The sequence below is a fragment of the Plectropomus leopardus genome, chromosome 1, assembly GCF_008729295.1.
Source record: "Plectropomus leopardus isolate mb chromosome 1, YSFRI_Pleo_2.0, whole genome shotgun sequence".
In the NCBI taxonomy this organism is placed as follows: domain Eukaryota; kingdom Metazoa; phylum Chordata; class Actinopteri; order Perciformes; family Serranidae; genus Plectropomus; species Plectropomus leopardus.
This window is the reverse complement of record NC_056463.1, coordinates 11481636-11611546: the sequence shown is the minus strand read 5'-3', so window position 1 is coordinate 11611546 and position 129911 is coordinate 11481636. Positions and strand designations below refer to the sequence as shown.

Here is a 129911-nt window from a genome sequence, read left to right as displayed (position 1 = left end):
GGCAGGAATAGCAGACTGTGGGAGATTTAAGAGGTAGCTGATAGCAGTTAGCAGCTAACACAAAGGATACAAAGAGTAACCAAAAAAAGTTTTCAAATTGAGGAGACAATGAGGTTCGGGAGCTCCTGACCCTCCAAGCACAGGACGAGATCAACCCCAATCGCTATATAACAGGCACAGTAAGTGATGGTTATAACCATGTTATGCCACTGTTTTTGTTTAAGTCGCACTATCGATGCCTTTGTTATATGTCACATTACTGTTACTGTTGAGGTACTGTCATGCCGCATTTGCTTCTGCGATGCCAGCATGTTATCTAAAATCACACACTGGGTCGTCATTATGCTACCATTGTTTGGTTCTGTGTAAAAACACAAAGGGGGCGTACAGAAGGGACTTAGTAATAGCATGATCTCTTTGTAAAAAGGGTTAATGTAGATATGAAGGGCTCATTCAAAGCAAAGGAAAAATAATTCTTAGTTTACTGTAACTGTTTTTCTATTTTTTGCGGGGGAGGGGCGGGGGTCACTAGGAGGCATCAGAAAGTTGTGAACACAACAACATATTGTCTTCTTTTAAGTTGATACACAATCAGCTGCATAGTTCAGCAATAGCTATAAAGCAATATTAGCAGTCATTTAAGGTCGTCGTTGTCCTCCTGATGAATGTAAGTCCAATATTCATTCTCATTTTAGCTCTGTTTTCGATGTCTACTAACTCCTGAGCATGGATTACTGAATGTGCCTTTCAAGCACAGGCCCAAGGGCCCAAAGTCTCAGGGCCCCCCCGGCTTACATTTGAGAAATGTCCCTCAAATTACCAACTACAGAGAGTCTCAAAATTACCACAAAAGCACACAAAAAGACCAGAAAGCAATGCAAATAAAGTATAGAGACACAACACGATCAAAAAATCCCCCACAGAATTACCTTAGCGACACAAAGCCACAAAAAGATGCATTACAACATCAACAAAGAGATGCAAAACTGCCACAAAGTGTTACTTGGTCCTGTGTAGGTGATGTGGTGGGGCCTTTTGCATATCTGTGCCCAGGGGCACATTGTCTCACAATCCACCCCTGCTCCTGAGGGAAATATCTGGTTCGTTAGTTGCTAAATCCTCCACTATGTTCACCACCTGGTTTCAAACTGGGTCCTTCTGCTGTTTGGTGGTCTCCACATGTGCACATACTTTTTTTGTTTTTTCTTTGAATACTGCCTCCTGTGGCTGGAAATGATGCACTAAAAATGATGAGAGAGAACTGAAACAGTAAAGTTAGCTGAAACTTGTTATGAAACTCTGTAAAGTCAGATAGAGCTTCAAATTCAGGCAATAATTCTCTGGAGGTTCATCACTGTGATAAATTTGACACAAAAATAAGGATTGTTGCCACTTTAAGTACTAAAAAAAGAGAAATACCAATAAAAGACAACGACACACATGATAAAAGTTTTAGAGAAGAGGATACATTAGTGATGAAGAGATGGAGACACAAGGGGGAATTTTATAGCTTCAGTAAAGATACCTATCAGGTTATGTAACTAAAGTCGCTGACCGCTGCAGCGTCTTTGTCCGCCTGCTCAGTGGTCCAGTGACCAATCACGACCACAGCTGGACACACTGGTAATAAAGAACTTGTTGGGTGAAATACGGCCCTTTAAAGGTTCACCGTTACGCTCTCCAAGCTGCAAGGTGACGGAGAGGACGACGATGTGTGCCGGTAATCACAGAGCAAAGAACATGAGCTACATGAAGCGTTTGGTCATAAAGAAATCTCACAGTGTATCGGGGCAGTGAAGCCTGCTTCAGGAGCAGCAGGGTGAGGGCAGATAGGAGGGGAGTTTACAGACAGATTTCATGCTCCATGATCCTTTTAAACATTTTGGAGGATGAGATAGGGCTAAATGTGGCAATATACGAGTCATTAGGATTTTAAAAAGCTTTATCTAAGAAATGTCAGTGGAGCACAAATGTTTCACCTCTCCCTGATTTATAAAGACGGCTGGTCTCACAGGAGCATTTGTGATTGGAGCACATTGTCCTGTAAGCAGGGTTCCTACACCTTAAGGCAAATTAAATTTAAGACTTCTTTAAGGCCACTTGGGATGAAATTTATGACCAATTTTATAGTAACAAAAACTGAAATAAATAAATATATAAACATGAACCAACATTTTTTACACAGAGTTCTGAATAATATTGCCCAAACATTTATTGCAATATAAAACATTACATTTTTGCTACAGTGAAAAACTTAGATCTGGTTAGAATTGGGAAATATCAAGCATTTATTGGTGATCTTTATTACAAATTTTGTGTGTCTCACTTATTTTTATTATTTTTAGATTAATGAATTGAATGCATTCCAAGACTTTTCAAGGATCTGTGGAAACCCTGCATAAAATGTACTTTCTGCAATCAAACTTGGGGCATGTGTCTTTTTGGCAGTGGTCTTAAATTGGTCACTTCTCTGAGTGTTCAAACAACATTATCCTTCATCTGCTGCTTTATGACGTCAGACAACCAAGTTGCCAATGAGATCCAGGAAGTATACGAGAAGCTTCAGAGCTCTCAGATGTCTGTGGTATTGTCCAAACATTGGTCAGTTGTTCTTTAATGAGCGACCTCGCACAACCAGCCAGCTCTCGTGTTACAGTGCTGAGCCTCGGACACAGGACTGGAAGAAGACACCTGTGTGAGAGACACACTGTGCCATGTGTGCCCCATAAGGGACACCGTAAACCGGCGTGAGTGTGGCAGCAAACTCACCATTAAAGTTTAAAGCACAGAAGGGAGCGATGCCAGCGGAGGCAGACAGATACAGCCGGCAGTAAATGTCTTTGCTGGAGAAAAAGAAAGCTTTCCTCTTCCATTTACAGCCACAAACACAACACGAGAAATGACAACAGCAACTCAAAAGGAGTGAAAGCCTACATTATTAAACATATATTTGTCTCTGTTAAATGATGCTTTACTTTACTTTAAGTCAGCTGTATACACAGACACACACACACAAAGATGTGTCACCACATGTGTGAACAGCTTTAAGACGTGTGTGCAGATATTGTTTTATTGTACGGTCTATAGTACAAACCAGATTAGATACGGTAGCCTACACTGTAGTGTAACGTAAGACACCAACACACTGCACGCCACATGAAAAATTCACAACACACACTGTACCACAGTCACTGTGACAGGTTTACATCTCCATCCCACCAAGACAATATTTCTCTGTGCTGTAATGAGCCTTTAAAGTGCCTCCAAATGTGTGTTAAGCCATTTTTTTTTAATTCTGATGCTTTTAATATTTTTTAAACAGATCATATTAAGGTAATTCCCTAAGTAGCTGTGAATTGTGAGGTTTTAGCATGTTACAGTTACAGTATAAACTGGCACACAGTGGATATTTTTATTCAGTCTTGTTGTATAATATATCTTAGGGATACATGATTGTAGCGACTTCAGAGAACAAAAGAGTCGCTGAAGGCTGACTGTGGGCCTGGTACTTTGGATGACGCGCTTGACACACTTCACTGAGATCCAAAAATCGTTTCACTGTTTATTAACAAAAGAAGTTCAACTCATAAAAATGTGTTAACTCATAATCAAAACAATAAAAGATAACAGAAATCAGCGAGTATAGCGTAAACGTAAGTGTAAGCATATGCAAAAGCAGTCAACAAAAAGATACGGCGACCCAGCTCACCCTCTCTCTCTCATACACTGCAAAGGTGAGCCGGCTATATTATCTTATCTCCACCCATAATCAGGTGACCCACTTATCCCCTCACTCAATAAAGTCAAAAATAAACAAATAAATAACTCATATCATAAGCAAAACTAAACACATAAAAATATAATAAATTACATTTATCAAAATCTATCGCCTACAAAATATACCTGCACAAATTCATTCATGACTCCTACAACAATAATATCGCCAAGTCATCAGTAAGGGTAGATATTGGCTTGAAAATGAAATATCTGTATTGTTCTTTGTTTGCACAATGAATGATTATTACATACACAAAAAGCATTGTATTTTATGACTCCATCTGCTGGTGGACCATCACGATAAGAATATGCATAATATGATGTTAATTCCACTACAGAAGAGACTTGACAATTACTAAAATTAGGTGGGAAAAAAAGTGGATATATCAATATCTGTATTGGTTATCGACCGAATGAGTCATTATGCATTGTCATATCGGATATTGACACAAAATCCAATATGGTAGATTCTGTGTATTTCTTGGCTTCATATATTTAAATTGACCATTAGCTAAGTCCCCCATACCATATCTTTCAACGTTCTGACATATTGCTTATGTTACAATGATAATTGTAATGACAATGATTGGCTTATTTGCCACTCAAAATATTTGGTCATTTTTTTTTACACAAAGGCCCTGCAAACTCTTTGTTTAAAAAAAGCCTTCTCATTTCTAGCCTGCAAATTTTGATTGTGATTTCTAAAATGACACCTGTTGCTGTTAGAATTTTTCAAGTGTTGCTAACTTCATTTTTCTAAAAACATTGTCTCTGGGTGACCTTATAACGTTTCCACCTTACTCATTTTAAAACAAGAAGTTTATGGTGAGAAAAATTGTAAGATCTTCCAATGTAATGCTGTTCATCTGATTGGTTTACATAACCCAGACAAGGAAAAATTTATGCTTTAATAATAAAACAGTTTATTTTACCTTTTAGGGTTACCAAAAAAGGTTGCTTCAATGGGGGTTAACCAGTGTTTTAGTGAACATAACACTATCTTGGATGACAAGTTTGGCTGTGTGGTTGCTGGAATGTAATTGTTACCAACTGTAACCGAGCTGCTGTTAGCCTAAAGCCAATGTAGCCGACTTTGACTACTTAAGGTTGAAACAGTGAAGCATTTGTTATTTCCCATCCAACATGTTATTCCTAGTCATGTGGAAACAACATTTAGTTAAATAATCAAAAAATACTTGAAACAGTAACTGAAAAAATTAAATAATAATGATAACAACTTTTTAGGGAGTTTTTTAGGGGGTATCTAAACTTGTCACAGGTTTTAGTTGGGAGAGGTGGTGTGTTTTTTAATTTTTTAAATATTTTTAAATTCCTGGTTATGGCCCTATTAGGTTCTGAAAGTTTAACTAAATCTTTGGTTTGTTCTTTCTTTGTCCCTCTCTCTTTCATTTTCACCAATACTCAAGGCAACGTATACTTTATGATGAATGCTAATGGACACTAGACTTTGGTGTTTGTTTTGAAATGACAAATTAGATATGCCTATAGGCTTTTTCTTATAAAAAACAGAGAAATTAAGGAGACCTGAAACACCAAGAAACGTCCACGAAAACACTGCACTCTCATTGAGATGGAAACTTAAACTTTTATGAAAAATTAGACGTGTATAACATGATAATTGGGACAAATTCAAAGGTGAAAAACAAGGACTCTAATCTACTAAAGTTTCTATGTCACTGGTGTCACCTTCAGTCCTTGCAATGACTCAGTTAGTCTCAGGTGGATTTCATGTCCTGAAAATGTGATACACAGAGGAAGAGTTTCAGCATCTGGTTGCCACTGGCATTTTTATCTTTCTGCCTCGACCGTTGCCACAATTGATGCAGACTAGGCATTTTTTTTAGTTTTCAAACTGTGGCACGAAATATTTATAAAATTGTATATTTGATATATTTATCTATTTTCAACTATTCACCATTAGTTAGGAAATTGAGAATTTATAAAGTGTCAATAATCTTTTCCGACAGGTCTTCGGTCTACCTGTAAGCGTCTCAACTCCGAGCCACTTTGATGACATTTTACCTGCAGTGTGCCTGTCTGAAATAAAGGAGCCCTGTCAGTAGCTGACCAATACTAATGCAATTCCCCCTCCTGTCATAGAAATCCAGAGCCAATCACATTCACTTCCCCCGACCACAAATCCAGTCACGCACGCTGACCCGGGCACAAGGACCGAGAGCACATTAAGCCGCCATACAGTAATTGGATTTGCTTCGTGCTCATAATAGTGCAATTTCCCCTAAAACAGTTTAGTGAATTTGCAAAGTCTGTAACATAATCTGATAATTTATGGTATATATATGTCCTGTATTCCAGGAACAAGGCCTCATTTTTAGAGGATGAATATCAAGTTTGAACAGAAGTCACCCTGACAGAGAACAAACAGGAAGCTGAAATAGGACAATTTGAGCTTTCGTCGTAAACAAAAGAGGGCCGACAGTCACATTGAATGCAATTCCAAACTAATTTTGCGCACTTGCGTGAAGCAGAATGAGCTATAAACACAACACAGGCCTACATTTTGACACCTTTAAAAAGTTGATCAGTCATATTTGTCAGCAAAGTTACACAACCAGCAGATACAGAACAACATTAGCATTCATCTAAAGGTTGGAAGTCCAATATTTACTCTCCTTTAAGCTCAGTTTTTTGTGTCTGCCACTCCCTTTGTAGCTGCTAAATGCTGCACTTTTTTCACCAGTTAGTTTCTAACTGAGAAATTAGATTTATTTAGTGAGTACTGTCCAGTACTTTTCAGCATGATAAAAACACAAAGAATCACCTTATATATGAAAATGTACCAATGTAGGAGCCTCGGGGTCACCAGAGCAGGCAATCCTTACAGAGAGTGCAGCTCACAGTGGTGGGTCAGAGCTTTACAGTTCGTAATGAACCTCAAGGACGCATGCTGAATCAACCATATCGAAACTCTGCGCAGAGGCATGCATTTACAAAACATCATCGAAGTCCAGCACAGGTAAGAAATCTGCAGCAATAACACACTTTCATCTTTTTCACCAGGTACATCACATGAGATTTAAAACTGAGGAAGTCATCAATCAAAACACCCACAGATGAAATCAGATGGCATCTGAGCACACTGAAGCTCAGGGCCAGGGTTAGGCTGCACATTACCTGATATGAGTAACAATAGATCAATCAACCATCTGAGTTTAACAACATTGCATGATGAGAGCTTAGACATCTCATACTTCATGTCCGACTGAAATCTCTCTTCAAAAGCAAAGTAATCATTTAAAGCCAAAAGGCTTTTGGAGGGCAAGTCTCTGGGCAATTTCCATAAGAAGTTTGTGTCCTGTGCCAACCGCCTTGGGGGTTGCACGGAATGGAAAACAGTCACTGAGCATGTGCTTTTACACGCAAAGTCCTGCGGGTTAAAACACATGTACTCACCCAGGAGCGATCACTTGCTCGTATAGTCCCAGACAGACAACGCGAAGAGTAGAGTCACGACAAACGCCATTGAGAGAGCGTGTAGCCTACGTGTGTGTATGTGTGAGAAACACAGAGCGAGCGCAGGCCACCGGCCGCGCAGCGCAGACAGCGGAGAGGGGAGGAGGACATGTGGTGGGAGGCCAGGTGGGGAGCTCTACGGGCGGACAGGTGAGAGCCGGAGAAGCCGGGAAGTCTTTGCGACCCCGGAGAGCTGGAGAGCAGGCCGCTGGGAGAGGAGGTGGAGACGGGGAAGAGGAAGGGAGGAGATGTGGTGGCAAGGCCAGGTGGAGAGGCCAGGCAGGTGGAGCCTGAGCTGCGCAGGAAGACGCGGTGGAGTTGCAGGATTAGATTCGGAGGATCGCAGCAGTTTACATCCCAAATTAAATGGATCAGAAGGGAGATATCCCCAATTTATTTGCAAAATAATGTGTGCGAATGCATTATAAAATACTTTTCTCAATTTAGATAAGAATGTTGAAAGAATAACAACGTTATTAGTAAAAACAGACGACACCTAACACTGACGTGGACTGACGTGCTGCCTTATTTTCTAACCATCAGCTGCTAATAAATAAAACACCTACCATGTCTGCAACATTTTTGTAAGCCTGAGGTACACTTTGTGTATTTAAAGAAGTATTTCAATGTTGGAACAATGGCCATTTCACAAAACTGGGCTTTCTGGGCAGCAGAACTATGCTAATACTTTTAACCATGGTGCTACCAAACCTACAACTACCAGAATGCACTGCGCTGCACTCCACCACAAATGCTGCACTTTTTAAATAACTTCCTTTTAATCTTTGGGTTTGGGGGAAAGTATCAAGTATATAGTATAGTATGAGGTCACGAGTTATTGGTATTAAAGTCCAAGTCAATTCGCAAGTATTTATTCGATTAGGTCAAAAATTCATCAAATTTGTGACTCATTTGAGTCCAAGTTATGTAACTTAAGTCCATATCACTGCACATGTCACCCTCATTATTTTGAAACAATGAGGCAACGTATCCCCTTAAGAGTCTAAATAATTACAATAAAGGTGTCAAATGGTCTGGAGTATATAAAATCATCATTATATGATTTTAAATGTCTTGCAACAATTAAGGTTCAGGTGCTCAAGCAATAACAAGGGGAACACCTCTTATAATTTATTATTTAAATTTTAAAAAAGTGAAAAACAGTAACACATTAACTTACTTATATTATTATTTTTTTCAATACCACTTACTGGTTTAATTTTGCATCATAAATTGTTCTTGCAGAATTAGAACTAACAAAAGCTTTTAACTGAGGATTAATGGCATGGGCCAAAAAAAAGGCCCTTATCTAGTCAGAGGCCAAAGGGGCAAATGCTTGAGCAGCACCTGGGGTCTTTCTGTGTGTGCGCCTGTGAGCATCAGAGGAACAGACTCACCATGGGTCTGCGGTTTTCCACCAGGTGGATGCCAACGATCCCCAGAAACGCTCCAAAACTCAGCTGGAGGTACAAATAAATCAAAGAGGAAGACATTATTCAGAATAACAACAACCAGTGCAACAGTTACACAGTGTTAATGAAATTAATTCTCAGGGACAGGATGAAAAATTTCAGAAATTTAAGGATTGGGAAGGTGAGAGGAGAGGTGACGGTCACTTACAGTGATGCCAGCATAATATCCAGCAACAGGCACGTTGTCGGTGCGAGTGGCAGAGACTAGACCCACAGCCAGAACCAGCAGAGCCAGAGCCAGCAGAGACACCGTCACCCACAGAGCCGTCCTCCTGCGACGCAGGTAGTGAGCTGAAGATGAAATACAGGAAGACCTTTTTTTAACATTCATAACATCCTGAACCCTTTGACTTTCTCAACCTAATTTTGACTATAAAATAAAAAAAAAACATATCCTCATAAATTTCTCTTAAAATGTTTTTTTTGTTTTGTTTTTGGTGAATTAAATATACAGATATTTAGTTAAAAAGAACCAGTGCAATTTAAAAATCCTCCCTTACAAGTCAAAGTCCTGCATTCAGAGTCTCACTCAAGTTAATTATCAACAAAATACTCAAATGTAAAAGTTCTCATAGCTGGCTTTCAAAGGAGATCAAACAACCTGTTTTATTTTCTGTTAAGTTGTTTGATTTACTTTGTTACAGGACATCATTTTGTAGGTTTTTTCACAGACAGTTTTCACAACTCCCATCCTGTCCTTTTCACATAGTTTTTAGTGGACCCATCAAAAATGTTTTCTACTGTGCAAGAGCGATGTGGTACTTACAGATTTCTAAAATCCCAATCAGCTAAGTAACCAGTGGTGAAAGAAGTACTGGCTTTTGTGCCACCCTAAGATGTTTTGTGCCTGTTGCTTTGTTTCATTTGGGGTCCTCAGCTGCCTTTATTTAGTCTATGTTTTTAGGGTCTTTCCTTTACTTTAATTTTGTAGCTTTTGATTTTATTGATTGTATGTTTTTAAGTACTTCTTTTGTGAAACATTTTGTAAATTTTATTTCTGTGAAAAGGTGCTTGATCAAATTTAGTATTGTTATTATTATTATTCAAATACTTTACTTACCAAATAGAATGGCCATGCCATAATCAAAAAACATAATCAAAAATATTGAAGAAAAATACTATAAATATTATGTTAAAAAAGTTCTGAATTTAAAATGTTACTTAAGTAAAAGTACAGAACAGTAACAGTAACAGTAACATCAACAAAATAACTTAAAGTATCAAAAGTAAAAGCACACACTATGCAAAATGGCTCCTTATTCAGTATTTTAATACTGCATCTATTATATGTTTATGTAAAAAGCAGCCTAATTTGTAATGAAAAGGCAATGGAATATAAAGTGGCATGCAATGGAAATACTCAAGTAGAGTACAAGTACAAGTACAAGTATATCAAAATTTTACGTAACTGCAGTACTTGAGTAAATGTAGTGTACTTTTACATTCCAGCACTGACTAAGGCTCAGATGAATATAAAAGCACTTTAAAAAAAATAAAACAGTAAGCCACAATATGCAGATACTCAGTACATGTTGAAGTACAGTACTTGAGTCTATGTACTTATGTAGATGGGCTGTGGGAAAAGCAGTTTAAGTGTGTGTTCCCATCTAAAAGAAGAAACCTGAGAATTAAATTAACCCTGTGTTGTGGAGACCTTTTTGCCCACGCATGTACACACGTTTACTGTGCATTTAAATAAGGCACACTATGTTGTTGTATGATGTTAAAAATGTTACTTGCATCTTCATGCAGATTAGAAGGACTTTAGGATGAAACTTGTCTGTACCTTCTGGATCCAGGATCTCTGTCGCTGCTGTCTGAGCTGTCTGCTGGGTTTCAGGCTGCTGCATTTTGACTCAGTCCGGATGAATTATCACTAAAAATGATTTTTTAAAGAGAAGATCAATCAGTTGAAGGGACGCTTTTAGTGTTTTGGTATTAATCCCTGTTGATTAAAAGGCTCCTCGGTCTTCCACAGGCAACAAGCTGCGAGTCAGATGCTTCTTTGTGTTAAAATCCAAACATGTTTATGATAAATAAGAGCGCAATTTTATGTAAATTTAGCAGGTGATTCTGAGCTCCGACGAGTTCAACTTTTCTTGAAACCTGAGAAAGAAAGAGAGAGAGAGAAACAGAGAGAGAGAGAAAGAGACCAATCAGCTCTCTGTGTTCACCTCAGTGATAAATTATTCAATTATCTCTCTTACACAGGTTAAGTTTTATGTAGCTAAGCTCTAATACAGGATTCTTGTTGAAAAAATTACAATACAGACCCGTGGTTTTACTCTGCTCTATAACAGAGAGGTGAGTAAAGTGAGATTTTGTGTGTTTTGAATGTTGTACAATCTGACTGATCATGCTGCAGCGTTGATTTGGAGGAAAAACTGTAATGTGATTTAACAGCGCCCTCTATCAGCCAACACTTGAAAAACAAACCACATACCAGTTTATACTATTATTTAGTGTCTTATATATAAATCTATCTATCTATCGAAAGTAAAAAGACCAATACTACATTGTAAATATACTCTGTGACTAGCAAAAGTCCTACATTGGGAATGCTACAGTTATGTACAAGTAGAATCAGGAAAAAATGTATTCAAGTACTAAAAGTACTAAATGCATAAATAAACAAATTTAATACATCATTAAAATTGATTATTATGTATTTTTGCAATGATTAAAGGAGAAAGCAGCAAATACTTACATTTCTGAAGCTGGAACCATGAAAAGTTTTTGCATGAAAAATGACTTAAACAGTTATCAAAATATTTGCCAATTAATTTTTGAATTAACCAACTAATCATTTCAGCTGCACCTGTATATTTCCATATGGATTGGGTGCAAAGATCCTGATTTGTAAAATCACCAGCAACACAAGGGGCCTCATGCAGCAACATCCTCTTAGATATCTCTAATATTTGCTATTAATTGTCTGGTGAGTGAAGGAAAATAATTCACCAAAGATGCAAAGATACACCAAATGTTCTTAAGCACCAAAATCTGCTCTGACCAGGTGTGCTTAATGATGAATCCCGCTTGATTATAAATCACCTGTTAGCACAGGTAAATCCCAATAAACACCATATAGGGACAGGTTTTGAGCCATGTGCAAAGACTCTGACAAGACTGGAGACAAGAAGAAGAATAAAAACTTAGTAGTATTAAACTCGACGTACTGTTGAATAAGGTTGAACAAAGCAAATGTGATTACAGGGAAATATATTGAAAGTAAAAAGTATTAAATGCAAAAAACAAAACAAAAACAAAAACAAATGTAACAAATAAGAATTAAAAGAAACAGCAGAAAGTCCTAACACACACAGAATATATGAAGCTGCAAAATGATTATGATAAAGTGGAGAAGCAAAGAGAGAAACAAACAAAAATGGTAGGAAACAGAAATGTTCTTTTTCTCTTAAAGTTGTCACATGGAGCATGCACATGATAATTGTTCATTCCTCCTCAAAAAAAATCCAACTGTGGAACATAAGAAACAGACAAGTGTAGAACAAAAACCAAAAACCAGTGGTAGTCCACATTGAAACAACATGATTTTATAGAAAATGGCTAAAAGTAAAAAAAAAAAAAAAAAAAAGAAGAAGAAAAAGTGCAGGTAATAACTCTTTATCTATTGTAGAGATTGCAATTAAAGTCATGCAATCGCCTCCAAACTCAGCCTAATCACTACAGTGCTCTGAAGTTTTGTACAAAAAGTGCTTCAGAAAGAAACAGTTCATGTGAAATCATCCAGTGACCCTTAAAAACCTGAGCATATTGGCTAGATTTCTTTCATAAATAGTAATTTAGTAAAAAAAAATTATCCAAAAATAAATCACACAAAAGGAAAGTCAAAAACAAACAAGGAAATTACCTGAAAAATGTGCTTAAGAATAAGTATAATATAATAATGTGTACCAAAATTTCAACATATAAAATTATGATCATTATAAATGAAGTTTTCTGGACATTTTTGCCTAGAGTTTTTTTAAATTCTTAATTAAATTTTTTACTAATTTTTTGAAATTTGTGGGGCATTTCTTGCCAAGTTGCTCATTGCCTTTTCCCCATGTTTTGTAAAGAATCAAACCAACATGCTCAGAGTCCAAAGCTTTAAATGTATTGTGAAAGGAGTTAGCAGGTGTTTTGCTGTGGTCATCGTGGCCTCTTACGACACGATGCAGGTGGAGGACTTGGGCTGCTCCAGGATGGATTCACGTCGCAGATCGTTGGGCAAACCACCGTCAACTCCCCAGATTGTGAGCTCGCTATAGATCCCCATCTCAATCATCTCCTCCTGCCAGGGGATGGAGATGTTCCCTGAGGCAAACTCATTGAAAAAATCATTGTCTTTGTCCTCCAGCTGGACGCCTTTCACAGTGGAGAAGGCCCCAACGTCGTCAACGTTCTTGGCATAAACTGTCTTTGAGTCTGGCACAAAAGGGGGTGGGAGGATCCCTGAGGAGACACAAGTGTTGAATGGACATTCGACCTCTTGAGCTTTAACTCACTATCAACTGTGAAGTAGAAATCAACTCAACACTAACTGACTCGCTCTTAGAAACGACTTTTTATTACGCCAAAGGTTTCAGGCCAATGCCTCCATCAGGGTGCTTTACGAGGAAAAACTAACTAAGAAGAATTTCTGTGAATTATCCAACGAGAATTAGACTCATAAATGGACCGGCTCTGAAAGAATGCCTTGGCTGCACCTAGAAATTCTGTCCATAAAAGTTTTGAACAGACAAAGGGCAGTGACGGCGGTGACAAAGGGCAGCACTGGCGGAGTCCAACCCTCACTGGAAACGAGTCTGACTTACTTGCAATCGAGCCCCACCCCCATGCCTGGCTCCGGGGGGGGGGGGCTGGTGACCCGCATCCGGGCGAGGGAAACTTTGGACCATTCATAAGGGGTCTGGTGAGCTACACTTTGTCTGGTCCCTCCCCTAGGACCTTTTTGCCATGGGAGAACCTACCAGGGGCATAAAGCCCCCAATAACTGAGCTCCACGGATCACTGGGACACGCAAACCCCTCCACCACGATAAGGTGGTAGCTCAGGGAGGTCATCAATAAACTTGAAATCCTGCTAAATTGCTAAAGTCGAGTGCGGCCTGATTCAAGTCATGGATGGATTACTGAACAGAGCTACTGGGCCAAGGGGCAAAGTGTCAAGGGCCTCTCCTGGCCTGCATTTGCAAAATGTCACTTAAATAAAGAGGTACTGACCAAAAAGGGACTAAAAATGACCACAAAGAGACACAAAAAGACAAAAAGAAATAAAAAAGAAACTGCAAAGCAACACAAAATGACCACAAAAACAAGCAAAACCACAGACACAAGATAACAAAAAAGAGGACACAAAACAACCACATGGAGACACAAAAACACAAAAAAACTCCATAACAACTACAAAGAGATGCAATACAACAAAAAGGAGGCAAAACCACCAAAAGTCTATGTGTCTTGCTCCTGTGTAGAAGAGGTGGTGGGGCCCTTTTACATTGTCTAGTAATCTGCCAACACTTCAAACCAGTTAGTAGAGCAAGTAACTATTTAAACATTATTGCTAAAATCCTCCTCCATCCCTTCTAGGTGAACATTGGCGAGCAAACTGTTTCTTTAACTGATTTTTATCAACTCAAATCCCTTCAAGCAATACTTCACCCACAAAACAACCATTTTTATAACAATTAGTCATGCCATGTTACCTTCAATTTGTGAGGAAACTTTGTTTTTCTTGCATGCCTCCATGGAAAATGGCAACCATATAGATTTATTGATTGATTGGGGACCATGTTCAACAACAGCAAAACTATATTAAAACATCTGTTTACAAACTCACACAACTCATGCTGTATAATCCAAGTCCCATTTATCCAGTTGTATGCTCAGTACTTCCCAAACACATGCATGTTCACTTAAAAAACATTACAATTTAAAACTTGACTGAAAGTATCTATGCTCTCTTCAAAGCCAGATTTCAAAACTGCTACTGTATCAGTACAAAATATTGCAATATTTAAAAACCTTGTAAATAAATAAAACTGAGAGAAGTGCAGAGTCAACTGCATCCGTGCAATTTGAAGCAAACAGACAAACAGTGACTGATGATGAAACTTTAATGATACGAAACAGACCTGCGTTGAGTTTCCTCCAGTTGATCTCGCTGAAGAAGGCGTGCGCCCTGATGTCGTCACATGATCCATTCTTGAAGCCGAGCCTCTTGTCGACCTCTTTGAACAGCAGACCCTCGCAGATGGAGCGTGCGTTCTCACTGAACTTCTCTGGATACATCACCAGATCATTCAGAATCCGTTTCTTCACCACCTTATTCTCCACCTGAAAACAGCACAAATAACAGAACAGACTCACTTAAATACAAGTCCAGCTTGTGAACATAAGTCCAACTTAAACACATGTTCACTCCTTTCCTCTTCAAAGTCTATTAACCCTTTGAACCTGAACAAATTGTCTTCTGGATTTCTTTCAAAAACACAGGGAGAACAAGAAAATTATCTTAAATTACCTAAAACAAATTTTTAAAAAAATGAAAAAATAAACTCAATAATAATAATTGCAAAAATAATAATTGTAAATATAATTCCCTGGACATTTCCCCTATTTTTTATATTATATTAACTTTTAATATTCTCTCATATTAACTCTTGCTGTTCCTCTTGCTCTCCCTCTATATTTATTTAATTTTTTAAATTAAGGTTTTTTATTTGCTTGAATTTTAATAAGCAGACAATGTCATTGTTTTTAAATGTACAAATGCACATTTTTAAAACAGCCAAAATAAACGTTTAGCAATTATAGCCATACAGTTGGGTCATCGGTGTCCCAGCAACGCTGTGAGCAAAAAGTCCCGTTGACCTCTTAAAGGTCTTGCCTTCATCTTTGATTTAGCTAACATCTGTCCATATGAAGTTTCCTTTTTTGTAATACATTCCAGAGAGGTAAAGATAAAATGATTTTAAAAAATTAAATAACAATAATAAAGAAATACTTGTAGCAATCAAGAATCACTAAACAAAAAGTTAAGAATGTTCCTTTATGTTTTTAATAAGAGCTTAATGTGTAAACATGCAATAAAATCCATCCAGTAACTAAGTGCATTTACTCAAGTAGCCTTCTGTACTTAGCTACAATTTTAAGGGAACATTTTATGCTTCTTCATACTACTACTCAGGTCTACAGATACTCCATGACATTTATTTGTCACATGTAAGTATTTTGCAGATCATGATTTTACAATATGAAATAGATGATTAATTTCTAAAATATGATATAAAGTTTTAGTACTGCCCAGCAAGTGCTTTTCCTTTTCACACAGAGTGGTGTCTCTACGTTTGCTTGCCTTTGGATTCAGAGCAGTATCTGCTTTAGGCCACAGGTGGGCAAAGTTGAGCTATCAAATCTTAAAAACCTGTTGCTGTGTTATTACACAGGTTTAGTAAAAGCTGGTTAAAATATCACATGACAGAAATATGTAGCTTAGACAACTCTGAGGGAAGAAGCAGAGAAAACGAAGCAACAAAAACAAGTTGAAAGCATAAAACCCATGTAAAAGCAGCTCTAAATGTTCATAATTCAGCTAAAATGTACCTTCTCTCCTCGGGTCCTGAAGGGTCCCTTGGCAGCCATGAACTCGTACAGAGTGACGCCAAGAGTGAAGTAATCAACAGAGTAATCGTACTCTTCTCCTCTCAGCAGCTCTGGAGCCATAAAACCTGCAGGTGACAGAAAAGACTTGAGTGAAGTTTGTTTATTGTCATTTACAAAGACAGATTATACAGAAACCAAACATCCTTTCCACAGCCCAAGATCTTACTACAAATACACAATGTACATACTGAGAACAAAGAGCAGAATTAAACCGTAAGAGTATCTCTCAATGTAGGTTTTTTTGGCGGTCAACACAATGAGAAGTCAAACAGTTATTGTGGATATATAAAAATATAATAAAATTCAGTATATGTGCATTTATACTATGTTTATACTTGTGCTGATATAAACAGTGATTATATTTTAGGGCTCATATTTGCTCTATTTAACCCTTTAACACCTGGATCAATATCAGTCTTCTTGTGCTGCATTCTGATGTCGCTCAACAGCATTTGAACCCCTATAACCCAGAGGAAATTGTTTATATTTCTCTCAGAAACATGGGAAATAACATAATGAGCAACTATGCAAGAAATGTCCTGCAAATTGCAATAAAAATACTAAAGGGTGACAAGGACATGATCTGGAAATAAACAGGGGGATTGGTAGATAGATTTAAAAAAAACAGAATAAAAATAGGATAAAATGCCGTTTGTTGTCGTTTATATATGTCGTGTTTATTAATTATAGAGTGAGAAAGATAAACAAAGCTGTGGGTAGTAGCTGTGGGTTTTTCAGGTGTGTGTGTTGTTTACAGATCCTGCTGTGAGGGTGGATGCAACCAGTTAAATGTCAGTGTGGTTGTTTGGTTTTTTTTTTACTGTACCTGGAGTTCCAGCGTAACCCTTGATTTTGAGCTGATCATCAGCCAGCTCCACAGCTAAACCAAGGTCAGAGATACGGACGTTACCTGTGAGAACAAACACACACCTGAGTTATGTCAAGAACCGAGCACGTCACAGATACGAATGTTGACCTGCAACAGTACGCTTCAGTGCCGTTAACCTGTGGTGGCATGATAACTGAAAGACGTCCTTGTGTTAGAAGTGTGTACTGTAGGTGTGACCTCAGGAGGCCAAGAATAGGACAAGTTTTTTAAGTCAATGTGAGGAGATTCAATGTCATTACAGTAAAAGGATAACTATTATATCCTTTGACGTGTTTACAAGTGGTTGGGAATTAATTTGTATTGTTTTATACGAATAGTTCGATATTTCAGAAATGTGCTTATTCTCTTTCTTGTGAGCGTTAAGATATGAGGAAGGACCACACACTTTCATGTCTTTAGAGTTAATAAGAAGCTGGAGCCAGCTAATTGTATATAATCATAAATACAGCTAGCCTGGCTGTAAAACTCCAGAAAGTCACACTGTAAAACCACGAGTTGTCTTGATTTTTATACAGATTTTAAAAAATGAGAAATAATGTGTTAATCAGGCCTGCACCCACCATAAATGTATAAAGAGGCCTGGATACAGTGTTGGAGGCAGGACCTGTTCATTCCTATAAAAGTTGGTCAATTGAGCATAAAGCCAAAAACATTCAACTGCTGCATATAAAATGATCTGGATGATCAGTGCAGCATCCGCACTGTGCAGCCCATAGAGCAGGCGCACTAGAGACTTCCACTGGCTGAGGCGACTACTTCGTTTCACACCCTGCTAACTTGAATAGGGATAAAATGGTTCAATTATGCAGCTTTAGTAGATTTTCCAAATTGTATCGGGCCAAGAGGATGAAATTCTGATAATGGAACAATTCATTTTTCAGGGGTTCTAACAAACAAAAAAGATGTAGCCACCTCAAAGCCCTGCACACTTCCTGGGGAGGTGGTTTCCAGTCTTGTCCAACCTTATGCTTCTGGCTCCAACTTTATATTCAACAAACAAACGTGAGAGTGGTATCAGTCTCCTCATATCACTCTCAAGAAAGCAAATAAGCAAATTTCCCAAAATGTCAAACTGCTGTTAAAATTAAATATTCTAATGGTCCAAAAAGCAGACTATTATTCACTGTAAAATCAATATGGTGTCTTGAATGTATAATGACCTCTAAAACATGAGTCTTCTGACTTTTGGTGGATTTTACACGACGTCTCTGTACAAAATCACATACAAACAAAGTTTTATTCATACTAAGTATGATGGAAAATTGAGTATGTGGTGCATTGCACCTGCATATCTTTCTTTATGTTTGTGCATGAGTGTCTGACCTTGATTATCCAGCAGCACGTTCTCTGGTTTGAGGTCTCTGTAGATGATCCTCTTCTGGTGCAGGTGCTCCAGGCCCTGGATGATCTGAGCAGCGTAGTAGCAGGCCCGCGGCTCGTCCAACCCCGGGTTGTTCTCATCCACGTTATAAATGTGATACCTAGAGGCACCAGAAAAATGTAAATTCTGAAACGATTACATATACATATGTTATATTTTTTTCTTTATACAAGCAATAAACACTGTATGTGGAAATTTAGGACACTGCCACGATGCAGAGTTTATAACAATCTGTAATAAAGAGATTGTGGAGAAACATAAGGTAGCTGGCAACGTGAATCAATGATCTGATTTTTTTAAGTTACATAACATCACACTACAATAAATATCAGATCTAAATTTCAATGCGCAATTTCTGTGTTAAAATATTAATTCTTAATATTGAGTTGAGAAGTAGATTCTTTTGGCAGAGCCTGAGAGGATCAAAAGGAGGGACTGAAATATCGAGAAGTTGTGACTAGTGAGTGAGAGTGAATGAGATGTAACCTCAAGTCGCCTCCATTCATAATGGTCATGACCAGACACAACTCTGTTTTTGACTGGAAGGCGTACGCCAAAGACACAATGAATCTGCTGTGAACTCGAGCCAGAATCTTCTTCTCCACCATCGCCCCCTGCAGGACAGGAAGGAACAGCAGATATGAGTACATACTGTACATACAGTGTTTACAGCCGACCTATTCGTCGGAATACATGTTGGCATTGTGCTTTTCTGCAAACCACAGTTACGTTACATTTGTATGTTATTATGTAGCACAGGGACACTTAAATTGCCTTGCCCGAGGGCCACTTTTGCAAAATGATTTGAGGCGAGGGGCCACTTAATAAACAACAACAATAATATTTATCAAAATATATAATAAGTGAAGTTTCTGTTTTCAACCTTTTGACATTTGCTGTTTTCATGCATCTTTAAGGAAATCCAGTCAAAGCAGCCCCGTGCAGGTCAGGTGTACGCAGAGGCGTTTCTTGGATTTGAGGACATTCGAGGCTTAGCCCGACCCCCTTTCTGGGGTCCAGAGGAACCACCCCCATAACTTTTCATTTTATTTTCTATTTTAATAAGCACTATTTTGATGCTTTTTAATGCACTCTGACACCTTATTTACATTCAAAGTACAAAAAAGCTCCTATTATGAATCAGTATATTTTCCTTTTGAATAAGAAAATGGTCAGCAGGACACCTGGTATCCTTTCACGGGCCAGAGCTGTAAGTATCAGTGATTTAGTGATTTAGTGGATATGTTGAAATATGATGAATTTCATCCCAGCTGTAGATGCAGTTATGGTAATGGTAGGTGTCTCGACTACGTGTTTTAAGCACTCTGTTGTGAGCACGTGTCATACATGAGTTGGCTGCAACAGCATTGCAACATCCAGTCATATAAGTAATTTTCCAAAATACATGATTGCATGTGAATACACAATTTTAGTTAAGTTTCATCAGTATATAAACAACAAAATCATTACAAAGATGAGGTATAAAATCATGTGACCACTGCATCTTACTAAAACTTCTTTTTCCCATATAAATCACCTTGTACAGAGCCAACATGCATTACTTACTTTTTTTTACTTTGATCAGTTTGTGTTGCAATATCAACATCAAAAAATACTGCACAGAGGGTTATACTTCAAACATTTTGTTTAATCTGCCAAAGCACCAAACTGGATAATTTTGGCAACATTTAGATCTAAAGTTATGGTAATTTTATTTCTGTTTCAGATTAAGATCCCCTCTAGACTTGCTCCATTTATAAACATAGCAGGATTGGCACTTTATAAGGAGATCAAAATGCTCTAATGCTAAGAACACTAATCATATAAGCCAAAGGTGCCTTACGTTGTTTGCAATACTCCATCTAGTTACTGAGTGTTTAGAGGGGGGATTACAATGTTATGTCATGTACAGTATCCAGATACTGGACACAATAAGACCATAACTCGTGTTTCCAGATTTCAACCACAAACAGCTATGTTTAAAACACTAATACTTGCTGTTGTTTTCTTACCTCGTAGCCTTTTCTCTTCTTCAGCCTCTTCTTGTTGAGCTTTTTGCAGGCGTACAGTTTCCCTGTGGCTCTCATCTGACAGGCAGATACTTCCCCAAAACCCCCTTTCCCCAGCACACGAAAATCCAAAAACCAATCCTCTTCCATTGGTTGCATCTCCAACCACTTCCACTGCAAAAACCTTTTCAAATACATACTCTCCAGGAAGAAAGTGTAAGGCACTTCCTTGAGAAAGTCCATCACGTTGTCCATGGTCTCACTGAAAAGATCGCCCCCAGCTTCTTGGTATTTCTCTTTGACCTTTGTGATGCTGTTTTCTGACAGAAAGGGGCAGAAATATTTAGAGTCTGGCTCCATGTACCGGGATAAAATCTTGACTGCTTTCTTGACTCGATCTTCATCCTCTGACATGTTGTATTCCTCAATATCTTTCCAAAGGCGGCAGGGGCCTTTATATTCTTTGTTGGAGTCTAGGAACTCCTGGAAGAGACGTTTGCCGATGGGCTGCTCCACACAGACCATCTGGAAGCCCAGATCTAAGGTCTCCCGCAAGCCTTCACACACCGTGATGTGAGGGAGCTTCAGGCGTGAGTGGTACTTCTTGTCTCGGTTAGATGCAGGGTTGGCAGTTCCATCAAAGCTCCCGCGGGCCGAAATGTAGGCAGAGTTGGCCACCACTGTCGTCAGGCCACCAATATCCATGGTGACACAGTTGAAAAGTGAGGAGGCGGAATAGAGAAATGTGTAAGATGCAGCAAAAAGGTAGAGGCGACCAATGACCTGACAGCAAAAAGAAGAGGACAGTTGCAGAGATGCAAATGATGTATGACTAAATTCAAAATAACAACAAAATGTGATGTGGATTTCCTCTTCAGCAGCAGGAAATATCAGACATCTGACTGCCTGCTTGCTGCAGACAGCCACAGAGAGCTCAGTGTTTACCTCAATCGTCAAACCAGAGAGTCCCTGTCACACACATGCAGATCTACCTGACTCATCACCTTTTCCCAAAGGGATTTATCCAGTCTGTAACACTGTAATGCTTTATCCTGCCCTAACACATGTGCATGCTGTAGAGGAAGAGAAGGGAACACAGCAGATGCAGGAAACATGATGGAGAGACACGAGAGAGAGCAAGGAGAGGAGGAGGGATGAATGAATGTGTGGGCTAGTAATGACAGGAATGCAGTGAAGCTGAGAGAGAGAGCGGCGCAGAGAGAAAAGTGTGCACAGTAGTTAACATCATGCTTCTGCACAGCGTTGGTCTTGTACTTTTTTGGTCTTACTTTGCCAGTTTTAAATCTTTCTCTTTATAGTCCAGAAACACCTATTCTGTCTCAAAACCTGCAACAATATCTCTTATTATTCTCTTTGAAACTGTGAGGTAACTGGAGTCTTCCCCCAAGCTGTACTTTGTTTTTAGTCCTCATTAGCAAATGTAAGCATCCTAACACACTAAAGTGAAATGGTGAACCTGGTAAACATTCTACCTGCCAAATATCAGCATGTTAAAATTAAAGTTCAGGTCAAACCACTGCTGCGTGTACATACAGCTTCACAGGGCTGCCAGCATGGCTGCAGACTCTAAGGGCCTCAATTTAAACGATCTATAGTGCAAGGGCACTTAGGGCATGTCCAACTCCGTTTTTGCTTGTTCAGTCAGGTCCCATTTAAAGAGAGTGTTTATTCAATGGCTCTGGTTCAGTTTAATAAAACTGCTTTCCCATAGTGTATAAATATAATAGACGTAGCTACCATCAACTGTTATGAAGCTTCGAGTTCGGCATGTCAGCTGTTGCCATCTTGGTGTTTTGAAGCCAGAAGTGACCATATTTGGGCAAGTGGCTGGAGCTGTGGAGGAGTGAGGGGAGATCTGATTGAGAACTGGCAGACTCAAAGCGGCCTGCTGATAAATATGCATACATTTGTGCCGTTTAAATATAAACGTGAAATATAAAAAAATTCACCCTCCGAACAGCTGAAATAATCATGAATGTTGAAATTAGCCATCGAGACCAAAACCCATTTTTTTCTTTTTGTACCAGGCTATAAACACATTCATTTCAGCTGTAAAGTTTGACATTTTAACATTGTGGTCTGTGGGGATTTAATCTGTTTTTGAACCAGTCTCAAGTGGCCATTAGAGGAATTTACCACTTGTGCTTGCCTGGCACATATGCCAAAAAAAGTTTGAAACAAAAATTTAGGCTTATAAACAAGCAAGTTTAGGCTTGTTAAATTTTAGGATTTTCAGCCTTTTTTTGGGATTTTAATCACAGTTTGATTATATTTTGGTCATCCTTCTGGGAACTTCTGAATTCTTCAACACTTCATGGGTTAAATTATTAATGTTGATCTAATATGTCACAACATTTTAACAGTTAAATAATTCTTCTGTTTTTTCCGTTAGGGAAAGTACAATACCTCAAGCCCAAATTAGCTCCCTGGTAGGTACAGAATCAAACAAACCAGCTTTGTTTTATATTTCAGTGTACTGATTGTTTAAATTTAGGCAAATTATATGCAGTTGTTCACCTTGACTGTTGTCATTAGTAACCAAGCTGCCTGGCTGTTCAAGGTGATCCTCACGTTTCTCTCGAGAGTAAAGGACATCGTTGTTCACCTGTTGGCCCACCTCAGCCACTCTACCGCCATCATGCCTGCCTTATCTCTGCCCTATAAATAATGAGAAAGAGATAACACATGCATCACACTCTGGAGTGACGTCCAGGGAGTGAGTTTTAGCTTTCACTGTAAAGAAGTATGAGACAGGAGACAAACAAGACATCAGCACAATCCTGAAATTGCCTCAAACTCTTTGGGGAGGGAAGGAAGGAGAGAGGAGAATTACTATTTGAAACTTACTGTGAGAGAGGGAAAGAAGAAGAGAAGGTAAAGTTGTCTGCTGCAGATCCTGGTCAGCACAGAGCTTCATCATGGCCGCCTTGAAGGAGAAGAGGACTTGTGGGCAACGATGTGAAGACTTTGGGCGTTTTGTCTGGAACTCAGACAATGGGACGTTAATGGGGAGAACACCAGAGAAATGGGGTAAATATCACATCATTAACCTCATGTGCAACATTAAATAAACCTTGAATATAAACAGAGGGCGGCAGAAACACCTCTTATAATACAGCACAATGTCTCCATATTAAAGACATGACAGGAAGTGTAATTTATGATGCTGCAGTTTGTAGCACTGCAAAGAAAATATCCTGATAGGTGTCATATATTCACGGGCTGGTGAGCATCTACTTGCTTGTAACCAATGCAACCAAACATTTAGGCAATACCTATCTCACCAGCAATGATTGAAAATAATACTGAACAAGTGTTTGTCTTCCCTTACAAAACTTTAGAAGAGGGACTCAAGTGTGCACACACACAGAGTGAAATGCTCAGGGGCAAGACAAAAAAAATATCACTAGAGCATAAAGGAGGTCTGCACACAGTTAGGCTCAACATGACATTTTAAGGCATTTTTCTCTTTTTTAAGGCAACGCTTTAATCCACAAGAAGCCTGAGGAAGATCTTGTAAATCGAAATGTTACCTTAAAAAAGAGAAAAATGGCTTAAAGAAAACAAATATTAAATTTTATTATGAACCTAACCGTGTGCACACCGCTTTAGTAATTAGCAACACTTTAAACACAACAAGAACCTTCTAGTTGAATAAATAAGTTCTTTAATTGCCACTAATAATACAGTTTCTAGATCTCAGGTTCTCTCCAACAATGCTCATTCAAATATGTGTAAAAAACTTTTTTTAGCATCAAACACTGGTTAAATTTTTACGCAGCAGTTTGTGCTTTTTCTGCATCAGTTTATGGTATAATTTTCTTTAAATGTGTTAAGTTAAAGCCTCTGTTACTTTCAGTTTTTCATTGAGGGGGACAAATTCACTCGTTCTAAATACTGAGGGTGAAGTGTCCTCCTGCACCCTTAACATACTTATCCACCACTATGTATGGGCTTGTGTGTTTTTGAATCATTTTTGAAATGATTGAAACAAAATCATAAATTATTTCACTACTGTGTGTGTGTGTGTGCGTGCTACAGTAACACCCACACACACACACACACACACACACACACACACACACACAGCATGCACAGTTTTGTGTGACATTTTCTCTCCTTTTAATGTCACCACAGTGAGTGTGTATGTGTGGAGCACGTGGACAGAGAGATAAGCCTGCTGTTGTGATAAGCTTTTTGTGTCAGAGTCTTTTCCCTCTGTTTGATCTTACAATCAGATTAAATTGAGCTCATATCGACAGAGGACACCTTGACCTCTGCAAATGTAGACACACACCTTTGTTACCACACTCAAAGCCCTCCCCTGTGTCATGAGTGTTTGGCATTAAGCCAGTGTTTACCTTAAATAGCTTTAGATATAGCTATACTATAAATACAACCAGCAGAAAAAATACATTTTAAAAAAGTAATTTTACATCAGAGGCCATAAACATGTAACCTGACTGTAACCTCTCTTCTTTACAGTGTACATCAGTCTGTATTATGTGGCCTTCTACGTGGTGATGACGGCCCTCTTCTCTCTGGCCATCTGGACGCTCATGTACACCTTGTGTCCGTACGCTCCAGACTACCAAGACCGGTTAAAATCTCCGGGTAAAACAAAGACAACAACAACAACAACAAAACAAGGAGTTATGACAATGATGACTTAAAAACACAGTTTACCCCCAAAATCAAAAAGACATAATATTTATCTTACCTGCACTACTATTTATCAATCTAGATTGTTCAGGTATGAGTTGCAGAGTGTTGGAGATACCGTACGTAAAGATTTCTGCCTCCTCTCACAAGTAATGTAACAAGATGGCACTTGGCTTGTGGTGTGACGAAATGAACAAACAAATATGTTTAATAAACTCTCAAGTGTCCCATAAGTACTGGGTCAGCATGTCAAACTTCAGAGTGGTAATGGATCCCAGACTTTCCCCACTCGCTGTTACTGCAGCAAACTGCTCACGCTGCCTGCTACAGTAAGTGAATAAGAAGCCATTGAAACAGACTTCTATCAGACAGCCTGGCAGCTACACTCGTTAAACAAGACTGAATCCACCACTTTCTCAAAGTGGGGCGTCTGTTGCTTGCCCAGGGATAACAGCAACTTAATGCAGTCATATTACATTTCTGTAACATCTGTTGGGCTTACATGGCCTATCTACATTAAAGGATGGGCTTGTTACCTAGAAAATGTAGGACACTGATGAGAACAAACACAATATTTTTCAGAAAGTAAAAAAAACTCAAAAGGTTTAACAAGTTTAATATTAAAAACTGCTCACAACAAGGTCTGTGTGTTGTGTTTAGTAACCGGGTCATGATTTCTGTAGAGAGACACTGATGCTGAGTTTTTCATATATATTTTTTTGGTGCTTTGAGCACCACAAGCTGAATGACATCTATTTTCATTATATCGGAGAGAAGGCAGACATCTCTGTGGCTGATATCGCTAACACTCACACTCTAACACCAAAACAATCTAGAATGGTAACCAGCACTACAGGTGAAAAGAAAAATATGATTTTTGGATCTTGGGATGAACTGTTCCTTTAAATTAAACCTCAGTTAACCAGCTTTTTGTCTGTTCAGGGGTAATGGTATGGCCGGATACTTACGGGGAGGAAATTGTCGAAATCATCTACAACACATCAGACAAGGCCAGCTGGATGAAGATGACCAACATCCTTAATGACTTCTTGAAGCGTTAGTATTCACTTGCTCAATCCTGCTGGACAGTTCTGTTCATGTTTATCACAAAACACTAAATCTTTCTGTCTCCCATTCAGCCTACAATGACACCAAGCAACTTGAATGTAACAACTACAACTGCACTAAAGGAAAGTACTTCATCCAGGACACCTTCTCCGCCCCTCACCACACCAAGTGGTCATGTCCCTTCACGCAAAGCATGCTGGGAGCCTGCTCAGGATTTGAAGACCCAACCTTTGGCTACAACTGCACCATGCCATGTGTCATCATTAAGATGAACCGGGTACGTTTAATTCATAAAAATCCCTCAGATAGCTTTCAGAAAATGTGGATCTTGCAGTACATAGAAACAGATGAATAAATCACATTATATAAATAAATGTTCTGTTTTGTCTCTGCAGATCATCAGCTTCTTGCCCACTAATCACACTAATGTCGCCCCGTATGTCAACTGCACTGTGCTGGTGAGCAACAATTGCATATAGGCTACTGTTTTTAACAGCATGCGTTAACAAAAAGGAGTCTGAAGTTTTATCTTTAGGGCTGATCTGGTGATGTTGCACTTCCCTAAAGTTTGAAGCTTTCCATGAGACACATTTAAGATCATAATGGATCATCAGAGGCAAAGATATGCTGATTTTTAGTCAAAGTGTAAGCAGAACTCAGAACTCTGGATTGATTACTTAGAAAATGTCACTTGAAGAAACATGCCCTGACCTAGTAGACTCAAAATGACCAAAAGGAGACAAAAAGCAACTGCAAAGAGACACAAAATGACTACAGAGAGAAACAAAATGGCTACAAATAGGTGCAAAGAGATTCAAAATGACTAAAAAGAGATATACTGTATATCCACAGAGAGATATGCAAACAACTGCAATTGCTACTCAAAATGACAACAAAGAAGGGTTTACAACCACATAAAGACTTAAAATAAATGTGAAGAGAGACAAAAAAACACTACAAACAGATACAAAACAACTGTATAGAAACTTAAAACAACTAAAAAGGGATACATAACTACAGAGATGAGTAATGCTACAAAAAGATGCAAAACAACAACAAAATTATGTTAAACTATAAACTCTTCGTGGCTTGGTGCTTTGTGGGATAGGTGATGAGGGCCTCTTCAGGTCTGTGTCCAGGGGCCCATTGTCTCATAATCCGCCCATGACCAAGCTCCAAAAAACTGGTTCTTACATTTTCAAAAACACTCATATCTGTCAAACTTAACAATGTCAGTTTGTAGCGCAGACTTTCTGTGATACATTTGTTTTGTCTGTGCCAAGGGTTATTTTCTCTGACCTGATAAAGCTCCTCCAGAGTCACATTTGAAAATGATTTAGCCGTTTTCTCAAGCTGAGTAACACTTGTGATGAGTATACTGACCTGTCATTAAATATAGTCGGAGGAGTTTCCCATTATGATGAAATCCTGTGTCTCTGTGTATTTGTTTAGGACGGACAAGACAGTGTGGCCAAAATCGAGTATTTCCCTACGGGGGGTACTATGGATCAGTCTTACTTCCCTTACTATGGAAGACTGGCACAGGTAAGCAAGAGTCATCATGTTTTTATTTATGTTTATGTCATTATCACTAACCATGCATGATTTGACACTAATTTTGTGGCACATATATTGTGCTTATCTCTAATAAAATTATCCAAAATACAGAAGCTGAGAATGGCTGTATTACGTTTTTTTAAAAATTCCTGATGAGTTAATTACTTTATCTAGAAAAAAAACAAGCTTTGTTAACTTTTGGAAACAAGACAATTAACTAGCTGTCATGAGAAAACAAAGGTTGTATTATTTCATTATCTCAAAAAATAACTACAATTGTCAAAATGCCATTTATGCATGTTGGCATGGCAGTCTTGATGTCTACTGAACACTATGAGTCGCCTAATAAGAGGAAACAACTTTTTTGTCCATTAATTTTGTCCATTAATATTTTATATCACTCTTCTCATCTTACTCTTGGCAAGAAAAGTGATTTTTTTTCCCCAAAATTTCAAACTATTCCTTTAAGCTGTATCAAATAGTCCTAAAAACAAAAATTACAAAACAAAAACATCCTTTTCTTCAGCCTACTTACGTCAACCCACTGGTGGCTGTTCGGTTCAGTCTGGTTGGGAAGAAGCAAGCCAAGATCCAGTGCAGAGTCGTCTCTGAGAAGATCAGCTACGAAAACTTCCACGACCCCTATGAAGGAAAAGTCATCTTCCTCCTCAAAGCAGTGAAATGAGAAGCAGAAGAGAAGATAACCTGTAATTATACAACAACTAACCTGTCAGTTTCAAAGAGCAGGTGACTACAGATGAAAATTATTTAACAACATTCAAACCACTTATATTAAAAAGTTTGGGCCCACTTGTGAATGTCTGTGCAGGGCTCCATAAACATAATTTTTTGATGAAATTCTTTGACATGAAAAAAAAAAAAATCTTGTAACGTATGTAATATGTAACCTGATGCACCCTTACCATCTGTCTGCAAGTCTCCACCTTTTCTCATACTCAAGAAAGTAAACACAAAAATGTGAGGATGCCAGAGGGAAACCAAGATTCTTGAGGTAGACTTGGAATAAAAAAAAAAAAACAACAACAACAACTGCAGAACATGTTGACAAATGTAGCCATGCATCTCAGAAATGTCTTTCTCAATAAAAACTAATTCCAAGTTTTGTTTGGTCTAAAGTGTGTTTGACAAAGTTACCAGCTCAAGGGTTTCAGATGATTAGTTTCAGTGGTAAAAAATTACTAAGATTAAAGTAATAATATCCCACAGTGAAAGTACTCAATTACATGTAAAAGTACTGCATTCAAAACTTAACTTAAATAAATGTTTTACCCACAAAGTTTGCACATCAAATAGTCACCGTGTTTGTTTATCTCGCTGCCTCCACATTGAGTGAAGAATAAAAAAAGGGAAACATTCTTCATAAATTGAGATAAGTAAGATCCACATTTAACAACAGCATAACTATATCAAAAGTCCCCTTGCAAACTCTCGCAGCTCAATACATCTCACACACATGCATTTTCGCTCAAATGTTACAACATATTGCAATTACTGTACTGCATTTTGTACATTTTTAATCATTTAAGTTTACATCAACGAAACTAAAGCTATCAGTTCTAAAATTCAAAAACAGTCTGCAGCTTATTAGATTCGATATATATAGAGAGAGAGAGAGAATATATTGAATATATATATGTGTATATATATATATATATATATATATATATATATATATATATATATATATATATATATATATATATATATATTCAATTACAGTCTCTAGAATATTTGTAACTGGTTATACAGTAGCCCCACTAATAGGATGATGATGAGGTTTCGGACAAATCTGCTGACTGCAGAGTTTGAGTTATCTGCTTACAGTTGATAGACTCTCTCTCTCTATCTTTCTCTCTCTTACTCTCTCACACACACACACACACATTCAGTGCAGAAAGTATGTAGAAGGAAAATAAATGAAAATTCTTGCCTTCTTTACCCTCAACAGAAGGTGGTGGGTTCAGTAGCAGTATAGTGTGTAGAGAAGAGGTAAGCATGACATAAATAGATAATTATATGAACATGTTAACCTTGTTAACTAACTACTAAAAACCCTTTTAATCAAAAAATCTGAGAAAGAAACAATTTATGTCCAAACTGAAACTATAATTTTTACTGATGTGTCATAAAGAAAATTTGGGAGAAGGTTTATGTTGTAAATTGTCTCTACAAAGGAGCAATTTTATCTAAATCCTTGCAACATGAATGATTAAAACCAGATACCACAGTATCTCTAAAATGGAGGGATGGGGAGAAAGTAAAGTATCAGCCGGCCCCCTGATTAACTGGACAATTAAAAGTTTCAAAGTCATAAAATCTGAGGTGAAAAGAGACAAGAATTTCAACATTATCATACCTGGGTACAATAAGGGATAAAAGTTCAGAAAAGCTGAATAATAAAAGGATTCACCTTAAGGAGGTCTGTAAATCAAAAACCATCAAATAGGGTTCTTGCTGTGAATTAAAAATAGCAGAATTTTTAAAGTGATGATGAAAATGTTGAGAAATTAGTTATACTGTATAAACACAATATGAGGTTGCTGGACTATTTATGTTTCTGTTTTACTGAAATTAGACAATTTATTTTCATTTTTCCCAGAGAAAGCATTGTGTTCTAAGAACATAGTACATACAGACTGAAACCAGGAAAATACTTCTTTGTAATCTTGTTTTTAATAAATAAATGAATTTACGCAACAATTTAAAAATACATGAACATTTTGATGAAAAATGGTGGTCAAATGGCCACCAAGTATATAAACTAGACATAGTAAAAAAAAAACCAAAACCTTCTGTGTTGACGTACTGCAGGAAAATGTTAAACAATATATGATATATGTAGCACATATACCTAGACATTGCACATTATGAAAGATAAGACAAGGACGTTTACAGCACGAGATGCCACAGAGGTGCTCGCCTTTATTGCAGAGCAGTGTTGAGCAGGCACATAAGTTTGACATTCATGGTAACTAGTGCAGGATTTTCCTTAAAATGTAATTTCAGCATTCTTGTGAGCTGTTATCTACTTTAGCGCCATCTCTACTTTTAACAAACGTGTGTGTGTTATATCAGAGTTATTAAACAGGAATGAAGAGCCTAAAAATGATTAAATTAAGACGTTATAATCTTTGTAAAAGGAATTGCTGCATTTTTTAGCTAACGCTTCAAGTGTCCTCACAGCTAAATTCACAGTAGTACAATAATAACAATAAACTACATGTACCATCTATTAAATACAGCAGACTTGCACTTCAATAAGGATTTGAATCTGACATTTGAAATAACAAAGTCGGTAATATGTAGGAAAAACTCAGGCGATTTTAACGATAGAAAAAATATAATATATGGAAAAAAAGACAAAATATGAAATTGAATCCTCAGATTTGGTCACTGTGATTCTAACAACGAATTAGAAAAACTCAGGGTTGAAAGTGCACAAACAGCTTATAATGATAAAAGCATAACTGGTAGTATATCAAGTGCATGTGCTTCTGCACTTAACTGCAAAGCAGATGTGCTCCCAATCATTAATTCTTTAAATATAAAATTCGCTATACTATATTGCTATATTGACAGAGAAAGCTGAGTTCTCCTGTCTAGGTTGCTGTGCCTGCAGCGCCTACATGTACCAGGATGCATTGAACACCAGCCTCTGGCACCCATAACATCACAAACATAGGGGAAAAACTCTCACTCAGAAATACTCATTCAATGGTCATCTGCCCTCTCTGCCCTGCTGGTCTTATTTGTCTTTTATAGATTCACTGTGGGACCCTGAAGAAGGTCTCCAGCCTCTGCCAAAGTGAAGAGTGAAACCTTCATGCTTTTACTTGCATTAGTAAACGGGCTGTCCCTTGAAAGTCTAAGATTCAAAACATCGGTCAAAGACCCCTCAGTCGACTGAGATTGCTTCAAGTCGAGCAGTCATTCTTTTTTTCCCTAGTCAGTGTGCTGTGCGGTGTTCTTTTGCTGAGAGTTATTGCTCTTGACTTTTATGCTGCTCTTTGGTACAAGCAGCTGCGTGCATGATGCAGCAGTACAGAGGAGGAAGAGACCTTGTGCTCCAAGATTACATTATCTTCTCTCTTCTGCTTAGGAGTGGTGAATTTGAAACTCATGTCAACTTAATACGACACAGTCTCTGGCTTTTGTTTGATGAAATACTGAAAAAATGTTGCGCATTTTCAATCCATCATTTGAGCCATTAGCTTGTTTACTATATTACATGAATACCGCTGTAACACTGAACGTCCCGCTGGATCCGTTACTTCCAAACTTTAAAATTTTATATGGAGAAAAAAAAAAGTCAAATATTCACATTGAATGGAAAAATCTGATTCGACTGACATAATTCTGAGTCAGTACAGCCCTAAATAGTAATTTAACAAAAACTGCTAATGCTCACCTCTAACTCCATAGAGCTACCAACAATAGCTGTTAGTAGAATTAGTGGACTGAAGAAACTTATCCAAAAATTTGCTACACAGTCTCCCAAACCAAAGCACATGGCTAATTATTATGCTGAATTATGAATTACTCTGACAGCTTGCACCTCTATGCCATTCATTTTCCCCCAAATGCTTGTTTTGCAAATGTGAAGTTTTTGGGTGTTGTTCCAACATCTATGTATGTGATGTAGCTGGACGCGTGTGAGGTGTTTCAGGGCAGAGATCCGTTCAAACTGATGTCAAATATGGGTCACCTCGAACACGAATGTTAACAATCTCGGCAGAAAGATCAGATATTGAGAAATAATTAGAACTGAGAATTAAGCCCTGTATTGTGGACATAGAGGCTGGCTCTACTGGAGGCTAAAAGAGCGAGCTGGAATAGCCTGTAGTTCTTCATTGCCTCAACGCAGTCACATCAAATGATGGTACAATAGATTTTGGAGTGGCAAACTCAGCATTCTTGGTCAATATAGCATGTACTAAGGAAATTATTGCTTCAGTTGTCTACATTAACCACTAACACTGATTGGACATGTACTTTAAAGGTGGTAAATGTTCCCTTTTAAGTTGCAGATAGCCGTTACGACTGTTGTTTTTTGCCAAAAGAGCAGAAGGGTTCAGCTATGTTGCAATATATGGATATTATCTATTTTTTGTGTGTGTGTGTGTGTGTGTGTGTGTGAAATGTCTTATGAAGCAAGACCTTAAAGACTGAAGGTTAACAGTTCTTGGATGGTCAAGTTTCAATGCTCTTGGCGTGGAGACATGGAGTGGACTGAATCTGCTGAATCGAGAAGACAATTAGGAAGTATTGGTCGAACAGGCAGAGTCGTATTATTGTGTGCGTTAACGTGAGAGCGTCTGTAAGTGACCAAACTCGTCTTTGTAACAGTTACAGTACATGGGAACCCTTTGGCCTTGATGCCACTCTGGTCATGTGACAGTTTTGCGTTCGGCCCGGGGAACCCATTTGTGTGTGGTAACTTTCCACAGAACTGGTGCCAGCAGCAAACTCAGGGTGGTGACGCTGAGAACCAGCAGGTACACCTGAGCAAAAAAAGATGCGGAAGACATAGACTGAAAAAATCAAATTATTATTTTTTACTTTTTCATTCCAGTCGTGTAACTATATATAGATGAGGCAACCCCGCACTCCTGAGCCCTTTTGTCTTTAAAGGGTAAAAAATAAAGTATCACTGACCTCTCTGGAGATAATGCCAGCACGACGCGCACGGCTGCCCAAGACGAAGGAGAATTCGCTGACCTGAGCCAGACCTGCCGAGACAATCCACCGTATGTGTCGAGAGCCTGGAGGCAAGATAACCGACAACACCAGTACGGCCATCATGAACTAGGAAGAAATGAGGAATAAAGTGTAGAGATGAGAGATGAGAGAGTGAGAGTGCAGCAAACATAAGCTGGAGAAGAGCAGAAACAAAAGTTCTGTACCTTCATTATGACGAGTGTGAGTGTTAACACCAGCAGAATGGTGAGTTCATACAGCACAAAAGTCGGGAACACGTGGAGGCCTTCAGCATGACACAAACACACATTCAGTAAAGTCTCTGTGGTACAAAAGTGTAACATGATCATTAAGTTTGGATCCATTTTAAAATGTCATGTTAGATCTGACCGATAGAGGCAAAAAAGATGATGGCGAGGAAATCTCGGATTGGCTCAATGCATCCCATGACCTCTGCGGTCACCATGTGACCCTGTGTGGACAGCAGAGCTCCAGCCAGGAAACAACCCAACTCCATAGACACATCCAGAAACTCTGTTGCCTACATCAATCAGCGAGAGGAAAATCAACATAAACAACTTCTTCACAGGAGGTTAAAATACAATTTATCACTGGGAGAGAAATATCAGGTGTTTGAATGGGAATGCAGGAAAATTAAGAGCAAGGTTCCCACACATTTTTAACAACGAAGTTTCAACATTTTTCCACAATATTTCATTCCATGTCCATTTGTTTGTTTAAGTAGTTTAAAATGGTTAGGCCTTTAAAGCGATGCAGCCATACATGGATCAGTGACCCACAGCAGTGGGTGGATATTACACGCATAGACGTCCACATCTCAATATCACGTTGTAAATCTGTTAATTCCAAACCATTTCCAGGCTGTAAAAAAGTTGTAATTTTATAACTAAAAAAAAAATCATGACAGCGGTAACCTTGTAAGATCAACAGCAAAGTGCATACCGTCAGCATGAAAAAGACAAAAGCTGCCATCCCAAGTACCAGGATCTCCTTGTTGCCTTTGCTCTCAGCATGCAGTTTCTTGTAATACGGGCCAATCAGGAACGATTTGAGTAACAAACACAGCAGCAGCACAGCAACCAGAGAGACCAGGACCTGGGCCAGGAGGTAAAAAACACGCAGACTTCCAAAGAGGAAGCTGTGTTTCACAAAGGGGAACAACAGAGTTAAATAAAATAAAACTGTTTTTAGTTGAGGAGAGGACACAAAAAAAACGTATCTTAATGACCTGTCCAAGTCTCCACTCTGAGCCTGGATCAGAGTCGGCATGACAGCAATGAAGAGGCCAAGCTGAACATCTTGCATCACTAACATCCCGAGGAGAACGCTGCTGTAGTCTAGATCACCTGTCAACACACACACACACACACACACACACACACACACACACAAACTCATATTATTGATCACTGTGTCATCTAAAATGGCTCTAAATAAAGTATCTCTAGTGTATAGAGTTAAACAGCATCAGAGCATGTGGTTTTACTATATTTACATGTTCAACATAGAGAGTATCTGATATTAAAATGTCTGAATACAAATACTCAAGGCAGTTTTTTGTTTAGACTTGCTCAGAGAATATGCAGTAGGAAAGGCAATAGGAAATACATACATGTTGCTGTGTTACTACTTGTAAAGCTATACTCACTTATGTGCTCTGACATGCCTACATACCTTCTTTGTCTCCTCTGCTCCCCCCTGCCAGGAAGCGGGACACGAGTGGAGTGCTGGACAGGGAGAGACATGTGGAAATGAAGACAGTCTGGGTGGGTCGAATACGCAGGACTTGGCCCCACAACAAACCGGCCCCCACCATCAGAAGACTCAGGTAGCACGACCCCTGGACTGATGTCTTCCATACCTACACACACACACACACACACACACACGTCTACTTATGTACTTTGTTGGGACATTACATAAACTTACATACATTTTCTGGCAACTTACCCCAGCCCCACAGGAGGATTTGGATTTGTCTTCCAGGACAGACAGACTTTATGTCATTGCTGTAATTTAATTGTTATTTACGACATATATTGGACGTTTGTCTGTCCTGGAAGAGGGATCCCTCCTCTGCTGCTCTTTCTGAGGTTTCTACCATTTTTTCCCCCGTTATAGGGTTTTTTGGGGGGAGTTTTTCCTTAGTCGATGTGATGGTCTGAGGTCAGAGGGATCTCGTAAGCTGTAAAGCCCTCTGAGGCAAACTGTGATTTGTGATAATGGGCTTTATAAATAAATTGACTTGACTTGACCTTTGTGCACAGTCAATGAGTTCAATAATAAAACAACAGAATACATGTCAGCGTTTCTTAGCACTGATTCTCTACCACAGAAATGTTTGTTTTCAGGATGAGGTGAGGAGGGGTAAAGTTTTGTAGTCAGCTCACATTTTCACACAATTTTATAATACAGAACGGTCAGTGGTCAAGGTCAGGGTTAGGAAAGTAGTGGTTCTTGTCTACCTTTCGAAGGCGCTCAGGTGAGAACTCTAATCCCACCACAAAGAGTGTGAAGAACACACCCAGCTCCCCCAGAGTCTCCACCTGGACCATAGACTGCAAGACATGGAGAAGGACATGAGAACATGAAAAACTAGCGCAGAATGGTGTTGATCTTTAAATCTGATCTGATATGCTGATCAGCAATCAGCAATCGCATACACACAAACACACCTTGATGCTGTTGAGGCCAGAGGGACCGAGCAGGACCCCACAGATGATGTATCCAAACATGGGAGGAAGACCAACCAGACTGCAAATCCAACCACAGGGCAGCGACAGCATCACCACTGACACCAAGTCCTGCACACACACATTACAAAAAACTGTCTTGTATCAAATATTAGAAATTGCCCTATTCTAACTAGCTTATCAAAGATTAAAAAATAACAACACAGATTTTCTACTTCTTATGTATAAAACAGGATCAGACCTGAGCAGGAGGAATAAACTGACCTTGATGAAGTGATGGTCTGCTCTTGGCATCGTGGAGTCTCGTGGTTTTGTGAGGACATACTGATTGTTCTGCGAGTCGATGAGCATGCTCAGTCCCAGGTCATCTTCCACTTCCTTTTGCTTGGACTTGTTCTTTCTCTTTCCGCCATTTTCCTCGTCATCCTCCACTCTCAATACTGCCTCTACATTCACTCCTTTCATCTACAAAAATAATGAGTGTGGAAGGAGACACATTTTGATGCTTTCTCAAACTAGCAAGTGTGTTTGCAATCATCATATCTTGTAGTCATTATGATGCTGTTGTTTGCTGACCTGTTTGTTGTTGTCAAAGGCATGTTCCTCGATCTCCTCTTCCAGCCGGTCTGCTGCCTTCCTGACGTCCTCCAGGATCTCGTCCAGCATGGACAGAGTCTTATTCTGGGTTAAAGCGCTCTTTACAGCTTCCTGCTGGTGCTTCTCAGCAGCTACCAGCTCCACATACTCCTGCTCCTCCTGAAAGGTGACAGCTGCATATTAGCTAGTATTTTTACAGAAATGTTAAAGGGACATTTCACTATTGATGCAATTCAAAAATGAACAGCAAGAATAAAACAACACTGATAAATGAATGAACTAACGAGCACGCTGGCAAGCAAGGCCTGTTAAAATAGGTTTCCTGTCGTGCCAACACCAATGGGCAATCCTAGACTGATGAATAGCATTATAGGTAAGACAAAAAACATAGATTTTTGATTTTGGGGTGATCTGTCCCTTTAACAGGGGACAGTGGGCATGTTGCTGCATATCCAGGAATCTCACCCTAAATACACTCATAGGATATATAGCACACAAAAAACCATGATATTTCTCTGCCTTTGACATACTATAGAGGTGGGTGATGTGGTTGACATCAATATCATAATATGTTTTACATTATCATACAACATAAAATCAGTCTTCAGTTAATTATTGATAGCTTTTCATTAGTCTCCCTGAAATCAGTAATTCAGACAGCAACCATATAATCTAAAGAAACGAACAATTTGTTGCATGACAGATCACAAATTAAGTTTTTTGATCATCGATCATAATGTTTATTCAAGCAAAAATGGTAAATATTTTATTGTGCAAGCTCCTCAAATGTGAAGATTTGCTGCTTTCATGTGTCTCATTTTGTTTTATATGAAACATATTTGAGTTTTAGGCTGTTGCTCAGACATATTTGAAGGCTTTGAGATTGGCATTTTTCACTATTTTGTTTTTTACATTTCACAGACTAAACAATTAATCAAGTAACTGAAATGTTTAAAAAGCATTAAATTAATCATTTAGCACTAAAAATAAAAGTCTTTGTAACGCTTATCAGTTAATGTTTTCATATCAAAAATGAAAGAGAAAATTGTAAAACTGAACTCAATTAGGACCACTTAAATCATCACATTTTTTTTTTTTTTAATGTCAGTTAAAAATAACATTGAATTATCACCTCTTGACAACACCATGCATTTTTTGCTTATGTGGAGATGTGACTTTGTGTACTACATAAAAACATTTATGGACATAGTACTCTGCTTTGTATCAGAAACACAAATCTTGGACCAGTATCAGTCTCTCTCCTGCTCTCTGAGTTAGTCAACATTAAATACTCCTGAGCATAACGCTCTCACCTTTATGGCTGCCTCCCTGAGGGCCTCCAGCCTCTGCCTGCTGCTCTCCTTCATGTTGACCACATCCTTGTAGTCTCCCTGCAGCGCCCTCTGCAGGCTGTGCACTGCCTGGAACACCAGGTGCTCGCTCTCATTCAGCTCTTTCTGGAAAACCTCCAGTGTGTGAACCTGAGTGCAGACAGGGAGACACCAGCGAGTCATTAAATATCTAACATCCTCTTTTACTTTGGCCCCTGTATAAGATCTTCATTTCTGAAACACTACATGAGAGCATTTTAGGTGTCTTCATCAGAGATTGGACACTTTACTTTTTATCATAGTTTTGCATAATCAGTAATTTAATACCCCTGTTTATATATTTTATTATCTCTTATCTGTTGGTCATAAACAAAAGCAATTTAAAGATGTCTAATAAAGAGCTCTGGGAAATTGTAACATGCTTAACTGTTTACCAATAACTGACTATAACACTGACAGTAACATAATTAAAATAATTGTTAGCAGTAGTTCTAATCTAACTAGGGCATCTCCTCTGTGTATGTGAAACCTGAACAATGAAATATGAACAGGTATTATTGCTGAGCTATTGTGTCAACAGACAAAGACACCACCCTGAAGAGCTGCTAACATTATGTCTTACACACTGAACACTGTATCAAGCTGTTAAAAATTAAGCTTAACAGTCACCAACAAATAACCGCATTATGATCCAAACACAAGGCCTTTCTTTGCTCCATCTAATATGTGTCCTCATTCTGGTACCTGGAAGAGCCTCTCTGGTTCTGAGAGGGCCCGGTCTCGTCTAACACCATTAGCAGCTGCTGACAGCTTCCTGACGACCACATTCTTCTGACGCAGGAGACCCACAAGCCGCTTGCAGTTGCTGGCCACCCAGCTGTGGCCGTGTGGGGCCCCCTTGCTCTGATAAAGCTTGATGGCGTTCTTGGCCACTTGGTCCTTCTGCAGCACAGCAAGTGCCCCCGCTGTGCCAAGGCACAGCAGCCAACACACAACCTGCATCCAAACCTTTACTTCTGTCTTCACCTGAGTGTGAAGAGTGTTGAAGAAAAAGAGATCTAACAATGGAAAAAGAAAGAACACGGTTGTAAAATCAACAGAATAAAAAAAAAAAAAACAATAAGCAGGAGAATACTACAAAATATGTGGATTTAAAAACTGTGGTGTAGACATCAGGAGAGTTTAAAGGTTTAGTCTGAAGATACTTGATGTCTTTTTTGTCAATAACTAACAATGAACAGATTCCACTATCAAGTACCGTCAAGGCTCAATATAACTCATTTCTTTATGACGTAGACCTCCTTTCGTGTCCAATTGGAAATAACACCTCATGATTGTACACCTCCACTCACCTGCCAAGTTGAAGTTTACATCCGTGTCCATCCAGACTTAAATAATATATAAGTAGTGAAGCCTGAAGGAATTTAATGAAAGGTGCTAAATTTATTTTTTGAAAATGGAAGTCCTCACTACATTAACTATATGTATGATTCCACTGAATAATTTCCAGTAAGAAACATGCTGTCCTAACTTGGAAACTATTTTTCTATATGTTGCTGCAAAAAAGCTGCATATTCTAAATTGTGGATGCTTCACAGACACTTTTAACCGGGCAGCAGAGAAGATCTATGCAATCAGCAGTTTCATGATCTTCAGCAGACAAAATACAATGCAGAGACACACTTTCAAATACCTTCTAGGCCAGATCACCTAACAGGTATAAATTTATCATATATGTTTTCAATAAAGGGTGTCCACCCGTCAGCTGCTCTGTCAAGCAGGTATTTGAAGGTGTGTCTCTACATTGTATTTTGTCTGATGAAGAACCTCAGTGATTATCCAATCAAATATTTATGGGAGCATAGTCTAGTAAGCAGACTCTGTTTTTCCATCAGTTGTTGAATCTACAGAGCCCAGCTATTTTAGGAATTTATTTAGCCTCACTTTTTTTTAATTCAAGTACATATTTGTGACTTTTTTGTCTTGCTAAGAGCCACAGACAAGCTGGGGTTGTAGGAAAGTACTTAGAGATGGACTAACATCTTGCTTGTTTTGGTCTTTTTAATGGGATTTGTTGATAACAACAAAATAATAGAAAAACAAGAATTGCCAGTCATACCCTTTTAAGCACTTAACGTGAAAGTATTTGTCCTAAAATTTGATATAGATAATCTCTTTATGTGGGCCACTCTGTGCTTTTGTGCCCTCTTTGCTTCTTAACAGCATCATCTCAAGAGACTGTTTAATCTTTTGATCAGAGCTGAACAGCTTTAACAACTGTGTATAGTCACTTGTGGCATGTCCTACTGGCTGCTTTGAAAAGCTAATTGCACCTTGTCGTGCTTTGTTAAGTGCACTTAACTTGACTGAGCACGTCACATGTATAAATTCCAGTAGTGCTTGCTATTCAGCCCACACCTAAAGTGACACTGCACTTCTATCTGTGCTTCGGATACAAAACTGCTTCACTGTGAACATGCCCTGTGGTACCCTGACATCATGTGCTTGCTCACACATTAATGACTGAATGTATTCAAGTCACATTCAAGCTGGACCGCACCTTTGTGAGCATGAGTCAAGCTGAATGATGTTTACTTTCCAAAGTCCTCCTCTGTCCTTCTTCCTACAACCGGACTGCAGCCGCTCTGTCACTGTTGCTAGAAATACACAACACAATTCACACACTGTTGGTCAGATCTGTAATAATGCATCATATTTCATGACATGGTCGCAGAGCTGGGCCATAGGGAGATATATATCACATATCACAGTAATGCTGATCAACAACCTTGATATTGAGACAATATTGTAGGATTAACAATTGATCCTTTCTCAAAATATTTACACAGTATAATCATCAGTAACGTGATATAATAACATAACGACTGAGTGGGAAAAGCCAACAGCTCCAACAGTCTCGTATAAGTTCAGAAAATTATATCACTTTGCGGTAATGTAGCCTTTAAAACTTGGAAAACACAACACTAACAATATTACAATATCAAAAATCTAAGAGGGTATCTGGACTTATATCATGGTACTGATATATTATTGAAACATTACATGGCTTAATTGATCATAAAAATAGTTTGCGTGTAAAAACTCTAAAAAATAATGATTATACAATAGCTGTTAAAGAAATTTAGTGGAACAGAGGTATGAAGTGGCAAGAAATGTCAAAAAAAATCAATATGACAGAGTATTGCAATATTTTGAGTGGCAATATCGCATTGATAAACGGATGCCAATACAGATTTTTTTAATAATAGAAATTACTAATATTGCAAATGCATTTTCAGTCCACTAGATACATTTTGATGACATAAAAATGACTGAAGTGAAATGAGCAGACTAATTGTTTTTTCTTTATTAGATAAAAAAATACTGACAATGATTTTCCTTAATTTGCAGTTAGGAAAAAATGTAATAAAAAGGGTATATAGTGTAGTACTTGTTATCACAATGCTTAGGGTTTTGTAAAACATTTAAAATTGTCATAAGATTTTAATGTGACCTAAGAATCATTATAATATTATATCTGAGTGTCTCTTGTGATTCCCACCCCTGCAGTAAAGTACTTAAAACTGTGAGAACACAGAACTTTTTAGGTGCAATTTCTATCCACAACTGATCCTCACTTAAGTTTTGACAAGCACTAAATTTTGGCTACTTAAAACATGGAGGTTGTTTTGATGTCTGCATGTACATATTTGAAATTATAAATGCAAACAGCTGAATATCAACCATGCAAATGCAATGTAAATGGGAAATATATGGAGATAGATTTGTCTCAGTATTATTTACAGGAGATTGATCATTTGTGTGTAAATGTGTAATCTGTAAGTATGAAACAACCTTCACAAATCTAAAAAAAAATCTGTAAACTCCCAAAAATATTTTGCAAATATAAAACAGACCTACAAATACACTAACAGATTCCACAACCTAAAAAAAGTAAAATGCAAATCTGAAAGCAAAGAATTGAGATTCACAAATAAAAAGCAGATTTTGTAAATGTTAGAAAAATACTCAAATGTTTGGTTTGGTTTTTTTTAAATTAATTAAAGGTATTTACCTTTTTTGTGGAATTTATCTGTGTATTTGCAGATTTGTTTTATATTTGCAAAATAGTTTCCTAAGTTTAAAAATCGCTTTTTTGTATGTTTGGAAGGTGTTTTATAATGACTAATTCATAATATAACACATAGATTGTCGATCTGTTCACACAAATTGAGACAAATGTATCTCCACGTAAAGAAACCACTGTCAAAATCGAAGTAATACTGGCAGCCAAGACAAACAACATACAAAGCTGAACTCACACACGCCTCAGACATGAAAGATGATTCAGGAAGCATCACGGGGTGGTGAAAGCATGAAGTAGCTCAACGTCCCAAACACAAATCACTCAATATCAATGGAAACAGACAAATTCAGAAAACATGCAACTACCTGCGAAATATGTGCACTGTCCTGGCTCTCTACTCCACTCCACGACTGAAGGAGAAGCTGATGAGGAAGGGAACAATCATGCTGTTGTACCACCGCACCACCACCACCGACACCCCTCCTCCCCTGCCACATAGCTGAAGCCAGCGTCGGTGCAGGCGTTCACCGGTTTACTTGGCGACCAACTTCATGTTTACTTCGACCTCCAGCCGTTGCTGACATTATTCGTGCTAACAAATGGGATGCTAACGTTACTTCGTCCAGGTAGGCTCGACTGGTGTTAGTGAAATCCCTGTTGAAGTTGTACCAGTTTTTAGTCCGTATAAAGTTCAACTATGTGCTGTAAAGCTAAGTAAAGCTAAGTTAGCCCGCAAATTCCTCAGAGCTGTCAGACCAGCTCCAGCCAGCTGGGTCCACACTCACTCCCATGAAACCGAGCTAACACAACTTAGCTTACATTAGCCGGATAGCTCCGTTAATATCATCAACTTGTGCGGAATCAGCTCATCTAGACGTGTGTCAAAATAACGTCAAACCGCAGCTGAAAACTGAACAGCTGCTGCATTGTTTTGGCTGAACATAATCGCATCGATATAACTTTGATCCATTTTAAGATTACTTCCGAAACATCTTGATCAACTTTGACATGGGAGTTGTAGTTTTTTTAGATGTTATATTTTCTTGCTCGTGTCAAGAGCACTCAGGCATCTGTTCATCGATTAAATCTTCTCTAACTTCTCCAAACGGTCGTTTAATACTATTGTTTTTTCTTTTACAAACAAAAACAATACAGTTAATAAGTTTAAGGCTGAGATTCATCAGCTGTTTAGGGACTGTTCGTTATTTATGAGAGGGGAGATGTGGTGCAAATAAGGAAAAGAGGCTTGTTATTTATTAAGCACAGTTGAGGAACGTGTGTGTTTTGTTTAGGCTTAGGGAACAGGCATACAACTTTAGATTGCCTTATTTTTTATTTAGGCCTATCATTTTTTTAAAAACATGATTTATTTACAAACAACAACAATGCAGTTTTATTTAAGTTAAGAGAGGTATGTCAAATATTTTTTAATGCATTGGGAAGAGACTTATGTCTTTTTTTTACTTAGGGCAGGGACATAAAACTTAAGATGGCTGTATTTTCTATTTAGTTTACCATCAACTTTTAAAGAGAACATGTAATACATTTACAAACAACAACAGTACAGTTTAAATGAGTTCAAAGCTGAGTTTCATGTATTGTTTTTGGGACTGTTCATTATTTATGAGAGGAGTAGGGGTGGTGCAAAAAGGTTGGAGGTATGTCAAATAATTTTTAAGCATAATTGAGGGAACCCCCCACCCCCACCACCCTACTAGTAATAATGTGATCTTTTTTATGGCTTTATTTAAGTAGAAGCAGTTTGTGGGAAACTGCTTTCAGCTCTATTGATAAAGAAAGGGATTCGGCTGAGGTGTCAAAACACAGGGGCTGAATGAATGCAGCGCTACAGAACTACATTTCCCATGAACCCAGTGCCCCAACGGTAGCGCAGTTCTTGTCACGCATGCGCACCAAAGGTAATTGGATATCAAGTGGGCCAAAACAGCGTGAGATAAAATGGTAGGTAAGATTAAAAATGAGAAACCGGGGCAATTCTTTAGCTCCGTTAAACAAGTCCAACAGCCGCTAAAGGCTGTCTTTTCCGTTAAGGGGACACACCGATACGGGGGATCGGGGTGTCCTCAGCCAAGTGTCGCATTGCCAGGGTGATGTGTGTCGGGAATATGAGGGAAATGGAAGGTCAGTTGTTGGTATTTTGAGATCGGACTCCCGCACTTGCAGCACGTACCTTTCCCTTTTTGGTAACTGGCCTGTGGTGCTGCTGCCTCGGGTCAGGAGAGAGCCTGCAGGATCCAACGTCCCTCTTCCCAGGGAAACTGGGTCACCAAACACTGGCCTGTCACGGTGAATTTGCTGTTTGATCATCGGGTGGGTCAGGTCTGCAGTTCTGCAAAGACGTGCAATCCTCCCGATGACCGTCAAGATTAAATGAACACGAGGAGGTATTTTTGTACCTTTTGGGACCTTGTGGTGGTGCATTTGAAAGTAACAGTGTTTTTGTTTCCCTTAATGCACTAATATATAGGCTGTTGCACGCATGATGACTGTCACTTTTCTACTTTACTTTTTTATGGTGTGCACTTATACCCGATTTTATCGTATGGCACGTGTCATTTAAATATCATCCACATCCAATTGTGATTTTATAAAGATTTAGTAGTTTCCAACTAGGAGGTTTAGTGGAAATCAAATTCTTGCACGCTTCTTCAGGTGAGAAAGTTTAGGGTGTGTGTGCACTGTTGATGTGCAGCCTCAATTTTACATTCATGTCACTGCACCCCATTTTACCCAAAAATGGATCACCAAGTGGGCACCTGTCCCAGGTGTCCAGATCCTCAGGGGTCCTAAAGGCCAAGATTGTTAATTGATAATTTGTTTGGTAATATACAGTAAAAACTGAAATAATGAGGGCCTTTGCAGTTTTACAAAATCTTGAAGCCCTGTACTAAAATTTAGCTTTAATTTGGAACAACCTGTCCAAGGAGATAAGGCTTGCAAAATCAGTGACTTCTTTGTAAATCCCCTCTTAAAACCCATCTTTTTTTTTAGATTTGCTTTTATGTAATGTTGTCATTTAATTTGTCTCTTAACTTGACTTTTAATTTATCTTTTTATTTTGTCTTTATCCAGCATATTATTATTATTAACAGCAACAGCAACAATGATAATAATTTTCTGTGTTCAGTGCTTTTATTTTCTTATTGTATTTTTATAACATGATTTCGTCCCTAATCTCTTGTTTAATTCGACCTTAATTCTTGTCTGGACATTTTTCAGCATTATTGTCTGTTCTTCTAAAATTCTGTTATATTGCCTCTGGCGTTTCTTGCCTCTGCTTTGCTTTGTTCGTCTAAGTATTTTGTAAAGTCTGTTTTTAGAGGTGTTATATAGAAATAAAATAATTTTAATGTCTCGCTACATTGTGTTTATATATTGCATATTCTCCAGGTCTCAGAGTCTGATACCAGGTAGTTTCAGGGGAAGACAGGTTGGGGGTTGTGTATGTGTGTGTATGTGTGTGTGTGTGTGTGTGTGTGGCTCAACAGGTTACTCCTGCCCTGCCTTTATATTGTGTCCCTGCCTCTTACAGCACAAGTTGAAGTCATCGCAGAAGGACAAGGTTCGGCAGTTCATGTCCTTTACGCAGGCCGGTGAGAGGACAGCCGTGTACTGCCTAACACAGAATGACTGGAAACTAGAAGTCGCCACAGACAACTACTTCCAGAATCCAGATCTCTACTACAAAGAATCCATGAAAACCTCAGTGGACCGCAAGAAGCTGGAGCAGCTCTACAACAGATACAAAGGTAAGTGTACGAGCACAGTTTGCTTGTCTCGCATGTTACATTTTGGGACTGTTTAGCTCACTCTCCTTGGCTGTCTTTGCAGACCCCCAGGATGAGAACAAGATTGGCATTGACGGGATCCAGCAGTTCTGTGATGACCTGACGCTGGACCCAGCTAGCATGAGCATACTGGTGGTGGCATGGAAGTTCAGAGCGGCCACGCAGTGCGAGTTCAGCAGGAAAGAGTTCCTGGATGGCATGGCTGAGCTAGGGTGAGCAACACTGATACTGACATCTAAAGTTTCAGTTGTTTAAGTGCAAATATTGAATCTCAAACTGTATATTCTGTTAAATGTGAGCTCAGACTTCTCAGAGTTTGTGTGTGCAGTTCATTAACAAGATTTTTTTTTCCTCAATGTCTCCCCCAGCTGTGACAGTCCTGAGAAACTCAAGACAATCCTTCCCAGACTAGAGCAGGAGCTGAAAGATACGGGGAAGTTCAAAGACTTCTATCAGTTTACCTTCAATTTTGCTAAGAACCCTGGCCAGAAAGGTTTAGGTAAGCTCAAGTAAAAAAAAACAATGCAAATATCAAGTGAAGCTTGTCAAAAACTTTTTTAAAATGAATTTCATCTGAATAAAAAAATATTTATATTGAATAAAAACTTACTCTTCTTTGTGTCCTAGACCTTGACATGGCTGTTGCTTACTGGAATCTAGTTCTCACTGGTCGCTTCAAGTTTTTGGATCTCTGGAATCGCTTCCTGCTGGTGAGAGAAGAAGTTTTTGTTAGACCTTTTTTTGACCTGCTATTTCTTTTGTGTGTGTCAGCAGGATATTACAAAAAGATATAAATACACTTTCAGAAATATTGTACATTTTGAATATTCTGCATATTTTGTCTATCCACTGAGGTGCCATCTAATGTGTGGTGGTGGCATTTTATACAACTGAATACTTTCATTCACATGATGGGTATCGAACGAAGTACAAAACAAAGATATCAAATGAAGTTTTATATTTGTATCAGTATCACTTAAAGGGTACTGGTATCATATTTGTTCAAATTATTTCCAGCCCTAACTCCCACTTTTCCTATGACTGTGATACATTTAGGAGCATCACAAGCGCTCAATTCCCAAGGACACATGGAATCTCCTCCTGGACTTTGGAAATATGATCGCAGACGACATGTCAAACTATGATGAGGAAGGTGAGATGGACAACTTGCTGATCACATACAGTTCAGGCAGTCATCCTTAGTAACTCAGACCACAAAAAACATGTCAGAATAATGTCTCACAACTTCTATTAAAGGGTAACTGTTCAACCTGGACTCTATTTTCCCATGTTTTTGTGTCTAAGTGACTAATGGAAACAACAGTTTTCCTTTCAACAATCACAGACTCTTGTTCTTTTGAAACAAACCCTTAATTTGCCCTGTTAGATGTCAAAATATGCTGGCTCAATTCACGCTAAAATGACTATTTATTTAAATGCAGTCCGGCGGGTTTGACGATAGTGATTTTGGTTTCTGGTTAAACAAAAAGGATCTGAGCCTGTCAGTAGCAAAACAAGCACTTTAGTGGATGTAAATCAACGGTGCACAAATGTCTTTAGTGGTAACATTTCAGCCTGTTTTGCAGCTGCTGGCTCTCACTCAATACTTGACCATTAAAAAAAAATGTTTCTATCAGACAGTTGGACACAAAAACATTGGAAAATATGGTCCAAGCCGGAAAATACTGAAGTTACCCTTTAAGGAATATGTTTAATTTCAAGACCAACATGATCTGTGTGTGTGTGTCTGTGTGTGTGTGTGTGTGTGTTAATGCCACCTGATGAATTGATACACTAAGATGTTGCGATAGATTACATTGAGATGTAACTAATACTCAGCATTTGTCTCTCTCCTCAGGAGCGTGGCCTGTCCTCATAGATGACTTTGTAGAGTTTGCTCGGCCGATTGTGACGAGTAAGCGCAACATGACATAGTGTTCGTCCTGGCCTCTTGCAGCAGACGGAGTTTGTGTTTCTCCCAATTTTCTTTTTTTAAATGAGGATTTTTTATATAAATGAGCCAAAAAGAGAGTACTTCTCAATAAGCCTGTCTGCAGCTTGTCGTTAAGATTGTTCTTCCAACTGCATAAGATGCCTTGACTGGGGAGTGACCTGGAACACCAGTTCAGAGGGGAAAGCAGGAGGGGAATCAGCAGGAGAGATAATGTGTTTTTTTTGGTGTTTGCTGGCGAGGACAGACATTGTATTTGCAATATGGAAACGATGGGTTGCCTTGAACTTGTCACTCATGGGGCAAATCACCAATGAGTGTGGCGTCCAACTGTTGCTGCGGACTTGGCTCACTAACTTGCACCCTCGGCACAGTGAGGGGGGGTAGTGACGGTGAACTTTCAGCACACGCAAAGGATTAAGTTATGGATGCAGTAGGATGTGGCCTCCTTACATTGTCAATCGTGAATGGAACAGTATGTTAAAATGTGCATGTTTTTGTCAGCTCGTGTGAAGCAGTGCCATGGAGGAGGAGGAGGAGGGAGAAAAGTTCTCTCCGCTATTTTCACTGAGATTGTGAATGTGTAGCTCTCAAACAATCACACTGAGAGCAGAGAGACAGAGAGAGAGAGAGAGTGTGTGAGCTCATTGTATGTTTGTATTTTTGTTTAGTGTGTGTGTTCTGGGGTGGGGGTTAAACATATCGCCTCTTTTACAAAACAATGCTAAATATTTTAATTTGGTTTTATTCTAATTAGAAGTAAAGGATTTCTGAATTACCTTAAGTGGGCGAAAAAAGATCCATGTGTTGCATTCACACTGAGAATTGGACGGAGCAGCATGCTTTTCGAGCTCAGCACCAGCAGAATCAATGTTGTTACAGATGTAAAACGCTGTAATCATAGGAGAAAAAGAATAGATTCAGTTTTAGAGGAACACAAACGTATATCTGAGGAAACAGGTAATGATATTTGTAATCATGATTAGTACATGAGCAGCATTTAGGATCCTCATTTATAAAATCCTTCTGCATCACTTGGTTGACTTTAGTTTTGCAGTGTGTAAACTGCTGTACACAAAGAGACTGACTGACTGGCACGTTGACTGTTTTCTATTATCCAGGTGATTTGCCAACTCTGCAAACTGCACTGATTTACATATTTTTCTTTTGTTGTAGGTTTTCTTTATCAGGCAGAACTGTATACAGACACAGAGCTACTCAGTTTACTTGACAGTAGGTTCACTCACATATATACTAGACTTTTTAAAATGAACATCTACATCCAAGCTAAGAGTTTTTTGACTGTTTGTTACACTGTTTGAGGTTTTAGTCTGTTGCTTTTCATGGATTAGCAGCTATAGTGCAATGGTGGCAAGTGTTATTACAATACAGAGAAAAGTCACTTTAAAACCAGTGCTTGTGCTGCCATCTAGGGGTGCAATGCTTTTCCTGACAAGACCTAGTGTTGCTCTTTAATTATAAACACTAACGTCCCCCTTTCTTGGCTAAAGAGTGTGACAGAGGGAAGAGCTCAGGTACTAGTCGTCCTCTCGCAGACACAGTGAGCAGCAGGCAGTTTCCTGCACTTCCGTCAGAATTTGCCATCTAACTATGCTTATCTTGTTCTGCCAATTGTTGTCATCATGATAAAAAACTTTGCCATGTGTTGTAATAAGGATGAATTATTTGCCTGCAAAAAAAATTCATCCAACTAAAGGGGAAGTATTCTTTCCCCTCGTTTTTGCCCTCAGCTGGTAAACTTGAGTTTAAGTTCTCATATTTATGAAAGCAAAGGTCAGTCATAAACTCTGGTGATGTACATGGATTAGATTTAAAGGAACAGTTAACTCACAATTCCATATTTTCCTCTTACCTGTAGTGTTATTAATGTAGATTGTTTTGGTGTGAGTTGTCGAGTGTTGTAGATACCACAACAAACAACAGAATCTGTGGATTATCTTGAGAAAGTGGATCATGATTTCTGTAAAGAGACATTGCTGTTGAGTTTTTCAAATGTATTTTTTGGTTGTTTGAACACCACAAGTTGAACGCCATCTAGTTCCATTATATTTGAGCAAAAGGCAAACATCTCAACGGCTAATATCTGCAACACTTGGCAACTTACACCAAAACAATCTAGATTGATAAAAAGCACTACAAATAAGAGGAAAAACGTACATTTTTAATTTTGGGGTAAACTATCCTTTTAGGAATCTGATGCAGATAAAAATGGGATTTCAGTCCCAGATTTAATTCAGAGGAGAGGCTAAGAAGCTGGTTAAAGTGTCATATTGTTCATCTTTGAAATGTTATATATGTGTTAGTGGAATGAAATATCCCATATACATTTTTGACTGTCAACTTTGTGCACAAACACAGTCAAGAGAGAGATGCTGTGAAGGCTTTTCCCAGCTGATTGGTTTTGACTTTATTATCCAACATTGTCTGTGGGTTAGGAAAAGGAATATGTGACACCTTTCAGTATTTAGTTTGCTAACATGGTACATTTGGTACGTTTTTATTTGTCAAATGTGTGGTTAACTGTTTTAAGTCACGCAGATCATTTTTATCAAAACAGTATTATTTTTGCCGGCAAGAAAACAGGTATTTACAAATATGTTTTGTCACAGAAGCATACCATATGTTGTTTTCTTTAAGGAAGTTGTCAATAAAGCATGTTGTTTTTAATGTCCTTGTAAAAGACGTATGTCTGTCTACAATGTGCTGATAACAAATGTTTGTTGACAGAAACGGCAATATAGAATACTGGCCAGCAGGTTTATGTTGTGCTGAACTCAGTATCTCGATAATATTTTTCTGAAATCAAAATGACCTACAAAGTGACAAATGTGCAAATTAAAAACTGCAGCTGAAATATACAAGTTGTTCTTACATATGATGATCTTTGTTAATTTCAACATACAAAACTCTTCTTTCATGGAAACCATCTCAGTCAGAGCATCAGCAACTAGAGGTGTGGACTCGAGTAACATGACTTGGATGTGAGTCAGACTTGAGTCATGAATTTAATGACAATAGACTCCACTTGACAAAATAAAAGACTTGCAGCTTGACTTGGACTTCAGTAACAGAGACTAGTGACTTCACTTGGACTTGAGCCTTTTGACTTAAAAATACTTGATACCTTCCCTCATGCTATCAAGACAAATAAAAATTAATGCTGTTGTGGTGCTTGTTAATAGTGCTATATGTTATAAAAGTGCAATGTCAGCACTACTTTTTATGTTGTCACACTTTTTTTTTAAAGCACTATTTTTTGTATGGCACTACACTTGGTAAAGAGAGCATTATTTGTTGTTTAAGACTTGAAACTTGATGTGTAGGACTTGGGACTTGATACAAGATTGGTCAGACTAGACTTGGGACTTCAGTATTTCAGGACTCCAATATTTGCTTGTCTTTGTCTCTGATTCCACCTCTGTCAGCAGCTAATCTTGCAAGTTTTTATGTAGAACTTCATTAAATAATTCATTTGGATTGAATCAACAGTATTTTGTAAATCTAAAATGATAATATTTTTTGATACCACAAAAAGTTCAAAATGATAATACTGAATTCACCCAGCCACTTACGCTTCTCTCCTCTAAACTATTCAGAGGTGTCTGTCTGATCGAGGCCCAGGAGTCAGCAGGTTTTTACACTGACTGATGTCAGAAATATAGAAACGAAATGTCAGTAATGAATGAAACAAACACTGCTGAGAACCACGGCCCTACAGTGTGTGTTTGAGAGTGAATGTAAAATGTTAGCTTGGTAACAGTTGTCCCTTATCAGGTTGCATTCCTGCTACATGTCATCATCATCATTGGCTCCTCTGGTAGAGCTTTGTCTACTGTTACTCTGAGTATGTGTAGGGCGACATTCACAAGCTGATACATTCAAAAATAAAGGATTGGAAATAACATAAAATCATCTCAAAACTGTTAAAATCCAGGCAGGAGATGAAGACTGAAGAATCTGAGATGGAGGGGAACTCCTGGATGCAGTGCACATAACTGGAGAGGAGATAAACTGATGTCAGGAGGTGATTAATAAAGAAGTTTTAAAATAGCGGGGTAAAGATTAGAGAGCTGAGCTTCAATAAAGCAGGAGGCAGGCTCATGGACTGCAGATGATGCTCCATTCTTACCCTACTCCCACGGGGCGGCTGGGATGTCAACAAGGTCCAGCACCAGCTGACAAGTTTGCACTCCAGCCCAGCGGCACATTAGCATCTCATCCAGTGCAACCCCCCCCCCACATTACCACTCCACACCCAGCCATCCAGCCTTTACGCTTCAGGGCCATGGGGATTGCCTTTTTAGGAGACACCTGACCACAGCTGAACTCCCTGCCGCCCAACACAAAGACACTGATAACGTGGTGCTTTCTTATGTGTGTGCACGGCCGCCCTTGGTAATGACAGTGTTTGTGTGTGAGACAACTGATGAGAAACTAGACGAGAGCTGTGAGGTTGAGAAGGTGGCAGAGCTGTTATGTAGTGGAGACGGACAACTGTGGGAGCTCCACATCAAGCGGGAATCTATCCAACATTGTGAGAGCTGGTGAGGCCACTTGAAGTTCTTCAGGATGTTTTGGGACATAAGAGTTTGACGTTTTTTCCACTGAGAGACCTACAGTTAAAAGGAGTTCATATTTTGGCACAAGTTTGTGCCAGGAACCATCAAGAGAAGCGAAGAGAAGAGAAGATCTTTTTTTGTTGGGAGAGCTAACGTGAGCAGAGCCCGGCATCATGGAGAAATTCAAGGCAGCCATGGTTCTGGGTGCGGTTGGTGATGCCTTGGGCTACAGAAAGGGCCATTGGGAAGGCTGCACCTCAGGCAAGAAGATCCAAGAGGAGCTGGCCTCTCTGGGGGGACTTGGGGCCCTAAGACTTGACCCTGATAACTGGCCCCTGAGTGATGCAACACTGATGCACATCACCACAGCAGAAGCACTTATAACGGGTATGTTTAGGATTGATGTCAAGAAGAATGATAAAAATGACTCATGATTGTCTGGAGGCAGATCAGAAAGTGGAAATCATAGCCAGAGTACACACTTGTTTGCTTCTTTCTTCTAATTTGAAATGTTAACTATCAAATCAAAACTTAATTTGACCTTTTATCTATTTTTTTTCTAATGTCACTCAAAATCTTTCATTCTTTATCTGTTAAAAAAAAAAAAAAATTATATATATATATATATATATATATATATATATATACACAGCCTAATATGTCCAACAACCTCAGACCAGTCCAGCTGGCCTCTACATTTAGAGGGACCAGAATAGCCTCTTCTATACACTCAATGGAAGCTGTTAATCACCAACTGGCAGACCATCTCGAAATGACAAAACCTACTGACAAACCATAATCCATCCTTGCAACCGGTCATCAAAGACAAAGCAGAGGCCTTACCACAAATCACTTAAATGCCATGTCAAGCCCCCGCAGGGTTGCCAGGAGTTACCGGGACAGAAAAGTCCAAAATAGACTACTTTGGAAAAGCTGATCCTCAGCTCCCCTTCACTGAACAATAGCAGGTCAGACTCGTCCATAATCTACCAGTATCATGTTTGGCTGCAGACGTGGTTAAAAGCCAATGACAGCAGGCCTGTGAAATGGTGATGACATCTATTGAGATTAGAAGGCTCTATTTAGCCACAATCCAGCATGCCTACACACACACCCAGCCAAAAAAACTTATGGAGTGGAATAGATGTCGTAAGTGTTGTTAGTGTTTTTGTGCATTAATGTAATTTTATTTATTTATTTATTATTATTTTACCAGACAACAGAATTACAGTGTGCAGAGACAAATGTTACAGCAGAAATACTGTTACATATTCTTATCTGAAACAGAGATTAAAGTTCTTAGATTAAAGAAGCAATTTCCAAGATTTAGTAATATCTAGAGGTGAGGATTGCAGATTTCAAGAAGGTGAAATTTAACCTGGATCAAATTCCTTCCATGTTCATTGTTCAGGAAGTTTGTATCAGGAGCTGAATTATCCATATCGGTCTCTATCTCTCCAAAAAAATTCTATTCTGTTCTGTTCTATATTAATTCTATTTCAGTCAATGGACCCCCCTAAATCCTACAAAACTGGAATTTAAACCAGAACTTCAGGTCTGTCCTCCCCTCAACCTCTGTAACAGAATCTGAACCAGAGTCCAGTCAAGAGGGCGAAAGTCCGTCTTTCATCAAAATCCTTGATCATTAAATTAGCGGCACTGCTTCATTGTCAACATAGGCTCTCTCTCTCTCTATTCTATTTCTCTCTCTCTCTCTCTCACACACACACACACACACACACACACGCGCACACATACACAGACAGCACATACATAAACAAATTCTAGCCGCATGGCTCGTGGATCCCAGTTGACCTCACAGTGTGGAAATGACTCCACTCACTCCGCAGGCATGCTGGTCCTAATCTGTGGTGTAGCAGGCTGAGGCTAAACTTAGCCCACTGCAGCACCACTCATCTCGCCTTGCATACCAATCATGAATGACTCTCAGTCACGGAGTGTGTGTGCGTGTGTGTTTGTTTGTGTCTAGATTACTGGTGTCTGGATGATCTTTACCGGGAGCTGGTGCGTCTCTATGTTGAAGCCATGGTGTCTCTTCAGGGCAGAGCCCCTGATCCTGCCACAGTGGAGGGCTGCGTTCATCTCAAACCTCACAACTTCCTGCTCGCCTGGCATACACCCTTCAATGAAAAAGGTCACTGGAGATTTTTGATATAGTTTTTTAATTTCAAACAAACATAACTACAGTATTTAAAAATGTGAGTCTGGATATGTGCCATGTCCAGGGTCTGGGTTTGGGGCAGCTGCCAAGGCCATGTGTGTGGGCATGAGATACTGGCAACCTGACAGACTAGACAGCCTGGTGGAGGTCAGCACTGAGATTGGCAGAATGACCCACAACCACCCAACAGGTGACAGTGTTGGCAGTTTTAACGAATCAAAACAAATCCGGCAGCTAAAGGCTAATTATTGTTGTTATCTCGTATTACATTTTATCTACAAGAACATTGAAAACTTACTTAATTAGTGAGTTTTGTCAGCAGTTATGTCTAACAGACACACTTGGCGTTGTGGCTTGTGGTGTCACTCTTGGTTTCAGGCTTCCTAGGCTCCATGGCAACGGCACTGTTTGCATCCTTTGCCATCCAGGGGAAACCTCTTGTGACCTGGGGCCGCGAGCTCATGAAGGTCATCCCTCGAGCTGAGGAGTACTGCAGGAAGACCATACGACACATGGCAGGTCAGACTGTGTTTGTGTAAAAGGGCACATAGTTTTACAACTGATTTTTCTAGGTAAAATGAAATTTTAAGGGACAGGTCACTCCAAAATCAGGTGTTGGAGATATCGGCCATAGAGATACCTGCTTTCTCTCTAATATAATGGAACTAGAACGCACTTGACTTGTGTTGCTCAAAGCACCAAAAATATATCCATAAAAAGTCAGCAGCGATGTCACTTTCAAGAAATCATGACCTGATCAAGATAATCCACTTACCTTATTAAAAGTTTCATGTAGGAACTATTCTCTTTCTACTGAGCAACCCCCCGCAACATATGACTGTGCAGAAAGAAGCGTGCATGTACTACTAGCTCACCTAGCACCAGCTAGATAATGTTAAAGCTCAGTCAAGGAGGACACCATTAATGCTTATCTCATTCTGTCATGACCATGAGTCTCTCGTCCATAAATATATGTACGCTTTGGTTGGCAGGTGAAGTTTTGTGAAAATAAATTAGTTCCATGAAACTGCTTACAACAAGCTCTGTGGATTATCTTGAGTAACCAGGTCATAATCTCTGGAAAGAGACATTGCTGTTGAGTTTTCAAATGTATTTGTTTTGGTCCTTTGAGCAACACACACTGAGTGCCATCAAGTTTCATTATATTTGAAAGTAAGGCAGACATCTCTACAGACAACATCTCCAACACTCTTCAACTCACACCAAATCACTCTAGATTGATAATTAGCACTACAGGTAGGAGGAAAAATATGTATTTTTGATTTTGGGGTGAATTGTTCCTTTAAACTTAATGTAAAAAAAAAAACATAACAAATGGAGTGCTATCAATGTGTTTGTAGATACATAAGGTTATATACTGAATTTATAATGTATGCACATGTATCTGAGAAAGCATGACTATACGTGTGATTGTGCATTCAGAGTATCAGGAAAACTGGTTCTACTTTGAGGCCAAGTGGCAGTTCTACCTGGAAGAGAGAGAGATAGAGAAGGATGGACAGAACAAACCTTTGTTCCCTGATCGCTATGATGCTGAAGAGACGGACAAGGTAAATCCTGCTATGTAGATAAATACACAAAAAGAAAAGCTGAGCTTACGGTTTTTACCTCAACAGAGCCCCTTACAAGAACAGTGTGCTGCTGTTACTCTGTTCTCGTGCACACAGATGTATAAGCGGTGGAGCTCAGAGGGGCTTGCGGGCCGCAGAGGTCATGATGCCCCCATGATAGCCTACGATGCCCTTCTGGCAGCAGGGAGTGACTGGGCTGAACTGTGTAAAAGAGCCATGTTCCATGGAGGTGAGGACCTACAAGATATTTAAAAGCACAGATGGATAAAACATACAGACTGCTAATTTGTGAAAATGCTTTTTTTCTAGGCGAGAGTGAAGCCACAGGCCTGATCGCAGGCTGTTTATATGGCCTCATGCATGGCCTGAATCAGGTTCCCGCAGTCCTATACCAGGATGTAGACAAAAGAGAGCGTCTGGAGGAACTGGGAGAGGCGCTGTACAAAGCAGCATCTGCAGAGAAGTGCATAGACAAGTAATCCTGCTCTTCACTGGCCTGAACCCTTCTGGCTATCAGAGGAACTGCACATGACTGTCAAACTGCTTGTCTTTGCCCCACACTACCCACTAGTCCTCCTTGGTTGATCTCAATAGTCATAAGTGGTACTCTGTCTTCTCCTCTCCTCACGTCTCTTGCCCACATCTTGATTTTTCTGTACACAATTAGAAAAGTTGAAGCACCTGTCGCTGCAGGTGTGAGGCAGGGGAACATCAAAAGGGAGACCATTTAGGGTATTGACTTTCAGCCTTTGTTTCTCATAAGTGCTTTCCTGTAAGATCATCTCTCAGGGGCTACACCTGCAATCAGTCTGCATAAATTTAATGCTCTGTTGGTGGCAGGGAAGGAATAACTTGTCTCTATTACTCCACCTGATAGTATATGAAAGAGCTATGGGTTGAATTAAATTCTTCAGTATTTATAACTTTTATTTAAGCTAAGAATAGTAAACTAGTTTACTTCTTGGATTTAACAAACAAAGACAGTTTCCTTCTCTGACCTTTTCCTTGTCTAAAGCTAACCTGTATTAACATGAATCACATGCTTATGTCATGTCATGAAGGATCTGATTAATCAAAACACTGTGCAAAATTTTGATAAAGATTAAATGATTAATGATTATAGATATATCTCTGTCCACTATAAGTTTCACTAGTTTTAATCTCAGTCTATCTTGGCTTGAATGCATGCAACATGTGGTGGACATTTTGAATTTAACTTGTATGCATAACATTACTGAGTTGTAGAACAGTAATCATTTTATCTGCTACTGTGATCATTTATTACTTGCACTGTGATGCTCTTATCAGGTATCAGTGTACTATATTGTGAAACCACCATTACATGGTGAATATTAATATATATAAATATTAAAATGGATTTGGATATATATTACGCATGAAGTGCCTGTCTCTCTTTATCTTAACGGTAACATTTATTTTGACGGACAGCTTCTCTGCTACCTTAATTCTACAGATTTCCTCTTCTTCCTACACAACCCTTCTCTGCAATCCCCCGAACTAATCACCTATAACAAGTTAACTCTGCTGGAGCACTTAAAGTCTGAAAATTTGATGTACTCTACTTTGCTGCAGGAGTGGGGTGACTTCTATCCAGTTCAAGTGTAGTCTTTGAAAGTCAGCGCCTGGGTTAATATGGTCACTGTAAAAGGCCAAATTCACTATGCTCCAAAAACTAATACCTCTCTAGTTAAGTGATAGTCATTTCCAGAGATTGACTTACATGGGTCGAGAGAGATTTAGACCTTAGGTATATATTCCTCAAGTTTTCCCAAAATTATTTTATAGGATGGTGCCATCAGTGTTTTTTATTAAAAAAATTAAAAAAGAATAGTACGGTTTTACAACATGAAAAAAAAAAACACAAGCACTATATTTCTGTCTAAGCTTCTCTGTTCTTTCACCTTTATAAAAGAATGCAGTACTTCAATGATAAATATACTATCTTCAGACAAACTCCAAATAGTACAGTAACAGCAAGGAGCAAAATAACAGCACAATAACATAAAAACAGCTAATCCAGTGTTTAGGTACAATTTATCTAAATATGTTTAGTTCTGTTAAAGGCTTCACTGGGAATGGGGGGTGGGGGTAGGGGTGCAACTACACTGATTTTTGTTTGGCCTCCGGGTTGAAAATCCCTTTTTGTTTGACCTTCTCTTCACTTCTTCCACCTGCCCTACTCAGGTTTTCTTGCTCTTTATACTTAATACATGTGTCAACCAAGGCAAAACAATTCTCATTCATTTGACTTTGGCATTGTTTTTCTGTTGCCTCAACCACATAGTACCTTATTAAGAGATTTTGTCCATTTTACACATCCAGCACTGCCACTATTTTCATGCAATAGCATATTTCAAGATTTGCCAATCATCTGTCAACTCTGCTATCAATATGCGTAGCTATTTAGGTATGTTCAGCTGCAGGTGGCTACGAAGATTAATGTCCTTATTGCATGTCCTCTATTTTCTATAGACCAGATTCTCGGAAAACCAGTATCAGCCCTGATGCACGTATGTTAAGGAAATTGCTTAGAGACCGCAACTGCCGCCCTGTGCTCCGAGGGATTTTGGAGAGTCTCCTGCATTACCTGACACAGGATTTGCCCAAGCTGACTGCCAGAAACCCACAGAAGCCAGGGTCGGATATTGGAGTTGAAAGAAACACAGATTTGGCTGATCAGAGAGTTGAGACTTCAGTGAAACAGACTCAGCTTCAGACAAGTTGTACGATTGTTCAGCTCTTCAAAGAGCATAAAATGACCCACAGGAAGACTGCTGACACCACTCCCAACAGATTGCCTAGCAGGTGGGGAGGAGATCAAAAAGAAGGAGGCTTAATACACCGGCGCCTTACCACATTCCAGCTCCTCCAATCCAAATTCACACGGTCCACACCCAAATCTCCCATCACCCACCAAAGGGAGGTAGGATCTCTGTCCTCCAGCAGAGGAGTGGCAGGTAAAGTGAGCCACTGCCAAGACAGTGAGTGTGACATTCACAAGAGGGACCAGACTAGGAGAGAACAAGGACTGAAGAAGGCGGGTAGCGTGAAAGATATCATAGCCAAGTTTGCCGTGGCTGAGCAAAAAGAAAAGGGAGAGAATATGAAAAAACAGCCAATCAAACCAAGAGTCATTGGAAGAGGGATTCTCCTGTCTTCCTTGATGGAGAGGTTTGAGAGCATGGCCACTGTATGTAAGGGACATGAATTAAAATGTTCACAAGAAAAACCATCTAGAGGAGTAAAGGTGACAGGTTGCATAAAAGAGAGGGTGGCTTGTCATGAAAGATGGCACCAACAGGCACTGGATCAAACTGTTCACAAACAAAACCAACACAAGCAAATCAAAAGTAAATCTGTTGGATGGCAGTTGAAAGGAAATCAAACTACAAATGGGCAAGAACAAAGACAAGAGCAGACAGAAGAAGGTTTAACAAAAGTAAAACTAGAAGAAAAAAATAATTCAATTATGGAACAAATGAGGCAAATGGGGGACCAGCATTCAGATCAAAACTCTGAAGGGCATTGCTTATTAAACCATAAAGATCAAGCTTATAGGAGTGACATTAAGGGCAGGAGCTCGAGGGAATGTGGTGAAATTCAGACGACAATAGAAGGAAATGGTATCACCAAGAAGTTAGAATATGGCCATCTGAAGCTCATCTGTTTAACATCTGTCACCGAGAGGTTGCTCCCAGAGCCTTACAGGCTTTTTCCACAGGTGGAAGCCCATGTGAAGTGGCATGTAGCAACCATCGAGACCTGCCCTCCTGTGTGGTCCACATGTGTAGATTCCTCTCCTAAAATATATTCTGTGGAACCGACAGGAAGCTCACCCTTCGAAAACACACTTAACTTGAAGACAGAAGTTCCTCATGGAGCCCTACAACACTCTGACAGGGAATCAAGCACAGGCGAACCTTCCACTGCAGCAGCTGAAGAGAGATGCCCTTTAAAGCCAGAAATCGATGGACTTTCCACATATGTAGGCTGCGACCACGTAGAGTACGGAGCAGTGGAAGATTCATCCAAAGCTGTGACCTCTCAAAAAAGGTTGCCTAAGTATGTCATACCATATGTTTGCAGATTTGATTATCAACAAGATGATGATGATGAGATTAATTCCTCCTCTCAACTGGCACCTCAGCCAGAAAATATAACTCCTTTGATTGCAATGCCACCGCCACACTCTGATACTTGTATGACTGCTTTTAATAATGGATCGGCGACAGTGGGAATTAACCTATGCCATCCTAATACAATTACGGTACAAACATTAACAAAAAGGAAACCAACAGAGGGTAATCTACATGGAAAAGAAGGGGAGGCTAGGGAGAGGAGAGAAGAAATAACACCTGTGGACATGAACAATGATACTTCTGTGACTGCTTTTAACACAGGATTGGCAATCCGTGGAATGAACCTATGTCCTTCTAATAAAGTGAAGGTACAAATGATAACAAAAAAGAAACCAAACGAGGGTAAACCACATGAAAAAGGCGAGGAGGCCAGGGACGGAAGAGAGAAAATAACACCAGTGGATATAAACGATACCAGTGTGCTGCAAAATTTTGGACTTTCTGAAGAAAGTGCCAATAAATCTGCATTTGAATACAGCAACATGTCTGCTGAAACATTACCAAAGGTTGAACCTGAGAGACACAATCCAAAACAGAGAACAAAGTACAGAACGATTAACTACGGTGATCCTTCAGTCAAACAAACATATAAACCCAAAATCATACGATTCACTGACACCTTCACTTTCTAGGATGGTACCAATGGACAGTGATGCACAATCTCAGAACTTTTTCCTTTCATGCAGACTGCGCAAAGAATTTTAATCATGATTTAATTTACGACTTAATCTTGACAAAGCGCTAGAAACATCAATGAGTCCAAACTGGTAGAAAGATGAGCATTTGGTCTATCATGCCTTTATCAAAGCATACATGATTCAACAATGGACAGGAAGGTAAAAGTCACCAATCCCATTCTAATTGATGGCAATATGCAGCACAACCCTGAAACCCTGTTAGAAACTCCAGCTTCACACTGCAATTCTTAAGAGGTAGAGTTTCTACTACCAGGGTTGTGCACAGTTGCACACTGCCACGATTAGAATACGATTAGTTACTTTTGCATGCCTGTCCAGTGCTGATTCATGTATGCTCTGATGAAGGTCTGACAAACAAAAAGCTCAGTTGAGGAGATTTAAGTGTGGAAGCATTTTCTACCAGTCACTCTCAACGTACGGTTTTACATTAGCAGCAACACACAGTTACCACAAAGTTACACCTACAAAAATACAGTGTGAGCAACAAGTAAAACTAGCTACTACACTAGAAAAACTTGCATATCACAACATTCTTTACAAAAATTAGCACCTTCACTACTTGCAACACATAAAATGATTTCACACACACACACAGTATCAACACTGTTAACACGTTAGACTGCATAAACTGTAGCATAAACAAGTAGCCTATAGCCCAAGCATCAACGTTGAATAATGTGATATGAAGAAGACAACATATTAGAAGACAAGATTGACCTTTTCATCTTTACATTTTGAGGGTGTATTATAACTTAATGAAATATTAATCTATGTGAATCTATGTGTCCATTTTCTGTCCATTATTTGGGCCTAAGCAGGGTCCAAGCACCCCGCTCAACAACAAGATTTTTCACCTGGGAAAGCAAATGCTAACGTTTTATTGTATGCTGTATTATTTAGAAAGATAATGCATGTAAAACTGCCTGATTTTTCTATATCATGGCCATAATACAGCACAGTAATATGCAGTATTTGAATAAAGGTACAAAAATATGCTTGACCCAAACTGGCTGCTGAGTTGATGTATATGTTTTGTATATTGATTATTTTGTGGGGGGGCTGTCCAAAAATGCTCATAAAGGTCACATTTCATGGTCTTAAATCAAGTCTAAAGGGGACACAGTGACGATTGCCCAGAGCAGATGAATGGTTGCACACAGCAGTGCCAAAAATGTCAGCGGTTGGAAGCTCAGCCAGTTCACAGATCCATCCCCGCCCACCAGCAGGATTACGCTGCTGCTGAAACATGAGTCTGCATTTGGATTTACTCCGATATTTTCACAAGAGGATAAGAGATCGAGGCCTACATGATCCATCATCTGTCTATCCCAAGGCTTATCCTGAGTGGCAACAGTGACGATGAGGAGTGTGGTGTTGTCACTGCGTGTCTATATAGGGCAGAAACACTTTGAAACACAGATTTTTAGTAATCTGATTTAGGTAGGTAAAGCATGACATACAAGTTGGCAAATATCTGTAAACTTGCATCCTGTTAAGTAGCCTGGTTAAAACGACATAAAACACAGTCATACACACACACACACACACACACACACACACACACACACCCCAATACACTGAATTAAAAAGGATGTTTGTGGTCTTCATGGAAATAAAAAAATAAAAAATCCAAAAACTGCCACACCAGTCTCCTTTACTCATGCCTGAAAGTGGATAACAGCACAGGGACACAGAAAGGCTAATAAAAGAAAAGTCTGATCATTTGACAAAGTAGTCTGCATCATTTTTATATCCATCACCTTTTCCTGTCGGAGCAAGGTATTCAACTCTTATTTGCACAAGACCTTTCTCATATTATTATTATTATTATTATTATCATCATTTATTATTATTTTAATCTGTCATACCTGCAAACTAATAATGATTTTCAAGGACTGTATGAGCTCTGAATAACCCATGCAGCAGATATTTTTACAGGAGCAAGGCTGCCCAGCAGGTGAACAGATTGCTGCATTTACCTGTGCAACGTGGCTGTGTTGGAGAGGGCGCGGCTATACAGCATTCTGTGCTGCTTTTAGGTGTCATCGGACATCCTAACACCCTTTAGTGCAAGGACACCCTTGGTAGAAGTGCAGAGTTGGAAGAAGTATTCAGATCTTTAACTTACGTAAAAGTAGCAATACCACAGTGTAAAACTACTCTTGCAAATTAAAGTTCTGAAATTAAACTCTGACTCAAGTATAGGCTACAAAAGTATTAGCATCAAAATATACCAAATGTATTAAAAGTAAAAGTACTCATTATGCAGAATGGCCCATTTCAGAACAAAATATAAATTCTGTTATAGTATTGTATTATACTAATGCATAAATGTGTTCATCACATTAATGTTGCAGCTGGTAGAGTTGCAACTGATTTTAATTAGCCTACTTTATATACTCCAGTAATTTAATGTATAATAATACATCAAAATGTATTATTGATATTATTGATAGTATTGAATTGTACTTTGTATTAGTAATCTTAACCTGCAAAGCAACGCAAGTTTTAAGATAAATGTAATGGAGTAAAAAGTACAATATTTACCTCTGAGATGTTGTGAAGCGAAAGTATTAAGTACCCATGCATAAAATGGAAATACTCAATTACAAGTGCCTCAAAGTTGTACTTAAGTACAGTATTTGAGTAAATGTAGTTACATTCCACCTTTGCTGCTGTGATAGCTGTTGAAGCCCAAGGCTGTGTGTGATTCAGCATTTCATAAAAACCTGATATATTATCTGGAAAAGAAACAGTACTGCAAAATGTTATGATTCTGTTTTTTCCTAAATAACTGCACAGGGACAGCATTGCCTTGGTGTTAAACAAGGGAATATATTATTAAAAGTGATAAATAGTTTATGTTTCTGTACTACTGAACATTATAAAGAGGCTATAATGGAACAGTAATGTCAGATTTAGGCCTATCAATTAAGACAGCATTAAATTACAATTTCTTGTAGAAGTTGCTAACAGTTTCAAGTACATGGTGGAAGAAATATAACTGCAAAAATATGGGGCCACAAAAGCATTATCAAATATAAAATAAAGTTTGTCATGGAAAAAGGAAACATTGGTACTTTATACAACTTTAAAAAGAATTGGGAGATAAATGGTGGGGAAAATTATGTGTTTATTTAGCCAGTGAGACACATCTCTCACATGTAGCATATTCAATATCTTAATTTAAACTACGAAAATTTGCCTTGGGGTTGTATTTCTCTATGTGTTTGTTTCTTTTTTCTGTGTTGTGCTCTTTATTTATTTATTTACTTATTTATTTGCTTATTGTCCCTCTACAATAAAAAAATGTTTATTAAAAAAAGTGTTTGAAAAAGAAAATGGAAATATTGGGACTGAAAAATCCACAGCAAAATGAAATATGGGCATAAATATTATGATCATCATTATTATTGTTATTATTGCATCCTGATGTGTTTTAAAATGACAATATTCTATTTTTTTCTCTTCATGTCAAATCAGTGTCTTTTTTGCTGTTGTTTACTATCTGTTTTTCCCTCAGTTTTAACTTTCGTTCACTATTTTGGCAAAGGCAAAAAGTGACATTAAAAAAAGAAAACACCAATTTGATTCACACCTCTCAGCCCGTCTCTTCTTATACCAAGGTGCCCTGAATGCACCATAAGTCACATTTCGCCTTTCCCACGGGAGCTCTGAAGTGGGATGTTCCGATGTTCCGGGAGTCATTTGAAGGCAGCATTAGGTCTGATCGACGTGTGTGTCCTGAGGCAAACGACACAAGTCCGAAATCTACCATGGAGTAGATTGTCCGGACATAACAGTGGAAGAGGTGACTATATTTTGGATCACACTGGGTCGCAGCCATGTGTGGATGTTGTTAACAGAGCTCCAGGCCGGTTGGTTGTATTCTGAGGAGCCAGCAGCAGGTGCATGTGGATGGCGACAAAACTCAGGGAAAACTCCGCTGTCCTACGGCTTCAGCATCAACAGGTCGATAAAATACTTAAAGGAATTCACTGAAATAACTTATTTGTTTAGTGAAAAGATTTCTTTCCATGGCCTTCCCCTCGGGAATAGCAAGTTAAACCCATGTTAAGCAGCGTCTTGTCCCGTCTCTTCGCACGCAAACATGGAGAAAAGTTAAAAGTGGACTTACCTCAGCTGTGGCTTCGATATTCATGTTTGTTGTAAACTTTTGCGCCGTTGTTTTGCCGGTTTTTGGAGAAAAACAGCCCGGTGGATACATGGTGAGACTCTAGCACAGATTTTCAGGATATCACTGGAGCAGAGGAGGCAATGGAGAAGAAGAAGCCGACGGACCGGACCCGCTCCCCGGACGGTAGAGCTAAAGACAGAGTGGACAGGTAACGTTAGCAAACCGACCGTTGGCCTTTAACGGTTATTTCAGCCCAATAAAACGTTTAAAACAACATGTTATCGATTTTGAGAGGTCAAAGGTAGTTTAGTAACTTACCTGATAAGTAAATTCAGAAGCAGATAATTACTTTATATCGTTTTTCGGGAGAGACTGACAGCAGTTACCACTTTCAGCCGTTAGTTAACGTTACTCGAGTTATTGAGTTGTGTGGAGCTCGCGCAGTGATTGTAAGTTTGGACACCGGAAATAAACATTTTGCATTGAAAGTTAAAAATAAAACAAAGGTACCGAAATTTATTTAGATTTTATTTTGATTTGTTTGCTTTATTTTTATTGGTAGTCTTTTGATATCTTTTGCTTCATGTAATTCTACATATAATATGTAAAATATTATGTTTAATTGTTTTTTAAAAAGTTATTAAAACATATGAATAAATTAAAAAACAAAAACTGACACAAAAACAGTGACATGAAGAAAACAAACATCAGAAGTTTGTCACGGTAAAACACATAATGCAAAAATAAATAAATAAAAAAATAATAATAATAATAATATGAAATATTTTTAATGCCTATGTTTTATTTGGCTGTGGATTTGCCAGAGTTTCCTTTTTCAATGGCAGATTTTATTTTCATTGCCAATACTTAATTTCACTGTTATAGATTCACAGACTTACAACTGCTAACTCTTAGTATAACACTCTCCATACACATTATTAGGACAAAATGCAGTATGTCCATAGTTTTTTTTTCATTCCATAAAACGAAGATGGATAGCCACTGCATTAGGCACCTTTAATAAACTGACTCAGTGGACTAACAATTTGATTCACAGAGTGATGAAATCAACTCTTGGATTTGTGCACTGGTTTCCCGATGTTTAAAGTTTTATTTTGCTCATTAAAGATGGGACACATTTTTTGTGTCATATCTCATGATTGTTCAAATAAAGCTGTAAATTTGAGTGAGGAAAATTATCTACACTTAGTTCACAGGTTATTTAGAACACTTATATAAAATGAATTGAGTGTGATGCAACATAATAAAACCTACCTTCAATAAAATCATGAGGTTGAAGTGTTGATGTCATGGTAACTATGGTTACACTTTATTGAATTTTAGAGATGAATTTCAGGTAGGTCAACTAAATTTTACAAACTACAGTCTCTAAAATGGCCATGAAGTTGAATTAACACCTCTTTTTACCAGTTGCAACAAAAACTGACTTTTTAACCTTCACAAAGGAAAGCTATACTACAGCTCTGCTGGATTAGACTGCATTAGTTGTATCTAGATGTAGTTAATAAACTTGCAGTTGAGTGTGTTGGACTTCACTTTTGTTGAGTTGCACATGAAATAGTGGGATTTATCCACTATGTCTATATATTAACATAAGCTGAATCATTTTGGCTTTTTGTAGTTGTATAAAATCCACGCTCAATTCTGGATTGTATGCTAAATTATTATTTTAAAAAGGGGAGCTGTTGCACAGTTCAAACAAACAGTGATAACCCAAACCAACACCTGAAATCAGGTGCAGCACACATACATTTTATGTGTGTCCTTGCTTTTGTTTTGACAACAAAGTCATTCTCATATAATGTTTGCATAATGATACCTTTATTCTCGCCCAGGCTTTGCAGAGCCGCAGTAGTTTAGAGCCTGGGCTGTGTGTAATATACACAGTAGTAAAGGCATTAAGTCTGTTGTGCTTGAACAAGTTTAAGATGTGGTCTACTCACACTGCCAGTCTTCAGGTGCATTTCCTCTCCAGGGATGACTTTGCTCTTGAGGAAGGTTTAAGCTGCGGGAAGATTAGCTTGTTACCTAAGGTATTAGGGTTGAGCCAGCTACACCCAACATTTTATCTACTACCAGGTTGTAGGCGTAGGTGATGTAGGTGAACATGCTATATAAAGATTGTATTAGTAAAATAGAACCATTGGTTTATTTTGTGCCTCAATAGCTTTTTTTGTCGTTTAAATTCAGTGAAAAAATGCCAAATAAATGAGGATAACAGGGCCCTTAAAAAAGTCTACATAACATTTTTTGAATAAAGTTCATGCCACGAAGTTAAATATAAAACACACACATTTGAAATATATTACGAATAAAATGTCATGTTAAGCTAGAGTGGAGATTTGTCTTCAGTCTCGCCTCAGATACAATAAATAATATCACAGTGCACAAGTAAAAACATGTTTAAAAAAATTGACAGCACTATAGTGTGGATTCTTGGAAATTATGATTGTGATATACTGAAAACAATCTTTATCGTGTTAATGAACAGTTTTTACTTTTTTTACTGCAATATTCTCATTTTATGTGCAATATTACATTTTTTTGGTATACAATTTTTCATGATTATTATGCATATGTAGGTACTGAGTATGTATGTTTAAACTGGTGTGTGTGTGTGTGTGTGTGTGTGTGCGCGCGCATGAGTTGTAAACACAATAACTTTTTACCTCTACTATTTATTTTAATCTGTTATACTTATTTTATAGAACTCTGCTTGGGCAGTGCAGCTAAATTTCATTGCATGTACCTGTACAATGACAGTAAGTGTATTCTGATTTCATTTAAGTTGCAAACAGTTTCTTACTGTGTGTTTTTCGGCCCAGCGTGGATCCATATGGTTTTGAGCGCTCAAAGGACTTTGATTACGACTCGTATGAAGAGCTCATGTCTGAATATCTCGTTGTGCTCACCCGAAGATCTATCAAGTGGTCCAAACTACTGAAGGGAAAGAGCAAGGTGCAGAAGAATGTCAAACGTGAGTGTGAAAACTGAACACACCAGTATCCTCACAGAGTGAGCGCACACAGTAAAGCTGAACTAAACGGAAGTGTTCCTCCTCTCCTTCAGTTAAGCGTTATGTTCGTAAGGGGATTCCCAACGAGCACCGGGCTCTGATCTGGATGGCAGCCAGCGGGGCTCAAGACCAGTTAGAGAAGAATCCAGCATACTACCAGTCTCTGCTAGCAGCCCAGCATGACCCCAAACTGGTGGAGACCATCTGCACAGGTCAGGCTGCGAACAGCGTCTGTTTCAAACATTTGCTCACTCAGGCGTCCTTAAAAGACACACAAAGCCAACCTCAAAAAGCCAACACTAAGACTCACAGGGCACCTGTGCATGTGTTTTGTTGAGCCAGGCTCAAACTATAGTTTTAAAATCCTAACCAATTTTGAAATATGGTTGTATCACACACGAGGAATAACTTTACTAATGTTCTAATGGGATATTCTGAATATAATTATGCCAGAAGAAGCCTGAATGCACCATGTCCTGTGATCTCATTGGGACACAGATGTAAACAGACACTGACATGTTGCATCAGCTTGCAGTAAAAGTTTTGCATTATGAAAAACAGAAGCGGGAAGCTAAATGAGTCTGGATGAGAAAATGGTTAAAGACATGTTATCTATTCTTTAGCGAGTACTGGACGTGAGATTTTAACTGTCAGTTTTAGTATTTGCCAACAAAGGTTGGCTGGCTAAAATTCAGAGTGCAGGAGTGTTTGAAAACACCAAATCAGTGATCTTAACTGTTATCGTCCGTAAATCCTAAATATCAAACTTGTTCGAAATTATCAAGGCGGCTCAGACAAGTCTCTGAGCAGTACAGGAGGTTTAAGACTGGATCTGTAAATCTCTCACAATATCAGATAATCTGGGCTGAACATCAGTACTGATGAAGTTCCCAGACCGGATTTCTGCAATGCCCAGGAAGTAAATCATGGATAAATCAGCCCAGAACTCCTGCAGCCTGAGCCCGAAAAGTCTCATGGTTGACTGTGAAGTTTTGTTTTGGCGTTGTCATCATTTTGTCTAAATACATTTTTGTATTTTCATTGTTGATTCATCTGTCAATTTAATTTCTCGATTGATTGATTCGTTTTTTGGTCTATTAAATGTTAGAAAATAATGAACAATGTAGATCAGTTTTTCCAAAAAGCCCAGACAATGTCCTCACGTCTTGCTTCGTCCACAACCCAAAGATACTCAGTTTACTGTCATAGAAGAGTTAAGAAACCACAAAATACTCACTTTTTATGTGAGAATATGACAACTTTTAATTCTTTCTTCTTCTTTTTTAAATTAATGAAACAAATTAATGGATTATCAACTGAGCAGGTGATTCATTCAATAGCTGACAACTAATCAATTAATCATTGCTGCTCTGTTTCGTATTAACGCCCCGTAAGAACATTCTTTCTCACTGACTCTCACCTCGCTTCTGAGGCTGATTCAGTCAGTCTGCTGATCAGTGCTGACTATAACCTACAGTGCCAGACACACTGCAAAAGTCACAGCCGACAGTCAGCCACGCAGAGCACACTGACGCCCTGCAGTTTGCCTTTCCGGAGCATTTACACTAAGCATTACAGAATATTTCATGTCATGTGATAATCATGTGGTTTTGTGTGTATGTAAGATTGTTCTTTAACAATCTCCTGTGTCTCCTTCCTGTGTGATACTGACTGGGCATTCAGACAGAAAACAGCGCTGTGTTATATGAGTGTATATGGTCCTGCGGATCCTTAACAAAATCTTAAAAGGCACTGAATTAATTGTTCTAAAAATCAGGCCATAATTGGTATTAAAATATCTTAAATCAGTATTTCAAAAGTCCTAAAAATGCTCAGACACTGGAGGAAGGATTTCATGAATCCATTTTCCCAATCTCGCATTGTAAAATTTACAGTAATTGGTCACATCCAGTTCAAAAAAAAAAAAAAACCCTAACCCTAAAACGAGTTCGAGGCAATACAAACAAGGCTCAGTGTATTTTATGCAAACATTTTTTCCAAACTTTGCATGATGAGGAACAAGGCAGTGAAATCCCAAATGCAGTGAAAGACAGAAATTGCCTCACAAGTTGTTTGCTAAAAAGATGTTTGTATTAAAAAATCTCTTAAAAAATTAGGAAAAAAAAATTCACTGAATATCTGCGGTGTCTTTTTTCTTTCAGACTTGAACAGAACATTTCCAGACAACGTCCAGTTCCGCAAGACATCCAACCCATGTCTGCAGAAAGCTCTGTACAACGTGCTGCTGGCTTATGGCCACCACAACTCAGCTGTGGGCTACTGTCAGGTAATATCACCTGAGATCCAGCCTTAAATGGATTTTCCATAACACCAGTCTTACACTTGTAACAGAGTTGTCAAAGAGCAGTGTGAGAGTATTGGGTATTGCTGGCTAGAAAAACAATATAGTGCATAATATTGTTTCATCATTGTTTTTTGTGCTGCATGACTAAAATTTGCAGTGGAGGATTAACTCCAGTGTTGTGTGGATTATGAGACAAAAACATCCAAAACGGACTTAATAATGGGCTCCACTACTAGACTAAAATAAGCAGACAATGTAACTTTGAGTGTGTGGAAGCGTCATCTTCTGTGGAGTGTTTTATATTAGTGCCAGCACAATAATCAATTCGTACGTGTCCAAAGAAAGGCTGTTTGTGTCAGCATAGCCTGCGTTAATCATTAGCATTTGAAAGGGAAATTTCATTCTCAGGAGCATATGCAGCTTGGTTTGCAATTCAAACAGGCAGCAGGGTTGTGTTGATGGTGTCGTCTCTTATGATGTGTAAACAGAACACGTCATCACACTCAGGCAGCCTGATTCAGTTTGAGTGTTTTGGTTTTTGTTTTGTGTCCAGTACACACTAATGGTTTCACCCTTGAAGCTTTATTTAAGAGCTCTACAGTCTTGATTAAAACCTGTCCAGGCAGGATTGTAGAAATCATGTGTGAACTGAGTGTGTCTCTTTTGTCTTCAGGGGATGAACTTCATAGCTGGGTATCTACTCATCATCACAAAAGATGAAGAAAAGTCCTTCTGGCTGATGGATGCACTCCTGGGTAGAATTTTACCAGGTGTGTGTGTTTGTGTGTGTGTTTGTGTGTGTGTGCATGTGTGCGTGCACATTAGTTTTCCATCATTATGGTTTCATGTCTTCATGTCCTGTGTGTGTGTGTCTGTGTGTGTGCGTTGTGGTTGTTCTTTTACTCTGAGCTAAAAATAATCCTGCAGGAGGTCACATGGTCTTTATCTCTCCGTGGCTTAAGACCTACAGGATGTTTTCATTTGTGTCTTACACAATCATCAAAAAAAAAAAAATGGTTTGGCAAAAAAAATTTGAGCAAAGCAAAAATTATGTTATTTTGAAAATCTAGTACAGGCACAGATTGATGGAATTAATAATGAAAGAGTACTAAAAAATAAAAAAATTTTAAAAAATCCAAGTATTACAATATATTCCATATTTTGCTGGAAACCTCACATAAAATATGTACAAAATGAACTGTCAAATACTTCAGTCCTGCCTAAAGCAAAGTACACACTCTATCACAAATACTCCACATTCTCTACTGTTCACTGATTTTGCCATATTTAAATTACTGTGCAGAGATATGAGCAAACACACATGAAAGCACACTACACCTGCTATGCATACTTTAAAAAAGAGCCACAAAGACAGTGCATAATGTTGGATTTCATGACTACACTTATTTTTTTATTCACCTTTGCAGAAACTGCTTGGCACAACATATTATTAGCCTCAACATCTCTCCGTCTCCTGGGACTCAAAAGAACTGCATTACTGTCTAGTCTAAAACATTAAAATTCTTTAATCTTGTTGAATTTCAAACTGCACAAATAATGTACAAAGCCAGGAATAATCTACTACCAGGAAATATTCAGAAAATGTTCTATAAAAAGGGGAAGGATTATAATTAGAGGGGCAAATTCAATTTGAGGATTCTCAGTGTTTACACTACTATGACAGGAATTTATATTTCAGTTTGTGGTTTGAAACTGTGGAACGGTAAACATGTCAAGCTAAAGTAATGTCCTAACACCATCCAGTTTAAAAACAGGTGTGAGGATATGATTCTCACAAAGTACAGAGACGAGGAGGGGCTTTGACAATCACCAGCTGTTCATGTGGATTTATATTTAAAAAGGAATGTAGCAATGTGTAAAATATGTAGTTTGTTTATATGGATGCACATGGGTATATGAGTATGTTTATATTTTGTATATCAGATAATTTATATTCCTTCCTTCTCTTTTTCGCACATGTAAATTGAGGCAATTTGTGAATGGAATTTATTATGCCTTTTTTTTCCTTGCTTTTGTAATTCATGTTTTTAATTATTGTTTTTGTTGTATTTTACGTGTTTGAAATAAAGACTTCAAGTCAGTTTAACTCACAGATGTGTGTGTGTGTGTGTGTGGTTACAGACTACTACAGTCCAGCCATGCTGGGGCTGAAGACGGACCAGGAGGTGTTAGGGGAGCTGGTTAAAGTTAAAATCCCTGGAGTCTGGCAGACCATGGTGGATCAGAATGTGATGTGGACCCTGGTGGTTTCTCGATGGTTCATCTGTCTCTACATAGATGTCCTGCCCGTAGAGGTGAGTGTACCTGTGTGTGTGTTTCTTAAACCCTGTATCCTCAGATGGAAAAGCTTTATTCAAAAGTTTAGGAAAGCTTGATGACAGACAGTTTAGTGAGTCAGAGACAAATGTTGGTCATTCAGGAATTAAGTTATTCTAAACTGTAATGGTTTGTTAGTAATAATGCGATTCATTTCACAAATAATGTCAGGGTGGAATTGGTGGATCCTTAAAAAATCTCAAAAGGCATTGAATTAATTCATCTAATAATAAGGCCTTAATTTGTAGTAAGATGTCTTAAATCAATCAGTCAAAAGTCCTAAAAATGCTAAAATACATATATAGGATTATTTATTTATTTATTTTTTCATGTTTTGCATTGTAAAATTTCTAAAAAATTGGTCGTAAACATCTTTTGAATAATTAGCGGAATTGCCAATCGCATTACAATCATGCAGTGTATTTACCACATCCAGTCATATGACAAATTAAAACCTTTTTTAAACCTTTTTTTTTCTTCGCATTTTTAGTAGATCAACCAAATGTTTAAGGTGACCAAAAGAGTTGCTTTTATGTTACAATAAACATTTGGACAAAATTGCTCCTAACCCAAAGTAATTGATGTGTGAATTTTGGTAATTGTGAACTTGGTCTTAATATTAATTTCAAGTGGCAGCATAAAGTCTTAAAAAAGTCTTACTTTTAGTGTGTCTCAGGCTGTAGGAACCCTGAATAAAAGCTCTGTTAAAGCACACTGTTCACTAAATCCATGTGTTTTCTGTCAGCGCTGCTTTTAGTGGATTCAGATAAAAATGCAATAAAATAAGCTTTTTATTCCTCCTTTTCTCTAGTGGCAAACCCACCACATAAACAGTCCTTGTTGTTACTATCTGTCTCTGTTGGCTGTTGGATGGGCGTTGACTGTTGGGTTTGTTCTTCAAATACACATCGAGCCTCACTAGCAGGGCGTTACACTTGCAGATGTTCATGCTACTCCCTCAAGATTTCACCCCCTCACACAGGCAGGAGTTCATACTGCAGCAACGAGGACACGATTCCTTACTAACGTCCCAGCCCAGGACTGATTCATGGCTACTGCTGCAGTGTTTTTCCTCTGATCCAGCACCTAAGATGCACATTTCTAATTTTATGGTAGCTGGTAATGTAGTGCAATGTTTTGTTTTTTTTTCTATTGTAATATGATAATTAGTTAATATATTGTTTCTCCTTACTTTTTTTTGTGACTATTTACCTTTACAATGCTTTTGGTGCGCTTCAAATACAGCAAGTCATTAAAAAAGAAATGGTGTGATAATGGAGGGTATGGATGCATTTTTCATAGTGTACTTTGGACTTTTTGTACTTTTGGAGATTTTCTTGCACTGCAGAGTTGAATTTGCCTGCAATTTGTACCTTTCACAAACTAAAAGACTTTAAAAATACCTTAAAAAAAACCAAAGTCTGATAACTCTTTGACATCTAAAGACAGTAAGAGTTTTTAGACACACACCATAAGATTTTGCAAAGACTTGGTATCTTGCAGGGTCACTGTTCGTAAGAATAAAACTAGATTCCTTTTGAGATAATGTCCAATCCTGCTCCTGTGTTTTCACTTCACAACTTCACCAGCTTCTCCTCCTTTTCTGCTGTCTACCTGGTTTACTGCTTCCTGTTTGACTTAAACTTACAATAAACATGTTTGTTTTTGTTAAATGTCATAAGGAGAAAAAGACTTAAAACAACTTGGATTCAGTTTTATGTCCACCTCACCTAAAATGCTCAAGATCACAGGAGCGCGCCACAACTCTACCAAAACTGATGATTCTATTCTGACACTTGAAATTTGACTGCGACAGTGGTGAAATTGCTCGAAATGTCATTGGGTGTAAAGCCAGCATAAGTTTTTGTTTTTTTTAACAAACAGCAGATTAAACTTCGCATTATGCATCATTGCACTTGTGTTCGCTGGTTGGATTTACTGTTTTGTTGTTTGTTTCTCTGCAGACAGTCCTGCGGATTTGGGATTGCCTGTTCTACGAGGGCTCTAAAATCCTGTTCCGTGTAGCTCTGACACTGATCCACCACAACCAGGCTCTGATTCAACAGGCCCAGTCACTGCCAGACGTCTGCCAAAACTTCAAGCAGATCACCCGTGGACCATTCGTGGATGAATGCCACACTTTCATGCAGGTAAAAGAAAAAGAGAGGTGTCCAATCATTAGGAGTGTCATTTACGGCAGGAAATACCATTCAGTATAAAACAGATGTCCCTTGTCAGTAACTGTCTTTAATCCTTTAATCCCAATGTTTCTGTCCTACCCTAGAAAATCTTCACTGAACCAGGAAGTCTCTCCATGGCAACCTTGACTAAGCTGCGGGCGACATGTCGATCTCGCGTCATTGCAGAAGAATCTTGAACCTAACGCAATTACCTGCTGCTCAAACTCAATACACATTCCACTGGGAGAAGCACCCAACAGCTCGTTTGCACCTGCTTTTCTTTTCTTAATGTAACATATTACCACACACTGGTGACTATTTTTCTTAAACATATTTTCAGACGATCATACACGTGTAAATATATGGTTAAATGAAAATATTCTTAGCAATGAGCTGTGTAAGCTGACGATTCCATTTGAAAACTAACGTATAGTTTCTCCTTTTGTTAAATGATGCACTTTACTCCAGAAAGTCAGAGACACTGTAGAGAAAAAGCTTGGCAGCAAATGGTCAGATAAAGAATGTGTTGCACTCTGTGAGCCCAGCCAAGAGGCCTACTGTATTTCACATTGAATGTTTAAATGAAGACTCCATGCTGGACCTCCCTGCTGTGGTAACCGAATGTAAATCATACTGATTTCAAAACTTTTTTTTTCTTTTGCTCCAAACATTTCAAAATCTGATTTATGTACTTGATGGTTGTGTTCATGTTTTGAGAAAATGTTGAACTTCCTGACCTCAACTATTAATTCAAGTGCTCTGTGATGAAATGATCTAATTGAAAAGGCTCCTCTCTTTTTCTAACCAAGGTGTGTCCAGTTCGTTCTGTTCGGTTTTGTGGTCCTTTAAATATATGTGGTAGTACTCATATCAGATTTTGTTTTACTGGACAAAAATATTTTTGGTGTTGATCCCAGCTCTGACAACTCTGTGTAATGTACACCTGGTTACACAGTTCAGATTAAACAGCCATGTTTATTTCACCCAAAACATGATAAATCATAAAGGTACTGTTGCATGAAATAAGAGTTTTATTAACTTTTACTAAGAGGCATAATAGAAAACAAGATCAAACCATTTTCTTTAAAAAAAAAATAAAAGATCAAATCACTACAATTCATATTAACATTTCTTTAAAGATAGAGTGGGGTAAAGCAAGAATAGGGAATAAATCCATGCACCTGTTCACTTGTAATATAAAATACATTTTAGTAATGCAGAGTTGCATGGCCAGATCATTACACACCGATTACTCAAAGCAGCTCTCCACTTTATAATCACAATAACCAGACTGTGTTTAATCAGCTGAATTAAACTGTGCCTCAGTGCACTATAAGGTGAAGTCTTGACCCTTCCAGTATTATCACTGGGACTTTATTTGGGGGAAAAAAGCATGGTAGTCACATCAAAAGACAGTTTCTTGATCCCTAAGAATTGTGCCATGAATTACACGTTTGTTATTTTAAAAGATAATTTTGCAAGTCAAGAAAGTTGCACTTTGCCTTAAGTTTGTCGTAGTAACATTTAGTTTTTTCCTCTGAAACCGCTCAGTGCATTACATCTCTTGCCTCCCACAATATATTCACAACAGCAGCTAGCTAGCTAGGTAACTTAGCTTTGTTCCATGAACAAATGTGACATTGTCTTACCTGATGTTTGTTATCCAGTGGCTCCTGAAGATGCAACCATTCTGAGAATACTCTCAGAGAGCTCCTAATCTGTCATAAAAAACCCAGCAAGGAGTCTTAGTTTAGGGGTGATTTAGGAAAATTCTCAGAGCAACTCTGAGCAAGTAAAGCACAGGAACTTTTACCTTAGTGAGGAGGTGTGGTTGACCCTGTGCTAGCTATGACACATTCTTTTAACAGATGTGATTGGTTGGCACAGACACACCCTTTTTGTGAGCCTGCAAGGTGTGGACATCCAGTGGAAATGAGGTGAACTGCATCACAATATGAGGCTGTGAAAGTGCTTTTTGTGTGATCACACTGCTGCACTTTTCCAGTTTCAAATGTTTTGGTGTCATAATCACTTTATTTCTGACATTAAATCATTATTTTAATGAATAACAGATGTAAGCACATCTCTTATGAGATCAACCACGAACATTATCTCATTACCATCTAGTCTGTAGAATGATATTAAATCACTGATATTTAGCATTAAGGGAATATTTCTTCTCCTTCTTTGTCTTTTCACCATTTTCTCCTCTGCTTAAGAGACTCTTAAGCCACTTAAAAGTCATTAACGGTTTTCAACTTAAGGAACTCTCTTAAGGTCTAAGATACCTTGTAAATAACTTTTATCTTTACCAAGATCTAGTCATAACTTTGAAGGGAAAAATCTCAGAAAATTTAGTTACTGGATTTGGTCACTCTGGAAACTCCTACAAGAAAGCTCTGTGAATGCTGCCTCTGGTCTTTACAGCAGCTAAGAAGCAAAAAAGTAAGACTAGTTGCTTGTGTGAGTACATGCTGGTCGGAAACACAGAGGCGAAGCTTCAGCGAAAGAGAAAGCTATGACATCACTTACACAGCGTGTAGTCTTTTACAGTCTTATACCTTGACAGATTTACAACAAACTGCAACTTTATTCACTTGCAAAATTATCTTTTAAATTGACATTGACAAACATGATATGTGTAATTAATGGAACAATTAAAACAAAATCATTATTTGTCTTTGCCACTGACAATCTTTTTTCCAAAATAAGGACTTATGGTGTTCAACTGGAAGGGAGGGAACTTTGCCTCTTTATATTGTACAAAGACCCTTCAGTTCTGAAAAAGGAAACTGTTTATCCTGTGTGCACAAGATAATGAACTTGTTCCCACAAGATGAAAAAATGTCACCCTTCAGGACTTTAGGTGCTCTGTACTATTGGGACAGTCTCTACTGTGGGGGCAAACGTTTGGAAAAGACACCAAGAGCTTTCCCTTTTTATTTTAGCGTTGGATCATCTTTAGCTCAAAGTTTACAGAAGAAATGCTAATGAGCATCTGCAGGCGTAAAAATAGAAACTCAACTTTTTTTTTGTTTTACTTGCACACACAAGCCATTTAAAAAAAATATCTTCTTACTTCATTTGACTCTTCATCTGCTTTCTAATTAACATTTTTTTTATTATAAATAATTACATGGCTAAAAACATCAGTTCAAGCAAATTCAACCCACTCCTAGAACTTGATGGAGCAAGAACAGCTGACGGTGAACTTGCTACAGTGAATTCAAACTGCCTCCATCATTGATTGTGTGAAGCCTCTTGTTTTCTGGGGCTTCAAGATGCACACTGTCTAAAGTTAGCAGGTCTGTGGCTTCTCATCATCATCTCACAGAGAAATTGAAAGTAGAATAAAAAAAAATCCAGAGGTCATGAAGGATAAATGCAAAAACATGCACTCACCACAGAGTAACAACTGCTTTCATTCACTCACACTTGTGTCCACAGTCTATCACTTGCTCACAGATTGGGTTTATCGCTCCACTGTTCAGTCTGTCAGGTTAAAGAGAAATGAGGGGTTCATTCAGATGGTCTGGTATCCAGCGTGGCTCCTCTTCCTGCCTATTAGATATGCGATGAGAACGATCAGCACCAGGCCGGCGAGAGCTGCTCCAACGATGATGGGGATGAGCATCTGGTCTTGATCCATCTGACACTCCTCCGCTAGAGACAGAAAGAAAAGGTGAAAGGGTCCTGTTATATTACAGAATTTTGGATCCAGAAACTTGTCAGTTGTATAGAGTAGCTTTCTTTACATTCTCAAACTCAACAACCGGTGCAACTATACTTAACCTCTGGGGCTGTAAAATTTAGCTGATGCTTAAGTGCCAAAAACTGCAGTTCCTTGAATGGCCATTTGAGGCAGGCTTCAGAAGCAATGTCCAACTTTACAGCAGAAATAAACATGTTTACAGTCTGGTACAAAAAAATGATTTAGATCTCGATAGCTAATTTCCCAAAAATGGCAACTGAATGGGAAGAAGAAGAATTTCTACAAAACTCACCTATTTAAAGGCTTAAAGTTACACTTAATTAAGGGCAGGCCGCTTTGAGTGACAGGCTGTCTGCGAATAATCACCATAGTCAGTGAGTCCTCCACACTATCGTCCAAACACCTCTGGCTCCAAAATGCCATGATGGCAACAGCTAAAATGCTTCACTCGCTAGTTGCAACTAAATCCTACTCACTGCTCCTTTAAGTCTCACCCTTAGATTTAGGGCTCATTTATGCTCAATGTTAGATACACACACAGAGAGCACTTGTTTATCTGAAAACCTTTTCTGAAAGTTTATGGATCAAACAAAACTGAGCAGTACCACTGGAGATCCTGGGGGCAGTGTAGCATTGTTAAAGCGAGCTATGACCGTAGGAGACAACCAAGACCTTTAAAAAACAGCAAAACTGAATGAATTGATAACATAATGAGAATAATTCCTCCTCCACATGTCGAGATGTATTTAACAACCTCACAGACCACTGCTGTCAACAACGTTGCCTCCGTTAAGAGATCATCTGTCGCCTTTTTTGTTGCTGTCTTAAAGATTTGTTTCTGTCCTCTAATGCCCTTTGGCTGTATCTGTGCCATCATAAAGGACGCATGGAAGTATGTGATCAGTGACGTTTACAACATTTGAAACCGATGTATGTATTTTTGTAAAACAAATATAAATGAGCCTTAAGGTTGTCTTTTTTATGCTGTGAACTGCTAACTCCTCTTACCAACATCATCACTATCAACATCAAGATTAAAGGACAAAAATAAAGAAAAGTCAATGGTAGATAAATGGTGGATAACAGCAGGGATAGAAAAAGAAAACATTTGCACCTGTAGCAAACTGGCTGGTAGTGACTGCAAAAGGTTGGACCTGCAGTTTGAATGTGTTGAGAGAGAAAGTTGGCACCACGACCAGAGTTTGCTCCGCATTGCACATGTAGGAGCGGCCCAGCGTACTGCGCAGGTAGTCCAGACTGGTGTTACTGGCTCTGATGGGATCTGTGGAGAGAGGTGGATCAGTAATAGTTGAGTTAAAGAAATCAGACGAGTCAGAATATGCGGCTTGTGACTAATGACATACCGGTCGCATCAGACAAATTAGCGAGCAGAGTTATCCCACTCAGGTGGTACTTGTGGCTCGTGGAGTTCTGTATAGACGGGAGAATATGGGTTTGAATAAACACATCCAAATGAAAACAAACTTACCATTTCGCTACAATTATAGCAGATGAGGGATGATCTTACCAGAGTGAAGATGAAGGTGAGCGTAGTGCTTCGCTCCTGTGTCAAAACCAAGGAAGCACTGCTGGCTTCACATGAGCCTGATGAAGCTGTTAGATTTGGAGTCAGGTTCACCAGCTCTTGGACAGTCTGGCAAAGTAGACAAAGATAAATTATATGTAAAGGTTTATCATTTGATTTGTAGCATCTGTTGCATGATTTGGATGTTTTGTCCTAAGTCACAAGACAAATTTCAGATCAAAATCAAATAAAAGGTATTGTATGAATGGATTCTTTTACTGTGAATTGTCCTTGCTTGTAAATCTTTTACCTTATTTTGAGACACAGAGAAATAAGAGATGTTGAGCTGCAGTCCCATTTGGGCCAGGAGGCATTCAGTGCCATTGCTGTTCATAACAGTGTAGTGGCCTCGCTCAGGTGCTCCCGGAGGAGTTGGTGCTGGAGGGGCGGTGGTTGTTGTGCCAGCAGTGGTGGGTGGAGCTGTAGTGCTGGCTTGATCTGCCATACATACGCTTTCTGTGACCAAAGAAATGATAAATAAATGTGTAATCAACCATAAAGAAGCAGCTTAAAACAACCTAAAAACAGAGGCGTACCTGTTGGACTCAGGTCATTTCCTGGCATGTACGCCTCCAGCCTCATGTCAGAGAAAGTGACAGATGCGCCACCAATTCCAAAAGTAGAGGGGCTCAAACAGCGGTAGGTGGTGTTGACCATCGCCCAGATCCCAACAGAAGCCGACACCACAGTCACCACATCTGGGACGCAATCAAACATAATACAAACTACTTATAGACATGTAATATGCCACCTGTGAAATACGAGCTCATGTGTTTGTTTATTTTTTTTATTTACTTGCAAGATTTAAATGTTTTACACCAACTAATACATTTTGATATTTCTGAAAAACAATGGTCTTCTACTTTCTGCAGCTCTACAGCCCCTTTTCTTTTTTTTTTAGGCTTCTGCCTTTATTCTGATAGAGCAGCGTAAGTGTGAAATGGGGGAGAGAGAGAGGGTTGGCATGCAGCAAAGGACCGAGCCTGGAACTTAATCCACCGCAGCGAGGAAGCAGCCAACGCACATGGGGCGCCCGGTGGCTCGGTTGGTGGAGCGGATGCCCCTTTTCTTGAATTAATTTTTGTTGCAATTCTCTCCAAGATTTGCTCTTTGCTGTTAATTGTGGCTTAAATTCACTTAATGTTTTTTTCGTTTATTGTATTCCTCCAGATGTAAAACCATTTCCTTCTCTGACCAATTGGTTTTCTTGTCGTCTTTTCCTCTGCCAATTCTTTAAAAAATATCTATGGGCCAACTTTGTGTAATGATACCAGGTGAGGCATTAACAAGTATCACAAGTGGGAGAGCAACCAAACATACAGTCTCCATGGACACTGTTTTGTATTACCAATGTAAAATTTCTTCCAATGCATCAAATGCCTTAACATTTCTACTTAACTAAGGAAACCTTAAAAAGGATTCTGTGCAGCACCCTTAAGTAAGTCCCTCAGCGAAGCATAAAGTAAGTCATACACGTCATACTTAAAAGAAAACTCAAGAAATCTGATAAAAACGAAATCTGATATTGTCTGGTGTAAAGACAGTATACCTTCAGTACCCTGTCTTTACACCAGACAATATCAGATTTCGTTTTTTGTTCTCACCGGAGCTGTTAGCCTCAGGGAAGATCGAACTGTCGCTGAGGTTGTACTGCAGTGACAGGTTAGCGACACTGTAGAGACTCCCATTGGTCGAAAAGCTTAGTCCCAGCGCGTGGCCAGGTCCAAACACCGCCACCAGCCATGGCGAGCTGTCGTCTGTACCACATGAGCTGCTGCCTGCATCGACCGTGGTGGAGTCAGGCAGAGGGACCTGCACTGTTCTCTGAGGAAAGACAAGTGATACGACCACTGTTTACAAGGAGATACAATCAATGAAGTCAATGCACAATAACGTTTCCAGAGCTGAAATCCAGGCGACTGTCTTCACTGTACATACTGTGCTGTTGGAGGTGTTGTATGTGATGGAGAACGATGCGGACAGCTCAGCCTTTATACAGGTAGAATTCCCCTCTTTCACCTCAAGAGTAACAGCCTGAATGTGACCTGTAGAGAAGAACATAACGAGATGGGAGGCACAACAGTGAAATAATGGGAAAACATTGCAATTAAAGCAAACAACTTAAAAACCAACTAAATCAAAATCAAAATATGCTGGAAACATTATTCACTTTAAGCTATTTTTCTACATGTCAGTATTTGACATGCTGGCTACATAAAGCTTATAGTTGAGTACAAATGATAGCAGCGGTGATTATTACAACATAAGCAGTGTTACATGATGTCATGCCCTACATACACACTTTAAAGCAGTTCACATATGTCACCACAAGAGGTCTGCATACAGCTGACAGTTAGAGACAAAGACAACAACCAAACACAGAACTATAATGCTTTTTAGAGCTACATGTGCAAGGTATAACTGTTACTCTACTCTACTGAGGGACGGACATGGAGTCCATCTTGGTGGCCCAATCAACGCACTAACTTTCACACTGCCATGATACTAATATCTTCATGCTCTGGAAACTGCCAACTCACTGTTATCAGCGTATGTTTGTGTCCATGAACTCATTGTTCGGAAGCTACGATGGCTATTCAGGACTCATGTACTTATCAAACCCACAACTCATATCCTTAAAAAACGTTTCACCGTTTTCTTCACACTTCCCAGAATGACGGCTAAGAGGTAGTTTGTGGTTTTTGTATGACCACTTCTGGCTAACTTTCCGACAGCACAGGATCTCATTTACTGTACTGTATGTTATGCAATTGTGTTTCAATTGTTTACTCTTTCAGTGAGATTTGAGTGATAAAGGATTTATCAAGTGTGAGGGACCAATAAAAATAAAAACTACTCATCAGGGAAAAAAATAAATATTATGCCCAGAAGCCTATAGTGCTAAAAGGTTTAAAAATTCCCTTGCCACTGTGGATGTTTACTGCTAAAACAGGTATTGAAGAGATGCTCCAAATCAGGGATATTTAACTTTGTTTGGGGGCCACTTTTGTAAAATGACAGGAGGCCAGGGCCAGTCGAAGCAGCTCCATACATGTTCCTAGGATTTCAGGACGGTTCTCGAATTTTTAGGACCTTTCTAGGATTTTAGGATGTGTCTAGGATTTAAGGACATTTCTACCATTTTAGGACATTACTGACTTAGCTTGGACCTTTTTCGGGGATTGTGGGAGATCCTCCACTGGCACTTTTTTTAATTAAAAAAAAAAAATCGATTTTGATGCTGTTTTGTGCATTTTGGCACCTGGTACCCTATCCAGGGGCCAGAATTGGCCTACGGACCGTAAGTTGAGTATCACTTCTTTAAATAGTGGCTGCTTTCCTGCTGATATTGCTGAGAGACAGAATTATTTAGCTTGTAAGCCATGACTCTGACACTAATGTCATAACTCACTTATTACTCAGCTGACTGACTGAACTGTTCTCTCTTCCTTTTTCTTCTAACTTCCCTCCCCTCTCTTCCCTTCACCTTGAACTTACTCAATTAATAGAATATATTGATTAGGATCAATATATTCAATTAATTGAGAAAGCACTAGCACCGTGTTGTTGTTTTGTGTCAGTCTCTGTCAGTCAGTCACTCCCTTCCCTCATCCTATTTCCTTACTGAAATGTGACCCAGACCTGATGTCACCTCTCTGTTCTCCCAGTAAACACACAGCAGACGGTTTACACAACACTGCAATCTGATCTTGAAACGCGGGCATGTGTACAAAGTATGGAGCTGCAGATAGCAGGTAAGATAGTACTCACAGCAAGGATAACAAATATGTCTGCAAAATATGTTGTTTTGTTTTTATCATAATGGCAAAGTCAATTGCCCAATAAACACGTTGCGAAAACTGTGATATCGCACTTGGTTGCATTTGTTTTTTAAGGTAGTTAAAGCAATGTGTTGTATTTTAGCAGAATACTGAATGCCGCAGAATGGCAGACCTGAGTACATTTTAATATCCCTTTATTTATCGCAGGTGATGTCATTATCAGCATATTGCACATCTTATATTTTCCTCATATTGTGCAGCCCTAATACCGAAACAGAACGTGTTCTCCCTGATGCTGCCACTTCTGTTTTGAGGGCATCTCCTCACCTGATGCCAGCACGCTTAAACTCTAACCTCACCAAAGTTTCCAGCAGAAATCCTCAACATGATAAAGAGTGGAAATAAAAACTGAACTACTGAGTTAACACCAGTACTCCCAGGATTTATTTTAGGATGAGCACTGAGAGGTAAAAGCTGCAACTATGTTGGCCTGTTTTCCTGTGTCAGCGGCCAGGTGTGTGTGTGTGTGTGTGTGTGTGTGTGTGTGTTCAGGCCGATTAAACAGGTCATAAAATAACACTGTCAGTAGGCCTGGACTGGGCTGTGTGAAACACAAAGCCATCACAGCGGTCACATGAAGCTCTCAGATGACTCAACAATGAGGCCAATCTGCTGGTCCACAACATTAACAAAACCTGGGTATTATATTAGAATAGATTAGAAAAGAATAGAGTCCAGGGACCTCTCCAGTAACTGACCTGTTTTGACACAACTTCCCAAGCACAGATGACCTTTGGACTTGCAACAACAGATCCATGTGAAACTCTGGATATCCACTTTATGATCAAACTTAGAAGGGTATAGAAGTTTCTATTGGTTACTGGCCAACACACCATGAGTTTGTTTTTTTTATTATTTTAATATATTAAATCAAGACATAACAAAACATCAACACATCTTTTCAAGCTGGCATATTCGGTCTGATCTAATGGTGACACACATATCGACATTTTTATAAGTATGATTTTTGTCAGTTTATTATATTAGTATATTACTATTTGAGTGCTCTGACAGGCGGCTATAAATAAAATGCATTATTATTATTATTGTTGTTATAATTATTATTATGTTCATGGATAATACATAATTTCTACATTCAGTGTTGATGGTGAGACTCTTCACATCCCCTTAATAATACCTATCTAATACTCAATTACACACATGACTATCTTTTCTTTAGCCTTTTACATAATTATGTGGACATGCCCGACCACACTGCCTAGCACTACCTGTATTTTATTTTGTTGTTTGTGCAATTCCATTTTTGTGTAATGCTGTTTGTCGTGATATTGAATACCCTTATTGACTCGACTATCTTTCTCCAGTTTATGACAGTTTTATTTGTTAATTTCCTGCGTTTTCATTTGATCATGCCTGTCATGGCCTGTTGATGGTAATGTGTAGTACACTGGAAATGGTTTACATATTAGGAGCTGTTTGTCATGTTTAATGCTCACTGAGTTATTACAGGCCTTATGGAGTTATGGTGGACAGTACTGATCTGCTCCTGTGGAGCTTGAATGTGCATAAGTGCAAGTCACCCTGTGTACAAATTAATATCAAATGTTGCATGTTTCCGTGTCATATTGTTTGAGCTTTATGTGTTTTTTACTACGTTTTTAACATCTGCTGCATAATAAAACTGAATTGAATTGAGTGTCTGTTCTTTTTAATCTCCTTTGATCAACGTTTGCTGTTTTTAAATGTGCTCTAAAAAATGTTACTTGGCTACGTAACTTTGATATATTTAGACAACATTTTGCTGCAACTAACGATTATTTTCACTGTCAATTAACGTGTCGACTATTTTCTCGATTGATAAATGAATCGATTAATCTATAAAATGTCAAAAAAAGAGTGTCTGGGGTCTGCAAATAGTTTTGTCCTCCCATCAGTTCCATCATGCAGTCTTTGATCAGTTTGCAGCCATTTTTTAGACACATTTTGAAAAGTTTGAACAATTTGATTAATGACTTATCATAACAGTTTCCATTTAACCTTCTGTCGACCTAAACGATTAATCGATTACTTGATTCAGCTAAACGACAGGAGATCTACCTGTTCACAACAACATGCTACTTCGGACTCACGGTCAGCTTCCGTGACGTCGTTCGGTCCAGCGGTAGCGGCAGGACGGCAATGAGGTTAGCTTTAAACCGCAAAAACACTCACCTAAAACCGCACACCACGCGATGATGAGCGCGGACAAAGCGTGAGAGAGTTTCATCCTCCCGGAGTGACTTTTCTCCCTGTTGTCCCCCTTGCAGAAGAGCTAAAAGCCCGAGGAGGTGGTGTTGTGTCGCCGCTGCAGGCGCAGGTGGGTCTCCGCGGCGGACTGCACTTGACTTGACGGACAGTTAGCTAAAACTGAGGCGTCACTGGTTTTGTTCTTCCACTTCCTGTTGTTGTTTACGTTTCTCTGTTTTCTTAAGATACAAGGAATCGTTGTTTGGTGATCCTAAACAGAGTCTTGCTGGTAGACACTGTCGTTAAACGGGGTTAGACGTCGGTAACAGCCACACCGAGTGAATATGCCATAACTCGTCATGTGAACTAGCATTCAGCGCGAGCCACCCAGTCACGTGAGCCCCCCCCTCCTCCTCTCTCCCTCACGAGCTCTATTCAGGGCAGCACGAATCAACTCTGCTCCGTTAAAGAAACAAAATGACATAAATATACACAAAATAGATAACCCAAATTTCTCCTGTGTAACTGCATGAGAAAACGTGTGCTAATAAATATGACTTATTACAGACTTACATAACTGCACATAGTGTCGAGTGAGTGTAAAGAGGCTCCTAATGAGAAAAACAATGCACTTCCAGGAATAATATGACAACTGTGGTTCAAGGAACTTACACCAGTGACATTAGGTCAAGGCTTATTAATCAAAAGTAATTGAAATGCAATAAGAGAGTGGGGACAAACAACAAAGTAAATACAAATATATATTTGCTTCCTCCCAGTGGTGGAATTTAACCAAGTTCATTTACTTAAATAGTGCTTTGGTACAAATGTAAGGTACTTTAATTTAGTATTTTCTTGTGCCCCATTGTACTTTTACTCCACTACATCTCAGAGGCAAAAGTTGTACTTTTTACTTCGTTACTGACGGCGTAAGTCTTTAGTTGCTTTACAAATTAATATTTATAGACATGAGAAGTTTATAAAAAAGTTTATAAAATATTTATTAAAAATTAATCTACCCAGAAATTTACACACTTACAGCTGAAGGGATTAGTTCATTAATCAGTTGATTGACAGAAACTTATTTGGCAACTATTTTGAGTAAGTTTATTATTATTATGCTTTGGGTACTTTAAATTTTCATACCTTTTTTTTTCTTCCAGGTTACACTTATTACTTACGTAACATTTTCAATGCAGGACTTATACTCATACCAGAGTATTTTCACACTGTGGTAATAGTATTTCCCTACTGCTTCTTCTTGACACTTCTCACTTAAATTAATTTCAAAAACCAAGTACACAACAGCAAGTACAGTATGTGTCAATTAAAAAGGGATGAATAAAAATGCAGTCACACAACATGCTAAAAATACATGTCACATTCAGTAAAAGTGCAGCTATATGGTATATGAAATGTACTGTAGCATGTGAGAAGACACACACACACACACACACACACACACACAGTGCTGTGCAGGCTGCAAAGTGTATGTGTTATGGGTAGTCAGCTGACACCTTCATCAATTCACGAGGGTTTGCAAAACCCTAGAAGGAACGCAGGGGCTGCTTTAATGCTGCAGCCCGAGACTTATCAGGGCCCTGCTACATTCTTCCTGAATATTTTAACCACGCTCCTTGCTGACGTTTTTTTTTGTCTTAAAATGATATTAGAATGTCTGACAACTGACTCTTGATGACGTCTTCGTTTATGATCTATTTCTGATTCATACAAAAGCTGTGCATTCCCCTCAGTGATAATGAAAGCATTAAGAGATACTCTTTCATTTTCAGTTCCACTTTCTGTTAACTTAAGGTATTAAGATCCTGAATGACTAATCTCTATCAAAAATGAAAATATCTCAGTGACTTTAATCCCCAAATTGATTGTTTGTTTTTTTCATCAAAACTTAAATTAAAACTCAACTTTCTAAATTTATCATTTGGGGAAAAGTGATACCAACTGAAAAAAGGCTATGGATGGTAACAGACTTTCCATGTTATTGATACTTAAAGGAGTACATCATTCACAAAAAGACCATTTGTATATCAACTAGTCATGCTTGTAACCTTGAATTTTATTGAAGAAAACTTTCTTTCACTTGCATTCATAGAAAACAGCTAATTTAGTCATTTATTTATTGATTGGGGGCCACACTTAACAGCAGAACTATGTCAAAACATCTGTTTACAAATTTTCACACATTTGTGTAGTATAATCTTAGTATCATTTATCCAGTGCTCAGAATTTACCAAACACATGCATTTTACTAAAAAATGTTAGTACTGTAGTCTGGCATTGAAGAGAGCATAGATGAGTTTCACTTTTAGTAGTTTTAAATAGTAAAGTTAAAGTGAAAATGCATAGAAATGGATAAAGAGACTTAGATTATACTACATGAATTGTGAGATTGTAAATAGATGTTTTGATCTAGTTTTGATGTTGTTAAATGTGGCTCCCGAAAAATCAAAAATCTGTATGTTTGCTGTTTTCTGCAAAGGTATCAGAAAAAACAGTTTTCTTCACAAATTTGGGGGTAACACAACATGATTTAACTGATTTAACTGATTTACAAATGGTGATTTTGTGGGTCAACTGTGTCATTAAACTGCAAACCACAGAGCTACATACAAAACAGAAGACCTCCTTGTTCACCAGCTCACACTACGCTTATTCCACTACCATTAAAAGGAAGAGGAGGAGTTGCATACTGTCAGCAAGAAAAACTAGCTGGGAAGCTCAAGTTGATAGGCAACAGGGCAGGACATAAGTTAATAAAATAAATTTTAAAAAATCCACTACCACTAGCTGGTTATCTACAAATCATTCATTGAATCATTAAATATCCATTTATTCAGGTTCACTTTTCTCACTCTTACATAGAATACAATCTGTTCTACAAAAACGTCAGCACATGACATTGGACATTTGGACATTTTGGTCAAAACATAGAAGATACCCAAAGAAATACCCAAGTGTGTTGCCTGCATGTCATCTGGCTTCTGTGTTACAAGCAATGAACCCTCCCTCCGACCCAAACAAGTCTGACTAAATCCCTCCGCACCACTTCATCCTCCTCACAAGTCTCTTTCTCGTCCTTAACAGCTGTTTTCCTGCCAAACCAAGCAATAAACCAATCATGTTTACACTCAGCAGTTTATGCAGCCATTCACAAGGAAAACGCCTTGAACAAAAAGAAAAAACTTAAAACTCAAGACAAACCAACTATAGTAGAAAATAAGTGATTTTAGAACATAATGGAGGGAAAAAAATCCAAATCCTGGGGAGGAAAAAAAACAGAGGAAAGTGCTAGTTATTTTCAGTTGAGTTTTGCATTAGCAGAAGTCACATAAGCCAACCATCAACAACCTGGGCCACTCCTCCAGCCCCGTCCCACTAAAGATAACGCAGAGTGGGAGCAGTACAGCCAAGTCTCTCTCGTCTCTCTGGAGCTCTGTGTGACCCGGACGCTGCGTCCAGAATCGTGGCTGGAGGGAAAGATGGGCACCAGAGGAGAGTCGGGTGGCTGAAGGGCTGTAATGCTGTTTTAGGAGGGGCCAGCTGTACGCTTGCAGTGAGGAAAGCATGGCAGCAACAGTGGCATCCCTTCAGGCAACATAGTGGTACTGGTTTGGAGTCTCCTTGTCGCGTTCCATGTAGTCTCTGTCTATGAGCGACTCGATCCGCTTCTTCAGATCGCCCGGCTGCAGAGAGAAAAGACAGACTCCAGTGAGCTTTGTGTGTATGCATATGTTGGAAGATAAGTCTTTTACACAGAGATTGTGCCATTGGGCCAGTGTGTGATTTTAGACAGCATGCCGACATCCCAAAAGTAAAACAGGCATGATTGGTGTGACGTTTAAAACAACTGCATTGATTTCTTATTAAACATTTAGCATATGTATCTGCAGTGCTTTATAAAAAATAACATTGGCATAAAATGATAATAACAATCAACTCTGTTCTCTGTCACTTGTTATCTCATTTTTGTCTTTGTTATATGGCGGCTGACCTCTCCCTCTCCTCAGAGGGTGAGGAGCTTCCAGACCTCATTGTTTTTACAATATATGAATATTTACAACCACTGTTCCTCTTCGTTGAGTTAGCTGCTAACTGCTATAAACTACTTTTAAATCTCCCACGGTGGATTGCACGCATAACATGTAGTCAAAAGAACACACCCATGCCACCCATGATCCCGACCTGCCAGCTGTCCTGTTTTTATAGACATTGTTTCAGCACTGTTATTAGCTTCGATGCCGGCCAAAAGGCAAGACAACCCCCCATTCCGCACATGCACCTTTAATACTGAAAGACGAGGCGACTAATGAGAGTAAACAGCTTGAGAATCATCACCTTTACAGGGAACTTGAGCTGGTTGTAGAGCTCTGATACCAGTAGATTGTGACTGAGGGTCTTCCTCATCTTCATGATGCGCACCACAGCTGCATCGATCTGATACTGCCTGTCTTGAAACACACGCTCTGTGGTGCTTACCTGCTCCTCAACCTGCAGGGAAAATATGTGTTCAAGAAATTGATGAGGCATCTTTTAGCACAGGAAAACACTTGGAAGTGGTCAGTAAAACAGTAAAGTACACCACGGTTGAGGAAGAGGTGTGAAGGATGAAAGAAAGACCTATTTTTACCGTTTCCTTCATCTGGATCTGGTTGATCTTGATGCGGAACAGTTTGTGTTTGAAATCATTGTTGAAATTGAAACGGTCTCCATCTTCCACGTCTTTGCCTCGAGGGTTCTTGTTAAGGACGCGTGCTTTCCCGCAGGCCAGGGACTGCAGTGTACGCTTAAGCTCTCCCTCCTCTGTACAGTACAAGAGAGAAAATGGTATTGTTATTCAGCAGGTGCATCTTTTACAACAGAATAGTTGTACTAAATGTTTAAAGATATGTATAACCTATGCCAGTTGCGGTGCGAATCTCCTCTATGCTGAATTCCTCTCCCTCATTAAACATCAGCAGCACTAGTGTCTGGAACAGCGAGACCTGCAGCTCCTTTTTACCCTGTAAGATAAAGTTGTCATTGTACGTACAAATCAGTCATTTCCTTAAGCCAGTTGACCCTTTGTTGCTACTGCACTCACTGAAGAAACATCGACACATTTTTTGAAAAACGAATAAGCGATTTCAGAGAGAAGCATTACAGAAGGGTCTGTAATATGCATTTGTAGGATATATCCAGGGTGTCAAACTCAGTCGGCAGTGAAAACAGTTTCAGAAAGATAAAGACGGGTAATGAGCATCACTATTACACATAACACTGGCACAATGTTTAGCTCGAAATCCACAAAACCAGAAACCTGAAAATTACTGCATGAGAGTCTATAGGGCACAGCTGTATAGTTGCCTGACACAGGTCAGATCTGGCTGATGCTATTCTATGATTCAGGACTAAGCAAAGGCTAAATTTCTCTCTTCTTTATGCCCTGTCAGGATGCACCATGCTCTTACCTCTTTAAACTCTGCCTTAAGCACAGCGTGGCCCAGTGTGGGCTGCCACTGCAGCTTCCTCCCACTGTGCTTCCCCAGGTAGAACAACTTGAACACCTCCTGGAGTTTCACCATCTACCAAAACATAAAGAGATCAAATTTGTACCAAGATTGTCTTCAACAGTCTGTCAATCCATGACTCTGCCAAGTTGAAAGAATAATCAGTGTGTAGATACAACCAGGGTCTCTTCTATTGACAATGTTTTTGTCAATAACGTCCCCATGTTTCTGCCCACATACTACAAATCAGCACACTTAATAAATAAACAAATAAATACATACTGTTTAAACAAATAGGCTGATGCTCAAATTCTACTTAACCCCACAAAAAAACTGCTTTCACAGCCCCGATGTGCAGCTCATGGAATTTTGAGAAGTGTCAAAGCGTTGTTTGGACAGAGAGCAGCAACAAAACATTAAAAATTCTTACCTCTGGGGGCAAGTGGACCTCCATTGGAGTGTATGAAGGCCAGTAACCCATAGTGAGGATGTTGACAGTAAGTTCTATGTTGCTTGGTTCGCTCTGATTCTGCATATACTGAGTAGAAATATCATAATGTTTACAATTAGGCATGGAAAATGCATTAAATGACACAGCACACTGGAATGCATAGAAATACTGTAATCATGGCATCCATATTATACAGGTAAGTGTGTGTGTGTGTACTTTTTTTAAGTGGATCTATATGCATGAAGTACCTGTTTGAACTGGATCATGATGTCTTTGGACAGCTCCATGTCCTTGAACATCCCCTCTAGTTTACTGGTAAAAGCTGCTCCGCATTCTGGAGAAAATCAAAACCACAAAATATCCTTTTACTGTAGTACTTCCTTTGCTATTTAAATTGGTGTAGTATTCAGCAAAACTGCTGTAGCCATCGCGGCAAAACAGGCAGCAATGTAATCCCTATGGGCAACTGTACACTAGACTTGCTGGTATCACACTATTACAGTGTACCATTGTGCACTGTAAATTTAAGTCCATTCAGAGTGCTTGTTTTACCACTGACAGGTCAAAATTCTTATGTTTGTATAATTGCTTATTAAATGTCTGACATTGCGCAAAAGACTTTACGGACAAATGAAACACTTTTCTTTCCGAGCGAGAAGAAAGGACTGGAGCACAGATATCAATTTACAGTCTTTAATTGTGCAAATGTGAAAGACATGGTCACAATAACTAACAGATCAGTGAAAAGTGAGGAAAAACATTTCATTTCTCTGTAGGGTCTTTTCCATAATGTTGTCAGACACTTACAAAACCAATATGAGCCTGTCAGTGGCAAAAACAAACACACATTTATAATGGATGGAAACTGAGGCAGCATATTTTCATATATCATATTTAAAATGCCTCTATTCTTTCCTAAGACACAACAACACAGGAAAATGGGGTCCAGGTTTAAAAATACCTAAGTTTCTATTTGGTGAAAGCTTTCATCTTGCTAATTCAAGATATAAAACGTTGGACTCACCATGTTTGAGCTTGGAGAGCATGGACTTTTCAGCGTCAACAGAGGCACTCTTGCCGACCAGCAGACGCTTGGCCAAGTCCTTCTTATAAAAAGCTTCAAACACGTCTTTGCCTGAAGGGATTAAAGATCAAAAGGTCTAATCACAGAGTATTACGCTTCATAGTGGTTAGTAACATTAACTGACTGAGAAAGCAAACACATGCATTCACACACACACACACACACACACACACACACAGAGAGAGGTGTAACTGACCATGGATGAAACGGAAGATTATCATTATCTTATCCAGGATTCTCTCCAGCTCCTCCTCTGTAGCCTCCTTGTTCCCTGCTCTTAGCTTTGAATCCACATATTTAGCTGAATGAGGAGGGATGGACAAGAGAGTTGTTATCACATGATGGAAAGCACAGTGAAATGTATGGATCTGAGTCACAGCTGCCACGGCATGTCACTTATTTGCCTGACCCACCAATTAGTTCAGCAGGTTTGTTGGGCCTCTTGTTGATGAAGGTCTCGAAGGCTTCCTTCATGGCGTTGATGAATCCCTCGTTACGTGCAAAGCAGCTCTGTGCCACGTTGTCCATCTTGTCTTTGAAGTCCAGCAGGTCTTGGACCATGTCTTTGTCTTTCTCTGGAGTACATACAATCTCTCCACCAAAGGACTACGACCAGAGAAAGTTTCAGCAATAAGTGTAAGAGTATGCATTTTTCAGACAAAAAAGGACACGCGTGTTTCGTGGTGATGCTGTGGGCTGTATGTGTCAGTACGTATATGCTGGTTGAGCTGTACCTTTATGTAATCCCTCCAGAACTGCAGCAGTGTGGGAAGTCCTCCCTTCACCTTGCTGAAGAGCTGGTAGAGGAGGGCCAGCTCAGTTACACGATTCTCATCCAACAGGGTGCTCAGGCCTGCCACAAAAACATTACAGATGTTTAGCTTTTATACATTACAAAATAAAAACTGCATTTTACAGTTTCGTGTTTATCATGACTAGATTTAAATTAACAATGTGTACAGCATCTCTTCAAGGTCATGGACTGTGCTTCAGCAAATTTTGATCACAACCATTACACTGCCACAAAATCTGTCACACTGTCACAAAATCTGAAATTAATTGACCTGATTATAATTTAAAGCAACAAATGAAACAGTGCGTGATTTATTGAGAAGGTGGGACACCTTATAATGTGATGCAAACCGAATAAACACCCCAAAGTACAGGCTCAGAAATTACTATAAATTCTTCTGGCACAGTTGTTAACATCAAGCTGCACAGACAAACTATATATTGCCACACGTAAAAAATGTATGCTAATGTACATGATTTATCACATTTCTTACACACAGACATACCTTTTTGTAGCATTGCGGTCATATGTTCTCCTAAAAGTTGCTTCTCAACACAGCTAATAAGTGGTTTCCTGTGAAATAATGGTGAAAGAAAAATGAGAACATGTATCCAAAAGCTGGAGTAGCTGCAAACATATTCAAAGTCTGTCCTTTGATTCAAGAAAATGCTTTTGATGTCACCTCCTGGGCTACTTTTCCATTCTAAGTCTTGTTGTAATTAATTATTTGTTGAAAACTAATTAAAAAATATGTCAAAAGCTCTGGAGTCATTTGCTTAAAACTACTAGAAATAAAAAATGACAACAACAACAAAACCTCTAAAAAGGAGTTAAATTAAGTCGGACATTAATCCTTGCATATCTTTGTTAACATTGATAGATCAACATTTTTTGCAAATTCTCTTTACAAACTGTAGAGAGTGATCAAGTTTTTAATTAAATGTGTTGAGTAAAAAAAACACATAACACATAAACATATTTTATAACATAAATTATTAAGAATTAAAAAGATGTTGAAGGAGTTCAGCATGAAAATATTTAAAATAATGGTAAGAAACACAATTTATGACATTTACTAAAGAAATGTCAGTTCAGACTATGATGCACCATCTGCTTTCTGTCAATAAAACAAATAGTGCATGAAAACACAACAGTGCACTGTACTGTAGGGCTCCTGATGGTATTGTATAATGGATGCACACTACATTAAAAAACAGTAATTAATGATTGATTATTTTTATTTTAAGACATTTCTTTTATGAAGATTGGTATTCACGCAAGGTGTTATTTTTTTATCTAAGTTGTTAACTTTATAAAATTACTTATTTTGAACATATGACATGATTTTTGGTCTCAGTGACAGGATAAAATAACTGTACAATTTTAAAAAAAAGAAAGAAATTACTGAGTGCTCTGGTCGAGGTAGCTAACGATGCGATCATTCTCCTCCTCCAACCGACGAGCCACATGATGCAGGTACTCAGGCACCTGAACACAAACACAAATATTTAGAGCACTTGCAAATGAGGAACACCTCCTTGGCATCAAGCGTGCAACAGGTTACAACAGCCTCACTCACATCTCTCTCCTGCATCAGCCGCTGTCCCTCTGCTGCATACAGGCGATTGGTCTCAATCAAAAATCTCTCCTCAAAGGAATCCTTGTAAACCTTAACAAAAGACAGACAGTCCAGAGGTCAAAACGCAACATATATTCAGTCTATTTTTTTACTGATGAGTCATGGTTAACAGGTGATGACATACCTGCAGGTCTGACAACATGCCCAGCAGGCTCCTGATCAAACTCCGGTCAACTGTCTCTCCATTTCGCTCAAGTTCGATCTGCTCCAGAATGCCATCTACTGTGCGCTTCTGAACTGCACTGTCACTCACAATGTGGGTACGAAACAGTTCCAGCCCAGTGTCCCTGCAACACGGACAAAACATCAGCCTCCTGAAATTCACCTAAACATGCAGAATATTTGCAGAAACTGGAACTTTACCAGATGGAGGGCAGTAGGGAGTTCTGAAGCACATATGTACGATCCAGGAAGAGAAAGATACTTCGGATCATAATCTATAAAGAGAAAAACAAACACTTACAGGACAATTTCCTGTTAGTGGAACAGTATTAATATGCATATCTGTCAAACTTACAGTTTGCCTGCAGTGGTCCTGCCAGCAGCGATTCATTCGCTTCAGGAAGGAAAGATTGTCCAAAGACTCTGTGAGCTCCATGTTAAGGAAAAATCTTACATTCATAAAAAACAACATTTCTAATGACCATTTCTCACAGCATCCAGTGGCATTTATAAACACCTTGGTCTCACTTCTTGGCTCAAAAAGATTTGGTGTGCAATCTGGTTGACACTGTTGGATTATGACCCAGAATTATGTCTGTTGAATCCGATTTGGCTGGTTATAACAAATATTCAACATTTTGTTCCTTTTTTGCATATACAGTTTGAAAGTTTGAACAAGGTTCAGCAGAATGTTCACACCAATTCCTTACAAACAGCAAGCATGTGAATTCTGGCAAATGGAGAGCAAAAAGTGTCCAAATACACTACGAATGACAACAAAATCCAGGGAGCCCAGCGAAGAAGTAAGACTTCATTTTTACATGCGTTTGACCAGCAATGTACTGTAAAACAAATTACAATTGGCCTGTTTTCAGGCTGCTGGAAAATATAACACTGTAGGTATGTTTATTTAGCCGTCCTTGTGTTTAACAGCAAGCTGAGAAAAGATTATTTGCACTTTGTTTTTCAGCTAATTGCTGGCTAAGACTTCTTATGAGGTAAGATACACATCGTCAAGGAAGACTCTCTTCATCGTGGTTCAAAATGCACTCTGTTTGTCCCAACATCAGTAAATGTTTCCACAGGTGTGACATAAAAAAGGATATTCTCTAAACTGCTGGATCTGGGCCTGCACGTGATCTTCACAGACCTGCCGTAGCTGCTTGTAGAGCGTGGGGGAGACTTTATACGAACAGAGGTTTTCTACCGCCTTCAAGAAAGAGAGACAACAACACAAGAAAAACAAAGTGAAAACTTGTATCAGGATTTCTTAATTTAAAAGACCAGACAGCTGCTTTTGGTAATTTATTACAAAATATGAGAACTGTACATCACAATCACCTTAGTTTTCTTCTAGATTTGGCCACTGTTTATTTTAGTAAGGTTTGTACATCCACTTTTGTTTTGTAGAAATGCTGTTTCCAAAACAATGTACACCAACACAGCAGTAACACAAATGAGTAGATGTAGAATAGAGATTCTCTTTATGATGTGATAGACTAACACTTATCTTTACAGTTCATCCTAACCCTGAGCTGAAATTAACAATTGGCAAATCTGTGTTGTATGATCTGCTGTTATAAATAAACCATGATGCATTTGTGAGTGATGTAATTATTTTGTAATGACACATTTCTACAAACAAACACTGCTACAGACCCATCAGGGCCTCAGACAAGAACAAATCAAACTGCAGGTGTTTAAAAAGACAAATAGCAAACCTGATAGAGCTCTTCCAGATTGTACTTGATGGAGGTGCTGTTCTGAATGGCACCCACTGCATCTCGTAGCTTCAGCCACGTGTCCTCAGTGTAGTTCTCTGCTAGTTTTGGCCTGTCTGCAACAGGAAAACAGCAACACTGTTAATTTATTGGTCACACACATTGGGAACTGCCTAACAACCTTACACAGCATTTGGATAGAAAATATTTGGATATTTTGACATGACAAGTTACGCGTTACATTAGTACAGAACAATCGGTTCTGATGGAGGCCTTTCCAATATGTTTATGCTTACCAGTATCTCCAATAGAAAGTTTTGAATATATCTAGATTAAAAATAAAAATGAATACAACTAAACATTAGTTTTCTTGGTCATTTTTGTGATGATCAAGAATGAACCTCCTGCACCACACACTTTGTTTGGACCCACAGGTAGGAAAGTAAATACTCTTTGTTTCATAGGAAAATGTGCAGAAAACAATGATGTTATGGAGCTTTATTTTGAGAGTTTTCACTGACTTATTCTGCCTCTGATTTCCATGAATATGTATTGTTTTGAGGATGTTTGCACAAATGAAGTCCTGAAGCAAACATTATTATTTTATTTTTTTTTTTTATTAAAAAATACATTTTTGAGGCTTTATAAACAATGAAATGTGTTTAGTATTTGGTGCACATCAGCACATGCCTGCTTAGCTGAATATATGAAAAGTTACTCTATGTTATAACTGCATATTACAGCTCTGGCATCAGTTTTTTTTATTACCTCATAAACTAATGAAAATGTTTACTCTCTCTCTTTGATTACATGTCATAACTAATATAGTTTTTTTCATGAATTTGTTAAGTGAGAGGAGTGAATAACAGGATCAAGAAAACAATATTACCTTGTTGATTAACTGTGACAGCACACATACACTGTCCTATACCTGTATTAAGATCTTAAATTGGCTACATCCAGTATGTGCAATTCTCTGATGATACAACTAGAAGTTGTGAAAGGCTTTTAAAATCATCACACCCCAGTAAAATCAATGCATCAAGCAAAAATGACTAAATCACTGGGAGATGCAAATTGACATGTGTGATTACAAAAACAAACACTGACATGTACTAGTCAGGGCAGTTAAGTCAACAAATTGTACTTGTTTTTGTAGTCCAAATGCTCTTTCAATTGATAACACTTTAATTCTACCCCTATTTTAGATTATGGGCCCATTAAATATGTATGTTACTTTTCATTGACACTACTCTTTACATCAACGCCTTCACCTCTGTCTATGTGTGTTACATTAACACACCTCTTTTTGAAATACTATTTCTGCACACTTCTCTCTACTCTTGATACTCTGTTTGCTGAGGCTGGGCTGCAAGGCAGACTATTTTGTTTGGGGACTGAGCAATAAAATAATATTTATTTTGGATTGATTACTGCAACAATATTGCAGTGTTGTCTTACATTTCGCTCTCCACTTAAATGTATTTCAAGTTGCAAGATCACTCTGTGAATTTCCCTGGTGTGAGGATCAATAAAGTCTGTCTTATCTTAAATCTTTGAGGGTTGGGCACATTTGCTTGTATGCAGGACCAGGACAACAACAACAACAACAACAACAACAACAACAACAACAACAACGAGAAAGAAAGAAATGAAATACAGTGAAACTTATTTACCCTATGATATATTTTTGCACATTCCTGCCTGGTTCTTGTCTAATTTCTTTTATAGTGTAATAACATCTTTAAAATATTTTTAATGTATTCATTCTAATCTATATTTATGTTTGTCGTCTATGCACCAAAACAGCAAAGGAAATCCCTTCTGTCTTTGCAGTCCTGCTGCAACAATAACTGTGTGTATTATGTTTACTGTTATAAAATACACAACCCAGACAACTTTTTTGCTCTAAAAGTTACATACTTTACTGTGTTGACATGAAATGATGTAAGTGTTAGATAACAAAGGTGAAAACGATCAGTGACAGTACCTTTAAAATTTTTGATCACTAATTTCTTTGAAGCGCCACTTTTGCTTGAGGCCACGGCGGAGGTCCTGGCCATCCCATTGGTGCTGTGCTCGGTTATAGCGGAGAAGCTGGCTCTCTTGTCCTGTCGGGTGTCCTCTGCCATTATCAGATTAGCGCTTTGGCTTAACGCTGTATGGTTCAAGTGTGTTTTTTTCCAAGTTACTGTGTGATTGTTCAGCCGCCTGTTTATTTACACTCAGCTACAGACTCTTTGTTGAACCAGTTGTCTTTGGTGGACAGCACATACAATAGCACTGTATTTAAAACACATTTACAAACAAACACTGACTAACGGTGGGTTAATTAATCAGAAAACATAACTACCGTCGGCTAAGTAAACAGATAGCTAGCTAACAGTGTGTTATCTGAAACTGCAGCACACTTAAGCTCCCAGCTTTCGTCTTTCTCCGCGACACTTTAGCTTGTTTTAGGCTACTACATGCCAGTCTTGGCTACTTACAGATTTTAACGAGCTCAATTATTGTATTTTGCGACACTAAACAAACAAGCAGAAGCGACATAGCTAGCGTTGATACAGTAGACTCATATTATTCGGTGGCTTTCTTTTACCCACATAGCTAGCTAGCACAACAAAATGGCTTTTCTCCGGCAGTTCAGTTGGACAGGTGCATCTTGGGTGAAAAGCGGCCGAGTTGCGTTCAGAGACAGTCTGAACTTTTACAGCCAGTCACTGTGTTTGTTTTTGTTTCTATAAAACATTAAATAAAATCACGACATCAATTTCTACTGAGCAGAACAACTTCAAATTTCACTCGCTTACAAAATTCAACTCGTAAGTCACAAGTAATAAATAAATAAGTAAGTAGATGAATAAATACATGAATAAATAAAGTTCAAGGTTCATTTTATTGTCATTCTGTACGTGTGGACACCATGAGTTAAACGAAACTAGTAATTCGGGTCCAGCAGCGTACAATTAAGTGACAGTGTGCTAAATAACTTAATAAATTAAACTACTAATACATACTGAAGTTTTGTGTGTGTGCGTGTGCGTGCGTGTGTGTGTGTGTGTGTGTGTGTGTGTGTGTGTGTGTGTGTGTGTGTGCGCGCGCGCGTTCATTTTCCTCCAATAATATTTATAAATGTATTAAATAATTATTTTAATTCCTTTGTGGGTTTTAATTAATAATGCAAAGTGTAAATAAAAGTAGTAATTACGATGCAGTGGTACGGGTTAAGATACAACTTCATTGATTCTGGTGAGTACAACTACTTCATATATAAAAGGTAACTGGCCCCATCATTTCCAGCCGCAGCATTAAAGTGATAAACACATTAATGCATCAATCACTACAATCCAGTGATACTATAATTTTGAAACGAGCCATTCTGCAACCCAAGCTCTAACAAAAATGTTACGTTTGAATTTTTTGTTCATTGTATATATTTCTGTCGCCTGAAATGGAAAAAGTCAACTAACTTTAAGGAGGCTCAAGAAAAAAAATATTTGTAGCACTGAGGATAATGATGGCCTATAAACCTATTAAAAATAAATGAAAAGAAAGTACTACTTGTAACAGAGTATTTCTACAATGTGTGGAATGAGTACTTTTACTTGGTTCCAATGGGTCAGTTCAGAAATGTAATCAAAACTCTGACTGGTTTAACTATGACTGTATGTTTTGGTTTTTCTTTCTTTTTTTTTTTTTTTTAAACTTTTTAAATTGACTTTTATTTTACTATATTGCTTTATTTGGTCTTTACTACTTTAAAAAATATATTTCATATTTTTTATGCACAATGATTGATGTTGTACATTTTAAATTATTCTATGTACTACCTTTATTTATGTACTCAGGTCTCTCTTGAAAATCAGATCTCAATGGGATTTGCCTGATTAAATAAACATTTATACTTAATGATGACATTACAAACATGTCTTTGTTTATTATTATTATTGTTTTTAGTTGTTGTTGTTGTTGTTGTTGTTGCTGCTGTTATTATTAGTAGTAGTAATATTAATATTAGTGTTTTTTTTTATTTTATTTTATTTTATTTTTTACATATTTAAGAAGTCAGTTTGAAATGTGTTAGAAATCAAACATCTCTGCCCCTTGCTAGTGGGTCTTGAACGCACCCCAGTATCACCTGCAGCCAGCAGAGTTCAGCGCAAATGGGCGGTGTTTTACCTGGACGAGGAAGACCCAATAACGCTGCCATCACAGCCGTATCTTCCAGCTGTCGGTGCGGTGCCGAACGAGGCACCATGGCTGTATTAATGTGTCACTGTAAATACATGTCGTGGCCGCTGTTCTCGGCGTAGAGAGGCTCGCCTGTGCGTGGTGATCCCCGGCCTGCCGTCCTGAGCTGTCTGCAGCGGTAGGTATGCTCGCTAACGCTAACAGCTTCAGAAGGAACCAGGGAGGAAGTTAATGCGCAGAGCATCATCTCAAGAAAGGAGAGGCCGGCTGCAAACTGGCTGCATTTCTTAACACAGACAACCCGTGAGGCACATTACTAATAAACCTTTATTTGGCAGCACTGAAAATGTAGCTCATCGTTAGTTAGTTTGCTAGCAATGGCAACTGGGCTGTTTAAGCTAACGTTAGCCTAGCAAGCTAGCTGGCCCAGAAGCCACAGAAATATGATCAAATTAGACTTCTTCTCGTGCTAGATCTACCTAAGCCTACTTAATAAGATACTCTACCTACAGTTTAGCACGTGTTCATCTTTAAATGTTGTTGTTTTTTACTGCCGTTAGCCTCTGTGGATGTACTAGCGTCAACGTCTTAAGCTATCATCAATGTAGCAACGTTACATGAGAGTCTGTGAGCTAATGTTTGCCAGAACTGTTGAAAATAAACCACAACAAGACTCAGCTTCAGGAAAAACAAGTAACCTTGCTTCAAGATATAACACAGGACATTTTGGTAAAGCTGCAAATGGTAGGGAAGGAGCTCAGACAGTAGCCATAACAAGACACATTTAATAGATCTTTAACAGTTATTACAGAAGAAAAACACTCCAGTGGCTTGGATATCAACAGATATATGTGTGAATATCACCATGGTTAGGACATAAGTAGTGTTTCTGTGATAGTGTCACACACCCTTGAGTGCCCAACCCATATGTAGGTGTACAAGACTGTACTTGCATTACACACAGTGACAAGATAGAACAAAATAAAAGGAACATAAAACACTTATTAATGTATTCATATATGTCAGAAGATAAAGCTAACCTTAGTAAACATGCAAGTCTCATATGCAGGTGCTACGTCCTGAGCACACCCTGAGCTAAGTCAAATGTCTAATATGTAAACATGTATTGTAATCATGCCACAGCTAAAGGCACACTGCTGGATCTTAACTAAGTGTCAGTTTACTTCTGTGAGCTGGTGAATTTATAAATAAGCTGCTAACTAGCCTCTTCATTTTATTAAGTTGTTGATTAATCGTTTGATCTATAAAATTGAAGAAAATTTAGAGAAATATTTGTCAGTTCCCAGAGCCCAAAATGATAGATTTACCAAGGGGAACTTAAATAGTCTTAAAAAGCATACAATTCAGTGATCTAAAAATAAGGCCTTAATTGTTTTTTAAAAGTCTTGAATCAATCTTTCAAAAGTTGTAAAAATGCTAAGATATAAGAAGTAAGAGTGTCTGAATTTTTATTCTTTCTTTTGTTCTGGGTGTTTAATTTCATTTCACAAAGATAGATGAAAGTTCATTTTACCCTCCAATAATTAAAAACCAACAACAACAAGCACAAAACAACAGATAATTTAACAGCTGTTAATGTGAAACAAGTGAATGAACAATTGCATAACATTTTTTTTTTCTAATGTTGCCTTTTAAAGTGTATCAAAATAATACAGATAACATCTGTAATTTTCCCCCGAAAATACTGCATGCTTTTTTAAACATTTTTTTTATTATTATCATAATTAATTTTATTTCAATTTGGGTTATTGCAAAATTCATCTTAAATTTAATGCAGAGTGGCATTACAAAAACTCTGAAATTTAACTTGCCTTCAGCTTAAAGAACCCTAATAATGTTTTGCCCCTAAAAACACTTAAAACCTTAAGATGTTGAAAATTTGGGAGCTTTGTTTTTCATTTTGTGCTCTCACACACAAAAAATAACACATCCAGAGTTTGTTGTGAATGAGAGACACGCCCATGCTTCAGTATATCCTATTTATGGACTGCCAGTAACTTAATAATGTGTTATTGATGTGTTGTTGATGCCTGTCTCGTTTGTATCCTGCAGTGTAGATGCCTTGGCTGAGATGAGTGTGAAGGCTTTTGAGCTTGTCCCCGCTGTGGAGCGAGATCTCCTCATGGGCGACAAGGCTCGCATCAACATTGAGTGCATCGAATGCTGTGGAAAGCACTTGTACATGGGCACCAATGACTGCTTCATTCACCACTTCCTGCTGGACGAGGTCACTTCCTCCAAAGGGAAACTCAGTTACTCGGCTCAAAAGCTGCTGCACAAATACCTGGGCCTCAAGAAGCCAGTTGCTGAGCTGCGCGCAGCCTCCGCGTTGGAGCGTCTGATAGTGCTTTGCGATGGAATAGTGTTCCTGGTTGACATGGTTACACTGGAGACCGTGCCCTCGGCGGCAGGAGGGGGAGCCAAGATCAGAGGCGTGACATCGTTCTGCATTAACGAGAACCCGGTGAACGGGGATCCATTCTGTGTGGAAATGGGCGTGCTCTCCTCCAAGCGGCGGACAGTGCAGATTTACATGGTGTATGAGGACAGAGTGCAGCTGGTCAAAGAGGTGACCACTCCCGAGCAGCCGTGTGCTGTCAGTGTTGATGGTTACTTCTTGTGCCTGGCCCTCGGTACACAGTACATGATTCTGAACTACAACACCGGAGCCTCCCAAGACCTGTTTCCTTACAACAGTGAAGAGAGGAGACCCATTGTGAAGAGGATCGGCAGGGAGGAGTTCCTCTTAGCAGCACCTGGTGGTCTCGGTAAGTCTGTAAAAGTCTTAAATGTTAGCGCGTTTAATTCAGTTCCTCCAAAAAGGCCTCTGACGGTACTAAAAAGAATTAAATGTAATTTACAAAGTTGTGAATATTTTTTCTTGGCATGTGGTTGTTGGCTCTAAATTACGAGTGAAACGGGCGCAAAGGGGCATTATGTTTTCAGGTCGTCTGTACGTATGTCCGACCCATTCTTGTGAACGCGTTGTCTCAAGAACGCCTTTAGGGAATTTCTTCAAATTTAGTGTAAACATTTACCTGGACTCAAGGATGAGCTAATTAGATTTTGGTGGTCAAAGGTCAAAGTTCAAGGTCACTGTGCCCTTATCTGTCTCATTCTTTTGAACACGATATCTCAACACCTTGAGGGTATTTCTTTAAATTAAGCGTAAAACATTCACTTAGACTTAACAATGATCTGATTAGAATTTGGTGTTCATAGGTCAAGTTCTCTGTGACCTTATTTGTCTAATTTGAACGAATTATATCTGAAGATGGCCTTGAGGGAGTTTCCTCAAATTTGGCACAAATGTCCACTTTCCATTTGGACTCAAGCTGCACGATATGCAAAAACAGCCGTATTGCGGTTATTGTGACCGATATTTTGATTGAGATATGACTCGAATATTTAGTGGCAACGGTCATTTTTGCATTTCAATTTCACTGAAAAAAAAATCATAAAACAATGATGATGTGACTTTTGCTGGGGTTAACACCCAACAAGCATGTTCCCTCACATCTGGAATATGATTTATAGGCCAGTGAATCTCTGTAGCACCACAAAGCTTCATTCATAATGGTATGTTGTGAATGTTGCGATTTCGATAATATTTTGATTGTCCTGCTCCTAGTTCAGACTGCCATAATGGTCTCCTCCCTCTTCCTGCCCCCCTTAGCACTTGCTGGTTGATTTAAAATGCATCATATGAATTGTTGAATCAGGCTAACTTCAGTATTATTTTACGGCCTATGTGCATTCTCTGTGTTTCTTTGGTGGTAGTCTTTGTGCTTTTGAAACATTTTGACATTTCTTGACTTGCGCCGAAAACACACTTATCAGCCACAAAGTGCGTCCCGCCACAATTATTATGCTTTCTGCAGCTGGGACCACGTTCATGCTTTTTGGGCAGGAAGAGTCACAGGAGTCACAGAACTGATTGCTACTGATCTTCTCTGGACACATTTTGCCTCCAAGGTTAAATTATCCCCAACTTAAAGTTTAGCTGCACTTTGCTACAGATTCAAATAGCCACAGTGCAGAGAGGCTCCTGCAGCTTTCCATTGATATTGCATTGTAAGCTACTGCAGCCCACACTTCACCACTGCTGGTGTGTTTCTTGAGTGGTTTGCATTAGGCATCTCTGTCCTAGGGCATCCAATGGCTCTGTGGCTAGAGCAGGCACCCCATGTACAGAGGTTGTGTCCTCGCCACAGCGGCCGCGAGTTTGATTCCGGCTTCGGCCCTTTGCTGCATGTCGCCCCCTCTCTCTCTCTCTCTCTCTCTCTCTCCCCCTTTTACACCAAATCTTTCCTATACATTAAAGGCATAAAAGCCCAAAAATAAACTATAAAATTCTCTCTCCTCATCCCCTTCCAGGAATGTTTGCCAATGCAGAAGGGGTATCTCAGCGCGCTCCAGTCAACTGGTCAGAGAGCGTGATTGGTGCTGCTGTGTGTTTTCCGTACGTGGTGGCTTTAGATGAAAGCTTCATCACCATCCATAGCATGTTGGACCAGCAGCTGAAACAGACACTTTCATTCAGGGATGGACACATTCTGCAAGACTTTGAAGGTATCCTCCACATACTTTTGTTTTCTAAAGGATTTTCATCCTACGTCTTGGAATCAAACCAACTTTTCTCAAAAGAAATCAGGAGTGATTATCTTATTAATGTGCATGAAGTTTTGCCATTATTTGTGTAAATTAGGAAAAGATTTAGGCTACAGAGGTCACTTCTGTATAACTCGGCTCCCCCAGAGCTTATTTTCCATCTTCAGACTCGTAGTAAATTATCCTTGCCATATATGTAATGGAAAATGGAGATAAATAATGTGTCTATAACTGTCAAGTGATTCCTTATCGCACACAATTCCCTGAAAATTGAAAATGGAAAACAGGCTTTTGTTATTAAATAGTCCAGGGATGTAAAGAGTTACTGTTTTGGCTAGCTGGATTGAGAAACCAAAAGCTTTCAGCACAGAGAGTCTGATATCCCTGGAGAGCTGCACCCTGGGGTTTTAATTCTTAATGGGATCTGAAGCTCAAGCAACATTTTCCTTTTACAGAGAGTCTTCCAGTTCAACAGCTGATAAGCAACTAAAGCTGGACACATGAAGGCTTTTGTGCGCCGTCAACCAATATTTGTTAAGCCATAAACTAAAAAAGTTGCATTTTCTTTCAATCTGAAGGTTTGTTATTCCTTTTCTTTGAGGTTTTCAACCTAACACTCATATTTCAATGATCATCATCCCAATTAATGAAGGATAAGAGTGAATGAGATGTCCTGCCTCTTCTGTTGTTATCTATTCCAAGTCGAGTTCAAGCAGGCATTGAGGCTCAAACCCGACAGAAACTCGACAATATTTTTTCAAAGATGTGTAAACCACAGGATTAAGATGAAGCAGAGTCTGTAGGTTGTTTAAAAAAGCCTAATGTGACATCACTTTGTGTAGTAGTGGCTGTAAGTGTTTTGACCTGTGATTGTTTTGTGTTTTTAGGAAAGGTCATCCTGGCCTCCACTAAGGCTGTGTATGTCCTCGTCCCCCTGCCGCTGGAGAGACAGATCCAGGACTTACTGGCCAGTCACAGAGTGGAGGAGGCACTCATCCTCACAGAGGGAGCACAGCAAAATATTCCCAAAGACAAGTACCAGGTAACAAATAGTGTGTTGTTTTGGCTATATGGTTGAAAAGATGACAATGTGTGTTATTCATAGCACATACAATGATAATACTATTATTAAAAATCTGTGATAATTTGATAAGTTTTTTCAAGCTGAGGTGTTTTAATATGAGATGCTGGACTAAAAAACACAATTGTCTCCTTTATTGTCACTTTCTTCATGTACAGATTTTGCACAAAAGAATTCTTCAGCAGGCAGGTTTCATACAGTTTGGCCAACTACAGTTTCTAGAAGCAAAAGAACACTTCAGGTAAGATTTTGAGTCGGTTTGAGTTTGATTTGCTCCATGACTGCTTTGTTTTGTGTGGGGATTAAAATGTAAGTGGCTTGAGTCTTGCAAGTACTGTCTAGCCCAGTGTTTCCCCAGGAAATCCACATTTCCTCTAATGTGTAATTTTCTGCAATACCAATACACAGTGACAAAAACATTTTCTACTATTCATAACGAATAATGACGACTATGCAGCAATGATGCACTGTGTGCATTCTGTAACTGCTTACTAGTTTCTGGCTTTTAGTTCTTGATTGTGTCACTCTTTTGCAATTTTTTATTTCTCACTTTTATGTTTGCAGGAAGGGTCAGCTGGATGTGCGGGAGCTGATATCTCTTTACCCACTGCTGCTGCCAGCTTCCTCTACATTCACACGCTGCCACCCTCCTCTACACGAGTTTGCAGATCTCAACCACCTGGCACAGGGCGACCAGGAGAAAGTGCTGCGATGCAAGAAATTTCTTATCACTTATTTGGGGGAGGTAAATGGAATAAAAAAAGAATAATTGTCAGAGTTTCGCAGTGAGCTCACTTGTCAGAAGTTCTAAGTGTATATGTATTAAATGTTTTCCTCCATCACTAAACACAGGTACGAAGCACAGAAGTGGCAAATGGCTGCAGAGAGGACGTGGACACAGCGCTGTTAAAGCTGTATGCTGAACAGGATCATGACAGCCTTCTAGACCTGCTAGCTTCAGACAATTCCTGCCTACTAACAGACAGCATCCCGTGGCTGGAGAAATATCACAAGTGTGTATACTATTATTTTTGGTTTTGAGTTTCTACTTTTTAAGAATAAGTCAATACAAATGATCATATGTGGAAAAACACAGAAAATCACTACATGTTAACACACAGAGACATTTTGTAGTCTCCACTTCTCAAAAGCCTTCTCATCTGTAGAGGTGCTATTATTGAAATGGACAAACAAACACATTGAAGTTGAAACAGCACATTTTGTGATAAGGGTAAATTGGTTGTCTCAATTTGATTATGTCACATCAAACTCCAAAGTCCAGATACACCAAGCTGACATCAAAGAACTAGAGGCGATAAAGGCCGACTGTTGTGTTGGATATTTACCGTGCTCGAGCGAACAATATTTCAAGTAGGAACAGTTTCTGCTCATATTGCGTGTTTGTTTCGATTTCACGCCTTCTTTACTTCAGTAGTTTGTTTTCCTCACTTCCGTTTCTCATATAATGCACTGAACTGAACTGCCAATCAGAGAAATTTCACTCACTGCTGGCTCTGCTATGGCGCCGACAAACAGCCAACAGTGTGGGACGTACCGCAAAAACTAGGGTGACAGACACTCACCAATGGCCCGACATTGATCGCAACTGACCATCAGCTTGGTGTGTCAGGGCCCTAAAACTGCAGTAATTAGCAGAAGGTGGGACTTGTTGGGTGAATACTCATTAACTACCACCTGGTAAAGCTTTGATAATGTGTCCAGTTTAATCAAGCCAATTACATTTTTTCCCTCCTAGATATTTTGCACTTGGGCTGCTCTATCATTATAATGGTCAGGATTCAGCAGCACTTCAGGTATGTACACCAAAACAGTTTCTCACTTTAGAATCAGCACCAACATTATGTTTAGAAATTTAACATATTCCCTCTTTAATTTTTTCTGGCAGTTGTGGATTCGTGTGGTCGATGGGGATCTGCAGGACTCCACGAGATCTGACCTTTATGAGTACATCGTGGACTTTCTCTGCTCCTGCTCCAACCTGGATCTTGTATGGAAGTATGCAGACTGGGCCTTGCGGAAGGATCCCACTGTAGGTTACCACAGCTATAAGTGACCTTAAAAATGTAACTGTCAAGATTATTGCTGCCAGTCAACTAGATGCAAAGTTGATTTTTAAAATAAATTCATTTCATTTTTATAAAATGTATTTAGTTAGTCAAGTTAGCCAAGATGGTGGATTTTCAGATGGTAAAAGACAAAACCATAACAACTGCTAATTAAAAAAATGACATTAAAAGATGCACATTTAACCACAATGCATAAGCATGACTATATAAAGGTAAAAACACGTAACCGTTCTTTATGGTCACAATTTAACAGTCGTGCATAAGACATCAAGATGGCAGCAGAGATGTTATCCGTCACTTCACGGTTCTCACAATTCATTTTTTCGGTTCCTTATTTTATAAAAAGAACGTACTGAGTTCATATAGAGTTCCCTTTATATAAACTGGCAAGCAACTCTATAAATGTGTGACTTGAACAGAAGGAGATGGATTAAATTTGCTTATTTGCAATACAATGGATTTTTTATGACAATTTATATTGCATCATTTTCTCACATGTTGCATGCAGTGGTAGAGCTACTGTAAAAAACTAGCCTTTCTTTTTTTGTTCATAGATAGGTGTCCACATCTTTACTAAGAGGCCTTCCAGGAAAGATCTGCCAGAAGTGAAACCCGATGATGTCATCACGTATCTGGGGAAGCACAGCCAGGCACTGCTCCTCTACCTGGAACACCTGGTGCTGGAGAGAAGGATAAAGGTAAAATAAATAGGATAAAAATATCTACGGTGGCTTTGTGGTGAGAGAGGTTCAGGTCTCTGGCTGCAGGGTAGCAGGCATCATTAAAGGATTTTCCCTGCAGCATCAGTTCCCCAAAGTACTGAGACTGCAACAGGCTCACTGTTTGCCACATGCTGACTATGAAACTGGTCACATGAGACACAGTGAGTCAGAAGTTAGCACTGACATCCTCCTACAGTCCTGACCTGTGAGCTGGGTGACTTAGATCACCTTTAAAGTATATGCAGAGCTGCCCCATGGTAGAGCCTGTGTGCCAGAGCTGAGCCCTGGCAGGCCCAGTTTAACCCAGTTGTGTGTGTCCGTTAGTGTGTACATAAGCACACGTATGTGTTTGGGCCGAGGTGAGGGCCAAGAAAAATATTAACACCTGGGCCAATCACAATCATCGCAATCTACACAATCTACACTGCAGGGCATGCACATCCTCAGTTTGAAAATCCTGCTAAATAAACAGGGCTCCCACGGTCATTGAAAACCTGGAAAAGTCATGGAATTTCCCAAACACATTTTCCAGGCCTGGAAAAATTATGGAAAAATCACTTAAAGTTTTGGAAAAGTAATGGAATTTTATTGTGTGTTATGAAATGGTTCCAGTAATCCTCCTTTCTGTAGCTATGTGACATTTAGTTTACCAACACTTTAATTTCTCTATTTACTCCCCGTGTGGTGTCTCTCCCTCCATGTATGCCCACTAGCTGAAATTATGTATCAGTAGAGATTGAGATGTCCGAAAATCGCCAGGCAAGTGGTGCAAGAAAAATAGTTGTTATTCTTGGTCCTTGGGAGCCCTGTGTAAAGTTACTCTTTAAATATTGCAAAAACGTGAGCACAGTCTTTTTAGTTCAACTGTTCATGCATTTTTTGTTCTGTTTTCAAAGCACCTTCCTATGGAACATTTATTGAACTCAGTTTGCATTCTTTTATGTCCGTGGCTGCAGAAAGAGAAATTCCACACGCACCTGGCCGTGTTGTACCTGGAGAGAGTTTTGTTACTGCTGTCGGAGTCGCCAACAGACGAGGAGCAGCTCGCTAGAGCAAGAGAGAGGCTCCAAGCTCTGCTCAGGGAGTCCGACCTTTACCGTGCACAGTTTCTTTTAGGTGAAACAACTCTGAAGATACACACAAATAATTTATTTTTTAGACATATCTTTCTATTTTTGTGTAAACAGCATTTCAAACACTTTGAAGATGGATTTTTATTTAGTTGTAATGAGGTATAGATTGTTATATACAACTCATATCCATGTCATCTTAAACTTAAAATACATTGTATAACAGATTGTAGCATCTTATGCAATGGTGTCTTAGTGTAGCTCTGGTTTGCTATCAAGGAATTTCCAAACTAATTGATAGAAATAGTCATGCAGGATTTGAGCCTCAATGTTTCATGTCCTTCTGTTTTGTTTAGCTAAGATGGAGAACTGTGAACAACTGCTGCTAGAGCGTGCAACACTACACGGAAAACTGGAGGAGCATGACAAAGCGCTGCATATATTAGTGCACCAGCTGAGAGACTACTCGTCTGCTGAGGCCTTCTGCGTCTGGGTCTCTTCTTGTCGGGATTCTGCTTACCGGCAGCAGCTTTTTCACCTGCTCTTGGGGGTGTATCTAGACGGGAACCTTCCTGGAAATTCCCAGACTGCAGCAGGAGGTGGAGATCTGGAGATGGCGGCAGTAGACCTACTGAATCGGCACGGCGAGGTGTTTGATGCCGTCCGTGTCCTGCGCATGCTCCCTGACGGCTGGTCACTGCAACTGCTGCGGCCCTTTCTGGGTCGAGTCGTCAGGGCCAGTATGCACGCCTGCCGCACCTCCCACATTGCTCTGGGACTAGCCCGCTCTGAAAACCTTCAACTGCTGCATGACCGGGTGAGAAACACAGAACATAATACAAAAACATACAGTTAGAAGAAATAGTCCTATTTAATTAACTGCTACCCTTGTTTAATGTGTTGTTTGACGGGCATGGTACAACACCATTATTTATTGAATTATGACCTTTTTTTTATTATTCAAAAGACAAGACAGCATCAGTTTCTCAAAGATCTAACGTAATAATTCTGATAATATGAAGAGAAATTACTGTTTGTCTCAGAGGTGTTGGTGAAGTTAGATTTTCATCAGTACTTCTCTAACAGGAGAAGTAATCCCAACTAAACTAGTTAAATTATGAACTGAACAAGGGCTGCATCGATTAGTCGTTTAATCAATAATCAACTAGAAATGAATGTTTTACTGTTATCTATTAATAGTTTACGTATCTTTTGTCCTAACAAAAATGTCATGGTTCCAGCTTCTAAAATTAGTAGCTTTGATACTTTTTAGTGTTGTAAATGAAAGTAAGCTGAATTTATTTGGGTTTTTAATTGGGAAAAACAATGAATATATCTCCATGGGCTTGTTGATTTTTCTGACATTTTATTGATGAAATAAATTAGGACATATTCTGCAGATTAATTAAAAATGAAAATAATTGCTACTTGCAGCCCTTGACTGAGCCTTTACTATGTTTTCTGGCAGAACTTGATGAGCTTCGTGAGTTTGACTTCGTTCCTCAGCAGCCTTTTTTTGTTGTTGTTGTTTGGGGCTGTAAAATGAGGCACAAACAGTTTGATCATCACACTTGAAGACTTCCTTTTGATCAGTTGGTGGTTGGATCGATTAGAGTTGATCAGATCAGATAGACGGATTAGAGGAGCAACCGCTGCAAAGGCGAGTGAAAGCAAACTTTTCTTTGCTGATTAGACCCAGCACTGGACTGCAGGGTGAGCGGTTTCCATGGAAACTCTGCTGGTTTCATCTAAAGTAGGCTGGAAAAACAATAGACGACACAAAAACTGTATGAAAGCAATTTGAATTAATAAACGGTTAAGTTTCACCTTCTCTGTGCTTGGTGCTTTACTGCTCCATATGCAGCTCCAAAAAAATCTAGATAAGGCAGCAAATGTTGATGCTGTGGTAATGTGCCACAACAAATCTATTTGCTTTTAAGATGTTGAAGAGTTAGCATTTATTGTCTAATAGATTATGTAATTTTAGCATCTGCAGTGTTATCTTTGTGCCCATTTCTCATTGTAACTCTAATGTATTTTCTCCACAGTTGAAAGACCGGAAGAAACCAATCTTTGTGTCTGAAAAGAAAGGATGCCACCTGTGCCACAACACCTTCAGTGAGCCTGACGTGGTGTGCCTGCCAGGTGGAGTGCCTGTCCACACTCACTGTGTCGCCCAGAGAGTAAGAGACTCTCCCACAAAGAGACAGTTAACTAATAGCAGTAACCATACGTGAGACTTGACCCCTCAAACTACCATGTGATCTGTGATCAGAGGCACCAAACTGAAGCAGGACATGCTGAGGACTGTGAGGAAAACAAAAAGCACAGAACACCCATTGCCATAGTAGAATCTGCTATGGAGGTGATGAGAAACACAAAGAAATCTGTGCGAGTGCGTGCTTGTGTGTGTGTGTGTGTGTGTGTGTGTGTTTGTGTGTGTGTTTGTGTGTGTGTGTGCGCACGCAGAATGAGTGAGAGCAAGGAAGAAACAGATGATTTCATCAATTTATTCCTGTGCCACAATTATACCACACTGTCAGACTGCAAGTTTTTAATAGAAACAACAGCTGAGTCACCCGGCCCTTTAATCCATTTAAGCGGAGAAGTAATTAAAGAACGGCTCCTGTGCTTACCTGTGGGTTCAGTGCTGTACTGGTCATCATCATCATCGCTTGAACAGTTTTAAACCTGAATTTGAGAGACTGCTTGACCACACTATATTTGAAACCTGTTGCAGAAATTTCCGAAGCATGCGTAGTATTACCACTCTTACAGTATTGGTCTGATCACCTCATGTGGGTATTGTATTAATATTGTCCTAACTTTGCACATTGCAGTGTTGGGTTTTAATGTGAAATACTACAAAGACTCATCAGTACTGATGGAAACAGTCTTTTATGTTTGTCTCTTTCTCTCTGGGATCTGGTCTCGCTGCAGCTTTACTTCCCCCTCAGCCGTACAGGTACTGGTTGTTGTTTTCACAATGTTTCACTTCAACAATTCGATCCAAACCACAGAATTTGAATGTCCTGTTATCAATGTGAGAGACCATAAGTCGGTGTATCGTCTGTAGAGCAACAACACTATAAAACACTACATGGTATCTTACATTGCTCCACTGTTCATCAGTATGTTACTGGCAATTCAATAATCGAACTGCATCTATCAGATTCACCCTCTAAAACTTAAACAGATCAAATAATCTTTGCTTCTAAGATGTCAGTACACACATTGACTGTGTTTACACACTGTAAAATCTGACAAGTTGACTTACATTTTTGAGAATCTAAGAAACCAGCCTTAAAAATCTTATGAAATATAACTGTTAGTTTGAATGTATGTTTATATTTTATCTAATTGTTAGGTTTACTTAAAATGTAGTTATATTTACTCAATTTTGTAAAGTTTTTGCAACTTAAAAATGACAAGTTTAATCAAATCAGTCTTTCTAAATTTTAGCAACTTAAGTATATTATATTGACTGTGCTATATATCTGTATTTTACTAGTTGCAAACTAGTCAGCTAGTCACTGGCAAAATCCTCTGTCATGATCAACTTAAGTCACACCAACTTGGTTCTTCTAAGTGTTACCAACTTTACTGAACCAAGTAATTTCAGTTGTCACTATTAAGTTTTTATAACTTCAAAATTAGACGTAAAGTAAACATAAATGAAGATTAATAGTTAAATTTACTTATATTTTTTCAAGGTAATAGGTTTCTTGGATTTTTTTAAAGTAAAAATCAGCGTGACAGATTTAAGTACATGCACAAAATATTCCGGTTCTTGCCCTTATTCCGAAAAAGACAAAATTCCTCCTTCACTGTTTTTCATATTCCATGTTTATGTGCAGCCATGCATACTCCAATGACCGTGCCCTAACATGTCGTTGATCACGTCAAAATAAGGAAGCTCTCTTTCAGCCCTTCTGCCCCCTTCTTGAAGAGGTGGCGTTATGATATTTTAGTAGGTATGTTTCTCTTTCCGACCTGAAATATGATCTTTTCTTTTGGGCATGCATCTCTACCCCACAGTCTTGCAAACTGTTGGTGAGTTGGTTTGTTTACAGTGTATTAATGACCACGCACACAGAGCCAACCGTAGGTTGCATGTTGCAAACTGCAGTAAAAATCCCAACTGAGACGCGTATTCTGAGTGCGCTATATACATGACCCAATAATACAGGATAATACTGGCATATCCCATGTCTAAATCTGAAAATGCTACTTTTGCTAATTTGAAATATTCAAAAAGCATATGCTGATTATATGACCCGCATCAAATTTAAAATATTGACATATTTGGAATAATAGTGGAATATTAGTGTGCATGTAAACCTACGCAGTGTGAAACATGACAAGTGTTGTGGCTCAGTTATACATAAAGTTGGAGTTATTTAGAGTGCTGTCAAATCATATGGAATCAAACTGCATAACTTTTTTTCTGGTTTTCAGTAACAAATGAAATAAATCGAGTTGGATCTTTACCACCTGCCTGCAGTCATATAGATCCATTTTATTTGTTTGGCCAGAATCATACAGTGATAAAAATATATTTCATTTTTGAATGCTGTCAACACAAAATAAATGTCAGTTACAGTCAAAATGAGCTGGAGGCAAGCCTTAATAATATTTAGGAGGCCATATAAAGATATTCTTTGGCTTTTGTTAGGAATTTGTTCCAGACATGAGAATGAACATTTTCAGTTGAAATTATATTATATAATTTTAGTTTATCTCTGTTACTGTCATCTGTGGATAAATCCAGTATATTTTCAAAGCTTACATATGATGATGCAAGAGATGTTTTTTTAGTTAAGATGTAAAAAAGAATTTGACCACAAGATGGTAGTAATATGTACAGGAAATTACTTTGTGGTACCCTTTACCATTATTCTACTAAATGGCCTGAGTATGCTTTTTAAATGATGATGGGGGGGCGGGGGCCTTAAGAAGCTTTTTGGAACAAATGCACCAAATATGTTTTATCTTTTTCTTCCATATCCTCTGCCACATCACAATTCATTAACACGTACCCTGATCTTGGAAAAACGAAATGCTTTGACAGTCAACTTCCAGTGACTGATGGGAAAAATACAAAATTTTTGCATATACTGTTTGTGCAGGATTGGCATTAAATCTTCAGATTGAGTGGTTGATGTGGTCGAGGATGAATTTCTACCACATTTCTTAATGATGTAATGAATATCTGTCAGAGAAATTGGTCATATCATAATGCGTGACGTTGCACTGCGGCAAAACATTTGTTAATGTTTGGAAATGTAGAGAAAACAAAACTTGTATCATTCATGGCTTTGATGGCCCCAAAAATAACTCGTGGCATAATGCATCTCAGCTCTGCTGATTTACCTTCTTCACGTCAAGTCATTGTTTTGCAAGTCACTAGTCTCAAGTCCTAAACTTTAAATTTTGAGTCCTAATCAAATCATGATATGCTCAGCCACAAATTCCATGCCAATACTTAATTTACAAAACCATGAATGCATTTTTAAAAAAAATTGCATTTAGTTGTTTGAACAACTTTGTGAAAAACTACCGTAGCTGTTAAGCTAACATCTCGGCAACAGCATTAACATTAGCCCCAATTTACGGTTTATTGTGTAACTTCAAATGTCAAATGAAGTTGGAAGTTGTTGTGTTTTCATCAACAATTTTCGACCAGCACATTTTACGCACTACAATTTGTTTTTGTTAATCTGGGCATAGTTTTTTGACTTAAACCAAATGATCTTTCAATTGGCGCTCAGTAATGTGACTGCTGCGATTGGTTCAAACAAAGTAGAATAAATAACAAGAGTTGATTCACTAAATAAAGGAAAATTAATTGATTCATGGCACAAATTTTAAATGACAATTTATAATCTTTGGATATGGAGGATGGTCAAAAGGCTCAAGTTCAAGTGAAGTCAAAATTCATTGGTGTTTTAGTCCTTTTGATGTTTTTCCAGTCCAAAGTTGTCATATTTGTGAACTGAGTGACTTGAGTCCACACCTCTGTAAAGAAGACCTAGAATTCATCACAGGTTTGTCATCACAGAACCACTTTGTCCATTAGTGCTTTCTAAAATTGCTTACATGTCAGGTAACAATAAAGTGCAGCTGGGACTTGTCATGTCTCTCCCAGACAGACACTGGCAGGTCCGTAATGTGTTTGTGTTGTTAAATTGAACCGTGAACCATCAAAAATCAGGGACATATTCTTAAATTTCAGCTGGATGTGAAGCTTTGCTGAAAAGATATTTACTTAACTGAGGCAGCAGAAGATGCATGAATGTCATAACCCTGGCAAAAACTAAACAACATACACTCTCTAAACCACTGTGTACCTCCCATGTTTTCTTTTTCATATTCAACAACTGATCATCTAAGAGATGTGTCTCACTGAGCGTGCCCGTCCGGATGAATTCATTAAAAAAGCAATTTCGATGGCCCTAACAAAGATCAGAAGACGTGACATGAATCCTGACCCATATACACTACAAGCTATTTGTCAAAACTTCTTTAGAAAAGGAGAAACTCAGTCAGTGTTCCCAAAATCTGGCCTCCATGGACTATAATGTAAGTTTGTGAGTAAGACAAAAAAAACGCAAAAACCAACCAAAAGAACAGAGAAGTGTGTCTCCTCTATTGTTCATTTTTAACTCATTCGCAATCGCCCAACCTTCCTCTTCACATCGGTTGTTTGTTTTGCTTGTTTCTCTGGTGCCTGTGCTGTTGACGATAGCCTTCTGTACCTGCAACACATTTCTGTGAGGGAGCTTTGTGCAAACATGGGACTATTTTTTCTAATATGGAGATCTCAATATTGTAAATTCTGTAGACTTGACTCACTTTCCATGACAGAAATTCACAGCTTCTGCACAGCATCTTTCTGTCTGAACAGTTTCAGTGTAGCTTGCTTTAAAGGCCTCCTAACCATGACTACGAATAATAATAAAATTAAAATTTTAAAAAAAGTACAGTTGTGTGGAAAAAAAAGGCTATTGTATTTTATAAATATATGTATACTGGTATGTATATACTGCATTTGTACTTGTTTGTTGCTTTCTAAATCAATGCCAATGTGGATGGAGTGTACAAACTGTAAATCCGTCCCATTTTAATAAACATGAAACTGTACATCAATTCATAGAGTCTCAGCCTCACATTTCACACCTAAAAGCAATATCAGTTTGTATGTTTTTTTTATTTAAAACCTTTCGTCAAATTATGTAAAGCTTGCAACACAATTAATCACTCACTAATCTTTTTCACGCAGGGCCTTTTAGAGGACAGAAGGTTTTGTATATTAATCCTAAATTAAATTATAATGAAATGGGTAATTTTCTAAATTGGCAAAATTAAATATCATAAAATAATTGAATCTATGACGCTCTTCATACAACATCTGCAAACATCTGGGACTTGTCTCTCCCCTAATTTTCATAATGAAGAATAAATTCATGAAAAAATGTTTTAGAAAGTGTTGAAAAAATGTTTAAGACAATAATAAAGAAAAAAGTTTGAGGAAATAAATAGGGGGAAATACAAAACTGAAAATAAATAATAACAAATATAAATTAAAAATCTATTAGAAATTAATAATATAGAAATGTATTAAAATAAATAAAAAAATAAATGCACAAATAAATAAATAGATGAAAAATTTAACAAAAACAGACAGAAGGGAAAACTAACACTGAAAGGACACTAACATGGGAATTAATACAAAGGTAAATTCAAAGCAAATTTAACCAGACATATATTATGTCACATTTTATATATACATATATATATATATATATATATATATATATATATATATATATATATATATATATATATATATATATATATTACTTTTAAATTGCATATTAATTTATTAATAGACTCATTTTTTATTTATTCATGATTTTGGCAGCTTCGCTTTTCCATATCCCCACAAGTATTAACTAAAGACAATAAATCAAACCCATGCTTGAAAAACATGAGTTTATGATTAACAATCAATTATTCTCCACCACATAAGTAATTCAGTTCATATGAGCCTCACACACGCTCCTCTCTTAAGCGTCCAGCAGCAATTATAGCCTGAATATCCAGTCAGTGTTTGCTATGAGGGTCCAAGGACTGAGAGGTGATATTGGGCTTTATCAATAAAATGGAATTAAATCAATTTTTCTTCTCCTATAGTGTAATTCCATTGCCTATTTGCATGATCCTCCCTTAAAGCTGTAGCCAGATATTGAACTGTAATAAAGTGACTTCTGCTGCAAAAGAGATAAACTATTTTCAGTTTAGGGACAAATGAATGTCCCACTCACCTTCTGCAATGTCAGACTCTATGGGCAGACACAGACAGACAGACATTTTTGACAATAATAAAAGTAAATTCAAGACTGTACTCACTTGATCCTAAAATATGGGTAATGATATAAAAGCTGAAAACATGTGTCCATTTTGATTTAACATTAGAAAAGGGGATAAGGTGTCATATTGTAAAGTCAGACAAAAGAAAGAGGAATTTATTGTCATTATATGCACAGCTAATAAAACATTGTTTTGCCACTCTCTGGTGAATTTAAAAAGTAAAAAAAAAACAAGACAGCCAGACAAAAAAAAAAAAAAAAAGACAAAGAGAATAAATGTACCAGCAGGAGCACAATTAATAAAACAAAGTAAAAACAGCACTAGAATAAATAAAAGCAGCATCAGAATTCAGCCACAGTTTAATAAGTGACTCTTGAAGACAACATTAATCTTGTTTATTTGTGTCTTTGTATGTGTGTGTTTGTTACAGACAATTAATAAGAAATATGTAAAGGATGAAAAACACACATAACAGACTTAGTTTTGGCCCAATTTATATAGTAGCCTACATTTCAGCAATAATGCAGTTCAAAGTGCTTTACATTAAAAAAAAAAATCAAAAGCAACCAGACAAAGTACAAAAGAAACAATAATGAAAGGAAATTTAAATGCAGTTAAAAACGTCCTTTAAGTGCTAGAGACTAGAAAATAAGAACATAAAACAGATAGAGATATCTCATTTTTAACATTTTTTTTTTGCCTATTTTAAACATTTGATATCATTCTCAAACTGAACACTTTCTATTTTATTTTTTATATTTTTTTTCTTGAATTGAGTAGCGCAGACACGTATTGATTGTTGTTTACTGGTGGATGCTGTGTGCAATTGAGCGCACTGGGAGGCAGCCCTCTTCAGCGGACCCCCACATTCAAACACTGAGGGAGACGTGCATATAAAGTTGGAAAACAAATTTATCACAATTTTAGTTTCCCCCTCTTTCTGAAACCCCAACTGACTCATACGTATCTCTCTGTGTTTAAATATTTTTTTTAAAAATCCCTTAAGCAGCTGATTTAACGGAGCAGAGAGATGGACCATCTGTACCCAAACGCATCGCGCAGCGTCACAGCTCTCCAAAGCACTGCGCGGACGATGTGGCTCACCGGCGTGGTCATCGCTTCTGTCTACGGTGTAATCGGTGTTTTGGGGCTAATTGGCAACATCACGCTCATCATGACGTTTTGTTCTGCCAAATCTATCCGCAACGTGCCCAATCTTTTCATGTCGAGTCTCGCGCTCGGGGATGTTTTGCTGCTGCTGACCTGCGCTCCGGTGGATGCCAGCCGCTACCTGTCAGAGGAGTGGCTGTTCGGGAGAGTGGGCTGTAAAGTCATCGCCTTCATTCAGCTCACCTCGGTCGGGGTGTCTGTGTTTACTCTCACTGCCCTGTCTGCTGACAGGTAGGGACGTTTTTTTCTGTTTTAACCATCTTATTAAACCTATTATCAGTTTTAAAGAGCTTTCATGTCAGCCAAAACGTCCAAAAAGTCTTAATTTGTCTTTGTAAAGACAGGTACAGGTCATGTGTCCAAACTAAATGTTTTATTAGCCTGTTAGAATGGAAAGCAAATATTTAACCTTTTATTGTTCAGGGGAGAATAATCTGTGCGCTTCTGACTGCTGACACGTGCTGTAGGCAAATGCTACAGAATCAATTAATTGCTATTCGTTATTTTTTTTTGAGGGATTGTACTTTATTTATGTCACTTTTGTGTTTTTCCCTTTTGCTCTGTTTTTTCCTGCACAAAATGTTTCTTGTCTCTTGAAATTATTGTTACTGTAGCCAATTTGTCTTTGTTTTATTTTCATGCACTTTGCCAGGCACTTTGTAACTTTGGGTGGCTGGGAGTGTGACTGCCATGACTCACTCCTGAGCTACAAGCACGGCCCTCCCTCCATCATCTGGCTTTTAAAGAAAACGTGTCTTTCAAACCTTTTTGTGTGTTTTGGGGTTCTGGGGGTATTAAAAAAACCTAAATCCTAACTTCATTCCAACTGCTTACAATATTATATCAAGTGCCTCCCCCGTTTTGCACCATCCCACCCCCTCTCATAAATAATGAACAGATGATCCCTACAGTCAAAGTTCTGTTACAATCTTTACTAAGGTGATCAATCGACCTGACAGGTGTGGCATATCAGGATGCTGATTACACAGCATCGTTACTACACAGGTGTGCCTTGGGATGACCTCAATAAAAAGCCACTTTAAAGGCTGGAGTTGCTCATACGACACAGCAAGTTTTGAGGGAGTGTGTCGTTGACATGCTGTCTGCTGTCTGCAGAGCTGTTGCTCGTGAACTTGATGTTCATTTCACTACCATAAGACATCCCTAATGTTGTTTCCCTGAATTTGGCAGGACATTCAACTGGTTTCTCCCAAAGTGAAACCAGCACTTTAAAAAAGAAGAGAAAATAAGCTCTTTATTTGTTAAGAATAGTACTTTAAAGCACTTGGGCTTATTTTCATAGAAGCAAAGGGGAAAGGAAAAAAGATAATCTTTACAATATGTACTTTATGTCCCTCCCTGCCCCACCCTACAATCCCAACATTTCGAATAACATAACAAACAAAACAAACATATGAGCAAAAAGGAGGAAAAATCATAGGTATGACAACAATATTAACGATACATCATTGCATACGTACTGTGCATTTACATTCATACTAAGGTAACAGTGAAAAAAACTATATAAGAATTGGTTTAGTTCAGGAGAAACCAGCATGTTTTTAGGCGCCAAAACATCATGACTTCTTACCATGACTATTGTGTGCCACCCTGTAGTAATACAGACATTTTTTAACTTAAAAAATGTTTAAGATGATGCATTGAGTCCATGACAGCCACAATACTCCTGAATCAGCCTCAATTTTTAGATACACACAAGCTCATACACATGTCCAAAGTTGGACAGTCTTTTTTTAATGACTACCCAGAGGTCATATGAATGATTTAATTAATGAATGCCTTAACTGATAAATAGATTCGATCATTCAAAAACCAAACAAACATTATTGTCTTATTTTACCTTTCCTGCTGTGTCATTACCTGAACATGTCATGGTTGTGAGATCAGGGTTCTTGATGTGCTTGAACATCCAAAGTTTCCTGATTTTACTTGAAATTTTTACTTGAAACTAATTTTCTTTGCGGAAATAGAGCAGAGATCTACAGTATGGTAAGCTCTTAAAGTAAGACTCAAAGCAGTATTTGGAGTTTTACATGGTTTTCTTGGTAATCTACCAAAAAGCATCCCAAATTACCGCACTTCACCCTGTGATTGTGTGTGTGTGTGTGTGTGTGTGTGTATGTGTATTTTAGGATGCTTTACTGGCTTACTGACTTTGTGTTTGGGTTTTTTTTAAAAATTTGCTAAGAACACATCTGTTTAAACAGGTGTTTGGGTATCTTGTACGCACTTGCTCTGTATTTTAATTTTTTTTATTGTTGATGTTTCATGTTTTCTTGTTGTGTAGTGTGGATATTTATGAACTGTGCAAAATAGTTTTGCACTTTTAACTGTGTGGTTAGTAGTCACCTAATCTTCAGTGCCTTTTTTTCTTATGTGTTGTATATCATCCTTGTGAAGCACTTTTGTCTGTGAAAAGCGCTGTACAAATAATTGTACTGACTTACTTAAATATATATAAGCGTAAACTTCAATTTCCAACCTGAGAAAATAAATTCTGGATTGTCTTCAACAATAGCTATCTATTTCCCATATTTGGCCTTTTTTTTCTTTCAAAAAGCACAAATCCTGTTAACCTGCCTCCAACAAAATAAGACCTCTGTACTGCTGTAAACGAGTAACCTTGTGAACGCATGAAATACGTTGAAAAGTATAATATGAAAAGCACAGTGCTGATAACCTTTAACTGACATTGTCCCTGGGTTTTATCTACCTTATAATAATGTTTACTTCATCGTCCTTGGAGTCTTAATAAGAATTGGAATCACCGCCATGATGCACATCTCATATTGTATCACATTCTCTTATTAACAGCAGCAAGTAAACAAATGTGAGCCTGTTTCCTGTTACAGCATTTGCTGTTTTTCAGTGAAGCTACATTTGAATTAAAGGTCCTTCACTTTCCCTCAGAAGAGTACTACTAGCAAGTAAAACTGCTGCCTAACTAATTTGGCAGCAATTTAGCACCAATATCTGTTGTACCTGTACAACAAGGTAAGAAAATTAGCATTGTGCTTCAAATTTACAGTACTACCTGCACACTTTTCACGCACGTGGAAGTGCTTTGCTGATATGTTTTGCATACCTGTAAACATGCTGTAATCATATTTTAGGCTGGTTTCTTCCAGCGCAAGTTGTTGTAAGGAAAAGTTCAACATTTTGGAAAATAAGCGTATTCTTGCCGAGAGTTAGATGAGAAGATTAATATCACACACAGAAATGAACATAGTGGTAGTCTTCTTATTTAATTACGGGCAAAAATACATACATCTCCCACAATGCTGAACTATAGATTTTAAGTGAACTTTTCATGTCAATTCACTTGTCATCTTAAAGTTGCTACAACTTCACAAAATTTAAGTAAATACAGCTAAGTTTTAGGTAAACTTAAAAATTGATAAAGTAAGATTTATAGATATATTTACTTACATTTTTCAAGGCAATCAGTTTCCTGGATTTATTTCATCTTATCGGACTTTACAGACAAGAATGCTTTTTTGTGTTTTTTTACTGGCATGCTGCATTTAGTGTCACAAACACGCTGGAAAACAGGTTAGTTAACAGCAGAAAGGCCAGGTGGTTACAGTGGTTCTTTTCAACATCTGCTACTTATTCAGTCTCTCTTTCACTTTCTCGGTGCTGACTGATTTTGAATGATGTCTGAGAGCTGCTCAGATGGAGACAGACAGTATTAAGTGCCGGTATTGCACCACTCTGTTAAAGGGGTGAAAATGTGTGCATCCACCCAGGTGTCACATTTTCATCACCGTCAGTAGGAGCTAATGGGAGCTGTACACAATAAAACAAAAGCTGTACCCGTGATGACTTCAGAGTAATTTGGCCCTTGAGTGAATGCCAGTCACAGCATTTGCTTCCACTATTCTTCCTGCTAACATCCCCCAAAAGCACCATGGGAATAGCAGTTCCAAAATAGGTGTCAGACTTATCTACACCGTTGAATAATAATAACGACAATCAAAATTAAAGGTCTAATTAATTGAAATTACTTTACTTTAGATACCTCAGGCCTTATTTATTATAGTAAAAACTCTGCTAATCTGCTTCATTGGAACTGTGTAGATGTGGTTTGATCAGATTTGATAAGGAAATCTACAATATTTCTCTCTAGTAACAAATGTAGTGGAGTAAAAGCCAGTCTGTTTTTATATTATTTATACCACATAAACCTTGCATACAGGCATGTGAAAAAAACTCTTAGGACTCTTAGGAAAAAAAGGCTCAAGGTTTTAGTAATGAAACTGTGGAGAAAAAAAAAGTACCTCGCTGCCTTCACTTCACCAGAGTTTAATCTGTTCAAGCTCTTAATATTAATCCCCTCCTCCATACATTCATAACACCACCATGTGGATGGTATCATCTAGATAAGGTTTGTTTTTATTGCCACATGTTTACCACATGATCAAAACAGTGATAATATGTCAGTGGTATGTTTTCAGCGTGTTTTAACTGTCCCCAAGTGGCCAAAAAAAATAATTTATTGGAAGTTTAAGTGTTGAAGGCAGTCAGCTGCACTGCAAGTAACGAAATAAATTTGTCAAGTACTTCTATCTGTCTTATCAGGTACAGGGCTATCGTGAAGCCTCTGGACATCCAAACATCAAGCACCACTACCAGCATTGTTCTGAGAGCGGCGCTCATCTGGCTCTTCTCCCTGGTCGTCGCTATCCCCGAGGCCATCTTCTCTGACCTCCACACCTTCAATGTCAGCTCCACTAATGAGAGCTTCGTCACGTGCGCCCCTTACCCCCATGCTGGAGAACTGCACCCTAAGATCCACTCCACGGCCTCCTTCCTCATTTTCTATGTCATTCCCCTGCTGGTCATATCCATGTACTACACCTTCATCGCCCGCAGCCTGATGAGGAGCGCCTCAAACCTGCCTGTGGAGGGGAACGTGCATGCAAAACGACAGGCCAGTGTTCATTACCAGGGCAACAGCCCAGCTTTTCTGATATGGTTAGCTCCCCAACAGATACTCCACCCCTTTTGTTTATCTATTTGTCCATCAGATGGCCTAAAACTTTAGTCAAAAATATAAATGCTGAGTAACATTTAAAATACTGTACCCAAGAATATTAACTTAAGTACAATTTTGAAATACTTTATATTGTTATTGAATTTATTTCCTACTTTATACTTCGACCATACTACATTTCAAAGGTAAATATTGTACTCCTCTACATTTATTAGACAGCTGTATTTACTAATTAGTTTGCCGATCCAGATGTTATATTCAGAATAGGTGATAAATTTATATACATTACAGATTAAACATCCCAGTAGTACATAAAGTTATTATTTGTAGTTTCCCCTCTACCAGCTACAACATAAAAATGTTGTTTACACAGTAGTTGTAGTAGAAGTAGTATTTTATTCAGTCATCATACACAATACAATTAATACAAACGGTATAGTCAATATAAACAAAAACATAATTACTGCAAACAAACATCATAATGCATCATTAATCTAACTGATGACGGAAATTTGAACATTAAATACCAGTGGTGCACAAATTACACAGTTCTATTCCCTGAGTCAAAGTATCAATACTCCTGATCAAATATTACTCCAATTCAAGTGAAAGTTACTGAGTCAAATGGCTGTACTGGAGTACTTGCTTTTAAAAATGCTAAACTATTACTCTGTCAGGCTAAGTTGTCCTGATGTGCTTATATAACAAAACATAAATTTAATATCAGAGACGCCTTCAGTACAGAGAGGACACATGGGAACAGTTTCCACCAAAAACTTAAAGAAACCTCACATTGTCTCTGCATATATCCTTTGGCATTTTATAAAACATTACACAAGACATCTGACTAGACACAGTGTCTCTATTTACCCTGTCGAACCAGTCTGTACAGCACACATGCGACGGGGAACAGCATCTTCAAGGTTCCTCTAATCATGACTACTGGACAGCCTGCGGTGTCTCCACGTGATATAACATCATTAATACTTACATAATCAATTTCTTTACTACAGAACATTAATTTTCAACATATCAGTCCTCTGATCTCACTCCCAGAGTGAAAACATGGTGCTTGTATAGTGTCCCCGGTGTCTTTATAGTGACATTATTTAGTGTCTATATGCGACACACTGAGCTTTATTTGACAATCAGAGCAACAGACTTTAACCCAGGAGACTGTTGTTCACAACCTGCAAACAACAACATCTGTTGTGGCGTTTGTGTCACTCAAAGCTGGGTATGTTTTTTTTTTGCATCAACTGTGATAACCAAGTAGTTTTATCACATAAACACCAACCCCATCTTACCGCTGGCCCCTTCCATGTCAAGATCCAATGCAAAATGTGTAAATATTTTAGAAACGCCAAGCGGCAAAATATAATGAGTATGGATGAGACCACACTGTATTTTTTATGCCACTTCAATAATAAAATATATCACAATCTAATACTGAAAAGGGTAGTTGTTAAAACAACTTCATTAAAAGATCAGCGTTTTTCAGCTTGTGGCCTTCATGGTCAAGATGTGTTTGTGTTTGATGTGTTTTCAAAAAGTTTATCTAAATACTACAGGGGTTGCTGGAATTTGTGTTCCTTTAATGTCTATTATTTAACAGCAATTTGTTGTTATTTTTCTAAAACCATCAGGTTGAATCCAGAAAGCGTCTGGCCAAGACAGTGCTGGTGTTTGTCGTTCTTTTCGCGGTGTGCTGGCTTCCCTGTCACATCATCTACTTATACCGCTCCTATAACTACTCCCAGGTACACAAAAGTACTGTTCTAGATTTCTGAATTTATCTGTTTATTTGTTTCTCTCTGCTTGTTTACACTTGGAGTTTAATGCACAGTTAGGCTACTATCTGTATCTTTATTTGTTTATTTAATAAAAAATGACTTGTTATCTTTATTCCAATTAATATGGTAAGTTGTTAGAAAAGATCTATACAGCCCTTAAAGTGTTCTTTACTGCCATTTATATTAATCGTATTTATAGACTAGGTATTTCACTGCTGATCTGTTGCAAGGTCAACAACTTTGGTCCCTGTTTATTCATGTCAACTACAAGGAAAATTATAAAGCACCATGCAAAAAATATATGTGTGTTTGTTCCGCTCCCTAAAAATGAATATTATTAATTAATATTAATTAATAAATATTAATGGTCAACTTGAAAATTATTAGAAAACAGCCATATTGTATGAAATTTCTTTTAAAACTGGAGGTTGCGTCAATAATGGGAGGAGTTCTAGGTTGATTTGAAGATTATCTGAAAAATCTAATGAAACTGTGAAACTTTTGACAATAACAGGAGGATGACCATACCGGCCTTTTTACGATATTGCACTATTTTGTTTTTTTAAGAAAAAATATGTTTCTGTGTGTGATGGGAGGCTGTTCAAATGAACAACTATACAACAAAGTATACTTGTGTATCTGCTCAGGATGCACTCATATCAAAATATTTGTGTTTGTTTACATCCCTAGTATACACACCTCTCTTTCTGATTTTTTTTCTCCACCCTGTCTCTCCCCCGTCAGGTGGACACCTCCCTGGTTCACTTTGTGAGCAGTGTCTTCGCTCGTATTTTGACCTTCACCAACTCCTGCCTCAACCCCTTTGCCCTTTACCTGCTGAGCGAGAACTTCCAGAAGCAGTTCAACCAGCAGCTGTGTTGCTGCTGTCGTATGATACTCAAACGCTCCTCGCAGAGCCCCACTCATTTTAACACACGTGTGACGTCTGTCCGCAGCACGCATCACTCCATCTCAAGTCTGAGCATGATTAATGGCAGGCAGATGAATCAGGAGGATTTTGTGTGAGGGAAATGTGTTTTTGTGTGTACTTGTACTTGCTACATAGTGTGGTCCAAAACACATCACACCGAAGGAGTAAGGACATTTGGACCAGTCCTCACTTCCTCAGAGACATGTTTGAGGGTTTTGTCTCGGTGTTAAAGGTTCAGGTTACAATTATGTTTAAGTTCAGTGGTGGAATTTAAGAAGAAATTTCAGGTATTTGTATTTTACTTGAGTCTTTCATTTCCATGCTACTTTATATTTTTACTTTACTACATTTTAGAGATAAATATTTTATGTTTTACTTTATTTATCTGACAGCTTAAGTTACTTAACAAATTAAGATTTTTGTATAAAAACATGAGAATAGTGCATAAATTATGATGTTTAGTTGAAATGAATAGTCAATTAATTAGCTAATCAACAGAAAATTAATTGCCAACTATTTTGAAAAGCATTTAAGTCATTTTCTTGTTTTGTTTTTCTCTTTTTTAAAATAGTTTAGAGTTTTTTGGGATTGTTTTTTTCTCAATTGGTTACTCTGACAATATTTTGATGTCATTTTCTTTGTATCTATAAATAGTACCACAGTAATGAAGCAGAATAACCTAAATCACAGACATTTTTAAATATATATTGCCGGGATATCCTATATATCATAAATAAAATACTT

At 38.5% G+C, this 129911-nt stretch overlaps 10 protein-coding genes across 15 annotated transcripts; 6 read left to right on the top strand and 4 right to left on the bottom strand.

The window, feature by feature from the left end:
- Nucleotides 1–12912: 12912 nt before the first annotated feature.
- Nucleotides 12913–21398, bottom strand: grk1a (G protein-coupled receptor kinase 1 a). Its single transcript, XM_042488222.1, has 7 exons — nucleotides 20697–21398; nucleotides 19171–19298; nucleotides 18627–18784; nucleotides 17241–17324; nucleotides 16355–16479; nucleotides 14884–15085; nucleotides 12913–13202 (listed from the first exon to the last, which is right to left on the bottom strand). The coding sequence occupies exons 1-7, from the start codon at nucleotides 21396–21398 to the stop codon at nucleotides 12913–12915; spliced, it is 1689 nt and encodes a 562-aa protein (XP_042344156.1).
- A 2234-nt stretch (nucleotides 21399–23632) lies between these two features.
- Nucleotides 23633–28686, top strand: LOC121942309 (potassium-transporting ATPase subunit beta-like). Its single transcript, XM_042485484.1, has 7 exons — nucleotides 23633–23744; nucleotides 25200–25328; nucleotides 26319–26432; nucleotides 26516–26721; nucleotides 26840–26902; nucleotides 27897–27989; nucleotides 28528–28686. Exons 1-7 carry the CDS (start codon nucleotides 23633–23635, stop codon nucleotides 28684–28686), a joined length of 876 nt encoding a protein of 291 aa, XP_042341418.1.
- Nucleotides 28687–33057: 4371 nt separating this feature from the next.
- Nucleotides 33058–46949, bottom strand: tmco3 (transmembrane and coiled-coil domains 3). Of its 3 annotated transcripts, XM_042492518.1 has the most exons (16): nucleotides 46868–46949; nucleotides 42814–42870; nucleotides 40922–41018; nucleotides 39106–39419; nucleotides 38344–38511; nucleotides 37010–37189; nucleotides 36698–36898; nucleotides 36416–36544; nucleotides 36206–36298; nucleotides 35415–35601; nucleotides 34969–35086; nucleotides 34683–34878; nucleotides 34110–34260; nucleotides 33926–34005; nucleotides 33678–33827; nucleotides 33058–33523 (listed from the first exon to the last, which is right to left on the bottom strand). In XM_042492518.1, the coding sequence occupies exons 4-16, from the start codon at nucleotides 39361–39363 to the stop codon at nucleotides 33410–33412; spliced, it is 2025 nt and encodes a 674-aa protein (XP_042348452.1). In that variant the 5' UTR covers nucleotides 39364–39419; nucleotides 40922–41018; nucleotides 42814–42870; nucleotides 46868–46949; the 3' UTR covers nucleotides 33058–33409. The 3 variants fall into 3 exon arrangements, with proteins under 3 accessions (XP_042348452.1, XP_042348461.1, XP_042348444.1); XM_042492527.1 differs by lacking the exon at nucleotides 42814–42870 and having other exon boundaries at nucleotides 46868–46937; XM_042492510.1 differs by lacking the exon at nucleotides 46868–46949 and having other exon boundaries at nucleotides 40922–41012; nucleotides 42814–42892.
- dcun1d2b (DCN1, defective in cullin neddylation 1, domain containing 2b) lies at nucleotides 42942–50110 on the top strand. Of its 3 annotated transcripts, none has more exons than XM_042492545.1 (7): nucleotides 42942–43074; nucleotides 46002–46218; nucleotides 46301–46469; nucleotides 46626–46756; nucleotides 46885–46967; nucleotides 47314–47410; nucleotides 48116–50110. In XM_042492545.1, exons 2-7 carry the CDS (start codon nucleotides 46044–46046, stop codon nucleotides 48190–48192), a joined length of 732 nt encoding a protein of 243 aa, XP_042348479.1. In that variant the 5' UTR covers nucleotides 42942–43074; nucleotides 46002–46043; the 3' UTR covers nucleotides 48193–50110. The 3 variants fall into 3 exon arrangements, with proteins under 3 accessions (XP_042348479.1, XP_042348471.1, XP_042348486.1); XM_042492537.1 differs by lacking the exon at nucleotides 42942–43074 and adding an exon at nucleotides 43870–44410; XM_042492552.1 differs by lacking the exon at nucleotides 42942–43074 and adding an exon at nucleotides 44806–44853.
- A 2361-nt stretch (nucleotides 50111–52471) lies between these two features.
- Nucleotides 52472–63062, top strand: adprhl1 (ADP-ribosylhydrolase like 1). The gene is made up of 8 exons (XM_042492500.1): nucleotides 52472–53175; nucleotides 54779–54943; nucleotides 55035–55160; nucleotides 55349–55489; nucleotides 56414–56541; nucleotides 56659–56791; nucleotides 56872–57037; nucleotides 59056–63062. Exons 1-8 carry the CDS (start codon nucleotides 52962–52964, stop codon nucleotides 61352–61354), a joined length of 3372 nt encoding a protein of 1123 aa, XP_042348434.1. The 5' UTR covers nucleotides 52472–52961; the 3' UTR covers nucleotides 61355–63062.
- Nucleotides 63063–65691: 2629 nt separating this feature from the next.
- grtp1a (growth hormone regulated TBC protein 1a) lies at nucleotides 65692–76301 on the top strand. The gene is made up of 8 exons (XM_042488333.1): nucleotides 65692–65766; nucleotides 68405–68556; nucleotides 68649–68807; nucleotides 70758–70882; nucleotides 71574–71670; nucleotides 73043–73215; nucleotides 75202–75387; nucleotides 75522–76301. The coding sequence occupies exons 1-8, from the start codon at nucleotides 65699–65701 to the stop codon at nucleotides 75612–75614; spliced, it is 1053 nt and encodes a 350-aa protein (XP_042344267.1). The 5' UTR covers nucleotides 65692–65698; the 3' UTR covers nucleotides 75615–76301.
- A 2216-nt stretch (nucleotides 76302–78517) lies between these two features.
- Nucleotides 78518–87121, bottom strand: lamp1a (lysosomal associated membrane protein 1a). Its single transcript, XM_042492488.1, has 9 exons — nucleotides 86729–87121; nucleotides 82653–82759; nucleotides 82319–82538; nucleotides 81251–81412; nucleotides 80965–81170; nucleotides 80658–80783; nucleotides 80494–80560; nucleotides 80244–80411; nucleotides 78518–79080 (listed from the first exon to the last, which is right to left on the bottom strand). The coding sequence occupies exons 1-9, from the start codon at nucleotides 86781–86783 to the stop codon at nucleotides 78941–78943; spliced, it is 1251 nt and encodes a 416-aa protein (XP_042348422.1). The 5' UTR covers nucleotides 86784–87121; the 3' UTR covers nucleotides 78518–78940.
- Nucleotides 87122–88799: 1678 nt separating this feature from the next.
- cul4a (cullin 4A) lies at nucleotides 88800–100737 on the bottom strand. The gene is made up of 20 exons (XM_042492476.1): nucleotides 100091–100737; nucleotides 98101–98216; nucleotides 97486–97589; nucleotides 96735–96804; nucleotides 96581–96654; nucleotides 96342–96504; nucleotides 96158–96247; nucleotides 95984–96066; nucleotides 95084–95151; nucleotides 94520–94638; nucleotides 94199–94391; nucleotides 93982–94086; nucleotides 93726–93836; nucleotides 92950–93035; nucleotides 92681–92788; nucleotides 92212–92325; nucleotides 91659–91764; nucleotides 91392–91564; nucleotides 91100–91252; nucleotides 88800–90447 (listed from the first exon to the last, which is right to left on the bottom strand). The coding sequence occupies exons 1-20, from the start codon at nucleotides 100230–100232 to the stop codon at nucleotides 90352–90354; spliced, it is 2274 nt and encodes a 757-aa protein (XP_042348410.1). The 5' UTR covers nucleotides 100233–100737; the 3' UTR covers nucleotides 88800–90351.
- A 1527-nt stretch (nucleotides 100738–102264) lies between these two features.
- Nucleotides 102265–115242, top strand: tgfbrap1 (transforming growth factor, beta receptor associated protein 1). Of its 2 annotated transcripts, none has more exons than XM_042492463.1 (13): nucleotides 102265–102469; nucleotides 104370–105080; nucleotides 106690–106884; nucleotides 107811–107965; nucleotides 108163–108245; nucleotides 108569–108749; nucleotides 108857–109017; nucleotides 109761–109818; nucleotides 109911–110054; nucleotides 110646–110789; nucleotides 111770–111929; nucleotides 112240–112700; nucleotides 113932–115242. In XM_042492463.1, the coding sequence occupies exons 2-13, from the start codon at nucleotides 104384–104386 to the stop codon at nucleotides 114118–114120; spliced, it is 2628 nt and encodes an 875-aa protein (XP_042348397.1). In that variant the 5' UTR covers nucleotides 102265–102469; nucleotides 104370–104383; the 3' UTR covers nucleotides 114121–115242. The 2 variants fall into 2 exon arrangements, with proteins under 2 accessions (XP_042348397.1, XP_042348389.1); XM_042492455.1 differs by having other exon boundaries at nucleotides 104365–105080.
- Nucleotides 115243–121286: 6044 nt separating this feature from the next.
- grpr (gastrin-releasing peptide receptor) lies at nucleotides 121287–129424 on the top strand. The gene is made up of 4 exons (XM_042489647.1): nucleotides 121287–121657; nucleotides 126029–126380; nucleotides 128090–128203; nucleotides 128981–129424. Exons 1-4 carry the CDS (start codon nucleotides 121287–121289, stop codon nucleotides 129260–129262), a joined length of 1119 nt encoding a protein of 372 aa, XP_042345581.1. The 3' UTR covers nucleotides 129263–129424.
- The last annotated feature ends 487 nt before the right edge of the window (nucleotides 129425–129911 follow it).

Bases quoted from the DNA above. Each gene is read 5' to 3' on its own strand.
- grk1a (XM_042488222.1), bottom strand. From the start codon at position 21,398: ATGGATATTGGTGGCCTGACGACAGTGGTGGCCAACTCTGCCTACATT. The intron at 19,299-20,696 runs GTAAGAAAACAA...CCTGTCCTGCAG, and splicing joins AGAAGAGAAAAGGCTACGAG to GGGGCGATGGTGGAGAAGAA. The intron at 15,086-16,354 runs GTACATTTTAGC...TGCTGTTTTCAG, and splicing joins TCAGGACCCGAGGAGAGAAG to GTGGAGAATAAGGTGGTGAA.
- LOC121942309 (XM_042485484.1), top strand. From the start codon at position 23,633: ATGGCCGCCTTGAAGGAGAAGAGGACTTGTGGGCAACGATGTGAAGAC. The intron at 23,745-25,199 runs GTAAATATCACA...TCTTCTTTACAG, and splicing joins GAGAACACCAGAGAAATGGG to TGTACATCAGTCTGTATTAT. The intron at 26,722-26,839 runs GTACGTTTAATT...TTGTCTCTGCAG, and splicing joins TCATCATTAAGATGAACCGG to ATCATCAGCTTCTTGCCCAC.
- tmco3 (XM_042492518.1), bottom strand. From the start codon at position 39,363: ATGCAGGTTGTGTGTTGGCTGCTGTGCCTTGGCACAGCGGGGGCACTT. The intron at 36,299-36,415 runs GTGTGTTTGTGT...CATGTCTTGCAG, and splicing joins CTGGCCTCAACAGCATCAAG to TCTATGGTCCAGGTGGAGAC. The intron at 35,602-36,205 runs GTAGACAAGAAC...GTGTGTGTGTAG, and splicing joins CACCTGAGCGCCTTCGAAAG to GTATGGAAGACATCAGTCCA.
- dcun1d2b (XM_042492537.1), top strand. The intron at 46,219-46,300 runs GTAAGTGTACGA...CTGTCTTTGCAG, and splicing joins GCTCTACAACAGATACAAAG to ACCCCCAGGATGAGAACAAG. The intron at 47,411-48,115 runs GTGAGATGGACA...CTCTCTCCTCAG, and splicing joins GTCAAACTATGATGAGGAAG to GAGCGTGGCCTGTCCTCATA.
- adprhl1 (XM_042492500.1), top strand. From the start codon at position 52,962: ATGGAGAAATTCAAGGCAGCCATGGTTCTGGGTGCGGTTGGTGATGCC. The intron at 53,176-54,778 runs GTATGTTTAGGA...GTTTGTGTCTAG, and splicing joins AGCAGAAGCACTTATAACGG to ATTACTGGTGTCTGGATGAT. The intron at 54,944-55,034 runs GTCACTGGAGAT...TGCCATGTCCAG, and splicing joins TACACCCTTCAATGAAAAAG to GGTCTGGGTTTGGGGCAGCT.
- grtp1a (XM_042488333.1), top strand. From the start codon at position 65,699: ATGGAGAAGAAGAAGCCGACGGACCGGACCCGCTCCCCGGACGGTAGA. The intron at 65,767-68,404 runs GTAACGTTAGCA...TTTTCGGCCCAG, and splicing joins GCTAAAGACAGAGTGGACAG to CGTGGATCCATATGGTTTTG. The intron at 70,883-71,573 runs GTAATATCACCT...TTTTGTCTTCAG, and splicing joins CAGCTGTGGGCTACTGTCAG to GGGATGAACTTCATAGCTGG.
- lamp1a (XM_042492488.1), bottom strand. From the start codon at position 86,783: ATGAAACTCTCTCACGCTTTGTCCGCGCTCATCATCGCGTGGTGTGCG. The intron at 80,412-80,493 runs GTATGTCATTAG...CTCTCTCCACAG, and splicing joins TAATTTGTCTGATGCGACCG to ATCCCATCAGAGCCAGTAAC. The intron at 79,081-80,243 runs GTGCAAATGTTT...TTCTGTCTCTAG, and splicing joins TACCAGCCAGTTTGCTACAG to CGGAGGAGTGTCAGATGGAT.
- cul4a (XM_042492476.1), bottom strand. From the start codon at position 100,232: ATGGCAGAGGACACCCGACAGGACAAGAGAGCCAGCTTCTCCGCTATA. The intron at 94,639-95,083 runs GTATGTCTGTGT...TTTTTGTGGCAG, and splicing joins GACCGCAATGCTACAAAAAG to GCCTGAGCACCCTGTTGGAT. The intron at 93,036-93,725 runs GTGAGTCCAACG...GATTTTCTCCAG, and splicing joins GCTCTCCAAGCTCAAACATG to AATGCGGAGCAGCTTTTACC.
- tgfbrap1 (XM_042492463.1), top strand. From the start codon at position 104,384: ATGAGTGTGAAGGCTTTTGAGCTTGTCCCCGCTGTGGAGCGAGATCTC. The intron at 105,081-106,689 runs GTAAGTCTGTAA...ATCCCCTTCCAG, and splicing joins AGCAGCACCTGGTGGTCTCG to GAATGTTTGCCAATGCAGAA. The intron at 107,966-108,162 runs GTAACAAATAGT...CTTCATGTACAG, and splicing joins TTCCCAAAGACAAGTACCAG to ATTTTGCACAAAAGAATTCT.
- grpr (XM_042489647.1), top strand. From the start codon at position 121,287: ATGGACCATCTGTACCCAAACGCATCGCGCAGCGTCACAGCTCTCCAA. The intron at 121,658-126,028 runs GTAGGGACGTTT...CTGTCTTATCAG, and splicing joins ACTGCCCTGTCTGCTGACAG to GTACAGGGCTATCGTGAAGC. The intron at 128,204-128,980 runs GTACACAAAAGT...CTCCCCCGTCAG, and splicing joins GCTCCTATAACTACTCCCAG to GTGGACACCTCCCTGGTTCA.